Source organism: Lemur catta, chromosome 7 (assembly GCF_020740605.2).
Source record: "Lemur catta isolate mLemCat1 chromosome 7, mLemCat1.pri, whole genome shotgun sequence".
Lineage (NCBI taxonomy): Eukaryota > Metazoa > Chordata > Mammalia > Primates > Lemuridae > Lemur > Lemur catta.
This window is the reverse complement of record NC_059134.1, coordinates 62175109-62319287: the sequence shown is the minus strand read 5'-3', so window position 1 is coordinate 62319287 and position 144179 is coordinate 62175109. Positions and strand designations below refer to the sequence as shown.

The 144179-nt window shown below is 37.8% G+C and overlaps 10 protein-coding genes across 10 annotated transcripts; 5 read left to right on the top strand and 5 right to left on the bottom strand.

The window, feature by feature from the left end:
* Positions 1-18231: 18231 nt before the first annotated feature.
* Positions 18232-19453, top strand: LOC123641620 (olfactory receptor 56A1). The gene has a single exon (XM_045556501.1). It carries the CDS (start codon positions 18348-18350, stop codon positions 19290-19292), a length of 945 nt encoding a protein of 314 aa, XP_045412457.1. The 5' UTR covers positions 18232-18347; the 3' UTR covers positions 19293-19453.
* Positions 19454-34412: 14959 nt separating this feature from the next.
* Positions 34413-35369, top strand: LOC123641618 (olfactory receptor 56A4). The gene has a single exon (XM_045556500.1). It carries the CDS (start codon positions 34428-34430, stop codon positions 35367-35369), a length of 942 nt encoding a protein of 313 aa, XP_045412456.1. The 5' UTR covers positions 34413-34427.
* Positions 35370-50352: 14983 nt separating this feature from the next.
* LOC123642058 (olfactory receptor 56A4-like) lies at positions 50353-51315 on the top strand. Its single transcript, XM_045556984.1, has one exon. The coding sequence runs from the start codon at positions 50353-50355 to the stop codon at positions 51313-51315; it is 963 nt and encodes a 320-aa protein (XP_045412940.1).
* A 9451-nt stretch (positions 51316-60766) lies between these two features.
* Positions 60767-62444, top strand: LOC123642057 (olfactory receptor 56A4-like). Its single transcript, XM_045556983.1, has 2 exons — positions 60767-61015; positions 61749-62444. The coding sequence occupies exons 1-2, from the start codon at positions 60767-60769 to the stop codon at positions 62442-62444; spliced, it is 945 nt and encodes a 314-aa protein (XP_045412939.1).
* Positions 62445-68712: 6268 nt separating this feature from the next.
* LOC123642056 (olfactory receptor 56A4-like) lies at positions 68713-69663 on the bottom strand. Its single transcript, XM_045556982.1, has 3 exons — positions 69395-69663; positions 69304-69326; positions 68713-69161 (listed from the first exon to the last, which is right to left on the bottom strand). Exons 1-3 carry the CDS (start codon positions 69661-69663, stop codon positions 68713-68715), a joined length of 741 nt encoding a protein of 246 aa, XP_045412938.1.
* A 12580-nt stretch (positions 69664-82243) lies between these two features.
* On the bottom strand, positions 82244-83191 carry LOC123642054 (olfactory receptor 56A3-like). Its single transcript, XM_045556981.1, has one exon. The coding sequence runs from the start codon at positions 83189-83191 to the stop codon at positions 82244-82246; it is 948 nt and encodes a 315-aa protein (XP_045412937.1).
* Positions 83192-101053: 17862 nt separating this feature from the next.
* LOC123641617 (olfactory receptor 52E5) lies at positions 101054-101995 on the bottom strand. Its single transcript, XM_045556499.1, has one exon. It carries the CDS (start codon positions 101993-101995, stop codon positions 101054-101056), a length of 942 nt encoding a protein of 313 aa, XP_045412455.1.
* A 16407-nt stretch (positions 101996-118402) lies between these two features.
* LOC123641616 (olfactory receptor 52E4) lies at positions 118403-119419 on the bottom strand. The gene has a single exon (XM_045556498.1). It carries the CDS (start codon positions 119416-119418, stop codon positions 118465-118467), a length of 954 nt encoding a protein of 317 aa, XP_045412454.1. The 5' UTR covers position 119419; the 3' UTR covers positions 118403-118464.
* A 10633-nt stretch (positions 119420-130052) lies between these two features.
* Positions 130053-131028, bottom strand: LOC123642053 (olfactory receptor 52E8-like). The gene is given in 2 exon segments (XM_045556980.1): positions 130053-130991; positions 130993-131028. Coding segments are annotated over 2 exon segments (975 nt in total).
* Positions 131029-132743: 1715 nt separating this feature from the next.
* Positions 132744-140654, top strand: LOC123641615 (olfactory receptor 52E8). Its single transcript, XM_045556497.1, has 2 exons — positions 132744-132762; positions 139692-140654. Exons 1-2 carry the CDS (start codon positions 132744-132746, stop codon positions 140636-140638), a joined length of 966 nt encoding a protein of 321 aa, XP_045412453.1. The 3' UTR covers positions 140639-140654.
* Positions 140655-144179: the final 3525 nt, after the last annotated feature.

Genomic DNA, 144179 nt, shown 5'->3' with positions numbered 1-144179 from the left:
ACCAATAGTTCTCTTAAATAAATTGAGATGGTCACAGTATAAAAAACACCTTTCATTATAATATGGTGTTACCTATTTATTTAAAATAAACATAAGTGGTACAAGTACTGTAATAGTCCCTAGGAATAATAAGATACGATTTGTTTTTTCAGGGAAAAAGTATGTATGTGGATTTCTTTTAAGAAAAGTCTGCTTGTATTTTTAAATTTATTTATATTTTATTTCATTTATATTTTGCTTAGGGTAAAGAGGAAATAAGACTAAATATTGAATACATGTATGTATGTTTTATAAATACGAATTTAACAAAACAAAAGTAACCATGTAATTATTAGCAACTAAAAACCACAAACTGTACTAGATTCTGGTGTTGGTAAATGTAGCTTTAATAAATGTAGAAGTAGTTATGCCACTTACAAATGAGTTTCTTTTTCTGAAATAGTGCATATGAAGTGACATCAATTAGATCTTGCCTTTCTGCTAATAGGAACTGGGTAAAAACTTACAAGAAGACTGTCACAATTGATATATTGCATATTGTTTGTTGGATGTTGGCCTAAGATCTGGCTTACCTCTTTTGTGTTCCTAAAAAGTAACACATTTTGTTCAGTCCTGGAAGAAGTCAAGTCATTGCTCCCTTGAGGCAAGATGCACAGGTGATGAGAATATCCTATGTTTGGATTTCATACTGGTGGAAGGGGTGGAGTGAATAGTTGGTCTTTCTGCTTTCTCCTTTCTTTGTAAATTTTACTCCTAATGAATAGTTTTCTGTCCAAGAGACTGAGTATTATGCCTTTAAATTGGCTGGCACAATATGGCAGGGGTTGCATGAGTTGTTGTAGGAGGAAATTATACATTTTCATCCACTTAGTTCCAGGTCCAGGATTTAAACTCTGGCAAGTTGTCTTAGGGAAGCATCACATTTGCTGGAATAACCTCCCTTTATCCTAGAGGTACTTGCATTTGGTAGGCTATGAAAGGAAGCAGTTTGCTCTGTCTTTTCATTTACACAACTTGCTGGCACTTGCACTGTGGATATGATCTTGGGATCTGAATCAGCTTTCTTAGAGTCCAAGATGCAGAAGTGAGTTGAAGATCACAGAGCAATAATATGGAAGAGCCTGTGTTCCTGATGCTGTCTGGGCCAACAACCTTATCTTGAACCTGAACCAGAAATAAAATTGTGTCTGGATTAAGCCACTATATTTTGGGGAATTTTTCTTGTTTATAGATGAATCGTAGCCTAAAAAGTATGTTTTTTATCTTAAATCTTCCACGTGGGATATGTTTACTTCTGTCTGAAGTATATCTTTTAGAATTTCTTTTTATAAAGATTTGCAGGTTTTGTTTATCTAAAAATGTCTTTATTTTACTGTCATTTAAATATATTATCAGAAAATTTTTTATATTATTTTATTATTGTATTTTATTTTCTACTGTGTCTGCAGTCTACTTCTATTTTATTCCTATCATTGTTTATTAGTGCTTTCCCTGTTTTCTTTGATCACCTTTGCTAAACATTTACCAATATTATGCAAATATTCCAATATTTACACGCATAGCCATTCATCTAAATGTTAGCACTGGCTGTTTGCATTAACCTTTTCTTACCTTTCATGGTGTCTTATATTCCTTTACTTCTGTGCAACCTCAAAGATGCATTAAAAATGACATTTATAAAGTATTTTATAAGCATTTTACATATTTTATAAGCATTTTTCTGCATTCAATCTTTTCTCTAAGGGTCTTTTTCTTGTTTACTGTGGTCTGTCTTTTTCATGATGCTAGTTCTCAAATATTTGTAGATTCTTATTTTCATGTGTTCATAGCTGAGAATTAAGTTCGTGTGACTTTTCTGTGTAAGTCACTGCCTCTTTGCTGTTATTATAGGACTCTGTAGGTCATTGTACAGGGGTTTTCTATTAATAACAGACAGGATTCCCTTTAGGCTGTCAAGAGGAAAATGAAAGGTGAGCTGGATTCCCTCATCTTTTCCTGAAATAGAGCAGCTTCTATAACTGGAACTGGAGATGACTCAGTATATTTTGCTGATCTTTGGAGCCACATTTCCATGCTTTTTCTCTATTTCTAACTTGGAGAACCAAAGTTACTTTGGAATTGCCTCTGTTTCTGTCTGGTTCTACTGCATTTATAGGGTTTGGAGATACAGAGGCACCTTCTTCATTTTGCAGGGACCTAAGATTCTTGTCACTTTGTGTGCACAGCTTACTAAACTGATCTAGATGCTCTGGCAATGCAAGAATAATTACTTCATCAATTTATTAATGGATTGCTTTCAATTTCAGTTATCATTTCTAATGATTTTGAGCTTGGAGTATTCCCTGGATCTCTTAATGAGAACGTGTTCTCATCCCGACATCAAGCTTTAACTTCTCCAATTCCCTTTTCCCTAACTAATAATCCTTACCTTCTGTACATACTTGCCTAATAATTGGTGTGCAGGTTTCTGCATTCCAGTTTTTTAAATATATATAATCAATATGATTTATGATTTTTAGAAATTTCTCAAAGAATCTGATTCAATCCTTGTGCAATTCCCCATAAGGAGACAGATTGGAGCACGTTTTGTACTTCTGAAACACAATAACCCCATCCATTGCATCCATCGTTCCCAAAAATGTCTATCCAATTATATTAGTGATCCTTCTTCCCATATAGAAGAGAAGAGAGGAAAGAAGAGAGAATTATTCACTCCCATATTTTCTTCTTGTGGTGAGAGGAAAAGCCCTCCTCTGTGGAGGTGTAAGTGGAGGACATGAGGTTCTTCTCTAATGGGCAGTACATGGGCTACTTTATCCTCCTTTGAGTAAGGGAACTGAGAACCTTTGACAATGTCCCATGGGGAATTGGGAAGCCATGGGGAGGGGGGAAGGGCATTTATTTTGTGTGTTGGGTGGTAAATTATATCTCAATAAATTTCAAGAAACTGCAACTTAGAACTCCTGGGCTCAAGCAATTTCCTGCCTCAGCCTCCCAAATAGCTAGGACTACAAACACATCCCACCACACCTGGCTGATGTTTTAATTTTTATTTTTTGTAGAGATGAGGTCTTACCATGTTGCCCAGGCTGGCATCAAACTCCTGGCCTTAAGCAATCCTCCTGCCTAGGCCTCCCAAAGTGCTAGGATTACAAGTGTGAGACACCAAGCCTGGCCTTTTGTGTGCAATTTCTATTTGTCCTTCACGTTTGCTGCCACATGAATCAACAATCTGATCTCTGACTGGTTTTATAGGGTTCTTGTTGGCATATTAATTTTGTTATCTTAAAAAAAATTTGAAACGTAACCAGGCGTGGTGACACATGCCCATAATCTCAGCTACTTGGGAGGCTGAGACAGGAGGATCACTTGAGCTTGAGCCTGCAGTGAGCTGGAATTGTGCCACTGCACTCCAGCCTGGGCAACAGAGTAAGACCCTGTCTCAAAAAAAAAAAACAAAAACCAAAAAACTTACATTTCATTTCAGCTATTCAGTATTTATTTATTATATTACCCACCATGTGCTGAGTATAGAGGGTAAAGAAATAAACATGAAGCAACCTCCAAAAAAAAAAAATTTTGTTATCTTAAGATTTATCTTTGCCATCGTGCTGGGTTTTTGTGTAATGTAATTAGACTTTTTGCTTTGTAGCATGATATTTGTTAAATATTTTTTGCTGTTAACTTGTCTATTCTTCCACTAATTGTTTTGCTTTTACTTTAGTCTGTCTATTTGAATAAAGTTTTGTCTCACTTAAAAAAAAAAGAATATATTCTCTTACCAACACAGAATTAAATTGAAAAACAATAATAACAAGACACCACGAAAGACTCTAAATACTTGGAATCTAAACAGCGTACATCTAAATAACCCATAGATGAAATAAGAAATTATAGGGAAAGTTAGAAAATATTTCAAACTTGTTGATAGTGACATATAGCAAAAGCTGTGGCATGTAGCTAAAGAGTAAATAGAATTTTTACCTTTACTTTTTATATTACAAAAGAATAAAGAGCTGTGAGCTTTAACTGTAGGTGTTTTTACACTGGTGGGTATCTATTGTGCTGTTCCATGAATAATGTAGTTCTGATTCAAAGTCAATTATCTAAGTTGACAAATTAAGAATTTAGAAAAAGAAGATTAAATTAAGCCCACGATAAACAAACAAGAATAAGTAATTAATGAAGACAAGAGCAGAATTGATAAAATACAAAGCAGAAACAAGAGAGAAAATCAACACATCTTAAAGTTGTTTTGGAAAGATTAATAAAATTAATAAAGCCCTAGTAAGACCTATCAAGGGAAAAGACAAAAACACAAAGAATCAAAATGATGATTGAAGAAGGAATTACTATCATACATCACACTAGATATTAAAAGAATAATAAAAGGAATGTTACAAACAATTTAGCCAATAAAAACAATTTACTTATGAGATTTTAGGACATGCAAAGTTATGTGAATTCCAGCCACCAAACACCGTAAGTGCAGTTGTGACTAGAAATTCTCAAGGGGTAGTCTTCCCTCCACTTCCCTTGCTTTCAGTTTCCTTTCCTTTTCCTTTTTCTCTTCCCTCTTCCTTTTTCTCTTCCCTCCCTCCCTCTCGTCCCCTCATCCTCCTCTCTCCTAGAGCCAAGGCTAATACAGTAGGTATCTTTACCATCTTCCTTTTCTGGAATCCCCCAGAAAATACCCAGGCTTTGTATTTTAGCTCCAGTCAAAGTGATCTGGAAAATCCAGTCTGGATTCTCTCTTTATTCTAATGACAGTATAATGAGGAAAGTATAAATATAGTGGAATATATAGGCATTAAAGGTGAACTTCAGACTTTTTGGTTGGTTGCAACTTGCGGAAAAGTCTGAGGAGTGTGGGAGGAGTTTCTAGCAAAGAGTAAAGCTGAAAGCTGGGGACACAAAGGAATTAGTATGAATTACATAAAAATAGTGCAATTAATGACAGCTAACACCTATATAGTGCTTACTATGAGCTCAGCACTGTTCTAAGTGCTATTTATATACTGACACTATTAATCTTCATAAGCACCCTTCAAGATAGGTCACAATTATTATTATATTAAATAAGGAAACTGAGACCCAGAGAGGTAAAGTGATTGTTCAAAGTAACACGGCATAGACAACCTACACAATGGAAGAAAATACTTTGCATGCTATACATCTGATAAAGGGTTAATAATCAGAATCTATAAAGAACTCAGGAAAATCAGCAAGAAAAAAATCAAACAACTCCTTTAAAAAGAGGGCAAAGAACATGAACAGAGACTTTTCAAAAGAAGATATAATAATGGCCAACAAACATATGAAAACATGTTCAACATGTACAATCATCAGAGAAATGCAAATCAAAACCACAACGAGATATCACTTAACTCCAGTGAGAATGGCTTTCATCAAAAAGTCCCAAAACAACAAATGTTGCCGTGGATGTGGAGAGATAGGAACACTCATATACTGCTGGTGGGACTGCAAACTAGTGCAACCTCTATGGAAAGTAGTATGGAGATACCTCAAAGAACTAAAAGTAGACCTACCATTCAATCCAGCAATCCCGCTACTGGGTATTTATCCAAAGAAAAAAAAGACATTCTATAAAAAAAGACATCTGCATCAGAATGTTTATAGCAGTACAATTCACAGTTGCAAAGAGGTGGAAACAACCCAAGTGCCCATTGATATATGAGTGGATTAATAAAATGTGGTATATGTATACCATGAAGTACTACTCAGATAAAAAAAATGATGAACTAATACCTCTTGTATTATCCTGGATGCAGCTGGAGCCCATTCTTCTAAGTGAAGTATCACCTTCCCACCCAACTCTCCATCTGCTGACGATCCTACACACACTGGTGGTAATATATATTAATTGAGATGCCACTCCATGCTACATTTTAATAAGGTTCCATTGTGCCCTGGAAAGTACGTTTTCCATGTGGTCATCAAGTATGTGAGTAACCCATTCATTGCATCCCATTTTGAGGGTCTGTTCTTGGGTCCCCTTCTCACAATAATTACTGAATCATTTACTATCTAAGCAGGAAACAGAATAAGAAAAGGATTTCACTCATAGGAGTTTAGTAAAATGACTAAAGAGGTGTTTATGGGGTCAAGGGAACCAACAAGAAGCACCTGGAAGCTAGCAATAGCATGAAGCCACTACTACCACTCCCGTCTACCCCAGCCCCCCAGCCTGAAGGGGCAAGGAGAGGCAGCCACATTACTCAAACCTAGTGAGCACTGGAGCTGGGGAAGAGCTGCTTCCCGGTAGGCTCTCTGGCTACAGAGAAACCGAGCCACTGACAGGACTGCATGAAACCAAAGGGTGGGGTAGGAATAAGTACCCTACTCTCTTTCTCTTTCCATATTTTGACCTTCAAGTGGCTTCTGTTGTCCGAACTGGAATGCAGAGAGTCATGTCAGAAAGCCCAGCTGTAACAGGCCATAGAGATCAGCCTCTCCAAGCACAGAGCAGGTCAGAGAAGAAAATGGGCATGTGGTCACTTAGAGAATAAACAACACACTGGGTTGACCCCAACTGTTTGCCTTCTCTGTGGTTGGACCTAGAAGGTAAAGGGGAAAAAAAAAAATCCACATAATGAAACCAACTGGTTTCACTTTAATTGCGTAATCATAAACTTCCAGGAGAGACATTCAACAGAACTATCAAGGGAATAATCACTCACTGAAAAAAGTTGTTCTTTTTGGTGGAGAGGTTAGAAGGAGATAGATTATATATGACTTTGAATTAACTAATTAAGTAAAATGTTTTGATTCCACTACATTCTAAACACTGTGTTAGACATTGTGATAACTAGGAAAAATTGTCATGATACACATATATACACACACACACACACATACTACAATTTCTTTACTTATCTGTCAACAGATATATATATTAAAAAAAGACATTTTATATATATATATATAATATATAAGTGACATTAGTGACAACACGAATAAGCTTGGAGGACATGATAATAAATTAAATAAGCCAGATACTGAAAGACAAATAGTGTATGATATCACTTTTATGTGGAATCTAAAAGGGTCAAACTCGTAGAAGTAGAGAGTAGAATGGTGGTTGCCAGTAACTAGAGGCTGGAAAATGGGGAGATGTTGGTTAATGGGTTCACACTTTCAGTTATAAGATAGTTATAAGGTGAATACATTCTGGGGCTCTAATGTATGGCATAGTGATTATAGTTAACACTATTATATTGTATATTTGCTAACAAAGTAGATTTTAAATATTTTTATTGCATACACACAAAAAAGATAACTAGGTGAGGTGAAAGGTGATAGATCTGTTCATTAACTTGATTGTAGTAATCATTTCACTATATATGTAGAACATCACTTTTATACCTTGCATTATATTTTTTGAGATAGAGTCTTACTCTGTTGCCTGGGCTAGAGTGCCGTGGCATCAGCCTAGCTCACAGCAACCTCAAACTCCTGGGCTCAAGTGATCCTCCTGCCTTAGCCTCTGGAGTAGCTGGGACTACTGGCGCACGCCACTGTGACCAACTAATTTTTTCTATTTTTAGTAGAAATGGGGGTCTCACTCTTGCTCGTGCTGGTCTTGAACTCCTGATCTCAAGCAATCCTCCTGCCTCAGCCTCCCAGAGTGCCAGGATTACACAAAGGAGCTACCATGCCCAGCTAGTTTTACTTTTAAATTACACCTCAATACAGCTAGAAAAAAAAGTGATTAAACTATGATTATTTTAAAATGATTTAATCATTAAAAATAATAAACAGATGTTTAGAATTAACTATAAGTTAAGTAAAATGTACAGATACAAGATAAACTTAAAAAAGATCAACTGTTTTCTTTATATCAACAAAAACCATCTAAAATATTAGAAATTAATGTATTATTTACTATAGGAAAACACTTAATATCTAGAAATTGGCATCATAATAAATACACAAAATCTTTAAGGACACTATTTTAAAATTATGTTTAAAGCATTTAAGTGAAGATCTGATTATATGTTAGAGATAAACCATGTACATGAACAGGTCACATTAACATTAGATGTAAATTTTCCCCAAATTTATTGATAAATTCAAGAAATATTATAGCAATATTCCAGAGGAATGTTTATTACAGTTGTTCTAAAATGTATATGGAAGGTGAAGATTCTCCAAAATGAAAAGTTTTTAAAAAGATTCAAGTCAAGCCTCACCAGATAATAAAACATCCTACAAAACCACAGTATATAAAGCAGTTAGGCCTGGTGTAAAGGCTTGGGCTATAAGGAAGATCCATGTATGTAAGTGAACTTAATATAAGATAATGTCAATTACTAAAATTTATATATATATGTTTATAATGTCATTTATATATAGAAAAACATAGATGAAAATGCTCAATTGACTGCTTATACCAGTCATTTGCTGGATTTTAAATGATATATTATTACATAATTTGAATTTTAGAACATTGATATACTGTTTTGTAATCAGAGGAAACAATTAAAAATTACTATTGATTGGGCTATATTGTTTGGAGTGAGAAGTTGGAGGATGAGTATTAGATGGATGAGAGAAATGCATTGGTGTTTATAAGCTAACGTATGTAAGAAGTCAGTGAATTCATAGATACATTTAAAGGTTTCTAGATAGTAACTCATGGAGAAATAGAAAAACAAGGATGGGAGGACTTGGAACTACGGAGCAGCCCTTTCACTTTTTATTGGCTTGGTGGTAGCATCCCTTTTGAGATTTCAGCTTTGGCTGTCAGTTGTTCTGGTGCTGTCCTTGCACGGCCCTATTGTGTCCCAGATGCAAACCTCCCAGCAAATGTGAACAGGGTGTGCTAGTAAGTTCTCAGCAGAAACCACTTATGCCCTGCTTGCCCACTGAGTTGCTATCTCTTAGTTTTCCTCCCTGTCTCTATTGAGGATGGGCCTAGTCCTCCTGTGCACTAGAAAGGGACAGGGAGTTCCCTCTAAGCAGCAAGCAGACTGCTACAATTACACCAATCCCAAACAAACTGACAAAGGGCACCAGGAGAATAAGTTTCTGTCAATTTTCTAGTTCAAGTACCTTCCAGGCAATGATGTTTACAGGTGGATCAGATAAGACAACAAGGTAATTAAATAAATCATTTATTACCTAAGTAAATTATTTCTGTAAAATCAGTGGGAGATACTACAGGTTGAACATTAAAAACAATCTCAAATGATTTCTGTCCTGAACATATTCTTTGTCTAAAGTCTAAACCTCTCCCAAACTACCCTCAGATTTGCCCTAAATGAAATAATTATACTATACGTAGCTCCTCGTATAATTACGAAGCATTATTTTATATGCATTTATTTTTCACCAGAATGTCCTTTGATGAGGTAATAATGTGTTGGGAGTTGGGAAACTAGAAATGGTTATGTGCTTAGTTCAGCCTGTAACCAAAACTTAATCTTTCTTGTTTAAACTCTCAATTTTTGACTTATCTCATTTTTGTGATTGATCCACCTCTAAAATTTAGATTTGAAACACCCTACTCTCTATCACCTTCTAACTTCAGGCTTAATTTTTCAAGTATCCTTAGTATAGTCACAATTGTTGGATATCAAGACCACCTAGCCATAGACAGAATCCTCTTCATGTTACTATTCATCCCTCTCTTGTCTCTTGCCTTGACTTTATTCCTTGCCTAGATGGCATGGCCCATCATCTAATGACTCCCTTGGAAATAACCTAAACTTTTTTCTCTCCCTCCATTGTTTTACTTGAAAAAACCCAAACTCTGTTTATGTACAAATACTTGTCTCCTCTGTGGGTTTGAAACTTGATAGGAAAAAAAATTCTATAAATGAATATACTGGTTTCACATTAAATTTACCATCACGAATTTTAAACGTAAATTCGGCACTACCCAGAAATCGTACTGTGTGATGCCATTACAGTATATGGGCCCATATTCACCAAATTGCCCAAGATAGAACCCCAAGAATCATGTTTTATTTCTACATTGACTATTTCTACTTCATCAGTACATCCACTTGACTATTCTCCCCAAATGTGTCCACTCACATTCATTTCCTGTGCCACCAACCTGGTCCAGGCCATCTTTTGTGTGGACCGTATGACAGTCCTCATAGCTGGCTGTTCTGCCTCTGCTGTTGTTTTCCCTCCTATTCATACCTCCTTTCATTAAGGCCTTTTTGACCCACTTTATGGAAGTAACCCTCCCATGGTATGCTCTATGATGGCATAGGGCAGGGTTTTGTATGTTTTCTCTTTGTATAATTACCAAATGCTTTCCTCATTCATTTGTTTTATATTTTTATATGTATCACTAAAGGAATAAAATTTTTAAAAATTTAATTTAAAAATAGGTAATATATGTACACGGTTCATTTTAAAAATTGAAAATACTATTTATTGAAAGTAATTTATTCTCTGTATCAGTTAGTATTATTTTTGATGGCCTATAATAGAAAATCCATATAGTGATGGTTTAAATGAATTAGAAGATTTTTTTCCTTTCATGTAAGAGAAGTTCAGAGGTGACATCTAAAGCTGACACTAGACGTCACAAAGAAATCAATGCCCAGTTCCTCTCTTTCTGCTTTACCACATTTAGCATCTGACTTTCTTTCTCAACGTCACCCATAGTTCAAGGTGGTTGCTGGAAATCCAGACATTACTCCTGTTCCACAAGGAAGGAGTGAGGGCTGGTGGGACACATATCCTCCATATCTTGACTGAGTTAGTTCACATCAACAAGTCTTCGTGGAAGCTCCACTGAATGACATCTACACACATTTGGAATCTGGGAACCGTTGTATTATACTTTGGCGCAGTATACATGGGTACTCAAATAAAATCATGGTGTTTTTTTTACAAAGAAAGAATAGGGGACATTCCATAAGCAATTAGCAGTTTCTAATATACCATTCTATTCCTGTCTTTCAAACACACATCTGTCCTTCCCGGAGGCAAACACTCCTGCAAGTTCCTTGTGTATCCTTTCAGAGGTAATTTGATTATCATAAGAATACACACACACACACACACACACACACACACTCATGCATTTATATGTATTGAATATATAAATATTTACATGTATTGGATATATTTATATGTGTGGATAATATACACTTACATATTTGTATAGCATTACAAAATTATTTTGTGCTGCATTTTAGGATGTTTTTGTCTCTTGCTTCTTTGCTGAACAATGTATCTTAGAAATTATCTAAATAAGTACATTTAGAGATGTCTATTTTCTTTTAATGATCACATAATTAGAATAAAATTGTGTTGAAGGAAGGAACCATGGTTGTCTTAGTCACCATCATATACAGTGTCTAACAGTTTGTGGAGCTTAGTACTTAATTTCAGAGTTGGGATTCAAATCTACATGTGATTTGAATGGTTTTAATTCCCATGCCCTTATCATATCCACAACCTCAATGTAATAAATTAGGTTGGTAGATTTGCCTATATTGTATTCTCTTTGCATTTTTTACTTTTACAGACAGTCTTACTCTGTTGCCCGGGCTGGAGTAGAGTGGTGCGATCATAGCTCACTGCAACCTTGGACACCTGGGGTCAGGCGGTCCTCCCCCTTTAGCCTCCCTAGTAGCTGGGACTACAGGTGTATACCACCAGGTCTCACTATGTTGCCCAGTCTGGCTTCAAACTCCTGGGCTCAAGTCGCTCAAGCAATCCTCCTACCTCAGCCTCCCAAAGTGCTGGGATAACAAGCATGAGTTACCATGTCCCCTGTTTGCATTCTTTAGGAGATAAATATATTTGTCAGTTTAAAAAAATGTTAATAGTTTTCTGAACTTGATTTTCTAAAGTTTTGTTTGGGATATTAATACCTATAGTCACAGTCATTTGTATAGTGGAGGCAGTAGAGGAGTCAGAACACAGACATTAGATCACATAGATGTGGCTATGAATGTGGACTAGCTGTGTGATTTGGGGCAAGGCTTCACTCTCTCTGTCTCCTACACAGTGGGGATAACAGTTCCTACCCCCTAAAATTGCTCATTCATATTTGACAGAGGTGATTTAATGAGAAAAATTACATAAAACTTAAGTAATTTGGGTCACTCAAAAAGCACCTAAAACATTGGAGTTATTATTATTATACAGGAGATTGCTGTATAATCTCTTTACCTGCATTTTCATTCATGTTTGTGTGTCAGACTTAAGTACCAGATTTCTGGTTTCTGGATTCCAGACAATTTCTTATGTCAGTTTCAAACCATTCCATCCTTCACATCCCGACTCCCTACCTGTAGGAGCACCATAAGACAGGCTTCCCAAAGGACTCAGTTCCTCTTCCTCCAAGTCTCTGCTTCCCAAGCCACCTTTTCCCATCTGGGTCTAACAAGCGGGGTGGGTAAGAGAGCAATAAAGAGCTCATAAAACTCTCAGGATTTATTCACCAGCGTCCCAGCATGGTAACCACTATAGCAGATATAACATAAAGGACTCAGCCGTTTGTATCCTCTGTAAGTTCCAGGGCCACGCGAGGGGAGCACGGGCTATGTTGGACTCAGACAGGAAAAGTGACCAAGAAGATACAAGGCAGGTAGGGATCTTTTTCTTATAGGCAACTTCCATTAAACAGGAAGAAAAAGGCAGTGAGGAGGTGGGAAGTGTGGTAACTTTGGATGCATTGACATCCAGGAACCCTGAACATCTCTGTAAGGAGCCTCTTAGATTCTCTTTCTTCCCTCTGCCTTTGAACAAGAGGGTCCATTTCCCTGCTTGGTTAGGAGACGCAGTGCAAGCAGAGGACTGGGCTTCATCTTGTCTGAGCGGAACAGAGGAGGTCTATAAACCCTACAGTAGAACACAGGACATAGGGATGGGACAGGGCCAGGCATGCTAGGTTAAGTATGTCACTGGATACCTGGAACATGAGTTCAGACAAAGTATTGTTGAAGAAGCTGGTCAATATTCTCCCCAACTCTGTCTCAGAAGAGCAGTTTAAAATAGATATAATTTTCCTTAGACTGTTACAAAGTTCTCTCTCATATTTAATCAAGATCAGTTTCTCTGTGATTTCTCTCTGGCAGTCCTAGTTTTACTCTTTCCTCCAAGATGGCCATTCATGTATTTTGAAGTTATCACTGATATTCTTGTTTTCCACAGGCCACATACCTACAATTTCTAAAAATGACTCCTCCTTCCAAGTAGAGATCGATGCCTTTTATCATCCTGTAAACTCTCTACAGCTGTGTCTCAGTTTGACAAGAAGTTTCTCAATTCACAGTGTCCTGTAGTGGATAGCACACTCCAGATGGACTGGCCAGGACAGAGTTGAGAAAGATCCTCAACCACCTTGCTCCCAGCATTGTGATTCTGTGAGTTAAATCAATGCATATAAAACACTTAGAAGAATGCCTGGTACATATTAGATACTTAATACATGTCAGCTAACATTGCTAATCCAGTTTTAGAATCCATAAATTAATTTTTACTCTATGGACCACATGATTGACTTGTGTTCATGGATGCACTTCCACCTGCCAGAACATCTAGGAATCTGTTCCCTTTTGCTTCCTCTTGTTCCAGACTTTCTCTCCTGTCCTCCCCCATTCTCAATGTTAAGCAGTGAAACAATAGACTTTAACAGAGATAGAGCCTAGGGACAACACCAGGTGGGTGGAGGAAAGTGTCTTGGGCTTGCTCAGGCTGCAGAGGTTTGGACTTTCCAGGAGTACATGGCTCACGTGTGACAAATGGGAGCAGATACACAGGAGGACTGGTCAGCAAGTGGCAGCTGAGGAGCATGCACAGGTATGAAGGTTATGTCAAACAATGCCAGCGAAGGACAGAGTGTTAGGAGGGCGTGTATCAGGGATGAGAAAACTGGATATGGGGAGGTTAAGGCTCAAGGTTGGGGGAAGACTGGTGTCGGCAGATGGGATTTTGTATGAATAAACTGGTAATGATTTGGATTGCATAAAATTCAAGAAAATTTTTACCAATATATTAGGAGCAATAGGGTTGTTTTATGTTTGTATTAGGACAAGGGAAAAAGATTAATTCAGTCAGAAACTTAGCCCAGGGTTTTTCCATCAACCAAGTGGCAGGCTCTTGGGGACCACCAGCAAGCAGTGGCGTGAATAAACCCTGCAAGTTCCATCATGTATTTCGTGCCATGCCTGCTCCCCTCCAGCCTGCCTCAGAACCCACCATGGCTACCATTCACAGTATTGATCAGAGCCCCCCGCTTTCACCTCCTCGGCGCCCTCCCCTGCACACTGAAACTCTGGCTAATTCTCCCCTGTCACTCTCCCTCTTTAAAATTTTCTATTAATTTAAAACATCAAGGCCCAGTAATACAAAAATCTTTCTCAGTAGTCTTTTATTAAGAACCTATGTAGCATGTATAAATGGAAAAGTACACCTTATCTGTCCCCAGATATTTCACAGTAGAGGAAAATAGTGAGGTACAAAACCTATGTCCTAAGGGTTACAGAGAAAATTCCAATAATAATAGAAGTTGCTTTCTTAATGAACTAGCTACTTCAATTATCTTACTTTCCTTCTGAATCTTTGATCTTTCCCTGAACATGTAAGCATGCTGCAGTATCTTTCGTTCTTATCTTGCTTTTTTCCAATTATAAGCTTTACATGGAGTTCTTCAGCTACACAGTCATGCCTCCCTGTCTACAGTAGCTTTCCAGCTCCTTTCATTCTGGTTTCTGTTGACACAAATCCGATGAATCTCTCTTTCCCAGGTCACCAATGACACTCTTATCATAAAATTTAGGGGATATTCATTTATTCTCATGTTATTGAACTTCTGCTTAACTGACAAGTTGGTCATACTCTTCTTGAAATTTTCCCCTTAATTTTTTCTAGGGCACCATATTCTTCTGATTTTCTTCATACCTTTCCAGCCCTTCCATTTAGATCTCTCTTTTTTTCACCAATGTTTCCAATGTGGCTATTTTCCAGGGTTCCAATATCAGCCTTATGCTATTCTGACTCTATAGGCTCTGTGCTAATGCTTTCTAAATTTATGTCTTAAAGCATGATCCTTCTAATTTGTTCAAACTCCTTATTTCCAACAGCCTAAGACAAAACACCTCTGCCTTGACGTGTCCCAATACATGCTAACCTTACTCATTTGCCTGTGTTTCACATCTGGGTGATCCTACTTATTTACTCAAGCCAGAAAACGGGGGATCTTTCTGTGCTTCTGCCCTATCCTCTCTTTCACAGTGGTCTGTCCCCAAATTATGTCTATATTCCCAGTGGAAAATGACCCTTCTTCCCACCCTCAGAGCTTCAGTTGTACAGACATGCATCACTTCTTAACTGGGCTACTGCAGCTTCTGTTCTTTTCATTTCTGCTGTCTCATCTTGCCCACATCCATGCATAGCAATGTGTCCGGAGTGAACTTCCTATACCTCGGATCTAGGCATGTGTCGCTCCCAATGGAAATACTTCTTGTTTTCTCTTTATCTATATGATTAATTCTAAAATTCTTAGCACAGAAAAGGTCCTTAAGATCTGGCTTTCTCTTTTATCACTCCATATTTTGCTCTTTCTTTCAACTCCTCATCCTCTTGGCTCCAATCAGATTAAATAATACACAGTTTCCTTCCAAAGTTTCTCTCAGACTCATCTCCATGTTTTCACATAATCCATTTCTTATCCCTGAAACACAACTACTGGCAGATTTAGTGCACGTAAATCCTCCACATCCATTGAAACTCAGCTAAGGCCTTAGCAATGTTAGGAAGACTCCTCTTTTATGCTCAGGTTGAGTTATGAAATTACCCTTTTGCCCTTCTATATATCACTCTGCTCATAAGCCCAATAATGAATTCATTCTACAAATCTTCTGGGTGCCCCTTCATGTCAAGCACTGAGCCTGGTTCCTACTTTCATGGAGTGAAATATCTAATTGTTCCTGGTGAGAAGAAGTATTTAACCAAATTATCACACAAATGTATAACTGTGAACTGTGAGGATGGGACACAGTGCTATGAGAACACAAAATAGGAGGCCTTGATCTTGTGTGGAGCCGGTTAGAGAAAACCTCCCAAAGAAGAGAGTATTTGAATTGAGATGTGAAGAAAAGGGACAGAAAGTAAGTGGTTGATGTATGGAAGCATAAGATGCACAGCCTTCCAAGAGAAGCGGGAGCAGAAAGCACAGGTTGTATCTGTAGATCTGAAAGGACAGTGTGGCTGAGCTCACGGAGCAAGGGAGATAGATGTGTCAGATGAGATTGGAAAACGGGGAAGGAGGCAGATGATATGTGGCCTTGCCTGCCTGCCTTCCTTCCTTTCTGAAACAATTTATTCAACTAACTATGAGCATCTATTAAGAAATCTATTTACATGCTGTGTATATAGTGATAAAAAATGGGCATGGTTTCTTACGAACTTATAGTCTAATAAAGTTCAAATTAGGATTAAATTTTATTCTATTAGCAATGAGAAGCCATTGAAATATCTTGAGCAGATGACTGACAATATAAGATTTATATTTAATATTTCTCTGATTTCAATGTAGAGAATATTTGATAAGGAAACCTAGAATACATTAGGAGGCAATTTCATTTTTTAGCCCAAGAGATAATGGGACTTAAGTCTTGGGTGGTGACAGTGGGTATGGAGGAGTGGCTGGACTCCAGGGCTAATTCAAAGGGACAACTGACTTGTCTCAGTATGGGCTGAGGTGGGTGAAATGGGTAAAGTAAATGTTCAAGATGGTTTCTGAGCTTTGGCTTTTGAAACTGCGAAGTATTTATACCATTCACTGAGACAGGGGATGCTAGCAAAAGACCAGGTTTGTTAATTTGGGACTTGGTGAGTTTCAAATATATTTGAGAGATCCAAGCTGAGCTATCAACTGGACTGCTGGAGAGGTCTAGGTAAGACACATAATTCATAATTGTTTAGTAATAGAGATGGTAATTGTCTAAGGGTATAGACAGGAGAAAAGAAGTAGAAGAAAGAGGAAAACAATGGCACAGAAGAGAGAAGAAAAGCAAGAAGCATCTAGGATGGAGCCTTGACACTGATGTCAAGGTGGTAGATGATGAAAATGTTAGAGAAAGTGAGAAGGAGAGATCAGGAGGTATGAAGTAAACCAGGAGTTGCAATGTAAATTAAACTAAAGAGAGTGTTTCAAGGAAGAGGATTTGATCAGCTGTTTCAATAAAATTTCACAATAGGCAGGCTATAGGTGACTTTTTTTTAGAGGTATTTTGTGGAACTAAGGGAGATGGGAGCCACATTTTAGTGGGCTGTGAAAGGAATGTGGGGTGAGGAAACAGGGACAATGAGTGTTACAGGCTTGTGAGAAGTTGGGGAATGAAGGGAAGCGGCAAGGTGGAGAAATCGCTGGAGTAGAAGGCTAGGAGGGATGAGATCCAACATAGAGGTAAAAGGTTTGACATTTTTGAGGATGGACAGATTCTCTGTTTTAGTGGAAGGAAACAAGGAAAGGATGGGAGAACATACAAGTAGATTTGTAAATTTTATCTTGGGAAGTTGAAGAAAATCTTACTGGTCACCTTTCCTTTTCTCCATGAGGTAGTAGTTGACATCACCTTCTGAGAAAAGTAGAGTTCAAGGTTTGAAAAAAAAAAAAAAGGCTAGAGGAAAAATTTGATTAGGGATGATACGTAGGATGGAAAGGCAATACTGAGGGCCCATGTAAGGCTGGTGATCACAACTTTATAGTAAAAGCAGCCTTTTCTCTTGTTTTAGGCTTATTCCAGGAGTGTTAGGATGCTTAGACAAAAGGCCTTGGGAAATGAATAGTTATATTCATTTAAGATTGGGGTTTTAGCAAATGGCTGATTTAATTAACTTCACATTCTACTTTCTTCTAGTATAGTGTAAATTTGTGAAGGGATGCAACAAAAACATCCACCTGAAATTGGTGTAGAGTAGGAAGCAAAGACAAAGTCTATCCCCAACAAATAAACAATTTTCTCAAAAACACCTATTAAAGAAACTTCTTATCTACCATTGCTTTTTTTACACTGGTATCATACTGGCCTGATTTCTTGCACATTTTCAACATATTTTAATGTAGAGTGAGATTACTGCCTATCATTACCCTTTTTGGAAAACTTCATAGTTTTTTTACATATTCATTTTTCTTCACAGATCACATCATTATTTGTCAAGTACCACTGTTCTAGCTTTAGGATATTGACTGGAATCTGCCTTACTTAGCAAGAGTCTCCTACACATCATTAGCTCCCTAAAGAGTATGTGAAAGGTATACTTTTGAAAGCAATTTTAAAAAATGACCTCTTGTACCTCGCTATACAAATAGTCACGAGAAGCCTGCTCAGCTCAAGATTCTGCCCATGGCATCACCCAGCAACTACTCCACTGCCCCGATCTCTGAATTCCTCCTCATCTGCTTCCCCAACTTCCAGAGTTGGCAGCACTGGCTGTCCCTGCCCCTCAGCCTCCTCTTCCTCCTGGCCATGGGGGCCAACGCCACCCTCCTGATCACCATCCGGCTGGAGGCCGCTCTGCACCAGCCCATGTACTACCTGCTCAGCCTCCTCTCCCTGCTGGACATTGTGCTCTGCCTCACCGTCATCCCCAAGGTCCTGGCCATCTTCTGGTTTGACCTCAGACCCATCAGGTTCTCTGCCTGTTTCCTCCAGATGTTCATCATGAACAGTTTTCTCCCCATGGAGTCCTGCACATTCATGGTCATGGCCTATGACCGCTATGTGGCCATCTGCCACCCCCTGCGGTACCCATCCATCATCACTAATCAATTTGTGGCCAAGGCTAGTGTCTTCACTGTGGCACGGAATGCCCTCCTTACTGCACCCATTCCTATCCTCACTGCCCAGCTCCATTACTGTGGGAAAAATGTCATTGAGAACTGCATCTGTGCCAACCTGTCTGTGTCCAGGCTCTCCTGTGATAATTTCACCCTCAATAGAATCTACCAATTTGTGGCTGGTTGGACCTTGCTGGGCTCAGATTTCATCCTCATCTTCCTCTCCTACGCTTTCATCCTAAGAGCTGTGCTGAGATTGAAGGCCGAGGGGGCTACAGTCAAGGCCCTGAGCACGTGCGGCTCCCACTTCATCCTCATCCTCTTCTTCAGCACCATCCTGCTGGTGGTGGTGTTGACAAACGTGGCCAGAAAGAGGGTCCCCATGGATATCCTGATCTTGCTCAATGTCCTTCATCACCTAATTCCTCCTGCCTTGAACCCTATTGTATATGGGGTTCGGACCAAAGAGATAAAACAAGGAATTCAGAAATTGCTGCAGAGAGGGATGTGAATATGTAAAGCAGATTTCTAGTTCCTCCTCTCCTTTCCTTCAGTGATTTTATGTGGGCAGTGAGGTAGAGAAGTGTCCAGTGAGGGAGTGTTTCTTACCTGTGCTGAGGCTCACTTCACAGTGGAACCAGATTCCTTCCTTACTCTCCTCGCATGGTTCTGGTGCAGGTAGGAAAAAAGATGAAAGTTATATTTCTTGAGTAACTGCTTTGAGCCTAGGCCATTACATTTAAGTGATTTGATCTTCAAGACATTCCTGAAGGCATTGTTACTTCTATTTCACATAGTAGAAAAAGAGATGCTTTAAAGAAGGGAAACTGCCAAAGATCACCTATCTGGGAAGTAAAAGAGTAGAGAGTAAAATCCAGGCTCTAGAACCTAGACTCCTTCTACATAATGGCTCTTCAACTATTAATGCAATTGAAGACCACACCTCTACCCCACTCTCCTTTGGCCTGTGTTTTGTCTTTCTGGTTGATCACAGGTATTTCCTGCCTGTACTTCCTTCTTTGACAGCCAAGGGGTTCTCAGAGAAGGCATAGCCCTGCCTGACAAAGCTTCTGCAGGACAGCAAGAAAAGAGAATCACAGCAACATAAAGCAATGCCAGCTTCCTGTTCTATCCTACATAGCCTCACTTCCTTAAGGGGAGTCTTGAAAATGAGGATACAGGTGGGGAGAGGGGTGAAGACACCAGTGGGCTAGGAAACGGGGAAACTGACTGGGAGAATGGGTTGACCACTTCCCCTATATGTTTAAGCTGCACATGCAGTGAACTGAAAATCAAGTCTTATTTGAGCTGTTGATTCTGCCCAAGTCCTCTAGTTGAATGTGGGAAGACACGGCATAGTGTCAGGTGTTTGGATAATGGTGGGTCCAGTTAGGAGAAAAGAAACTGCACTGATTATTTATGGATAATTTAATGTAAACAATTGGTTAGATGGGTATTAGAGACTTAAAAACCAAAAAGAGGGATGCTGAAGTCACAGAGAGACAGTACCTGTGGGAAGAAATTTCCACTCAGAAAGAGATTGGGTCATTAGAACCTAAAAGGTTGGGAGGTGGCCCATTGAACTGGGTCTTAGATGTCTGAGGAAGGGTGCTGTCCCTACCTGGTACTGGTGCCACAGGAGCTCAGAGGTGACCCTTAGATTTGGGACCAAGACCTTTGAGGATGGGATGCTGCCCTGCTGGTGCTGGTACCCATGAGAAAGTTCAGTGAGGCTGATTCTGGGAGTTAAACCAAAACCAAAACCAACCAACCAGCAAATCTGGAGACTAGAGTCAACTCCACTGCCAGGGTGGGGAGCTGTTTATACTGACCGGACAGGAACAGATAGGAAAGAGCAACTGTCCCCCCTCCTCCTCTGCTTCCACCTTCCAGCATCCCTCTCGCTCTCTGTGGGTGGAAACTAAGGGAACCAGCTGACAAGGAAGCATCCCAGACTCTCAGCCCCAGCATCAGAAAGCACAGTATGGATGGGCGGGTTTGGGGCTGCGAGGGAGGTGTTAATAATGGGCACAGCTCCAACCTGCTTGAGTCTGAAAGCTTATGACTACTGAGGGGCAGCTAGAACATCACCCTGCAGTGTGCAGTTGCTTCCAGGGCATTAGAGACAGAATCAAGTCCCCCAGTGCAGGTGGGTTAAGAGATATGACATAATGTTACAGGTGCAGCATTCATAGCTGTGTAAGAACTTGGCACCAAGCTGGCAGCAGGAGTAGATGGGCACTGTGTGGATTATATAGAGTAACTGCAACCCAGTGCTGGTGTGGGCTGCAGGGGCACAATGTTTTCCAGTCCCTCAATAACAGCAGAAAAGAAAAGTGACATCTACTGGCCTACAAGAAGGGCTCTTAGTTCCCTCAGGCTTGGTTCTCATTGTCTCAAGCCAGATCCACAGGTGTGACGCAGAAAAGCATTCCCTAACAGGGCTACTCCTCTCCATCTTATCATGGTTGCTGGAAGAGTTTTGTCCACCGCCACCTTCCTACTGTCCCTCAGGATGTCAGGGCCAATTCCAGCACCGATTGCCCAAAATGGGACTAATAATCTCAATATCCTAATGTGCTGGTAAAAGTGGTAGTAATAATAATGAAAAATCAAAGCTCACATGTTTTGAGCACTTGCAATATACCACTGTCTATGCATGATATGTAATTTTCATAAAAGCCTTTTGTAGATGATTATAAAAGTGTGTGTGTGTTTTTAAAGAAGAATCTAACCAGATATAATTCATAAAAATATGATACATCTGTAATCGGGTGATATTTTAAAAAATCAGGTGATATTTGGTCCACGCTGCTGGTTTCTCCAGGAGTGCCGCTTTCTCTATGTCCATCATGCTTCCTCCCAGGCACAAACCCAGAAGGAACTCAAAGAGGAGTCTCTGTTACTTGGTCAAAATTCAGATCTCAATTCCCGAACGAGGCTTCTCTAGATCAATGCAAATGGCCAACATAATTATGAGAAGCTTTGTTCAAACTAGGTGTACACAAGGATAGAAATTACCAACTTGTAGAGGATGTAGGGAACAAGACAGCAGTGGCCACCCCTAACAGAAACTAGCATAACTTTTGCACATTGAGGGGCTCAGCAAACATTCCCTGACTTATGATACTGCAGTGGCTAAGTGACGAATTGACAGTCCATGTCTACAATAAATCTCTAGCTCTATAGCAGTAAGGTCCTAAATATGAGAAATGGATAAGCCACAGGCTTAGGGTTGGCTCTCCGCTCTAGTTCTAAAAAGAGAGGTTAAGAGGACCACAGATTTCTCATAGAATTGTCAAGCCCAGTGCAAGCGGCAGAAGTTACTAGTTGCAAAGGCCCTGGATAAGCTTTGAGGTAAAATCATACACAGGTAAAGATAGGAGGGAAGCAGGATAACTCAAAGAGCCAGACCTTGAAGGGCAGACACAACTCTGCGGTGAAGTTCTCATAGCATAAAAAATGTTTTCTCAGTAGAATTTTTGAATACTGTCTTGGGTGAGTAGAATGAAGTATTATGGTATAAATGAAAGGCATTTTAAAGTGGTGAGTTACAGATGTTTTGCCAGTTTGTTTTAACTGAAGAAAACCTGTGAAGGGTCCCTTTGTTAACCCAGGCTGGCTATACTCCGATTGTGCTGGAAGAGGGTGGATTCAGAACATGAGGAGGAGCAGGGGAGTGGCTTCCAAGGGCCATTCACCTCACCCCTTCATTTGCAAGTCAGTTACATTTGCATGAGGAATTTGCAAGAGGATCACAGAGTCTTTTTACAAGGAAGATCTGATACCACTGAACACTGCTATTCAGTCCTATAGCAGACTTAAGTCAAGACCCAGCGGCAAGAAAGAGCAACAAGTCCTCTGGGATTAAATGGCACGGAGGAAAAAAGGAGTCCATGTTGGTGGCCAACGCTCAAATCAAAGGCCTAAGTACTGTTGAGGGAACAATACTACATTTTCCATATATCCTAGAAAGCTGTTTAGTACCTAGCCATCCTCATACCTTATTGTGCTTCGGGGTATATTCTAAGCATATGGGTGTTACCAAAGAGAGGTCTGAAACTTCAGAGGCCAAGCTTCGAACGTCAAGGCTGTACAGCCCAAAAACCTAAACAGCAGTGCCGGCTTAAGTAAACTTTTTATTCTTGGCAAGTCAACAGTGCCGCCTTGTGGCTATCAGCGGGAATAACAACATTGGCTTCAACTCCAGTTCTGAACCTCAGGTGTTTGAAAGAGGACTGACAACCCTGTGTTCAGAAAACTCCTGGGCACTTAGGAGGGGATGGGTTTATACCTACATAATGAGTGCGATGCGCACTGCGTGGGGAATGGGCACGCTTGAAGCTCTGAATAGGGAGAGTGGGGGGGCACGGGCAATATACATAACCTAAACTTTTGTACCCTCATATGCTGAAATTAAAAAAAAAAAAAAAAGAGAGAGAAAACTCCTGGGGACCTCTAACACTTAGGGAGTAGGATATTAGGTATCTTGGAGAAGAAGATACTGTAATTTCTGCCAGTAGGGCACGTGGGGATTTGGGTGATTAATTTAAAAAATAAAAGAGACATAATTTTCATCCTGATTTTCTTTTCTCCAGTGACATTTAAAAGTCAACATCAAATCACTGACATGAGTCAGGTATTCATAAGGACAATAGATATCCTTGATATTTCATAATATGTTGCACTATAAGTATTTGACTAAGGACTATATTTATTCGTTTCTTCACATATTCAACTAAAATTTAGTTAATGGAGTTCTTTATGTGTGGTTAATTTTCCAATAGTTACCTGCAGGTAAACTAATTCCAGAAAGATTATGGTCAGAATAGCCCATGAATTATTATTATTCCCACTTATACAGATGAGGCAACTGATCAAAAAAGAAATTACAAATTGTCATTCAACTGGTAGGGATCAGAGTCAGGAATGAGAAAATAGGCATACTTGCTTCCCAAATCTATTTTTCCTACTACGTTGTATAGGGATCAAGTTATATTTTTAGACTTTGGATAGATTTGTAGTTTTCTGAAGTTTTTCATGCTCCGGGTTATACATAGCAAAGGCAGAGCACACCAAAACCCCATCATACATTGAATTAGTCAATGCAAGCAAAGTTAGTTACTATAACAAAGATAATCACAGTGGCTCAACATAATAATAATTTACTTCTCATCCAGATCCCATTCCAATGCCTGGAGGCTTTGCTCCTTGTCAATATTTAGAGACTCATGCTTCTTTTATTACACGGATCCTCCATGTTCTAGGCCCTTAGAGACCTCTGCTGGTGCTTCTGAATCCAGCTGGTAAGCAAGCACAGAGAGAGAATGTACAGGAACTTATAGGGGGTTTTAGGGGCCCAAACTGGGAGAGACGTCATTTTTTCTATCATTTCATTGGCTACAATCCTTACACAGATCCAGCTGCTCTAAGAGAGGCTGGGTCACAAACATTCATTTCTCTTTCTCCACATGTAAAATATACTTATTCCCTTCCCAAGGGAGACCATGCAAACTCTCATCTGGTTACTGTATGCTGCACCAAGTCCAAAATCTCCAGGGGTGTGTGGCCCTGTCCATCAGTTCCAGATGTGATTCCTCTTGGACCAGTGATATTCAGTCTCCTTCCACATATTTAAGGGTAGAGCAGAAATCGGATACAAGTCATACGATTCCCAGTTGGAAGTGAAGCATAGAATTCATTTGGCAGTAACTTGTCAATGGTAATTCTGGAATATGTTGGGAGCAGGTATTGCAACATGTTTACATGCTGACAGTGGGGAAAGTTTCTTGACTAAACGTTGTTTATATTTTCCAGGGGGAACTCTCCTGGCCATTGTTTTCATGTTCTAACCATTTTTTAAATTGTTTTTTATGTTATTCTGCTTTGGGGGAGGTTGTGCCTTTAAAAATGTTCCCCATGACCTTACAAGAAGCAGGCATTGGAGAGTGTGACTTCTTTCAGAGTGACATTGCATTTGAGCCTACTTCCTGTTTGTAAAATATTAGGAACAATAAGTTTTTAAATTCTGAATTAAAAACTTCCTTTAAAAACCAAGCTCATGTTTCTTTGGCAATAAACATCCTCAAAAACCTTACAGATTTTTTATCTGTCCTGTTGGTCAGTTCCATGTGCTGCTAGTAATCACACTTAAAGTATTAGGCATAATTTCTGTTGCCCACTATCTCTACTTCTATTCAACATAGTGCTGAAAGTCTTTGCCAGAGCAATCAGACAAGAGAAGGGAATTTAGGGCATCCACATGGGGGCAGAAGAGATCAAACCCTCACTCTTTGCTGATGATATGCTATTATATCTAGAAAGCCCCAAGGATTCAACCAAGAGACTGCTGGAGTTGATAAATGAATTCAGTAAAGTCTCAGGATACAAAATTAATGCACACAAATCAGTAGCATTCACATATGACAGTAACAGTTAAGCCAAAAATCAAATCAAAGATGCAACGCCTTTCACAATAGCTTCAAAGAAAATTAAATACCTAGGAATATAGTTAATGAAGGAGGTGAGACGCATATATAGGGAGAACTATGAAACACTGAGAAAAGAAGTTGTAGAAAATATAAACAGATGGGAAAATCTATCATGCTGATGGACTGGCAGAATCAATATTGTTAAAATGTCCATACTACCTAAAGTGATCTACATAATTAATGCAATCCCTATCAAAGTACCATCATCATTCTCTACAGATCTAGAAAAAATAATTCTACTGTTCATATGGAACCAGAGAAGACCTTGTATAGCCAAAGCAATCTTCAGCAAAAACAGAAAATTGGGAGGCATCAGTCTAACTGACTTCTCCAACAGTTGTGGGGAGCAAAGGGTGAGACCTAAAACAAGACTACACTTGTCTTTCTCTCTCCAATATCCTCATGCCCAAAGCCAAAATGATCCCACATTTAGGCTGAATATTCCTCGGGAGAGGCTAATTTCTAAGTCCTATTGTGTATCAGTTTAGAGTGGTGACTCTACTAGTGACAATCTCATTTGTTTTCCCAAGGAAGCAGTGGCAGGTATTGCTCTGTGGAAGGCCAGCATTGTTAACAGTTGCATTGTCTAAAACCATACTTTGGAAACAGAATTTAGACAAAGAACAGCCATGAAGGTAAAATCTTGGACATGAGACCCCATGCATGAACAGGGCCACTCCCAGGGATCTGTTGGGTTCAGACCACTGACGCTCCTACTGCACGAGAAGGGCTCACAGGAAAAGTACTCCCTGCTCACCTCAGTTGCTCATGGTCCATGCTCCTTTGAAAGCTGAGAAAGTTCCTCTGTTACTTCCTTCTACAGAGTTACAGTGCAGAGGATGGTCTTATTTAGTTCCTTCCCTACTAGTATATCCAGATAAATTTTCCTGGAAAGATTCCCATCACTCAATTTCCTCACAATTTTTCCCTAGGGTTTCTTTTTCTTTTTTTTCTTTTTTTTTTTTTTTTTTGAGACAGAGTCTCACTTTGTTGCCCGGGCTAGAGTGAGTGCCGTGGCATCAGCCTAGCTCACAGCAACCTCAGACTCCTGGGCTTAAGCGATCCTACTGCCTCAGCCTCCCGAGTAGCTGGGACTACAGGCATGAGCCACCATGCCCGGCTAATTTTTTTTGTATATATATTTTTAGTTGGCCAGATAATTTCTTTCTATTTTAGTAGAGACGGGGTCTCACTCTTGCTCAGGCTGGTCTCGAACTCCTGACCTCGAGCGATCCACCCGCCTCGGCCTCCCAGAGCTAGGATTACAGGCGTGAGCCACCGCGCCCGGCCTCTTTTTCTTTTTCTTTCTTTTTTTCTCCCTTCCTTCTTTCTTTCCTCCCTCCATTTCTATTTTTTCTAACTTTTAAAAATAAAATTATATATATTTAAGGTGTATAACTGATGTTTTGATACACATGTACATAATGTATCGAACTGAATGCTTCAGTCAAGCTAATTAATATATCCATCCCTTCACATAGTTACCAGCTTTTTTTTTGTAGTGAGAACACTTAAGATCAGCTTTCTTAGCAAATTTCAAGTATATGATACAATATTATTAACTATGGTTCCCATGTTGCACATTAGATCTCTAGAACTTACTCATCCTTTGTAATTGGAATTTTGTACCCTTTAACCAATCTCTCTCCATTTCCCCCATTCCCTACCCCTTGGTAACCATAATTCTACTGTTTCTATGAGTTTGACTTTTTCAGATTCCATGCATAAAGTGTGATCATGCAATATTTTATTTTTCTTTAGCATAGTGTCTTTTTCTTTATTTGGACTCCTCAAGTGCCTTTGATCTTTTCCATCCTTACACCTTTTATAATATACTCTCCTGGGAAATGGGCCACAGGGCTCCAGGCACCAGGTGCCTAACAAGGATGCTAACTCCTGTGAGCAGTGGGGAGGGAAGAGCACAGTAGAGCCAGGGTCCATAAAGTCAGCCTCCACAGCTCCTGCAGAGGTTTAGGTGCTGCATTCAACAGCCAGAAACAGCAGCAGGACAGCCTTCTGAAGCTGGTGAGTCTCAAGATGGGGAAAGGAAAATGATGAGGAAGATACTGAGGAATGGAGGGGAAGTTCAGCAGCCTGGTATGAGATGGAGATACAGCTCTTTCAACAGTGCCTTTTGTAGTAGATGCTGATCCTGCTGTGGTACTTAGATCCTGGCACAGAGCTGAGGCTGAGTCACTTTGTGGCCTGTAGACCCATCACTTGTGTAGGCTCGACTCCTACCTGTGTCATGGCTAGGAGGCCAAGGTATGGGTTAGAATCTTCCTTCTGCCCTAGTCTAAATTCAACAATGAGCTGAGGTGACTGCTCCTTCTTCTAGACAATTGTAGCTGGTCTCGAATCTTCCATCATCATTTTGGTTAGTTCAAGACCTGTTTGATCTTTCCACACTGTCAATAATTCATGGTCAAACACTATGTTTTGTTCAGTAACGCCTGGAACAAAGAAACACTATGATCACCCCTTTGTGAATATCAGTCTGTTAGTAGGAACTAATGGAGTTGGAGTATTGAAGATGAAAGCAATGCCCTAGATGGCCAATGATTCCTCATTTCTCAGATTAGGAGGCCTCCAGTTTCACTAAGGAGCTTATAAGATATAGAAAAAATGGTCCCAGCCATTAAGGACTTGAAAAAGGACTATAAAACAAAACTAAAAGTACATTATTACCCAGAAGAATCTATCAGTGCTATAGGAAGTTTGAAAAGGACATATTTTTTCTCTGTATTATTAATAGTTAAAAGATCTTTGGAGATATTCTTGGTCTCAGTCTTTCTCTGCATCCTCAGTGTTTCTTACATTAAATTTTCTTGTAGTTCTCCCCATCCCTCAAAATTATCCTTTCTTCTCCATTTGTGTAGCTACTATTTTTGTTCAGATCTTCTACACTTTTCATTTGAACTACTCAAGATGCTCCAAAAAACCTCCCTAACTTCTGTGATTCCCCTCAATCCTTCTGCTGTAGCTTGAATATTTGGGTCCCCACAAAATTCATATGTTGAAATCCTAACCCTCCTGGTGAAGGCATTAGGAGGCGGTACCTTTGGAAAGTGATTAATTAGGTCATGAGTGCTCAGGATTGGGGTTAGTGTCCTTATGAAATAGACTGCAGAAAACTAGCCAGCCGCTTCCACCATGTGAGACACCATCTATGAACCAGGCAATGAGCCCTTGCTGGACACTGAATCTCCTGGCACCTTGATCTTGGTCTTCTTAGCCTTTGGAACTGTGAGAAAGAAGTTTTCTGTTTATAACCCCCCAGTTTATGGTATTTTTTGTAGTAGCCTGAATGGACTAAGACGCCATCTAATGCAGATCACTTCCCTTTTACAAACATTCTGTGATTCGCTGCAGTGTACATGGTAATGCCTACTATCAGACGGACCTCTAAGGGTCCTGGCAAGGCTGCCACTGCTGATCTTTAAACATTGTCTCCTGACACTCTCCTTTCCTACCTCCTACTCCCAAAGAACTTGGGATCTAATAGCTTCTAATGTTTCATCATTAGTAATTACTTAACATCGACCTAGGCAGGTCTTTATGCTCTATTGCCCAAAAGAATAGTCTTCATTTTTCCCCAAGGGAATGTTATCTCTTTTCTCTATTCTTATCTGATGCTCTTAGCTTGCCACATTTCTGGACCTAACAGAACTTCAGGAAATGATAGCCCCTTTCCCTTCCCACAAAAACATCTAAATTTAAATATCATTTATTCCATTTCATATGTGAGAAAACTGAATACCATAGAGTTTACATAGCTTTCAGGGTTACAAAAGGAGTATAAGAGCCAGAATTGGAATTTATATAATCTGAGGCCAACTTTTAAACCTTATTACACTGCTTCATTTATCTGTAATTTTGTTTCTTTCTCACTGTTTTATGATTACCATTATCAGAGCCGTAACTCTACTGCATTACAAATGTTTGCAAGTCACTTTTTGGTATTAAGTAAGTAAGCTCCTAGAAGATAGTAGTTTTTGGTTAATCCATTCTATACGCCAGCATATTTGTCATTAAGACCAGGAACTGAGAATGAACTATTTTCTTACTTGTTCAAATACCCATACTGGAAAGGAGAAGTCTTTTCAAAAAGGTGGATATATTTTCTATTTTTGTTTCTTAAATTTACACTGTGGGTCATTTTTCTAATTACATATAAAAATACAGGACAGAGCTGATATATGATTGTCCCACTCATTTTAACCTTTGAATTCTTGGTTAATTGTAAAGCCCTCCAATGGGTAGAATTTTTTTTCTAGTGTGTGTTGTATAATTTGTGTTTGGAAAGTCTGCGATATTTGAAGTGAAAATCCTTGGGTCAAATAAATATCTTCATTATCTACTCTGGTAGCTGGAGTCTGATACCTTCTTATTTACACCTCAATCCTCCTAGAGGAGACTTTGTCAAATGGGACAGGTGGGCAGGGTCCATAATTCCAGCTACACTGATTATATGTCTCCTGAAATCCCTCTCTCATCCTGCCATGGCTCCCTGGCTATTTTCTGCTTCTTTAGCTGTGATAGCTATTGCTGTTACCCATTAAGGGTAACTTGGCTACTTGGCTACTTGCTGTTTGTGTTGTAGTGAGGGAAAATAGATGGTGCCCCACAAAAGAAAAAGCTGTAATCAAAGTAGATGAGATTATAGAATATATATTCAAAATGCTCAGATAATTGGATCCTGGTCACAAAGAAGCATAGATAATTTTACTTATCAGGTAAGTGAGTTCTGCATAAATTTATTTGCCTAAAACTCACTCACTAACTAGTGTTGTCTATTCTACATTTGGTGAACCTCAAGATTTTGATTAGAGTAGATAATCTAAAAAGGCCATTTCATTCAAATTCATTTTATTATAATGTGGATGAGAAAAAAAATCAATTTTCAGCCAGGGCCACTGTCTTTGTGGGGTTTGCATGTTCTCCCCTTCTCAGTGTGGGTTTTCTCTGGGTACTTCAGTTTCCTTCCACATGCCAAAGACGTGCATGTTAGGTCTAAATTGTCCCAGTGTGAGTGAGTATGGGTGTGTGTGTGAGCATGCCCTGCAATTTCATGGTGTCCTGTCCTGGGTTGGTCCCCACCCTGCTCTCTGAGCTGCTGGGATAGGCTCTGGCCAGCCATGACCCTGAAATAGAATAAATGGGTTGGAAAATGAATAAATGAGTAAATATTATGTAAAACTTATAAGGTATATGGTAATAATACAAATGCAGAACAATAAGTGATGCAGTATGAAAGCACTCAGCAAGCCTGCTATATTCGTGATTGTTGGTTTTTGAACTGTGTGGCAGTCGGAGGTGCTCTTTAGAATTTTTGCTTTGGAAACATTTATTCCTTGTTTAACCCACCACCACTATGCTTTCTGTCACTCACTGATTCACAGAAAATTGGATAATTATTGTTTTTATTATTTTCATTAATAAAAATTATTAAAATTACTATTTTATTGTTTTTATTAAGTTTTCTTAAATGTATGTATAGCTTACATTTATTTCAGTGTTTAATATTAGAAGTGTTTTAGGTTTTTATTTAGAAGTCTGGTAATGTTTTTGTGATCAGAAATATGTTGTAGGAACTTAAATCTTGTTTCTAACAATTAGCCTATGGTAAAATTGCTTTTTTTAACACATTGTTTCACTTAAAGTTAGTTTCCAAAAACCTATCAATGATGTTAAGTGAGGACTTACTGTACTTTTCTTAAAGGTATCTAGTTTGAATCTTCAAAGATATCTGTTGTGAAAGAGTTATGTTCTCTTTAGAATCTTTGAGATGCTCCATTTCTACTAGGAATCCTTTACTAAGTTGTAAAATTAATTCTAAAGAAAAGAATTTCACTTGCTCAAGATAGATAGTGGGGAAGAAAGGGAAAGGTTTGACCTGAGGTAAGGAGATGGCCTCATAACTATTTGAGCTTCTAGCAGAGTCTTCTATTGGATAGCTAAGCTGGGAGCTCTATGTGTGTCAAATATCTTTGGTTTACAAAATGTATTCCCACCCTAAGTATGGAAAACAAATCCTTGGAAAATTTCTAAGATGAAACAAGTTTGGGGGGATAGCATGAGGTAGAAAAACTATCATTTTGGGTCATTGTTAAAAAGGAACAGAAAGAACTCATTTCCAGGATGTTGCCTGAGACCACTCACTGGCTGCCATGTTACCAAGAGGAAAACTGATTCCTGTTATGAGACAAAACAAAAGGAGACGATGTTCAGGTTTCTAAGGAGTAGGCTGTCTGGAAAGTAACTATATTTTGTGCAAAACAGAACAGAAAAAGTTTTCCTGTCACCTCTAAAAGTGTCCATGAATACAGGTAGTTTCCTCCTACCTCAGAGGAACAGGCATTTCTACTCCAGGCAACTGGACCTTGCTCTCATGCTGCAAATTGGAAATGATGCTGTAGTCAGGGGCCCATTTATTTTTCCTTTTGGAGGAAAATGGCCATCTATTTTTCCTGTGGGAGATCCAACTTTGTATGTTTCGCTCCATGACCACAGTATTTATCCCAAAGCTCACAGCTTTATCCATGTGAGTAGTACTTATTCCTGGTTTCCAATACAGAAACTTTATTTTGTTAAAACAGGAATGGAGGGAAGCTAGATATCTGTTCATGTCACTGTTGTACCCAAGAGTCCTCATTGATAGTATTGAATTAGCCCCTCCATCCTCTCCAGAACTTTACTCCATCAAATATTTCCTTTTCCTCCTAAATCAGCAACTACCAGTACCACTAGAAATTCTTAGTCTAAACTGTAGACTTTACAGTATGCTTAGGCTTTTTTCCAATTGTTTTATGCGCTAACACCTCTTTACCTTATTTCTTTTTTTTCTTCAAATAACAACAAATACATATTCATTTGCAGACTTGAGTTTTCTTCTGGCTTCTAGACATACTGTATTTTGAATGATTGCTAGAAAACTCTACCTGGATATTTTGCAAATAACTCAGGCCAAAAACTTCAAGTATAAATTCATTTTCTCGTTCTTAAGACCCTCTCCTTTTCCCTGCTTCCCTCTTCAATTTCTTAGTAAAGGTTTCCTTCTTTCTGTGACATAAGCACCCAAACAGAAAGTCATGTCTAACACTGTGACTTGAGATTCAAGACCCTGTTTTCTTCATCTTTCTTCAGTTTGCTCCACATCGCCTTGCCCAATAGCAAGCAGTAAGTACGTGCTTGGGCAATGGTTACGTAATGAATCCTCAAATGCTTTTCTTTACTCATCCCCTACATATAATACTTACTGATTTTGGTTTTGAAATTTCTCTTCAATCCATTTCTTCATGTCCATAGTGAAATAAAGAAATGGCTCTTGGCATAAAGAAGGTGATCACTTACTTAGCTAAGGAGTAGGCAGGGGATTGGTGCTGTTTCAGAGATATAGGACCATTCAGGGGACCCAACTGAGGACTCATCCAGAGAACAGAGAAGGAGTAGCCTCTGGAAAGGTCCACTGTCCTCCTGGCCCACTGTCTTTTTCATAGTAAACTAATAGTACATGAATCAAGGCCCCCATGACAAGAGTGGTGCATCTTTGGATAGTATTTCTGTGACAGATTAGCTGATAGCCTGACCATAACAGGGGATCCCAATGTTCTTCTAGAGAAACACATGTCAAGCCCAACATGGGTGAACTGAAGACAGCCAAGTTGCTCAATCTAACCCAAACCCGTAATATTCTCAAAGCCTCCAGGCCTCTTTTAACTTTCTGCCAAAGCTAACATAATATTTCTCCTACTTGTTATGTTTCAAAATGTATTCCTTTCTTGGATCCCTCCCCCCACTCCCAAAGATGCTTTTTGTTTGAAAAAGTCATTGCACTTACCATTTCTTCCTATCCCTCCTGTTGTACTCCTCAGTCCTGACTGTCTCTGTCACCAGAACAGGACATCCACAGTCCCTTCCAAAGGACCCAAACCAAAGAAAACACTTTTTATCCTTCACAAAGAGAAACAACAGCAAATAATTCAGTAAGAGAATGATGGACACTATGTCTTTCAAGTGAAACCCTCTTTGGGGCAGGAAGTAATTATTGCTCTTGGGTGAAGTCAAAGGCTGCTCTCCCTCTAATCCAAAATTTCCTACAGAATGAAAATAAAGAAATCTGAGGTGAGGCCCTGTCCAGTTCTATGGAGTGGAGGGCTGGGCTTTTTTGGGGCCTATGTGATATAGCTACTGCTCCTAAACACTGAAGGAAGGAAGGGCTCAGTTAAGTAATTGTGCTTGTGGAGGCTCAATAGTGCAGTGGCTGAAAACAGAGACTCTAGAGTCAGACTCCCTGCTTCACAGTCCTGGCCTCACCACGTACTAGCTCTCCGATCTTGATCACACTACTCAGCTCCCCTTTATCTCCCTTTCATTATCTGTAAAATTAGGATAATGAGATTAATTATTCTGTAATATTTTTAAAAGGAATGAAATGAAATAATGAATATAAAGCATTCAGCATAGTGCCTGGTACTTTACAGGATTCTTTACATGTTATCGCCGAGAAACTACTCCACTGCCCCAGTCTCTGAATTCCTCCTCATCTGCTTCCCCAACTTCCAGAGTTGGCAGCACTGGCTATCCCTGCCCCTCAGGGACAGGGATATGATTCAAGTAAAAAATACATACGTTTATATGTACTTTCTTCTTTGAATTATTATAGATTCACAGTAAGTTGCAAAAATAGTATAGAGAGGTATTGTGGAGCCTTCATCTCTATAATATTTTATTGCTTTCCTTTGTAATAATAATATCTAACAATTATGAAATGTTCATTCTGTGCCAGGCAGCGTCATAGCCGCTTAACAAGTGTTAGCTCCTTATGTACTCACAACAATCCTTTGACATAGACACTAATTGTTAGCTGCACTTTATTGATGAGAAACTGAAGCATGAAGAGATTAAGTAATTAGCCCCAGTCAGTGGCAGAGTGAAGATTTGAACCCAGAGGACTGACTCCAGACCACTGATGCTCGATTAAACATCAGTGATGATGATCATGGTGACTGAAGCACTTGATTGGAGCAAGTTTACTCCAATGGAAACCCAAGCTCTACTACATCCAGGACACATACTTTCTATGTTGATATATTAATACTTCACTCCTACATTTTAGGGTACTCTGGATCTCCAGCTTGATCAGGATTCTTTACATGTTATCACCGAGAAACTACTCCACTGCCCCGGTCTCTGAATTCCTCCTCATCTGCTTCCCCAACTTCCAGAGTTGGCAGCACTGGCTGTCCCTGCCCCTCAGCCTCCTCTTCCTCATGGCCATGGGGGCCAACGCCACCCTCCTGATCACCATCTGGATGGAGGCCGCTCTGCACCAGCCCATGTACTACCTGCTCAGCCTCCTCTCCCTGCTGGACATTGTGCTCTGCCTCACCGTCATCCCCAAGGTCCTGGCCATCTTCTGGTTCGACCTCAAGCCCATTAGTTTCTCTGCCTGCTTCCTCCAGATGTACATCATGAACAGTTTTCTGACCATGGAGTCCTGCACATTCATGATCATGGCCTATGACCGCTATGTGGCCATCTGCCAGCCACTGAGATACCCATCCATCATCACTGACCAATTTGTGGTTAGGGCTGCCATGTTTATTGTGGCCCGGAATGCCCTTGTTTCTCTTCCTGTTCCCATCCTTTCTGCCAGACTCAGCTACTGTGCAGGCAACATCATCAAGAACTGCATCTGCACCAACCTGTCTGTGTCCAAACTCTCCTGTGAAGACATCACTTTTAATCGGCTCTACCAGTTTGTGGCAGGATGGACACTGCTGGGCTCTGACCTCATCCTTATTATTCTCTCCTACTCCTTTATCTTGAAAGTTGTGCTAAGGATCAAGGCAGAGGGTGCTGTCACCAAGGCCCTGAACACATGTGGCCCCCACTTCATCCTCATCCTCTTCTTCAGCACAGTCCTGCTGGTTCTGGTCATCACTAACCTGGCCAGGAAGAGAATCCCTCCAGATGTCCCCATCCTGCTCAACATCCTGCACCACCTTATCCCTCCAGCTCTGAACCCCATTGTTTATGGTGTGAGAACCAAGGAGATCAAGCAGGGAATACAGAAACTGCTGAGAAAGTTGTAAAAGGTAAAAAGGATTATATGTACTTTTGGAGTTGCTAATGAAAAATAGGGACATAGGGAATTATTTTTATGTTGGAAAGGGAAAGGAAATTTTCCCTTTTGATCCTGAAATGAGTTCTGATTGCACTTTTTCCCAATATCTCAGACAACAATGAAAACATTCATTTTTCAATCTTTGTTTCTTGTTGCTTCAAAGAAAACTTTGCTTTCCTGTATTCTGTGGTTACTTGGGAATTTTCCCTAATCAATCCATAACTGAGGGTTTTTCCAAGCCTTAGTCAAATGGAACTGGATTAGAGTGGGAGCATTTGACCATTAGAGAAAAACAACTTTATACAGTGCCCCGCAAAAGGTCTACCTGTCTCTGGATTTGCAAATGACAGATTCCTTTCCTGTCCCTGATTCAGCCTGGCAAAGCCCTGCCTGGCTTCTGTGCCATGAAGGCATCACTTGGGCTGAAGTGCAGATGTTGACCCAAGAACGTTGGCTCTTGGGTTTCAGTGCTCTGCCTTGAATACCCCAACTCTGTTCTGTGGCTCCTGTGGCAGATGTGCCATCCACTGGCTCCTCAGATCCTTCTAGACAAGTAAAGGTTCTCAGTCTGTGCCAACCCTCTGGGTGCAGCATTTCCTGTTCTTTTAATTCCTTTTTAAAATTTTTATTTGTATAAAAGTATGAGATATATGCTACTTTCTTTTGCATTAAAACTTACTTTTGCTGGATGACTTGTATTAAAATTTAATATTTCTACAGTACTTAAAATTGTTTAATATTAATACATTACAGCATTTTCTATCATAGACCTATGTTCTGGCCCTTACATACATTTAAATTTATCTCAAACTAACTTTTTTTTCTCTGCCATGGTATCCCAAATGAACCACTCACTATTTCCAGAAAATTTCCTCTACCCATTTTTCTGTCTCTTTTTAATCATTTGATACTTACCATGTCAGCCTTCTTTTACTGGTATCATCATTTGAGAAAGCCCATCTTACTTGCTAGGTTTAATTCAAATGCACCTGTACAGGTCCTCCTTCCCTAATCCTCTCCAATGGAATTATTTCTCTTGCTTGAGTAGCTGTATGTCTTTCTCTGACACGCATATGCTTCTTTTAGGTTCAGATAATATTTTATTCATCTTTTTTATTTTGGAGGATTTTTTAAAACTGTTCCTTATATAAAGAAATATAAAATAAAAAATGTGTTGAACAAGACAGAATATCTTAGTGCATCTCTTATTTCTCCCTTGCTTTGAAAACTTCTTGGAAACAACAATCGTATCTTACGCTATTATGTGTCCTTATAACACAGAGCCTTATTTTAAGTCAGCACTAAATGAAATTATATACGATAGTGACCACTAGGATTGGGTTAGTCTGGATAATTGGAATCTGATTGTCAGATGAAGCAATTTGGCTAAATTTGTCTACTCAGACTTTATGAACTTTGGCTAAACTTGTGGATCCTTGATTTCATTACCTTGAAAGGGGTGAATAATAATCTTATTTCTTATTGTTGTTTTGAAGAGTTAATAAACCAATCATAAGTGGTTTTTGTACAGTACTTTAAATTACATACATTTTAAATGAGTTATTATTATTATTTCCCTAAACACACTGTTTCCCCTGCTTCCCTCTGAATAGCAGGCAGATCATTATCTCACACCCCATTTACCTTTACCTTGGGATATGTGTATCCACAGCATTTGAGTCCTCCTCTTTCCCTATAGTCATTTTTATTACTAGGTTATTTTCTTGAGTAATCCCCTTGCTTATGTGAGGGTTATCACTTAGGAACCCAAAACTATTGGGTGTCCCATAATACTGTCACCTGCATACATTCTATTTATATCCAGTGCAGTCTGAGTATGCCATGACACTTTCAACAGTATCTCTCCTGAAACACAGAAGTACAGCTGTCAGTGATATGTGCTGTGTTACCATCCCAGTGCTCACCTGGATTCTAATGCCCCTCAAAATTCTCTCCACAGTCCCATCTAGTATGTTTGAGGGAGCATGACAGGTCCTGACACAATAATCATGAAATAGCAATCTTCTTTCACCACAACCAAGCAGCCGTCTTGCTACATTGTCTTCTAGATTCACAGCCACACAGTGTGCAGATGCTTGACTGGGCAGTACAAGGAATTATCATGCTCAGTTTACCTGTAAAATAACAAAAGAAATAGACAGAGTCTGCAAATGCTGTAACACATATTTTCTCCAGATAATCCTGTTGAGTCCTTTAGTCCAGCTTTCCTTCTTGGCATAGAATAGCTTCTGCAACTTCTCTCAACATCAGGTATGACTTGGCATTTCATCTGAGAACAGCTGCTAAGCTATTACTCTCTGCTTCTGAAGCATTCTTATTAGAAAAGAGCGACAGCATCTTTCCTTGGTGTCATCACTTTTGTCTGCCTCTCTTCTTTCTATCATATTTCCCCCTTTTCTTGATTTATTATCAAGAAAATTTCGACTCCTAATTTCAGCTGTTCCTCAGTGAGATCCTCTGGTTCAGGCACACTGACAATACATAACCAGGACATAGCAGAAGTCTTCCTGGGATCTCTTCTTCCATTTAGAAAGAGGTGACAGGATTGCAGAGATAAAGTATAATAGGACCATCTCTATCCCTAGGCATTATTTATGGTCAGCACCAGGTTGGCCAGATGAGGTGAGGCTGATACCCGACCCAAGGTTCCCTTTGGAAGACAGACAAGTTCAAAGTGACAGCTCATTGGATATGAAATGTCTGATTTTGAATCAAAAGTGTAGTTTCTTATATCTCAAACAAGAATAAGTATAATTAATCAAAGTATGTGCCTAAACTATCAACACAGTTTTGCCATCTTTACAGTAGCTTGTTTATGCCAGCAGCGAAGAAGCCTGGAGAGTGAGTGGCAATGAAATCATAAAAGGCATTTTCCACAGCTTGTTGAGAACTGAATATATTTCCTTGCAAGAAGTAGTCCAAAGCCTGGAAGAAGTGTAGTCAGTTTGTGCAAGGTCTGGTGAATATGGTTGGTGGGTGACATAGAGTTTCCAAGTCCAGCCTCTGTACTTTCAGCAGCATTATTTGTGTGACATGCGCTTGAGTATTGTCTTGCAAGAGGATTGGCCTGTCTCTGGCCACCAATCTTGGCTGCTTAATCATGAACATCCTCATCATTTCATCCAATGGGTTGCAGTAGACATCTGCTGTAATAGATTGATCATGTTTCATGAAGCTGTAGTGGATAAACCAGCACTGGCCCACCCAACAGACACCATTAGCTTTTTTTGATGAATATTCAGTTTTCTACTGTGTTTAGGCACTTCACCTTTCTCCAACCATTGTGCTGAATGCTTGTGATTGCCAAAAAGAATCCACTTTTCATCACATATAACAATATGGTATAGAAATTGTTTGCCTTTATGTCATAACAAAAATAAAGGCAAGCTTCGAGATGATTTCTCTTCTGACGGTTGTTTAATTAATGCAGAACCCATCTATCCAGTGTCTTTATCTTGCCAATTTGTTTCAAATGGTGCAGTATTGTTGGAATAGTAACTTCAAACCTTGCTGCTAATTCACACACAGGTTGAGATGAATTCTCTTCCACTACAGCTTTCAGCTCATCATTATCCACCTTGGGCTTAGGTTGCCCATGTGGCTCATTTTCAAGGTTAAAATCACCAGAATGAACTTCTCAAACCATCCATGTACTATGCGTTCATTAGCCAAATCCTTCCCAAGCACTTTGTTGATATTTTGAGCTGTCTGCACTGCATTGGTTCTACAATGAAACTCATATTCAAAAGTAGTATGAATTGTTGACTTACCCATTCTTTCACAAAAATTGCTCTAAAAAAATTGAAAGATAATCAAAAATTTAGCAAAAGCTAAACCATGCATTTGAAAGCCTGAGAATGTACCTTCACAGTAAAAATAAAACAAGAATGTCAAAGCGAAATGTCAGAGATATCAACTGTCAAACTTAGTACTTAAGGAAATTAGACATTTCATACTTAATAACCTAATAGTATCTCTCCTTGTTATGCCCCATCATTTGAAATACAGCTGCCACCTGAGTCCTATAATTCAGACCTATGCGTTGTCAAAGAGAGGATTATGTCTCAGCATCTTTCCAGCTCTCTCACTCCTGTTGCTCAGAGGCTTCCTAAGGCACTTCCCCTTCACTGCTGCACATAATCAGATGAAGTCACTACTTGTCCAGTGAGTGAGTCAGATTATCATGGTCTTGTCATGCCCTACCATTAATAAGTATTTCACTTGCCCATTCTATTTTCAATTAATCCATTGCAATGTGGGTAATAAGGGAAATAATATGTTTCTATAACATGTTATGCTTTATGGTTCATTTTTGTACACTGGCCATAATATTAATAAAATGACCCTGTTTAAGCATAATATTAAATCCTTATTTAAATATAATTTTTCCAAGAATACACCTAATATCTGAAATGAAGTTCTTTCCATCCTAAGTCTAGAAATATTTGCTTTTCAAATGTATATGCTCTTTATTTAGAATTCCCGATGCCTCCCTGGTTTTTCCTCCACTTTCTCCCTATTCACCACTACCCCCATATTGAATTTTGTCTTCTTGATTTTTTCCTCCTCCTTCTTCCTGAAGAATGAGCTTTATGCTCTAGGTTCAGATGACTAAAATAGCTCTATCCCCTGTGGGCTTCGGTGGGTGGGAAGGGAAAGAATGGAGCTTAGGGCATGAAAATAGCTTCTGGAGCTTCCCAGGGGTGGGCCAGATGGTGCAGCAACCAGTCATGAATTCCTCCTCAAAGGAGGAATTACACATTCTCATCAGCTTGGTTCCAGATCTAGGACTTAAACTCTGACAAGTTTAAGTCCTAGATCTGGAAGCCCAGGCTATTTCGCAGCACATCTATTAAAATAAACTTCCTTGACCCTAGAGGTACTTCCATTTGGTAGGCTATAAAATGATTCAGTTTGCTCTTTCTTTTCATTTACACCACTTGCTGACGCTTGCAATGTGGATATGATGATGGGATCTTAAGCAGCTTTCTTGGAACCCAAGACGTAGAAGTGAGTTGAAGATCACAGAGCAATAATATGGATGAGCCTGTATTCCTGACATTGGGCCAAAACCTCGTCTTGAACCTGAGCCAGAAATAAACTTGCATCTGGATTAAGCCACTGTATTTTTGGGATTTTTTTTTGCATCAGACGAACCTATAGCCTAAAAAATTTGTTTTTTATCTTAGATCTTCCAAGTGGGATATGTATACTTCTGCCTGAAGTATATGTTTTAGAATATCCTTTTGTAAAGGTTTGCAGTTTTTGTTTGTCTAAATATGTCTCAATTGTACTCTTATTTAAATCTACTATCAGAAAATTGGTATATTATTTTTTTAGTGTATTTTATTTTCTACTATGTCTGTAGTCCACTCCTATTTTTGTTTATTGGTGCCTTATCTGTTTTCCTTGATCACCCATACTAAATATTTATCAATATTATGAAAATATTCTAATATTTACACTGCATAGCCATTCATGTAAGTATTAACACTGGCTGTTTGCATTAACCTTTTCTTACCTTTCATGGTGACTTACATTCCTTTACTTCTGTGCAACCTCAAAGATGCATTAAAAAGGATATTTATAAAATATTATTACATATTTTATAAACATATTTTTTCTGCATTCAATCTTTCTCTAAGTATTAGTTTTCTGCTTGTTTAGCCTGGTCTTCCTTTTTCATAATGTTTGTTCTGCTTAAATAATTGTAGATTCCTATTCTTATGTATTCATAGCTGAGAATTAAGTGGTTGGGAAGTTGGTGTGAGTTTTCTCAGAGGCTGTGGAAGTCACCGCCTCTGTGCGGTGATTGTGGGACTCTATAGGTCATTGTGCAGGGATTTTATAACAGACAAAATTCCTTTCAGGCTGTCAAGAGGAAAATGAAAAGTGAGCTGGATTCCCTCATCTTTTCCTGAAATAGAGAAGCTTTTATACCTAGAAGTGAGATGATTCAGTATATTTTGCTGATCTTTGGAGCCACCTTTCCATGCTTTTTCTCTGTTTCAACTTGGAGAAACAAAGTTACCTTGGAATGGCCTCTGTTTCTATCTGGTTCCACTGCATTTATGGGAGTTGGAGATACAGAGGCACCTCCTCCATTTTGCAGGGAGGTAAGATTCTTGTTACTTTGTGTGCACAGCTTACTAAACTGATCTAGGTGCTCTGGCAATGCAAGAGTAATTACCTCATCAATTTACTAATGAATTATTTTCAATTTTGGTTATCATTTCTAATGATTTTGAACTGGGAGTATTCCCTGGATCTCTTAACGAGAACATATTCCCATCCCTACATCAAGCTTTAACTTCTCCGATTCCTCTTTCCCTAACTAATAATCCTTACCTTCCATACATATGTACCTATAAACTGGTGTGCAGCTTTCTACATTCTAGTTTTTAAGATAAATCTAATCAATGTGATTTATGAATTCCAGAAGTTTCTCAAAGAATCTGATTCAATCCTTGTGCACTTCCCCATAAGCAGGCAGATTTAAGCATGTTTTGTGCTTTTGAAACACAATAACCCCATCCATTTTATCCATTGCTCCCCAAAATGTCTATCCAATTGTATTAGTGATCCTTCTTCCCACATAGAAGAGGGGAGAGAAGAGAGAAGTATTCACTCCCATATTTGCTTCTTGTGGTGAGAGGAAGAAAAGCCCTTCTCTGTGGAAGTGGAAGTGGAAGACATGAGGTTCTTCCCTAATGGGCAATATGTGGGCTTCTTTCTCATCCTTTGGGTAAGGAAACTACGGACTGTTGATAATGTCACATGGGTGGCTAGAAAGCCATGGGGAGGGGAGAAGGGCATTTTTTTGGTGGTAGATGAGAAAATATATTAATATCTCAATAAATTTCAAAGGAATAAAATGTTACAGAATACATTCTCTTACCAACACAGAATTAAATTGGAAAACAATAATACAAGATGCAATAAAAACGCCCTAAATAGTTGAACACTAAACAAGGAACATCTAAATAACCCACAGATCAAATAACAAATTACAGGGAAAGTTAGAATATATTTCAAACTGATTGATAATGACATATAGCAGAAGCTGTGGAATTTAGCTAAAGAGAAAATAAAGAGAAATTTATACCTTTACATGCTTATATTAGAAAAGAATACAGAGTTAAAGTCAGTTATTTAAGTTGACAAGTTAAGAATTTAGAAAAAGAAGATTACATTAAGCCCAGGATAAATAAGAATAAGTAATTAGTGAAGGCAAGAGCAGAATTAATAAAATAGAAAACTGAAACAAGAGAGAAAATCAACAAATCTTAAAATTATTTTTGGGGGAAACTTTAATAAAAATAATAAAGCCCTAGTAAGACCTATTGAGGAAAAAGGAAGAATCACAAAGAATCATAATGATGATTGAAGAAGGAATTACTACTGCACATCATGCTAGATATTAAAAGAATAATAAAAGGAATGTTACAAACAATTTTAGCCAATAAAAATAATTTACTTATTAGATTTTAGGACTTGCAAAGTTTCATGAATTCCCAGCCACCAAACACCCTAAGGGCAGTTGTGACTAGGAATTCTCAAGGCATAGTCTTCCCTCCTCCTCCCCTCTCTTTCCCTCCTTGTCTCTTCCCCTTCTATTCTCTTCCCTTCCCTTGCTTGAAGTTTCCTTCCCTTTTCCTTTTTCTCTTCCCTCCCTACCTCCCCCTCAACCCTCATCCCCCTCTCTCCTAGACCCAAGTCCAATACAGCAGGTGTCCCTACCATCTTCCTTTTCTGGAATCCCCCCCTTTTTCACCCACTAAGAATGTCTTTCTTCTCAGGTCCTGGTTTTAAGGGGCTCTTTGATATGAACTCCCAGCAGGCTCAGGACCCAGGCTTTGTATTTTAGCTCCAGCAAAGGTGATGTGGAAAACCCAGTCTGTCCTCTCTCTTTGTGCTAATGACCCTATAATGAGGAAAACATACATATAGTGGAATAAATAGGCATTAGAGGTTGAGCTTTAGATTTTTTAGTTGGTTACAACTTCCCGAAAAGTCTGAGGAATGTGTAAGGAGTTTCTACCAAAAAGAAAAGCTAAGGACACAAAGGAATTAGTATGAGTTACATAAAAATAGTGCAATTATAACAGCTAACAACTATGTAGTGCTTAGCACTGTTCTAAGTGCTATCTCTATATTGACCTTTAATCTTCACAAGCACCCTTCGAGATAGGTCACTATTGTTGTCTTCATGTTAAATAAGGCAAGTGAGAGCCACAGAGGTCAAGTGATCTGTCCAAAGTAACAGCTAGTAAGTGATGGTGCTGGGATTTTAACTCAAGTAGCCCATCCTATAGCCTTTCTCACCACAGCACCTCGCTGTCTACCTGCCCGGCATCCCACACACTGGCTGTAATGTGTATTGATCAAGATGCCACTCCATGCTACATTTTAACAATGTTCCATTTCGCCCTGGAAAGTAGGTTTTCCATGTGATCATCAAGTATATGAGTAACCCAATCCTTGCATCCCATTTTGAGGGTCTGTTCTTGGGACCCCTTCTGGTAATAATTACTGTATAACTTATGATGTAAGCAGGAAACAGAGAACACAAGAAAAGGGTTTCACTCAAAGGAGTTTAGTGAGGTGACTATTTATAGAGGTGTTGGTGGGGTCAAGGAAACCAACAAGAAGCACCTGGCAGCTCACAATGGCAGGAAACCACTACCCACCCCCATTCCACCCCACCCCAGCCTGAAGGGGCAAGAAGAGGCAGCCACATTACTCAAACCTAGTGAGCACTGGAGCTGCTTCCCAATAGGCTCTCTGGCTACAGAGAAACCCAGCCACTGACAGGACTGCATGAAACCAAACGGTGGGGGGTGGGGTAGGAATAAGTACCCCACTTTCTTTCTCTTTCCATATTTTGATCTTCAGGTGGCTCCTATTGTCTGAACTGGAGGTCAGAGAGTCATGTCAGAAAGCCCAGCTGTAACAGGCCATAGAGACCAGCCTCCCCAAGCACAGAGCAGGTCAGAGAAGAAAATGGGTGTGTGGTCACTTAGAGAGTAAACACCACGCTGGGTTGACCCCAACTGTTTGCCTTCCCAACTGGTTGTCTGCCCAACCCCAGTGTTGGGCCTAGGAGGTAAAGGAAAAAAAAACACACACAATGAAACTGACTGGTTTCACTTTAACTTTGTAATCACAAACCCCCAGGAGACATTCAACAGTGACTGTAACAAGGAATAATCACTCACTGACAAAAGTGGTTTCATATATACTAGAGAGGTGTGAAGTATATAGATTATGTATGATCTTGAATTCATTAATTAGGTAAAAATGTGTTGACTCTATTCCATTCTAAACACTGTACTAAACACCATGTTAATCAAGAACAAAATTGACATGTATCTGGTCCTCATGAAGCTTACAGTCTAGTTCATGTGTGGTTTTGAGTAGTCCATATTAGGAAAGTTGGTTTTATTTTATGAACTGTAAGAAGCTACTGATATTGTAATGCAATTACTATAATGGAATTTTTATGAGGTCAGGGAGCATAACAACTTTAGTTACTGTTTATATCTGTATCTAATCTCATTCTGGATGTGTAGTTGGTAATAATAAATAAATATTTATTGAATAAGTGAGATTTACATGGAGTAAATTAGCTGCTGAAATTCGTGCAGGAGACTACAAAAAGAAGGAAATCCTGTACTTTTGTTAAGGAATTCTGAAATGTTTCAATATAAGGAAATCTATCAGTATAACATTTCAGGGTATTGGAAGTAGAACCAATGAATGTTTAAGAGGATGATCAGTGTACTCAAGCAGATAGATATAGATTTGAATTTCAACTCAGTTTCAAATTCTTTTCCCCATATTTCATTTACTGGTACCCAGTAGCACTGTAACATTAGGTAAGATGAAGGTCCTCATGAGATCTAGCCCATCAGCTGCTGGGTCTCAGTGTCACAAACTACTATTCCCAGATGGCTTGGAGAAGGGGGTGGCATTAGTGTCAGGAATTGATTGTAGATCATAAAACCCCCTAGATTCTGAGGCAGTTTCAGCTCTAGTTACTGGATTCAGGCAGCTGACTTCTCTAGTGGGACCTAATCTATTGCATCCTCTGTGAGTTCCAAGGCTAAGGGAGGGAGCAATGCTGTATTAGGTCAGTAGCCGCTGGGTCACTGGAAGAGTCAGAAGAGAAGAGTTTCTCTTCATTTTTATATTGGCTCCTATGAAAAAAGAACTCCATGAATTATAGTACTGGATGCATGAATGTTTAGAAATCCTAGGTTCCTCCTGGAAGGGACTCTTCTATATTCTCAGCAATCCCATATCATTGAATACAAGGGATCCCATGTGTTCTGTGGCTGAGAACTTCATGCAAGTGTGCCCTGAGTAGCAGTCTAGGGATTTAAGAGAGGGGAAGTATAGTTCTGGGACAGAAACAGCATTTTTAGTTTAATATGACGTGGGACACCCAGGTCCATGAGGCTCAGGGAAGAAAGAGATGGTGAGGAAATGTGCTTATTGCTTTCTACCAACGTGTTCTAGTGTTAACAGGACAGAAAGCTTCCTCTGATTAATAGACAGGATTTATAGCCAACAGAAACAGATGTCTCTTCCTATAATGGACCCTAGTGTTTTTGCCTCTTCTGCTTGAATCATATATTCAGAAGGCGTCACTTAGTTAAAATATCTACACTTTCCTAAAATGATTCTCATAATGAATTTTTAATGTCACCTTTATTCTAGATAACTTTTTATATGTGGTAAAGTTTCAAAAATGTTCTTTAAATCAGGGTGCACTGAACTGGAAACAATATTTTAAGTGTGGTTGAACCAGAGAAAAGCAGAATAGAAATTATCAGTTTCACGCTGATCGCTGTTACTTCTGTTAGTATAGTGTAAGTTTCTAATAGTTCTTATCAACTGTGTATTTCAAACATTCAACTCGTATTCATGTCTATACCTCCACTTGACAATACATCCAGGTATCTAACCACTTTTTTTACATCTATTCCTTTTTACACCTTTCTCTATTATTCTTTATAAAATACACTGTTCTTAGTAAAATCTAGGTAGCAGAGAATGAGCCTAATCAGAATAGTTCTCCACAATGTGAGGAAGGAAAAAGGACAGGGAAGAGGATGGATTAGAGACTGGGAATTGTGAAGCATGATCAAAGATGGGGACTATGCACAGAGGGAGGAATAAGAGGAAGGAGTCAGGGAAAGGATCTTTCCAAGATACTGGCATCAGACAGGAAAGGAGAATTGCAGAGGTGAGGAATAAGGACAATTTAGGTGATGGGATATTGTTTGCAATGAGGGATTGTAACAGACCTAAGGCATTTTCTTTCATAAAGAAGGAACCACTAGGGTCTTTGGTGGTGGTGTACATATGAAGGCAAAAGGCCTAGTAAGTCAGAGGACTGAATGAGGATTTTCCCACCCACCAAGTGTTAGGCTTTTGGGGCCAGAGGGCCCTTAACTGCAATTAGTTGGAATGCCTTATTTAATGTCCCTAAGCTTCAGCAAGAACTTTGTGCCATCGCTATCCCTACCTCTGGCCCACAGCTCTCTATCAGTTCCTATTCATGTCTTGAGCTTCTTCCTGTGGCTTGGCTCACTTCCTCCATCAGTTACCTTGGGACCCTTGGTTAATATTTTTCTATTTATTTTTTTCTTTTTTGAATCTTTAAACTAAAACTCAATACTCTAAGAATTGAAACATTTATTGTACAAGCATTTATTAAGGATTTATTGAGTTTTAAACATAGCATGGGAAGAAAGGATGGAAAATACATTCTATTGTACTTCAGAGATTTTACAGTGGATTGGGAAAAGAGAGGTGAGAAAGTCAAACAGTGATGTGTTTTATACAGTATTTAAATAGTAATAGTCATTGTTTCCCCAAGGGCTGTTCCTTTAATTATTTTTTTCCTCTTTATCAGCAATATTTTTCTTTCAACAATCTTTTGCCCCTAGTTTAAATATATTCAAATTTTCTTTATTAAAAAATCCCTGCTTTAACATATGCACTTCTGCCTCTGCATTCAGTTTTCCCTTCATGTAATGCTGTTTGCCGGAGCGAAGATTCTGCCAAGCTGAGCAGTCTTCCCTGTGTCCATGCACTCAGGAACTATTGGCTCCTTGTTCTTCTGCATTCTATTTCTCTCTTCCTGCTGAACTTTTCTTGCTCTTCTCCCAGTGATTATCTAATTGCCAAATGCAAGGGACAACTTCTCTTCCCATATTACTGAAATTCTTTATGTGGACACATCTGGCCACTCCATTTGATTTTTGGTTATGTCTCTGGTCTTTTTTTTTAGGTCTCCTTTGACATTTCTTTACCTCTCCTGATCTTGGCTTAAAGGTCGATGTTTCTTAGGGCTCCATTGTTATACTTTTTTGTCTTTTAATCTACATATTCTCCTTAAGTGAATTTATTAAGTCCTATGGTTTGAACCACACACCATGGTGCTGATGACATCCAGTTCATTATCTCTAACTTTGAGCTTTCAAGTGAAGTCAAACTGCTTTCTCCAACATTTCATGTCATATATATTTTGATAGTTTACAGATCTCATAAATGCAGCATATCAAAATTGGTCTATAATCTCTGCCTCCATAATGTACATCAAGTTTTTTCAAAGACTATTGCTTGTCTTGTGAAATTTACTTCGTCATTTAAATCAGAACAGGCGGTGCAATTTTAGAATTCCTACTCTCTCTTCTTCTGTACAACTAGTTAGTCTAATCTCTGTTTTTGTCATTGTATTTATACCTCTAAAAGATGCCCCATTTTTCATCCTTCAAGCCATCCCAGAGCCATTTATTGACACAGTGATCACTTCTCAAATGGACTACTGAAGCCATCAGTCACTGGTTCCCTTTTAGATGTCCTTTGCCTCTTTTTGTCACTTAAGTTTGGGTGTAAAAGAGGAGAAGAACGAGATTTAGTGTATTCACCTCAAAATGAAATCATGGTCTTTACACTAAATGGGGATGTGGTATAGATGAAGACATTTATTTATTTGTTTATTTGTTTATTTATTTTTATTACCAAATATTAAGGGGGTATAAATGTTTTTGTTACATGGATACACCACATAATGCTGAAGGCAGGGCTATCAGTGTGCCCATCATCAGGACAGTGTTGATTATATCTGATAGGTTAGTTTTTATCCCGACACCCCCTTTTACCCTCCCACCTTCTTAGTTTCCAATGTCCTTTATGTCTCTCTGTGGCCGTATGTATCCATTATTTAGCTCTCACCTATTAGTGAGAACATATGGTGTTTGTTTTTCCACTCCTGAGATACTTCACTTAGGATAATGGACTCCAGTTCCACCCAACTTGCTGCAAAAGAAATAATGTCATCCCTTTTTTTTTGACTTAGTAGTACTCCACGGTATATATATCCCACATTTTCTTTCCACTCAAGAACTGATAGGCAATTAGGTTGATTCCATACATTTGCAATTGTGCTGCAAAAAACATTCAAGTGCAGATATATTTTTAATAAAATGATTTCTTTTCCTTTGGGTAGATACCCAATAGTGGGATTGCTGGATTGAATGGTAGCTCTACTTTTAGTTCTTTGAGTAATCTCCACTGTTTTCCATAGGGGTCATACTAGTTTGCAGTCCCACCAGCTGTGTATAAGCATTCTTTTTTCTCTGTATTCATGTTAGTATCTGTTGTTTTTTGACTTTTTAATAATGGCTATTCTGACAGGGGTATGGTGGTATCTCATGAAGAAATTTATTAAGATATGAGAGACTTGAACATTTTGAATATCCATAGGAAGGATCAGGAAAGTTTGAATTCACAAGGAATGGACTGGATAATTCATCAGTCAAAGTTCCGAGGAAGGTTCAGGTAGAGAGAATCCAAATCAGAGGCAGAGGGATTGCCATTAGCAGGAGGCATAGATCCTTGATTCTACTTCTCCAAAGAGGAGAACAAGGATATAGATATTAATAGGTTTGTGAGTCTATCATGGGAAATTGAGAAACTTGCATTTGATATTTCCGCTATCTTTGTGACTCAGTCAGAGAAGTTATCTGAGAGGGGAGGAGATTTAGCATTTGAAAAGAATATAGAAAATTTGAAAAATTGCTTGAAATGGGCAGAAGAATTAATTAGAGAAAGTTATTGTAATGAACATGCATATTAAGTGCTCATTTGAGGTTGGTAGTTAAAAATTTTAATGAAAACAGCCCTCCTTTGACTACAACTTTTTATAGGAACATTGAATTGCACTTGTGCAAACTTGAATTCAGTATGTCCAAGATGGGTGGTGCCAAAAGTACAATAAATCAGAATGATAGGAGGTTTGGGGGATCCTATTTATACTTAGTCAATGTTTACTTTTATTTTCCTCTAGTTTATAATAGGATTTGGAGTATATCATAAATTTTCCTATGTCAAATTTATTTTGGTGTCTGATAAAAAATTGAGGAAAAACTAATTTCTTACTCCCATCCAATAAATTAAGACAGCAATACTTCTGGAAAGGACCCTATAGTTAAATATAATTTTATGACATGTTTATTAATTCTAGGTTAATCTGTAAACTAATGAGGATTTCTGGCCCATGGAATCTATAATTAGTCATTTTGATTTGTCAGTACCACTTGGAAAAACTTTTGGAACTTTGTAGAATGTTTTAATGAGGTAGCTGTTCTCATCATTTTCCTTCTAAACCTTTATGTTCTAGTTTGTTTTATTTGTTTTTCTTAATTAACTTCAGAAATAATTTGCTAAACCCACTTCCGCTCATATTAATATTTACTGAAATTTGCCTTGATTTGGGTTGGTCTTCTATATCTTATCAATTTTCTGGATGAGAAAGTGTTAGCAAATATTTTGACAGTTTTGTTTTCTCTCAACCTAATTCCTATGTTTTATCATACACAAACCCAGGTGAAATTCCTCAGTTTAGGATTTATTTCATGACATTACCCAGCAACTACTCCACTGCCCCAGTCTCTGAATTCCTCCTCATCTGCTTCCCCAACTTCCAGAGTTGGCAGCACTGGCTGTCCCTGCCCCTCAGCCTCCTCTTCCTCCTGGCCATGGGGGCCAACATGACCCTCCTGATCACCATCTGGCTGGAGGCCGCTCTGCACCAGCCCATGTACTACCTGCTCAGCCTCCTCTCCCTGCTGGACATTGTGCTCTGCCTCACTGTTCTTCCGAAGGTCCTGGCCATCTTCTGGTTTGACCTCAGACTCATCAGTTTTTCTGCCTGCTTCCTCCAGATGTACATCATGAACAGTTTTCTGACCATGGAGTCCTGCACATTCATGATCGTGGCCTATGACCGCTATGTGGCCATCTACCACCCCCTACGGTATACCTCCATCATCACTGACCAGTTTGTGGTTAGGGCTGCCATCTTTATTGTGGCCCGGAATGGCCTTCTTACTATGCCTATCCCCATACTTTCCTCCCGACTCAAATACTGTGCAGGAAACATGATCAAGAACTGCATCTGTACTAACATGTCTGTGTCCAAACTGTCTTGTGATGACATTGCTTTCAATCAACTCTACCAGTTTGTTATAGGTTGGACTCTGCTGGGCTCTGATCTTGTCCTTATTGTTCTCTCTTATTCTTTTGTCTTGAAAAATGTGCTAAGGATCAAGGCTGAGGGAGCTATGGCCAAAGCTCTCGGCACTTGTGGTTCCCACTTTATCCTTATCCTCTTCTTCAGCACAGTCCTGCTGGTTCTGGTCATCACTAACCTGGCCAGGAAGAGAATCCCTCCAGATGTCCCCATCCTGCTCAACATCCTGCACCACCTTATCCCTCCAGCTCTGAACCCCATTGTTTATGGTGTGAGAACCAAGGAGATCAAGCAGGGAATACAAAAAACTGCTGAGAAGGTTGTAAGAAGTATGCTTGAGGTCTGACCTTGGAAACAGAAATTGGTAATGGGTAATAATTTTTATGATGCATAGAAAATTTAAATTGTTTCTGCAGGAATAAGTTTAAATTTTGTTCTCCTCAATATTTCAGTTGATTATGGGGATATCCATATCTTGGCTCCTGCCTTTTATTGCACTGACTGGAACTTTAGTTTTATGCATTCTGGAATTACCTGGAAGTTTTTCCTGGTGTCATCTATGTGAGAGAAAATTGTCAAGCTATACTTACAGGAGCTTAGAGTGGTATGGTTTGTCAAATAAAGAACAAATGTTATTACAATTATTTTAAATGCTTCTCAGTCTTCTGACTTGTCTAATAATACATGTGTATGTGTTAGATCTCTTGTTTCTACCTGACACAGCTCAACTTGGTTTTGTTCCATAAATGGATCTCTTGTGGGGATACATACACTGACTGCAGAACTTTGATTCTTATGTAAAGTGAATGACATGTGGCATTCGCTGCCTTCCCTATCTCTGAGAAATATTATTAATATTCTTATTTAATGCTTCTTATCTGGAGTAAGAATTTCCTTTAGTTCTTTCCTTCTCCCTTATGATTTTTAAAAATTTTAAGGTGACTCATACTTATGTGTTTGTGTGTTTTGTTTTAAGTGAAACTGTGTCTTTTTTTTTTTTTTAAGATGTGCTTTACCAGTTTCTGACTTTGTGCTATTTTACTTGACTTTTCCATCAGATTTCTGGCACTATCTGTATTCTTACCCTTTCCTGCTTATCTTAGATATACAGTTAAATTGTCTTTCTCATCCTACTTTCAGTCCTGTTGTGTCAATCCTCACATTTTGTCCTGTTGTCAGCATAGCTTCCCATATGATTCAGGCATCTGAATTCGTGAGTTTGTTGAACAAGGGTAAGTGTGTTTTACTCATTTTTTATCCTGATCATGTTCTGGAAATGGTGGGGAGTAGATAGTGACTATTTCCTGGGATTAATTTACATTAGTAGCCAGGCCCCTTTTTGGATAGCAGTTGAGAGCTTCATGGATATTATAGGAGTCATTTGAGAATGTTTCCTAATATAGCTCATCTATAATTACCTAATTATTCCTGGAGGACTTATAAACTGATTTATCATTTCTATAGTATTGTCTTTCATCAGAATAATAGCTTTGATCTCTGTCTTCCCTGTTTTGCAACATCAAAGACTGATCCTAACCAAAATACAAAATTTCTCAAACACTCTTCCATTCACCCGTTATTCACGTCAGTTCCTAGCTCATTTTTTCCAGATTAGTCACTCCCCCAATTTTTTCTTAAGGTGTATGATCAAGTATCCTCTACCACATAGAAAACCTAACACCAGTCTTCATTTGAAAAACTATGCCCATCCTATAAGTCTCAGTTTAAACTCTGCCTACTCCATAGTGCCTCCCTTTTTTACCCCAGTGGAATTAATCTGACCATCTTGAGTCATGTGTATATCTCGCTTTGATACTAGATTATAAACTTCTCTGAGTTTGGTGAAGAGTTTTATTCATCTTTTCAATTTTATATATTTTACAGCTGCTAATACAATGTTTTACATGCTGTAGTTATTTGTGGTGAATAAATGTGAATAATACATGTACGTCTTGGTGCTGGGAAAACTGGATATCCATATGCAGAAGAATGAAACTAGACCATTATCTATTTCCATATACAAAAACCAAATAAAAATGGATTAACAACTTAAATCTAAGACCTGAAACTATGAAACCACTAAAAGAAAACTTTGGGGAAATGTTTCAGGACATTGGTTTAGGCAAAGACTTCTTGAGTAATACCCTCAGAGCCCAGGCAGCCAAAGCAAAATTGGACAAATGGGATCACATCAAGTTAAAAAGATTCTGCATAACAAAGGAAACAATCAACAAAAGGAAGAGATAACCCACAGAATGGGAGAAAATATTTGCTAACTACTCATCTGACAAAGGATTAATAACTAGAATATATAAGGAGCTCTAACTACTCAATAGGAAAAAAATAAATAATCTGATTAAATAATGGACAAAGGATCTGAATAGACATTTCTCAAAAGAAGACATTCAAAGACCAACAGGTATATTAAAAAATGCTCAACATCATTAGTCATCAGAGAAAGGCAAATCAAAACTATAATGAGATATCATCTCTCTTTGGTTAAAATAGCTTTTATCAAAAAGACAGGTGATGATAAATGCTGGCAAGGCTGTGAAGAAAAGGGAACCCTTGTACACTGTTGGTTGGAATGTAAATTAGTGCAACCACTTTGGAGAACAGTATGGAGGTTCCTCAAAAAGCTAAAAATAGAACTACCATATGACCCAGCAATCCCACTGGTGGATATATATCCAAAAGAGGGGAATTCAGTATATCGAAAAGATATCTGCACTCCCATGTTTATTGTAGCACTATTCACAATAGCCAAGATTTGGAATCAGCCTGAGTGTCCATCAACAGATGAATAGATAAAGAAATTGTGGTACATATACACAATGGAATATTATATAGACACAAAAAGAATGAAATCCTTTCATTTGCAACAATATGTTTAGAACTGGAGAACATTATGTTAAGTGAGATAAGGCAAGCATAGAAAGACAAATCTCAGATGTTCTCACTCATATGTAGGAACTAAATACTAAAATAATTGATCTCATAGAGACGAAGAGTAATATGACGGTTACCAGAAGCTAGGAAGGGTAGCGGGAAGGGAGAGATAAAGTGGGGATGGTTAATGGGTACAAAAATACAGTTAGATAGAAAGAATGAACAATATTTTATAGCACAACAGTGACTATAATCAACAATAAGTTAGGGTATACTTTAAGATAACTCAATGAGTGGAATTTGAATGTTCCTAACACAAAGAAATGATAAATGCCTGAGATGATAGATAACCCAATTACTCTGATTTGATTAATTCACATTATATGCCTGTATCAAACCATCACACATACCTTATAAAGATACACAACTATTATGTACCCACAATAATTAAAAACAAATAAATAGTAAAACAAGTTAAAGAGTTGATCTTATAGAAGTAAAGAGTATAATGGTTGCTACCAGAGTCTGGGGTGATTAGGGAGGAGGAAGGCAGCGGCTTGGTGTTCAAAAGATACACAATTACAATTAGATAGCAGAGATAAGTTCAAGAGATCTATTGTACAGCATGGTGACTATAGTTAATGATGATGCATTGCATTCTTCAAAAACCCAAAGAGAGTGGATATTAAGTGTTCTCACCAAGAAATGATAATTATATCAAGTGAATACATTTGTTGATTAGTTAGATTTAAGCATTCTGCAATGTGTATATACCTCAAAACATTATGTTTTCTGACAAAGAGCAAAAACATTGCTTTTATTCTTATTATTTATAATAATAAAAATTAAAAACAAAAAATAGAGGGTACTCTTCCTTTTTTTATATACCATGCATTTCAGAGATTTAACAGCCCTGCATCACGTGTCATTCTTAGTCCCCAGCGCAATTTCTTAGTTATTGCCCATCCTCTTTTATAAAATCTTTCCTGTCTGAGCCCCTTGATGCTAGGCTGCTGCACACTCAGTTGCTCCTTGTTTTACATCATCTATTAAAATCTTAGTCCTGATGCCTCAATTCAGATAATAACAGCTGGCTTACAGTCTAGTTAAAATGGATTCAGACTAAAAGCACTATTCTTCACAATAAAAGGTTAGAGGCTGTCCATGAACAGAGAGTAGGAAAAATATGAGATCTCTAATCATCCATTGAGGGATGTATGCACGTAGATTTACTACACATATCTCTACAATTTGTCATGTTACTATTAATATTACTGTTTCTTTCCATCTCTCTTTTTAAATTAGAAAGTTTCAAATTCTTTTTTATTTTCTTATGTAGAGGATGCTTTACTGGAATTCAATAAGGCTTACAACATGACCATGGGACTAACACTTATCTGGAGATTATTTTGGTTTTGTTACACACATACTCACGTGTCCTGGACAGACACTTGCTTCTTCCATAACTCTTTATTTTTTATTTCAGAATATTACAGGGGTACAAGCTATATGAATTGCTTTTGTAAAGTTAGAGTCAAAATTGCAAGTGTGTCCATTGCCCAAATAGTGTGCACTGTACCTGTTAGGTGTGAATTTACCCATTCCCCTCCACCCTCCCACCTGCTTGATTTCTGTTGAATTTTACTACCATATGTGCAGTTTCAAATTCTTTATAATCTCTCTTGAAACACATACACAATAAACTTGGTAGATTATCCATATTGACCATCACTTTTCTGATTCCTGGATACCCTGAATTTCATATATGTATATGTATTTGACTATGCATATGGTCCCTGACTTGGAATAGCTCAACTTACAACTTTTCAGCTTTACAGTGGTGCAAAAGTGATATGCATTCAGTAGAAAGTGTACTTTGAGCACCGTGCAATCATTCTGTTTTTCATTTTCAGTATAGTATTCAATAAATTACATGAGCTATTCAACATAATTATAAAATACGCTTTGTGTTAGGTGATTTTACCTATCTGTAGGTTAATGTAACTGTTCTGAGCACATTTAAGGTAGGTTAGGCTAAGCTATGATGCTTTTTAGGTTAGGTTTAGTAAGTGCATTTTTGACTTAATGTTATTTTCAACTTACAATGGGTTTAGTGGGACATAATCTCATCATAAATCAAGGTGCATCTGTGTATTTCTTTCTATGCACTCCATTTTCCACATCCTACAAAGTTGCTTATATTGTATATTTATTATCATCAGTTCAAAATATTTTATAATTTTCATTTATGTTTTCTTTGACCAATAGATTACTTAGATGTATATTTTTCAATTTTTCTGAAGTGTGGGTTTTTTTAGAGATGTTGTTATTATTGATTCATAGCTGAATTCCATTGTGGTCAGAAAACATATTCTGAATAATTTTAATAGCTTAAGATTTATTGAGACTTTTTTATATTTCAACATTTAGTTGGTTTTGGTGTTTTATATGCACTTGAAAAGCATATTAATTCTATTGCTGTTGGGTGCTATGTTTTATACATGTCAATTGGGTTAAGATGGTTAATTATGTTGTTGTGATCTTTTGCATCTGTATGAATTTTCTTTTTATTTTTTGATCTATCGTCTTTCAGGAGAGCTATGTTCAAGTTCCTCACCATGATTGTGAATTTAGTTCTCCTTTTATTTCTGTCAATTTTGCTTTATATTAATGGAAGCTGTGATATTATGTCTTCCAATTCATCATTATGATCACTTTATCACTACAAAATATTCCTCTTTATCTCTAGTAATGTTTCTTACCTTAATGCTTCAATTAATCAGATTAGTCTAGTTACCTGAAATTCTCCTGGTTAGAGTTTTCATGATAGTTTTTTTCCTATTCTTTTGCTTTTAATGATTCTGGGTGCTTATATTTAAGGTGTATCTTTCATAAGCAACATGAGTATATTCAATTTGACAATCGTAGCCTTTTACTTGGAATACTTGGTCTATTTACATAAATGCAATCATAGATTATTTTATAGCTCTACTATTTTATTATTTGTATATTTACATTCTCTTTTGTGGGGAGTTAGCTACGCTCCCAGCAAAGAGGTTTTTTCTTCCGATCAGGTCTCTCAGGCAGGGGTCATCGCAAAGGATGAAAAAATAGTAGGAAACAGAATAATAATAATAATACGCAGAGCCACAGATATAGTTTATAAAGTAAAGGCTTATGAAAATAGATAAAAGGAGGGTATCCGGATGGGAATATTTCCTCCCACCAAAAATATATCCAAAACTGAAAATCCACACAGGTATTATATAGGATAGATACAAGCTCCCGTTGCCCATTTACATACTAACAGGCAGTTTGCTTTAGGGTCAAAGTCTTCTAAAAGGCTACTACAGATCCTTTAACTAACTCTAACTAGGGGAACAATGAGTTGTAAAATCTTCTTGGGGAAACTTCTAAGTTTTCTGATAAGGCTATTACTTTAGCAAAAAACAGAGAAATCTTGGCTCCGGTGATTGTGTTCTTGGAGACAGAGATATCTCAGAAGTCAACATGAGCTGTGCTTTGTGTTAATTACTTTAACCTCATGGTTCCGTCTGGGCCCGGCTTGGGCATTAGCATATCTCTCTGATCAGCTCTCATCTCCGGGGGTCCTTGCCAGCTGGGGCAACCCAAGGCTCCAGGAAGAGGCCTGTCTTGTCTTTCAAAACAGGTGAGAACCATAGGCCCAGTTTACAGCTGTCTCTTTGAAGTGCAGCTATTACTGACCAAGGAGACGCCCTCCTGAGATGAGGCAGCTTTTGAACCAACACATTTCTTTTTTCTTTAAGGCAAAGCCTTATGTGACTTCTGAAATCAAAACTTGTCTCCAGAAATACAAGGGGCATTTCTATGACTCAGTATTCTTAGGCTCAACACTCTTTCATACTTTCTTGTCTAAAATTCAAATTTTTATGCATTTTTTACTATTCTTTTGGTGATAATGCTACAAATAAAACTCATATAATAGACTTGCAATCTAATTAAATGGATACACTTTAAATAAAGGTTCAGGATTCTGTATTGTTGTTTTCCTTTAAGTGACATATTTTTCCCAATGTGAAGATATTTTTAAAACTTACTAAAAATTAATGAAAAAATAAATCATCATAAACTACTAATTTTAAAAGTTTGTCAAGAACTCAGCTTATATATAAGATGAAATCAGTTTTATAAGTCTAATGACATTTGTCTTAAAGGATCTCTTAGATACAGCTTCCATGTCCCTAAGTGATCTCCCTTCCATTGCAAGTAACACATTTCAGTTTATGTAACTCTCAGTCACCTCAAGGGAGACTATAAGCTGATTACTACTCTTTCACTTCATCTGAATTTAAGTGCATAAATCTCCCTTTTTACATTGGAAATGTTTGTGCATCTGCAAGGAGGCAGGAACTCCTGGGAACAGGAATCCCAACTCTGTCTTTCCAGCCACAGGAGAATGGCTACTATAGAGATGGCATTCTCATAAAGTCTTCCAGGGGCCAAAACCACATGTAGTTCCAGTGAGAGGGTGAGGAGTCACACATTGCCACTGGATTGCCACTGGATGCAAAACTGCTATTTTGAGCAGACCTTCTCTGTAAGTATTTTTGAGAACAATACATTGGAAAGCCAAGCATGAGGGACACTTTGAGTTTGTTTTTTGACTCAATTCATTGTTTATTTCAGAGAATGTTATTGCACTCCCTAAATGTTAGTATGTGAAGCCCCTGAAGTTCATTGATGTCAGAAGAACATGAGCACATTAGAATGTGAGCCAGCTGAGCTCATGGAAGTTCTGCTCAGGTTTGTCTCTGGTAGGGAGGCTGACTGGAGAGGACGATTCCTTCTTTGATTATTAGAGGCATAATGTTAGTGTCTCCATTTGTTCCAACTGCCAGAAAGAAAAATAAAGGCTATCTTGTCCTTGACTTTAATGAACTTTGAGGTAGGTAAGAACTATAGGCCCAGGAAGAGAGAGAAAACCATGCAAAAAGAATCCATAGAATTTATTTATTTATTTATTTATTTATTTTTATTTCAGAATATTATGGGGGTACAAACGTTTAGGTTGCATATATTGCCTTTGCTCTGCCCGGGTCAGAGCTACAAGCATGTCCATCCCCCAGATGGTGCGCACTGCACCCATTAGGTGTGAATATACCTATCCCCTCCTCCTCCCCCACCTGCCCGACACCCGATGAATGTTACTACTATATGTGCACATAAGTGTTGATCAATTAATACCTCCCAGACAGTCCATAGAAGGAAGATAGCTTTCACATTGGCAGGCCCCAGAGATTGGCCAGAGTTGTGCTTAAATAACTGAAAATAATGGGAGAAGTGGCCAATTTGATATTTGAAGCTAAGCCAACTGAGCCTAGCTGACCTGAGACAGCAGCCTTGGATTTGGGATAGTCTATATCAGTAGCTGGGTCAGTTATTACAATTGGTTATATCTCTGCCATTCTCAAGTGTTGTCCCTGGAAAGGAGTATCAGCATTACCTGGGAATTTGATAGACAGGCAAATCATCCCAGACCTACAGAACTAGGTTGTGCTCAGAAACCAGTCTTAACAAGCTCTCTAGGTGATTCTGACGCACACTCATATCTGAGAATTACTGGTCTAGATATAAGGAAAATCCTGATGAGAAGCCCACTTTATATATCTGAGAAAAAAAAGAATCAAACCTTGATTGAGAGGCTTTTTTGTGCCTGTATCCCAGGGGTGCCCCAACAACATGACCCAAAATCCAACAATAAGAGGTGATTTTTTCTTTCCTTCAGAGGAGAGAACACAACCAAACCTGGAGACTTCTTCACCAGCAGGTTCCTAGATAATTAAGAAGACACTTAAAGAGAACTGGCACTCCCTTCTGTGTAACCTCATATCCTGGAGCATATTTAAGTATTTCTTCAGTTCTTTCCTTGTCTTGGAGGCCTCATATCCTCATTTCTTCTCCCTTTCCCAGGAAATGCAGTTTTTCCCCCGGTAATTGCTTACGAAATACTCAAATCATCTACGACACAGGTGTCATTGGTATTTATTTTTCTCACCAGTAAGTTACTTTGTATTTCTTTTTTCACCACTAAATTATTTTTTACCTTTTGTTTTTTTCCAGACTTTTTCTTAAGTGTTAAGTAAGAGTGCCAGCGGTTTATAGCAAAGCAAGTTATGGAGATGCTAAATAATAGAGAGAAGTTATCAAGGGCATAATGGTGCTTTCAATAATCTACCAGTATTACACATCTGAACTGCACTTACTGACGGCCTATTATGTCGCCAGGTGCCTGGTGATTTTCTCTGTGCTATAAAGATAAGATTGCATCCCTGGTGGAGGGAGCACAGATTTTTTTAAAAGACAAACAGGAAACATTGGTGAATATGGGAAAATTTTATTAATGCTTTAATACCATTAATAGGTATCTAAGGATCATCGAGGAGCAGTGGAAAGGAGAGGCATCTAAAATGAGTAGTAATAAGGAAAACATTTTCAAGAAGTGTAACTCTTGGTATGGATAGAATGGGATAAGCAGAAGTTAGTTATTTGAGGGAAAAGTAGATACTAGGAGAAGGGTATGACACATGTAAACACACAGAGATGAGACAAGGCAAAGCATGTTCTATAAGTATGGCTGGATCTGTTTGTGTGGGGGAACTGCAGAATCTGTCTAGAGTTGGAACATACTCATGTGGAGGGAATTATTCTTTATCCATAACATTATGAGTACTAAGGAAGTTATTTTTTAACAGGGAGTGATGTGGCCCAATTTAAATTTTAAACAGAATATTATGTCAATAGAATGGTGGATAAACCTGACTGCCTAGAATGGAGGCAGCTAGATCAGTTAGGAGGTTATTAATGAGAGTCAAACCATGAATTCATGCCTCTTTCCTTTCAGCCAATTTTAACCTCACCTGACAGTCATGGTATTATCTCCCAACAACACAGAGACCCAGGTCACTGAATTCCTGATGATCTGCTTCCCAGGAATGCAGGACACACAGCACTGGCTATCTATTGTCCTGGCTCCTCTCTTGGTTTTGGCCCTTGGGGCCAACTTTGTGTTGCTACTCACCATCTGGCAAGAGGCATCTCTGCATGAGCCCATGTACTACCTGCTTGCCATCCTCGCCGTGCTGGACGTCATCCTCTGCCTCACAGTCATCCCCAAGGTCAGACCCTCCCTGGACTTTCTTTCAGGCACTCAACCATCTTTCTCTAAACAGTACCTTGTTTTGCTACTATTTCCCAGAAGGAAAATACTTAATGAGTCACCCAAACTAGCACACCAGTTCCATTGCAGCTCCCAGATATGCCCCCTCTCATTCTTAATGCCCAGGTCTTTTTAAGTTTTCATTATTTCCCTACTGATAAGCTCTCTCTCAATGTCTGAGTTAGTGATATTCCAAGTTCCAAGCTTTTTAGTTTCAGAGAGATTCTCCTTGACCCTGAATTATCTCACTCTTGTACCCAAAAGCTGTAGAATTTACTTTCTAAAATGTAATTGGATTTATGTTTATGTTGTGTACTAAGATAGGAAGCATGGTTGAAAGAGGTTTCTTATGTTTACAAAAGGATTACAGGGTGTCCCAATATAAACATTGGACTTACTGGTTTTGATGTTCCTGTGATACATATATCCTGTATTGGGCAGATGTGCCCCTGAAGTGTGGGTTAGAACCGTGGAACTCAGGAGAGGACAGGGCTAGAAATAAACATTTTTAAAACTAAAGTTTGGTCTTTCACATAGAAGGTATTTGAAATCAGGATATGGTCCCACTAGGGATTATGGGGCTGTAGTTTGGGGAAATGGATGGTTGAACCTATTCAAGGGCTTTCCCAAGGGTTGGATACTCTAGAATGAGAATAGATGTACAAGGTTTTTGAAAACAATAATTCTGGCAGGTCCTGCTCATCTTTTGGTTCAACATGAAGCCCATCAGCTTTGCAGGCTGCTTTCTGCAGATGTTCATCATGAATACCTTCCTTCCCATGGAATCCTCCACTTTTCTGATCATGGCCTATGACCGCTATGTGGCCATCTGCCATCCACTGCGCTACCCATCCATCATCACTGAACAGTTTGTCATTAATGCAGCCATCTTCATTGTCTTCCGCAATACGCTAGCTACACTGCCCACTCCAGTTCTAGCTGCCAGGCTCAACTACTGTGCCAGCAATGTGGTGGAGAACTGTATTTGTGCCAACATTTCTGTAGCAAGGCTTTCCTGCGGGGATATTCGCCTAAATAAGCTCTATCAGTTTGTGAGTGTTTGGTGCCTATTAGGTTCCGATCTGGTGCTCATTTTGCTATCTTACTGCTTCATTCTGAGGGCTGTTATGCATCTGCAGTCAGGAGGTGCCGCTACCAAGGCTTTGAGTACTTGTGGTTCCCATCTCATTCTTATACTTTTCTTCTATACACTGCTGCTAGTCTTCATCTTCACAAACAAAGCAGGAAAAAGTGTACCCTCAGAGGTACCTATTCTTCTCAATGTCCTGCACCACCTAATCCCACCAGCCCTCAACCCCATCGTTTATGGAGTACGAACCCAGGAAATCAAGCAGGGGATTATGAAGCTACTCAGGGACCAGCACTGAGAGATTTGAGTCAAAGATCAGGGATTATAGAAGTCTGGGCATGTTTTATTGATGGTTTCATCTGCCACAAGGGACACAATATGACATCCATCCTGCTATCCTCATCTTGAAATTAAACCTTCCTGAACTACAATACTATCACGATGTTTATCCTCACTCCTCCAACTATAAATATGGCTGAACCCACCTTTAAGCATCCATTGTCTTCTTCATTTAGACTCTGTCCCACCATGATCCCTTAATTACTCATTTATTAAATATTTAACAATTTCTGTGCACTTCTCAGTCTTTACATTCTGAGTCAATCTTCTATTTAATTCACAGGGTGGGGATGGGGAAGCACTTTACATTGAACATGGTGGGTATCTATATCATAGAGTCAGGGAAACTGGTAAGGACATTCTTTCAATAATCCAGGTGAAACAGTTATGGATTGGACTAAGGTGGTGAGTAAAAAATTGAAGTTACAGGTCACAAGATTTTCTGAGTCCAGATGTAGGATATAAAAGATGAAAGGGCGTGATGAATAACACCATGGCTTTTAACAAAAGCAACTGGAATAGAGAAATTGCCACACCCAATAGACTTTGTGAGCTCGTAAAGGCTAGAAACTATGTTTATTTCTTCTGTGTATCTACATCTAGCATTGTTCTTAGCATACGGTAGGTGCTTTTAAAATTACTTAATAAATGATTTTCTCTGTCAAGACTTTTGGTCCCAGAGTACTACTCAGCCACAAAAAACAATGGTGAACTAACACCTCTTGTATTATCTTGGATGGAGCTGAAGTCCATTTTCCGAAGTGAAGTATCACAAGAATGGAAAAACAAGCACAACATATACTCATCATCAAATTGGTACTAATTGATAAATACTTATGTGCACATATAGAAGTAACATTCACTGGGTGTGGGCAGGTGGAGGGGGGAGGAGGAGATGGATATATACACACCTAACGGGTGAGGTGAGCACTGTCTGGGGGATGGGCATGTGTGTAGCTCTGACTTGGGTGATGCAAAGGCAATATTTGTACCCCTGTAAAATTTTGAAATTAAAAATAAAATAAAATAAAATAAAATGAGAATAATGGTTTTGAAGAAAAACAAAAAGACTTTTGGTCCCAGCATGTGGCATCTGGATTACAGAGTCTTGATCCAAACCACAGTACTGCTTATTGATAAAATTTCATATGCTGTTTTTAGCAAACATTAAAATTATGCCATTTTATAAGAATAAAAACATTAACTAGCAAAATTTAACAGAGCAATGGGCTTTCTATAATCAAACTGAAGGATATAATTTTAAAGCAAGATTTAAAGAAATACCAACAGTGTTACTAAATACTTCATTAATAGAAAGAAAGCTGGAAACTCTCATTGACAGGTCTGAATATGTGCCTCCCTCCCAATCTACAGTCTGGACTCCCTGGTAAAGTGTGTGTTAATGAGGAATTGTTTTAGGTCTCCTTTATTTAGAGCTACCCAGCCAGATTAAATAATCTTCTAGCATTTGGCTGAGATTCACCTCCAGTGGCATCCAGTCTAGGATTAATAAGTATTAATCAACCAATATTTGTGGTGGATGCTTTAGTGTTGAGCACTATTACCATTAAACTTATCCAAGATATTATGATTTCCATGTTATAGCATGCGCTCTAGTATCATGATAATGGGAGTTTGGACTTTAAGACCAGACCTCCTCTCTTGTATGGCTCTGGTTTGTAGGGTTGGAGTGCTGCTTTGGTTCTGACCCAAGTTTCCAATCTAATATTCTGCATTGACCTCCAGTTCTCTCTCGGGTCTTGGCCCTGATAGTCACCTTCTCACAATCAGAGCTCCTTTGTTTGGAGCAAGAGGTCAGGTTGCCTACAGTCAGATCTCCCCAGTGGCCACTGCTCTGGACTTCTGTCTTTGCTTCCTCATGGCTGTATCCCACTCACCTGTTGAAATGTCCGCTACTGCTTGGACTTCTGCTTGTTCTAGACTTAGACTCTGTATTTACTGTTCCATCTGATTGGAACAGACTTATCCCACATGTTCAAGTGATTGACTTCTCCATATTCATAATCTCAGTTCAAAAATTACCTCCACAGAGAGTACATCCTTAACAATCATATATAAAGTGGCCCTTTTCCACCATTTTAGGTCACTCTAACACATTATACAATCTTTTGCCTTATAGCATTTATCACTTTCTGAAATAATTGATTTTTTCATCTATTTAATGTCTTGAATTTCCCTCCAGAATATACATATATCTTGTTTTTCTTGTTCATGATCCTATCCTCAGCACTTAGAATGTCTGACACGTACCATGTGTTAAATACATATTGATGAAGGAATAACTGGTCCCAAAATTCAGCCTTCAGGACAACTGCTGTGCCCTGTGAACTCTCTACAATACATTCCTTGATCAATCCCTAGTGCTAGTTTGAATGTCTCCTTAGATATCTGTCTGATACACCTAGTGGTGAGAGGGGAAGAGTACTAATTCCTGGTAATGTTAAAGTTACTAACAAATCTCCATTTTAACATTATCTAGACAGTTGTCCCATGGTTTAAAGGGCCAGATTTCCTATTTGTGTTTCTTATTGAATGTTAGGTTATAAAGTATTCCACATGTCTTATGTCTTCTCTAAAAGGTGCTGTTTTAAAAAAGTTAAAAGCAGCCAATTTCAAATATTGATGTGTAAAATTGTGAAAATATGTTTAAGGCAAGTTTTAAACTTAAGAAATAAAAATTATGATATAATTGTTCCCTTTCTGATAAAATTTTAATATGAATAACCATTGTTTGCCCTAATGCTAATGTTTCTTATTAAGCACCAATAAAAACTAATTAGAAATAATATTTTCCTGAATTTAAATATGGCTCATCTTCAACTCTGTCACTGCAGGTCTTTGGGCCTGTTTGACATGTAGAAAGCTAATAAAAAAGTCTTCTGCCATTTTAATCTTTTCACCCTGCTTTCTAATATTTTATAAGTTGCTCTCTCATTATTGTAGTGCAAAGAAATCATCATTTACTATGTAACTCCCTGGCCTCCTTTTCTATGTGCTGCAAAGCAGAAACTAATGAGAGAAACCACAATTCACAAAAATAAGTCATATTGTGGCCATTTTTTATAGTGTAAGGTTTTTTTCTCCAATCAACTTGCTTTTCCTATTCATTTTCCTGAGTTTTTATATTAGTGGCTGGAGAAAAGCTTAATTTATATCACACCTTTTAAGGGGGATACAACTACTATTTTTCTTCATTATCTGTTTTTCACATGGAAATTGCACATAATTTTTTAAGTAAACCAGCATTTCTCCTCCCACATTTAAAAAATTGAAGTAGACAAAGCAACACAGTTTTTAATAAAATAAAACAATTTCAAATCTCTGTTTTATTAATAATAGAAATAGCTTATGATAAATTCCTCAGTTCTGAGGAACAATTTCAATCTAAATTTCTTCCTACCAGTTTATTGCTTCAAGGTAAGTTGATTTGAGTCCCTGTTAGAACTTATGATTTTTATAATATTGATGAAAAGATTGATTGAAATGTTATTTCAAGATTGTAAGCAATTATCTGCTTCATAATATTGGTGGCTTAAATTTGCTTTGGAAATAGATTTCATTTTTATCTTGAGAAACCTTCTCAGTGGTATTTAGTTATAAATATGTCAAATTAAGACTTTCTTCTGAAATATGGTAGGCCCACTTATCCGTGGGGGTCTTATCCAAGACCCCCAGTGGATGCCTGAAACCATGGATAGTACCAAATCCTATATATACTCTGTTTTTTCCCCTGTACATACACACATACCCTTGCTAAAGATTAATTTATAAATTAGGCACAGTAAGAGATTCACAACAATAACTACTAACAAAATGGAACAATTATATTAATAACAATATACCATCATCACAACTCTTACTACTTTGTGGCTAATATTAAGAAAAATAAGGGTCTCTTGAACACAAGCTCTGGGATAATGTGACAGCCAATCTGACAACTGAGACATCTACTAACTGATTAAGGTGCTACCAAGAGAGTAAGGGGTGGGTAGCACATACAGTGTGGATACGTTGGACAAAGGGATGATGCATGTTCCAGGTAGGGCAGAGCAAGGCTTTGTGAGATTTCATCACACTACTCAGAACAGTGTGCAATTTAAAACGTACAAATTGTTTATTTCTAGAATTTTTCATTTAATATTTCCAGAATGCAGTTGACTATGGGTAACTGACACCATGAAAAGTGAAACTGTGGATAAGGGGGGACTACTGTGGTAATATTTGTAAGAATGAGAGTTTTGTTAGTTATACTGATATATATAAACTAAAGAGTACATTGTGTGAACAGAATTTAGACCTAATTTTACCTGTAATTATTTCTTATTGCCAAGGAGGAGTAAATGCGTTTTCATTTTCAAGCAGATGCTAAGTAAGAGTCCAGCAGAAATAAAACCAAAGATTGTACGAAACAGTTCAAGACTTATTTCTTTTCATTACTAGATGGAGGATTAAAGATTGACAAAGCATGGAGGACTATACCTTAAATAGATCAGTAATTCATCAATATTTTATCTTAAGTTAAATGATCCAGACTTTGGGAACGCTTCTGATTGTGGACTTACAGGCATTTTCATTCTGGAGTCAGAAGGTGGGAATGCATGATTTTGGGTTTAGTGGGACTTTCCCTGAACGGAATTGATATTTCTCCCATCAGTAATCCTGGTAATATGTCAATACTAAACACAAGATGAAGACTCAAATAGCACTTCAAAGAGAACTGCTTTGTCTATCAAGGGCTTATAGCTATTGGGCCCAGAAGAAAATATACATGAAGTCCTGCCACCAAGAAGGACAAGAAGCTTGTTGTGGGCAGGTAAATACAAGTGGACCTGTAAATGAGTAGATATGTAAATGGTCCTTGAGGCAGGCTTGACTATTGATTACTGAAAAAAATCATAAATTGTGGTATTTGGAAGTTATTCTTGATACAGCGTTCACATTTCCCATTTGGTTTCGGTTGTCATTGAGGGAATGTGGAAAGTGTCCCATGCCTATGTTTGAAGGGAAGAAATATGAAAGAGACTTGGTAGTGTGAGTGTTGCCTATCTTAAGACAGTAAGGATGCAGTCCCAAGACAGTGTGTTCTCACAATGGCACCCTGTTGCAGATGCTCAGGTCTTGGAGGGGGAGGTGAGTGACCCAGTGTAAGTTCCCAGCCTGGTGCAATGCCTTCTAGGGGTGTCCAAATAACTGCCCATGCTGCTGCCAGGGTTCACTTGGGTTGAGAAGAACATGTTCCTGGAAATTATATTTGTATTCTTTCCAACCAAAATTTGAGCTCCTTAAAGCAACAACAATGGTCTATTCATTTTTGTTTTAATATTTAACAGAATTCACAGGACACAAGGTGTGCATAGAAACTAATACAATTAATGAGATAATAATGTTCCTCTAGGCTATTTTATGTCAGTACTATTACTGAATTATATATTATAGTCCTAAGAATCTGTTGACTCATTAGCAGAGCTATGTTTGCATACCATATATGATATCCTGGATCCAAAAGATAAGTGTCCTAAGCAAAGACATAATGAGGAGGAGGATTTAGGAATTTCTTATATCTAAGAAAAATCATTGATAATTGTCACATATGTAAGCAATCAAGGCAGAAACCCCTCCCTCTTGTAGTGCATATTACAAAATTTTACATTGCCTGACAGAGGAAAAGAGAAGAGAAAGAGACAGAGACAGAGAGACAGAGAAAGGCAATGATGTGGTTGAAGGATGAGAGAAAAAGACCTAACAAAAGACCAGTGGCAAGCCTCCACCACTCAGGAGTGAAATCTCAACTGCTGTGTCTTTTTCTCTTTCCCTTCTGTGAAAATGAAGATAAGAACACATTACACACAACATAATCCACAAAATACCTGCAGTTGTATTTTTAAGAATATAAAGTTCATGGGATGTTAACAGTTGCATGCTCTGGAACATAAATTTCTCACTTTAGAACCTGCTTCAAGGAATGTCACTATTTTAGACAAAATAAGATTGTAAGCATTGGAAAAAAGGGGAAAGGGCCAAGCATATTCCTGATGGAAGGATGAAAGAAAGGGAAACTTAAAATTAAATTGAAGTTTTAGAAAATAATGTGCAATATCTAGTTTACCCAGTATGAGAGTATAACTCATAGGTACAAGTTTCAGCCCACTCACTGATTAATGATTCAAAAGACATCCGATTTTAGAAATTCAGAGATTCAGTTGCCATTAGTACCACCCTTTCTTCAGTAACCTCTGGATTCCTTGCTTGATCTCCTGGGTTCTCACCCCATAAACAATAGGGTTAAGGGCTGCAGGAATGACATGGTGGAGGACATTGAGCAAGACTGGTACATCAGGGGAGACCTTCTCCTTAGCCACATGAGTAAGGACAAAGACCAGAAGGATGGTGTTGAAGAAGAGGATAAGGATGAAGTGGGAGCCACATGTGCTTAGGGCCTTGGCCACAGCACCCTCTGCCTTGAGTCTCAGCACAGCTCGCAGTATGAAGGTATAGGAGAGGAAGATGAGGATGAGGTCAGATCCTAGCAGAGTCCAGCCCCCAGCAAACTGGTAAAGGCGATTGATAGTGACATCACCACAAGAGAGCCTGGAGACAGACATATTGGCACAGATGCAGTTTTCAATGACATTTCTCCTGCAGTAATAAAGCTGTGCTGAAAGAATGGGAATGGGCATAGTTAAAACGACATTCCTGGCCCAAATAAAGGTGGCAGCTTTGACTACAAACTGGTCAGTGATGATGGATGGGTATCTCAGTGGGTGGCAGATGGCTATATAACGATCATAGGCCATGACCATGAATGTGCATGACTCCATCGCTAGGAAGCAATTCATGATGTACATCTGGAGGAAACAAGCAGAAAAACTGATGGGTCTGAGGTCAAACCAGAAGATGACCAGGACCTTGGGGATGACAGTGAGGCAGAGAACAATGTCCAGCAGGGAGAAGAGGCTGAGCAGGTAGTACATGGGCTGGTGCAGAGTGGCCTCCAGCCGGATGGTGATCAGGAGGGTGGCATTGGCCCCCATGGCCAGGAGGAAGAGGAGGCTGAGGGGCAGGGACAGCCAGTGCTGCCAAATAGGGGATCTGACAAAACAGTTCAGGAGGAAATTTGAAACTTCAGTGGAGATGGTGCCATTTTGGTGTGCTCTCATTTTTTTGCTATATATTTCTACAACATTCTTTCAGTGTTCTGTAAAATTAGGATCAAAAATTAGCTACTGATTCTAGAGATAGGAGGGTAAAAATATTTGTTTTCCTAGGTACAATTTGTGGATCGTAGCAGGTTATCTAGAGCCAAATGAATTTATCTGTTTATCCTCCGTGCTCTGTTACTGAAGTCTTCCTATTACTTTAAATAGTATAGAGGACTGAGGTAATACGATTCATCTATACATGTTTGATTTGTTTCATTTTATTTTGTAGAAATTTTTTTTTTTTTTTGGAGACAGAGTCTCGCTCTGTTTCATGGGCTAGAGTGCCATGGCGTCAGCCTAGCTCACAGCAACCTCAAACTCCTGGGCTTAAGCAATCCTTCTGCCTCAGCCTCCCGAGTAGCTGGAACTACAGGCATGCGCCACCATTCCCGGCTAATTTTTTCTATATATTTTTAGTTGTCAAGCTAATTTCTTTCTATTTTTAGTAGATACAGGGTCTTGCTCTTGCTCAGGCTGCACTCCAGCTCCTGATCTCCAGTGATCCTCCTGCCTCGGCCTCCCAGAGTGCTAGGATTACAGGCGTGAGCCACCGCGCCTGGCCTATTTTGTAGAGAATTGATATGTCTTTACAGAAACTAAAAAAGATACATTAATTAGAAAAATACTTTTGTGTAACAGGTGAAGGTCTCAATTGTTATTCCTAAGTTTCTATTTTATTTTCTTTTTAATGATTACATAGACTACCATATCTACAATTTAACTATTGCACTACTCCCAGATAACTAGCAGAACCTGGCACAATGGAGAGACTCAGATAAATGTCCCAGGTACTCATCGTGAACTTTTAACTGTATTGATTTTGCTTAATTAAATATTTGTACTTATACACTGAAAACAATGTTAATTTCCATTTTATCTAAATATTCATTTTTTGGTAGGTGTGAAACCTACAAAATAATTGCTTTTTTTCTATTTATTAGATAGGTCTTTATATTTGTAGAATTTCAGACTTCTGGAAAAAGCAGCTTTAAAAGGAGCATGAGTGATTCCAAACAGCTATGAGGGAGCAACACTTGTCATTAAACTGGATGATAAGTTGGTTCCTCTGATGGCAATAGTGTGGGGGTAATGAAGTTCATCCTTAAAGTTTTTTCAATTCCCTTTCCATTTTTCATCTTGAATATAATGAACCAAGTATACCTATCCCACCCTCCAGATAGTAGTTTAATGTTGCCAGTATTCTCTTATCATTTAACCTTTTCCCCTGGCATTCTTTTAGGCAATAGGGTCACAAAATTGAAAAACAAAATGTCCTTACCTCAAAGAAATAAAAATATAACCTCTCTGGCAGATGGGTAAAAATAAGAACAAATGATATATGAACAATAACAGGGTTATACACAAATTATTACAAAAGTGTAGGGAAGACCTGACAAACTCTGACATGGGGGATAGGTTGGTGAAAAAGAATCACAAATGAAGCGATATGGTATCCTCATTTACTTGAAAGGTAAAGGATGTTAAGATTCCCCTTCCTCTGACTTATGAAAGAAAACCCAAAGAATGGTATAGCTTTGGCAAAAGGTATAGGTCATGTATTTGTGGGGTCCTTCAAATCATACAGTCTATTGTACCTAAATCTGTTTACCAGGAGAGAAGTCTCTGTTAAGGTGTTATTTTATTCATTTAGAAAATCTTGTTCATCAAATGTTTAAGAACTGCCCTGTTTCTTCCTCATTAGGTTCCCCAAAATAATATAAAATTATCTAGTTATGTTTGGAATCCTTACTATTTGCTAGGAACTGCACTCAAATATTCTAAGGCTTTATTCCATGTTATTCAACTGTGGAATGTGTATGATTATCACCACTAACAAATGAGGGAACTGATGATATCTCAAAATACAGAATCAGCGACTCCTACTGTACTATCCTAATGCTATTCTTGCAAATACAGAAGGTTGGATTGGATTAATTTTTAGAGCTTTTCAGACCTAATAAATAATTCCATGATGCACCCCATCTATCATATAAAAAGGAAAACAAACTTCACCCATAAAACACTTAATAGTTTTAAAAATTGAATCTGTTAGAGGAGAAAGAGTTTTAGGGTGAAGGAAAGGTGGCAAGAAAGGAATTTATAATAAAGCTGTGAACCCAGAACTGTATAATACTTTCACTGGCAGGAACATACACTTCTGAAGATGTTCAAATAGTATTTTTGGTTTTATTTATGTCTTTCCTGTTCCCCAAATGCACTTTCTATCCTTGCTCAGCTGGGTCCTTTCAGACTCTCCTCATCTGAAAGACCCTGAGGGTCACTGTGGCTGTGTCAGTGGGGGATGAAGACAGGCGTTCCCTCCCAGGGCTTCTCTCTTCACTCCTCCAGGTCCTCTGATTCCCCACCCAGTCTGCCGGGCATGGCCCTCCCACCTGATATGCAGAAGAAACTGAGATAGTCTCTTAATTGTTTTTCTCTTGTTCATAATTGCATATATTAGTAATCATTTTGGCAAGTTCAAAATGAAATTTAAACATATTGTTTCATGTGTGACTCAAAATACTCTGAAGTCAGTAGAGCAAATTGACTATTTTAACAATTTGTCTTTCACACAGGCAAATTAAAATTCAGTGGTTTTCCATATCCTTACAATAGTTTAACTTGTAGGGTTCAAACACAAAAGAAATAAAAGATAAAATGATTTCTTTGGATCCAAGGCATAGAAAATGTGTGTACCTTTGTTCCCTGTGTTGCCATAGTGTCTAGAAATGTATATACTACTTTGCAATTTGATTTTTTAAGTTTTTAGGCTTTTCTTCCCCAACCCCACTCCCCACACATACACAATCCTAAGGGCAGTTTTCCAGCACTGTGGAATCTCTTTTCTTTCTTCTTAGAACTCTGATTCCTGCTTCCCACCGCTCGTAAGGTCCGATTCCCTCTGTAGTCCACTTTTGTATTGTGTCTTTTATAGTTTTCCTGGGTTTCAGTCCTAAGGGGCAACCCCTTAAGGATTCCATAAAGATTACAAAATCATTTCCATAAGCCATATCCCTCTGATTTACTTTCCTCTTTCATAACTCCCTACCTGCCACCCACCAATCTCAGTTTCCCTTGTCTGGTAGTTTCACATCTTGCCTTGACGGAGTGGCCCATTGACAGTGAGAACAGTGGAATTGGAGAATGCGCTTAAGAGAGTAACCCATAGAACATAATTGCCAAACTTGAGTTGGTGACTGGACAGACTTCTCTATAGCCTGGGCACTACATTCATTCAACTCTGCCTTTCCTTTTCCCTTTCTCTTTGAATACATTCACTTGTAAATTTGGGACATGAACTAAGAGGATCTGATAAGCCCAGAACTTATCACAATTGATTCAACCCTATTAACTTGTATTTGCTTTTATCCATAATATGTACAACTTCAGGCCGTTAAATTCCTAATATCCCCTTTAAATACTACCTTCCTCATTTATTTTTTTTATTTTTTTATTCTTTGCTTATTACATCCTTTAATCCTACTCTCTGCAAAATTTTACATTAAAAAAATCACAGCCCCAAATATCACCATCTCCAATAAGGGATCACAAAATACTCATAGAAAGAATTAAGTGAAGCAGGGAGAATCTTGAAATGACCTTTGGAGGGTAGAACCAAATGCAAGATCTGGAGATTCAGGCATGAGTATCCATGGGGAAGCCTAGAGCAAAAAGTACAATTTTGACTCCTGAAGAGCTTTGGGATAATTATTATATGTTTTGCACTAGGATGAAATCTCTCAGGATTACATAGGAGGATTATTTTATCTCTTCCCCTCACACACTAATTCTTCCTTTTTTCCTTCTCTTTTTTTATGGGATGTTCCTGCTTGTCCTTCATCACAATTTTTTCAACAAGCATTTGTAGAACAACCTACTGAGACCTAGAAGTAAAGCCTGTGAGAACACATTTGCTCTTTTTCTCCTCTCCTCTTCCAGTCTTGGTTTGGAATCAGAACATGCCAATGCCAGCTGAGGATCCAGAGACCTCATGTTTTCTAGTTCCAGCCACTGGCAGGATGAAGAAGCCAGAGAAGTGCAAGGTCAAAGACTACCCACCAAGACCTACAGCCTAAGCCTTTTCCCAGTCTGGAGGACAGGCCCACAACATGGTATCAAAGAAGCTGTGTTTTAAAAAGTGGAAGTGTTGTTAGGTATCACCTAACTTTATATGTCTGAGACATGCCAGAGAGACATCTCTCCTGGGTGTAATTTCTGACATTATTGAGTGCATCCAGTGATAGGCAGCTCTATACTATGCTTTTGGGCCTAGTTTTCTATTTTTGGTAGAAGTAGCTTTTAGCAATTTTTTAGACTGAACAGAAATCTTTTAAACCACTTCCTGACTCCCACTGGCCCCTAGCTGTGGTCTTTGTCCTAAACTTCTGAAGTTACATAAACTATATAAAAATTTAATTATTATCCTATAATTCAGGCATTTGTAGGCAGATTCTTTGTTTTAAAGTCCCTAAATTCCATATTCATAGTAGAAATCTCCAAAGTTTCTTAAGTGTTCTCCAGATCACACACTTTTCAGCTCTCTTACCACCCAGTAATCTCCTATGGCCAAGTTTGAGCTTCTCTGCATTTCTGGCACCACCAAACACCCAGAGCAGGGCAAAAGAGAGAAGATCCCAGGGTACAGGCTCTCACATACGCCTCCTGACCTGAGACAGAATGCAATCTCTACTACCCCTCTTTCAGACTACTTCAGCAGTCCTGACACAGGGATGGAAAGGAACACTGTTCAGTCGTCTGGCTAGTCTGGGAAGAGCCACCCTTCAGCCCCCTCCACCCAGACTCACTTACAGAGAATGTGAAGCATGGGGTCCAGTTCTACTGATTCTGTAGCTTTCCAGAGTGTCTGGGGTACTTATAAATCCAGAGCCTCAGGAACTCTGCCCTCTGGGAATGTCTTAATCCATCCTCCCTTGGGACCAAAATGCCCTCCTGGTATAGACAGGCAGGCAAATGGGAGAAGAAATTTTTTCTTCTTTTCCTGAAAGAAGGACCCCTGGCAATTCAGCCCTATGTTGACTGTGTGTCCTGTAGGCAGTAAATCAATCTCCTGGGTGCAGGGCTCTTTCATACATAATCATATATGCTCATGCTTATTTGCCTATGCACACTCAGTACCTCCCATGGATCCAATAAACTTACTCAGAAATTCTTCAGGGCTTCCAGGACATGCTTGTTAGATATGTACAGCCCAAAGCATGCTGGTGAATGGATCGTGCTAACTTATTATGACTTTACTACGGTATATAAAGATAAACTTTCAAGAAAAAACTGAATCTTACTAAGAAAATATGATGTGTTTTTCTGAGAGGAAAGTCCTATGATAATTTTTGCTGTAGTGAGAGATATAAAAATAAGATTAACATGTAAGTGGATATTAGTTAAGAAACATGATTTTTAAAAATTTTTTTTAAAACTCCTGAATTATTCACACTCCTCAAGTAATAGTAACAAGTATCATCAGTTTCTTCAAGTCCCTTCTTTTGCTTTATTTTTATGTCTTCTTCTTCATATTCCAACATTTCTCCTGTTTCACTTACCTTTAGAAAAGTGGCAATTCAGGTGTATTTAAAATGGGTCTTTCTTATTAATACTCAGTATGCTTGTTTAGGTATATATTCCTTTATGGGAAAATTGTTTGGATATTAAATTCATATAAATGTTACTGTGTCACAAATCTGATGTTATTCTTCATATTCAATCAATACTGTATCTTAGAAGTCTATACATGCTCCTATGTGTAAGTTGGCTTCAATATTTTTGGCTGCTGTTCACTGCTTAGGAGGGACTGTGATATTCTACCCATGCCCTATGAATTATGATGATTTCCTTTCTGCTGTGGGAACAGATACTATTTCAGGCCATGCGTGAGAGTTGCATACTGTTCTAATTCTTTAGGGTGCCTTCATTATTCCCCCACCTCAAGTAGTATTCTCACTTGCATATATTCATTACTTGAGGAAGACCTATAGATTTTCAGGATTCTTTCTTTGTGCAGCTCTGTTCTGTGAGGTTTAGCTGCTTTGGTCTTTCTGCATTTCCAAAGACATCTCCTCAATTCAGGGACACCTCTGATTTCCACCTGGGTCCATCCCAGCTCCTTGCATGGTAGCCTGGAAAGTCCTTCAAGGCAGCAAACTGGGCCAGTTGTAGGGCTCAACTCAATTGTTTCCCATATTTCAGGGATCACTGTCCTTACTTGCCTGATGTCTAGTGTCTTGAATCCATTATTTAATATATTTCATCCTGTGTTTGTTTTGTTTCAGTTAGGAAGGTAAATTCAGTCCTTTTATCCTTTTATCCTCAGTCCTTTTATCTTGACTGGAAGCTGAAGAATATGGGGAATATTTAGATTTTAATTTACTTCACGTTTCATCACCATTGGTTGTAGATGATCTCAAAAGATGGCCCCCCAATGGAGCATGCTAGTCAGGATTCAACACACTGTGTGACCCCCTTGTCTTGAATCTGGGATAACTCTTGATTCATTTTTAACTAAAGAATGTGTTACAAGTGAAATTGCTTGAATTCTGAGATAAGCTCATAAGAAGCCTTGCAGCTTCTACCTGGATCTCTTGGATAAGTTGCTCAGGAGGATGTCTGATGCCCTGAGACAGTTTTGCTGTAAGAAATCCCAAGCTAGCCATATGGAAAAGCCTCACAGAGGCCTGTGCCTGGCCATGCTCAGATAGATGTTCGAGCCATCTCAACCTAGGAGCCAGACATGTGAGTAAAGACGCCATATTGGACATCCCAGCTGCTGTGGATGTCACATGGAGAACCAGGAAATTCTGATAGCCAGAAGACCTGAGCTATGGCTCAGTCTAGCTTCATAACCATGCCCAGTAATTCAATCTGTCTCAGCTGATGACTCAGTCATTGTTGTGCCAACAAGAGTTCACCACTGTTCCTGTCTTTAATTCATAATGCACAAATTAATTAGCATAATGAAATGGTCATTGATAGATGACAGCAGTAGAAAACCAGCAGTGGGAAACATATTCAATCCCTCTTATATATGGGAAAGTGAGGCCCTGGCATGCCTGACCCAGAAAAGACCAGGTCTCCTAGGCAGTGAACTGAAGACCAGGTGTATAAGGCTGTGAGCCAGGAGACTGAGAATCCCAAGAAGACCTGACCAGAGAAAGAATAGGATATAGAAATCTTACCATGACCATTTCACGCCCGATACTGTAGGGCCAAATGCTACTTACTGGTGTCCAGTGAAGTGCCAAGCTGTCTTGTCCTCCTAGGCCTTGGGACTAGGCCAAGACTGCCTCCCAGGAGAGGCAGAGCCATGTTCCTCCACTCTGGTCACATGAGATCTCAGGGACACTTGGGACTGTGTAGAAATTAGGTCTGGAGAGGTGGGATCAGAAAGCCAGGTAATCTTAGCCTGACTTTCCAGTCTCATCATCCTCATTTTACGTCTCCCCACCCTCATTCATCCTAAGACACTCAGTGTATTTCTCAAGCTGGCTCCCCACAACCTGCCTGCATGAGAGTGTCAGGGTCTGACCCAGGCCCTGTCTGGTTTCTTTCGTATTATATACATTGGACATGTTTCTTAACTGCAATGTTTGTGTTGATAACATTTAATCAGAGACACTAGACCTCACAGGTGTGTTCTGTTCCTAGAAATATGCTATCAATCAGTACTCTTAATAATTATTAATCACAAGAAGAAAGAAATCCCTGGCCTCAGAAAGGACTCTGAGACTCTTCTGCAGTCTCTGTTGGACCCCAGTGCCATGTGCCTTTGGCCTGGGGAGAGACCCACAACAACACCGCTGTGAACGGTCTTGGTGCTGCAGCTTGGAGAGAAGGCTCAGGTCTTAATGGAATGCCCGGCTGCACCCACGCAAGTCATGGGAACAAAAAATGGGGTTGGGAGGTGGGAGGAGAAGGAGAGAGGAGCAGAAATCTGAGATTGAGGAGGAAATCCAAGACAGCCAAAGAGGATGACTGTCACTGGACTTTGGGAGCATTCTTCACCTCAGCATGGTAGATGCAAAAGCCCAAGAGTGACCAAGCAGTCACCAGAACCCAGGTCAGGCACTGCCTTTTCTTTGGTCCCTATGACTCCGCTGTGTGGCACTGGTTACCATGAACAAGGGAGGAGTGGGACACTGAGAGGCCGCCTGCCTGGAAAGCACTAATCAGAGGACTAGGTTCCTCACTAAGTTAAATACACCTAGTAGAACACAGCCTCCTACATTCTGCTGGGACACAACTGTGTTTCCAAATTTCTATTGAGGATCTTACTCTGAGAAATTGGCGCTTCTGTAGACCTTGTCCTGCCAGATAAAGACTGTGTGAGAAGAGAGAGTGCCAACAGGATTCCTTTGTGCCGACCACCTCTCTCTGCCCCTTTTCCCTATGGGGTGGAAAAGTTGTGGATACTATTCTCTCTGAGAACACACTATTCTTCTCTCCAGAAAAGATGCCACACACCCAGCAGAGTCCCCAAGTGTCACTCTGGGCACCTTGTTTTAAGGGAAAGTGGGAAAACTGAGCAAAAGGAAGAAGCTGAAGGAATAGAATGGGAGAAACCAAGAGACTTGGATAAAGAGGGCATGAGGGAGAAATGGAGTAGAAGGTCACCCTGAGCCCTCACCATCCCCCCTGCAGCAGCAGAAGCTGGAGGAAGTTTGAGCTTTGGGAGTCCTGGACAAATCACAGTCTATGTTGCTTTGAAGGAACCTCCTGGATCACGATATGGGGACCTAGTCCTCTTGGAAGAATGTGTGCAGAGCAACTGGCAGGTTTCAGAGCAGGACTCCACCCACTGAACATACAGCCTTTCAATGAACCTGTTTTACATACAAGACTCTCACTTTCCCTCCAGGTGCTCTTTCAGGATTCATACCTTTCCCATTCCAAATTGGGAAAAATTGAGCAGCACACTGCTATTTTCAGTTTTCTGTACAAACTTGAAAATTTTGAACACATAAGAACTTAAGAAATGAATTAAGGGATGAAAGTAATCACAATTTAATCGGCAGTGCTTTTTGATAAAATTAAAATACTCTGTGATACATTGTTGTATGCCACGCCATTTCAGTGTGTTATCATATGTAAAATTCATGGTTTTTTTCCAAGTTACAGTAAGTGGTTTAAGAATTCTATTGACAATTTTAGTTTCTACTGCTTTAGCAGAATGAAATTTCTCTAAATTTTAATAAAAAAAAATCTACCTTAGGAAAGGTTTATTTAATTTGGTATTACTATCAACAGACCATTTCTTATGTAAAAATCTGGATTACACATAATGAATGACTTTGTTGCAATGAAAGTAAGGAAAATAATTTTTTGTGAGTAAACTTATAATTAATGAATTTCATATATCATTTTAGATGTTATATACACTAGTTTGTGAATAGAATCTCTGGCATATAAAAGAAATATTCTGTTTCACAATTATAATTTAGTCTTAACCCCTTGTATATTTCATATCATTGGGTTCATCTTCATATGATACTTTGCAACAAAGGTTATTGCTAATGAAATTGAAAAGTTTTTTATTTGTATTTCAAGAACAAATGAAAATGTTCATCTTTTAGAATTTGTTTTATTGTGGAGTGTTATGGAAGATACCTGTGGGCATGCTATTATATGAATCTCTAGAGAGACCATGGTAAACATTGAAAGATTTCACTGTAGGAATGCAGTGATTATGGCCAAAGAATTCAAGAGAATATGTGGCTAGGTGAATTTACATTTAATATGACCAGAAAATGAATTATTGTTCACATTTTCCTGCATATTCTGGTCAACACTTGTGTTTGTGGTCATCATCAATGAAGAAGAGTAACAACCTTTGAGAGGATCCATGGAAGACAGCATCTGTGGGTAGTGCAATGTCATGAGTACTGCTGTAGCTGGTATTAAATAATGCTATTAGGCAATTGTAGAGGCAAGAAGATCTGTATAATTTCAACAAAACATGTTTAAAAGGTCATAATATTATGAGTAATAGCACTATTACTACAATTTTCTTGTGGTGGAAAATGTAGAATTAGCTAGAATGGCACATTTGACAATGAAGAGCATGAAGAAATGCTACCTGCATGAATAGCAAGAAATGGTGCCTTGAGAGTGCAAAGAGCCCTTATGTGTACTGATTGGACAACTTATACATATCAAAGAATTTTTTCTCTACTTATTATCTAAGTTTTCATTGATAAGCCTATACCTTTTATAATAGACTCATAATTTTTTGCAATGCACTTCAATCATTAAATTATTTATGTAGACATGGACTTCCCATGGCCTTGGGTGCAGTTGACCACACCCTCTTAATTGATCACGGTCCATTGTGAGGCACTTTCTTCTGTGACCCTCTTGTTTTCGCTTCTGTTCCTCTGACCACTACTTCTTTCTTTTCTCTCCATGCTAATCTCCCCACACCCAGCAGAAGTTAAAGATAATGTGGGACTCTTCAAGGCTTTTGGGTGGGGTTTCTTCTTGCTCTATATTCCTTCCCTAGGCCATCTAATATGCTTCCATTGCTTCAATTACAATCTGTAGTGAATGCTACAGTTCATATCTCATCTGAGAGCCAAATCTATAGTCCAAGTACTTACTATAAATCTCCACTTGTATGTCTCATGAGCACTCAGACTCAAAGTGTCTAAAAGTATACTTCTGATCTTATTCCAAAGCCCTCATCTTCTCCTATGGCATGCTCAGTACAGTTTCTCAGACCATGCCATGGGATCATGACTGAAATATGCTCTCTCTCTTACTCTTGATATCTTATGTAAGAATCCAGATGACAAGGACTATGTCTTAATTATATTCCTAGTAACTAGCATACGTTCAATCATTTATTAAATATTCATTAAAGCATTCATTTAACAAATGTTTATGAGTCTCTACCATATGTCAAGCATGGTTCTGGGTGCTAGAGATAGAGTAATGAACATAACAGACAAAAATCCCTGCCTCAGCCTGCTTAGATTTTAGTGGAGAGACACTAACTAAACAAATGAGCAACATTGTGGTTACTGGATTGTAATAAGCCCCATGAGGAACAGTGAAATGCAGAAGGCATTAGAAAATTGTTTGTGTTTTGGAGGAATATTGTTGGACACTACTTTAAATACTGTGGTCAGGGAGACACAATGGACCTGAGGGAAAGAGTTATATGGACAGAGGGAACAACAAACAAAACACCCAGAAGCAGGAATTTGGTTCATGATTTTGAAGATTGATAGGGAGTCAGTTTAGATAGAGTGGTCTAAAGGAGAAGGCCAGATAGGTAGCTGAGGGTCAGATTGTGTAGGGCCTTGTAATCTATTGTCAAGATTTTGCTTTGTATTCTCAGTGAGTTGTGAAGCCCTGCAGAGCTTTTGTGTATGTATGGCAGTGACATGTTGGCCTCCCATATTTAAAATGGTCACTCTGGCTACTGTATTTGAGCTATAGGGAAATATGGACAGAATCATGGTGTCCCCCTCCCCGGCCCCAGGAGGCCATTACAATTGTCCAGAATGGAGATGGGGTAGCTTGGGCTTGTGGGTAGCAGATGAGGCAAAATGGTTGTATTCTAGGGCTGACAGGATAAGCTGATGGGTTTCTAATTGCTATTAAGAGAAAGCGGGTGGCAAGGACACCTCCAAGGTTTTTGGCTTAAAAAACTGTAAGTACAGAGTTGACATTAACTGAGATAGGGAAGCCACACTGCATTCTGTAAATGAACAAAGGATTTTTACACTTCTGTGTTTTGGTCCAGCTTCTTCCTGTATTCTTCCCTTATGATATTGCCCATTCTTCATCCTACTGTCTGTGTGTAATCTTCTGGTCCCACCTAGAGAAATGAATTTCTATTTCTTCTGGGCTTACAAAGTGCTCTATTTGTGTGTTTTAATCAACTCCTTTTAACTCTTATTACATTGCAGTATAGTGGATTTTATATATTTCTGCCTTATCCATCAGAATGTGCACTCTTTGAGTAATGGGACCAAGACTTATTTATGTTAGACTTCCATTTCCTAGTACTATGATGGGCACAAAATAACTTTCAATAAATTACTTTGAATGCCTGAAGGAAAATGTTAAAATACAATAGTTCAATATCTATAACAGTTGGTTTTCTGATATTACATATTATTCTAAAGCTTATACACTGTCTTCCAAAGCCTATGCTATGCACTGTCCACATCAGCCACACATCTTGAAGTAAATATTGATTTTCCATCTCTGCTGGTTCTACTCAGGATTTAATTAGTAGTAAACAATTAGGTTTAATGCTTAACTCATCAAAATTACAGCCTTTTGTCTTGGTAGCATGGTGAGAGAGTATACATCTATGTCCTTAGTCTCTTCCAGGAAGCTGTGGAATGGCAAAGTAGGATGTGCCTCTGGGTAAGAGGGAAAGCATATAGTTTAAAGCATCGGGCATGTTCAGAAAGAAGATTGGGACTGTATTTCTATCTCTCAACCTCTGCCTTTCAATTGTGATTTTGAGTATTTTTGATCCAGAAAAACAAAGTAAGAACACAGTTACCTTCTCACGTTACCCATCCCTCCTCAGTAATTTCCAAATGCCTTGTTTAATCTCCTGGGTTCGTACTCCATAGACAATGGGGTTCAGAGCTGCAGGAATTACATGGTGTAGGACATTAAGTAAGATAGGGATATCAGGGGAAACCTTTTTCTTGGCCATATGGGTAAAAACAAAAACCAGCAAGATGGTGCTAAAGAAGAGGATGAGAATGAAGTGAGAGCCACAAGTGCTCAGAGCTTTGGCAGCTGCCCCTTTTGCCTTGAGTCTAAGAACAGCATGGAGGATGAAAATATAGGAGAGAAAGATGAGGATGAGATCAGATCCTATAAGAGTCCAGGCCATAATTAACTGGTAGATTCGGTTAAGGGCAACATTATCACAGGAGAGCTTGGATACAGAGAGGTTGGCACAGATACAGTTCTCAATTATATTTTTTCCACAATAGTGGAGATGGGCGGAGAGGATGGGGATAGGTGCACTGAAAAACGTGTTCCGGGCCAAGATAAAGACAATAGCCTTTGCCACAAATTGGTCAGTAATGACAGATGGGTAATGCAGAGGCTTGCAGATGGCCACATAGCGGTCATAGGCCATAGCCAGGAAGGTGCATGATTCCATAGGCAGGAAGTTATTCATAATGAACATTTGGAGGAAGCAGGCAGAGAACCTGATAGACCTGAGGTCGAACCAGAAGATGGCCAGGACCTTGGGGATGACGGTGAGGCAGAGCACAATGTCCAGCAGGGAGAGGAGGCTGAGCAGGTAGTACATGGGCTGGTGCAGAGCATCCTCAAGCCAGACGGTGATCAGGAGGGTGGCATTGGCCCCTATAGCCAGGAGGAAGAAGAGGCTGAGTGGTAGGGACAGCCAGTGCTGCCAGGTGGGAGACCTGGTAAAACAGTTGAGGAGGAATTCAGAGACTTCAATAGGGAGAGAGCTGTTGTTATAAAGTAGCATTGGCAGTGACCTTAGTCAGGTAGATGTCTTTAAGTAGCTGAAGAAGAGAGAAAGAGTTAATTTTACCATTGTCTCTGATGACTATGTACTTAAACTATAAGATTCAAGGGGTTATGGGCACAAACCACGTCATTCACCCCATATCCCTTGTGCCTAACACATTTTTGACTCATAAGAGGTGGCCATAAAATATATAAAATCTTTGTACTTTCATCTGTCTTTCACCTGACATATTCTCTTGGATGAAGTTATCTTTTCAGTCTCTCTGCTTGATTAATATTTATGAATCACAAATTATTTAAATATCAAGTGTTACTTAAATGAAATAGTAAAAATAGAAAAAACTGAGAAAAATTTCAGTTTAATGTATACATTCTAAATGCTAGACACTATCAAATTTTTTTTTTTTTTTTGAGACAGAGTCTCAGTCTGTTGCCCAGGCTAGAGTGCCCTGGTGTCAGCGTAGCTCACAGCAACCCCAAACTCCTGGGCTCCAGTGATCCTCCTGCCTCAGCCTCCCAAGTAGCTGGGACTACAGGCATGCACCACCATCCCCAGCTAATTTTTTCTACATATATTTTTAGTTGTCCATATAATTTCTTTCTATTTTTAGTAGAGACAGGGTCTCGCTTTTGCTCAGGCTGGTCTCGAACTCCTGAGCTCAAACGATCCACCCACCTCAGCCTCCCAGAGTGCTAGGATTACAGGTGTGAGCCACTGTGCTCCGCCCAGTATTGAATTTTAAGGGAGTAAAAGTTTAAGAGTATGCAGAAGCATGATGGACTGGGTGCAAAGAACAAATCTCCTGATCAAAATAAATAAAAATCATATCTATATCTATGTCTATATCTCCATGTTTTTTATTTTTAAAATTTTAATTTGAAGTGCTTTCAACTTACAGAAAATTATATGCAAAAATAGGAAAAAGAATTTTCACATGCCCTTTATCAAGATTCGTCTTTTGTGAACATCTTGTTACTGTTGTTTTATCATTCTTCTCTGTCTACACACACATACACACACACACCATCTTATCTATACTCATACCCACATCCATACATACACCCACACCCGTGCCTATATTTGTACCTGTACCTGTACCTCTAACTATACCTATACCTACAGCTTTATTTGAATTCCTTGAATATATTCATGAGCATGCAAATAAAAAATAATTCTCAGCCCAGGAATTGAGTGAAATCCAAACATTAAAATCAAATATTGAGGTTGGCTTCCAACGGAAGGGTACTTGTGGCATTAAATGAATTTAAGCATACTGTACAATAAATCTCTTGAACTTATTTCTCCTATCTAACTGAAACTTTTTATCCTTTGACCAACATCTCCTATCCCCTCACCCCAAACACCCCAGGCCCTGTTAACCGCCATTCTATTCTCTACTTTTAATGCATATGTTAATTAGGTAGATTTAGTCTTTCCATGATGTATATATACTTCAACACAGCATGCTGTACATTAAATACATATAATTTTATCTGTCAATTAAAAAAATACAGGTTCCAGCAGACAGGGAATCTATTAAATCCCACATAGGTAGAACCACATAGTCCTACATAGATAGGATCCTACAACACTACACCTGGAGCGAGGGTGTGCACTAGAAATAAACCTCCTCGTCCGCCTCCACCCTCACACCCACCTGGAACTTTTTAAAAAACTGGCTACCTCCAAGGCTGTTATAGTAGAGATAATGTCCTTGTAAATACTGAACCACAGGAAGGTCGTCATGTGACTCTGTAGCCTGATTTCACACCAGTTGCTCAAAAGGAATTTAAAATTATCTTGGATTGTCCAAGGCATCAGAAAATGACAGAATCAAGTCCAAATCCGTTCTTGAGGAACCAACTTTTATATTAGGCCTCAAAGAATTTTAATATATAACCTCCTGAAGAAATCAATCTATTTGCAGTAAAAAATAATTAATTGGAAAAGAAAAAAAATCATACCCACAAAAAAATTGGCATTATTTGACAAAGAATATTGAATAAATTTCCTGACTGGATTTTAAGAAATGAAAGATAAGCTTGAGAACATAAGAAAAGGATAAGCATACTTACAAGAAGATTGTCGTATCTCTTACAAATGAAAAATTATAATAATAAACATGAAAATTTTATAAGATATGTTTAATAGTAATTAAGCCACAATTGATGAGATAATTAGTAAACTAGAAGACAGAAGTGGAGAGTTTTTAGAATTAAGCTTCAATGAACACATAGAAAATGTGAAAGTGTGAACAAGGACATGGAATTCTGATTTGACTTAATTACTTCATCTTTTTATGTTTTACTGGGATTCAGAAGATAAAGTCTATAAATCAATGTTTTTCCTAGGGCACTGGAAGTTATCAAAAGTAACAAAGCAGATTTGAAACAAAACCAGGTGTATTTAAAAATACAATAGGAATAGTAATAACTCAAAGGGTGAATTTAACAATAGATTAGAGACAGCTGAAGAGAGTCAGTAAATTGTCAGAAGGAAGGTCGGAAGAATCTGCCAGAGTGAAGATGGAGATAGAATAAAAACAGACGGAAAATACTGAAGAAAGTGTAGGAGAAATAAGGGATAGAGTAAGAATGTCTAACACACATCACATAAGAGCTCCAGACTGAAGAAGAGAGAGAATGAGGCAGGGGCTTTTGATCTTTTCAGAAGAAATGAAATACAGCAATAAATATCATTTGGGTTAAGTGAAAAAAAGTATACCTTAATATATCTAGATTATTTTAAATGTACACCTAGATGTCATCTCATGGTCTAACTTCAGACACCAAAGACAGAAGGAATATTTTAATGATCAATATGACTAATACAATTGGAAGAATAAGTGTGTGCCAGGCACTGGTACTAGAATTCCAGGTTAAGAGTCACATATTAGCTATAGATTTTTTGATCTCTTTTTTGAAGAGCATTTTACTCTCAAAGCATTCTACTCTCAAAGCATTCATGTTTCTCCTTCTAATCCCCTAAATTCATATCATTCTTCCTTCTTTTTCCCAATTGTTAGCTTTCTTTGCTCAGGTTAATAAGATTTCTCTGCCCATTTTATAGTTACGAGTAGTCTGCAGACAGACTTCTAGGGCCAACACTTGAGATCTCTAAGGGGCTGTGGCACACAGGGATCTTATCTAGTGATTTGAAGATGTTGTTCTTGGTGTCTGGAGGAGCCATATCTGTGCAGAAGTTTTTCTCCATAATCTTTTTTGGGTATCAAATTAGAGTAGATGGGATTTTCCTTAATCTTAAAAAATATTGGGTGTGACATCAAACTTGTTCAGTAGGGCCTGGAAATGAGACAGGAGTAAGGAGTGATAAATAATGACAAAGGGAAGAGAGAGAGTCATTGAATAGAAAATGGTGCTGTAAGTTTGCTTCCTCTGGGGGTCTTACTGGTCTGGAGGAAGCTGTGCATAGTGGGGGGTAAATCTAGACTAAATAAGTGGAAGAAAGACTGACAGAGAGAGTAGAAGGAATGGGGAAAACAAAAACATATCTCCCCAGAAAATAGATGGTGTGTAAAAGATGGAAAAGGAGAAAACTGAATTAGAACAAAAGAGATTGCCCTGAGAATAGAGAGGACAAAGGAAGCAAAGAGGAGTAAAGAACAGACAAAGGAGCAGGTACTTTTAAAAAATACAGAAAGGAAGGAAAAGTCAAACTAGTGAAGATTTCTAATTAATGCTGATCAAGAGAGGGTGATTGGGGACCTTTTTTCCCTTCCAAATCTACATTCTTCTTCACGCTATAAACGTTCAATGAACGCTGCTCAAGATATTTCCCACCTGATACACTATTCAGACCTCTGAACTCCCTGTCCAAACTCCTTCCTTGGGAGCACAAGAGTCTGGGCTCAGGCTTGGAACAATCATCTCCATTTGGTCCCATACCATTTCTCTGCTCAAATGCTTTCTGCCACTTCCCTTTAAGCCCCAATCCTCATACTTCAATCCTACAGCCTTTTCAGTTGCAAGCGCAGCTCTAGTCTCACCACAATTCCTGCTCTAGCCAGGTGTCTAATCTCATAGTGGTGGCTTGGAGGCTTCATTTTCCCATGGGGCCAAACTTACTAGACGGAATCAGGGACCTCTCCCGGGGAGGGATATTCCTGGTGCTGTGTGTATGAATCTTCTACACCTGGGCTCTTAGGAAGGAGGGTTTATGTCTAATTTCTGCCACCTATGCTTCCCCAAGGAAAGACAGCCTTGCTGTCCCTGAAGGGGCTCGAGAATCCAGTCCAGCATTCTCTTGTCCCCAGGGAGAGAGCTTTTCTCTCAGCTCTTCATGCCCTGTGACTCCATAAATGAGGTTGCTATTTCCCCTAAAGGCACAGGGAGAGTCTCAGAGTTGATCATCTAGCACCAGTTGAATGTGTAGAATGTGATACTTAGAACATACTTAGTATGATTCATTATACAAGAGCAAAACCTTTGGGCAAGGGGGTTAAGACAAAATGCTCGAGGGTACCAGGTTCCGATTTTCCAGAAATGTATTGATTAAAAAGTACACATAATTTACATAAAACCAATCATGTACACTCCTACGCTGATAGTTTGTAGTAATTATAACATGCTCAGAGAAACTCCCTAATTTTTTAGTGTCTGTGAACAATAGTTCTACTTGAGTGAAATGTTTCAGGAAGCCCTATTCTTGTGACACTTTTAATACAAAAATCCAAGAAGATTGCATAAGCTTCATAATTTACATCATCATTTACTCCCTCACTCCCTTCGTAGTCAATTTTGTACATGCCACATAGATAACTTTTTAATAAGACATTCCAAAATTGGTCGAGATATTTTAATTTGGTTTGTTAATGAAGATGAACTTAATTTAATAATTTAATAATATCTAAGCTAGTTAAACCAATCTTTTTATCCTGTAAGATTGATTCATGTTGGGGCAGTTGGAAGATTGAGCAATTTTCATGCCAATGACCTTTATTTATTTATTTATTTTTTGAGACAGAGTCTCAGTCTGTTGCCTGAGCTAAAGTGCCCTGGCGTCAGCCTAGCTCACAGCAACCTCAAACTCCTGGGCTCAAGCAATCCTGCTGCCTCAGCCTCCCGAGTAACTGGGACTATTGACATGCACCACTCTGCCCAGCTAATTTTTTCTACGTATTTTTTGGTTGTCCAGCTAATTTCTTCCTATTTTTTTTTTAGTACAGATGGGCTCTCGCTTTTGCTCAGGCTGGTCTTGAGCTCTTGATCCCAAATGATCCACCCGCCTTGGTCTCCCAGAGTGCTAGGAATATAGGCGTGAGCCACTGTGCTCGGCCAGAGATGTCTTCTTGAATAACTTACAATATAGGGTTGAGGGAACAGATAGTAGCTACAAGTGAATGATCAACCTATGAATGTAGAGAAGCATTACCTGCCATCTAGAGATTGCAACATTCTGAGCCAACTTGGCTATGGGACCAGTGAGTGAACAGGTAACAAGAGGATTTCTTCTTATGGCAATACCTTCCATAACTCACAAATTGTTCCTTTGAGGCATTTCCACTAGAGGTTCTCCTTTGCTACTAACACCAGGACAATACTAACAGACCAAGTTATATTATTTATCAAGGAGGGGCAAAGAAGAGTAGCATAATGAATGACTAATAAATAATAATATTTGTTGAATATATTGTATATGCTTTGCATGATTTTTTTCTTTCTTAATCCTCAGTAAAACCCTATGAGGTAAATTGTATTATTTGATCCATTTTATAGATTGGAATATCAATGCTCAGAGGTTAAGCAAATTGTCTATCATCAAAAAGCAATAATTGGAGAAGACAGAGTTAGAGAGCATATCAATGTGATTTCAGAGAAGAGCTCTCTGTAGTAATATTATATCTCAGTCTCAAGTAGTGCCTATGGAACAAGTAGTCATTTGCAAGAGAGTGTAGACTTCCATAATCTGTGGATACATAAACTATTAAGGACAGATCTAATAGATTTTGTCTGTCCTACTTTTTGAAACTCATTTTTTCAGCAATCATTTTATTAAAACACTGCAATGTATACTTTATTAAAATATGCTATGAAGAGTGCAGTGAGGATGGCTTTCATGATGCTTTTAACTGTAAATGTAACTTTATAGAGGTTTCTGAACACAATAAATCTTCAAAAATTACTACAATTATGACTAAATCATTTATATTAACTGCCAAAATTTTAAATAATGATTAATTTTCAAAATACTCACTGTCTCATTACATATAACTATCTGATTAGTGTTATAAAACTGTCTGAAATAAATATGAAAGATCACTGTATGTAAACCATGTCATTCAAAGTTCAGCAGTGGTTGCAGTAACACATCATCACAGAACTAGTTTTCTGGTCTAATTTTACAGAGGTTGCAGCTATTACTTTGTGTTTTTATTTTTGGGTTTTCCTAGTGATTCTGTGAGTAATTCATCATCTTTTCAATAATCTATTCTCTGCCTAAAACACCTAGAAATATTTTTTGTCAATTGATGTAAAAATCTTGGTTGAAATAATAATTAAAGATGTGTGATGGATATTTCATGTAGTAAATAAAGGTTTTATTTAACAAAGATGAAAGACATTGTCCTGTGCTTTCATAAAAGAGGAAAAAGTGATAGTTATACTAATGGTGGAGTTATACTTCCTGGGTTAGAATTTTAGCTTCACTACTTGTTATATGGGAAGCATTTATCAGAGGTTTTTTTTTTTTTTTTTTAAATCTGTGTACCTTTCTTCCCCTGGAAAACAATCATATTATTAGCACGTATTTCATGTTTATTGTGTATGTTAAATGATGTAACATAAACAGTACTAAGCATAGTGCCTGACATACGGTACTTTGTAAATATTATTTGTCACTATGAGTAGAAAGTGCAATATAGAGAGGAAAAGGTAGGCATTGAACCTTCCTTTAATACAGTTGTGGTCAGTTCCAAAGAAAGGGACTTTCTGGGTGCTATAGGATCCTCCAATGGTGGAGCCTAATATAATCCTGAAGGTCAGGTAAAGGCACTCTAAGTAAATCTAAGTAGGCTGAATGAGAAAGAGAAAGAGCATCAACTAAGCAAAGAAGAATGAAAAGAATATCCCAGGCAGTGACAACTGCACAGGCAGAGGTTTTGTACTAGGAGAGAAAGCACATAGTGTTTTGAAAGGACAAAGAAGGACAATATTACTTTGAATAAAAACTGAGGTGTTTTCATGATTTAATAGAAATCAACTCAAATCTCAATTTGTGCCGTTATCCATCAGAAAAAACTTTATTAAATATGTGTTTTTTTTTTCATTTTTAAAATCAATTTTTATTGCACAGTAAGTATAACATGTCTTGGAGAAAAACAGAAAATAGAGACAAGCTAAAATAAAAATAAAAACACTACATTCCCACCATGAATTTTAATACTTTAGTGCATACGCTTTTGTGTGTGTACATATTTTTTCAAAATGAGATCAGTTTAGTAATTTGCTTTTTTAAATTAACAATATTTACCTTATTTCAGTAAATCTCATCTAATTCCTAGATCACATTCAAATTTTCTGTCAACCTAATTAAAATATTTTTTATAGTTGGCTTTCCCAAATCAGTAATACCCTTTCAGAAACATTTCCTCCCATCTAATACCTAACTACAATCAAGTATTCTGTTGACCAAAGGATATTTTTCTACAACCAGTGCTCCCAAATCAGTATCTCATCCAGAAGGACCACATATTGCATCTGGTTATGTCCCTTAAGTCGTTTTAAATATGATACTTAAGAAAAAAAAAAAGGACACGGGCTCATTGCATAAATCAGGCCACTTGAAGTGTAACATTTCTGGATTTGAATGGTTGCTTTCAAGAAATGATTGAAGTTGTTCCCCTCAGCCTTGTATTTCCTACAAACTGGATTTATATCTGAAGGCTCAATGGATTCAAGTCAAACACTTTGGGCTAGTACACATCATATGTGACGTTGTATTATACTTTATGTTACCTTATATTAGATATAATATTATGTATTGTATCTAATATAGATATGTATTGTATCTAATATAATGATACTAATGTTGATCACTGGATTAGTGATGATATACATGCTGGTTTTATCAAGTTCATTTTTAAAATAGACTTTATATAGTCTATTCCAATGCCTACCAATGCCATACGTTCTAATATTTTATCCCATTCACAGAAAACTAATTTTGGTTTCCAAATATGCTCAACTTTTTCCCAGTGGCTTTGTATCTTAGAATATATGGTTATAGTGTATGAGCAGAATATGAGGCTGGTATGAGATAAAGCAATGTGGTGGGCTGGAGCCAGAATGGGAAAATTTTGAATGCTAAAATAAGGAAAGTGAAGTTCACAAGGATGCCTTGGATATTTTTAAGGACAGTGACTATATCAGATTTGGGTTTTTAAAAAGATCACTCTGGTAAGACTAGAGCAGGCAAAATCGGAGACAGAACCATTTAGAGGCTGCCTAAGATCAAGGAAGATTTGAACTAAGGAAGCAGGAAAAAAAGGAAACAGGGTTAGTGAGGCATTTAAAAAAAATATCTTCAAGTTTGCTGATTCTTTCTTTTGCTTGCTCAAATCTGCATGTGAACTCTAGTAAAATTTTCATTTGTTACTGTACTTTTCAGCTCCAGAATTTTATTTGATTCCTTTTTATAATTTCTCTCTTTAATAACATTCTAATTTTGTTCATATGTTGTTTTCTTCACTTCATTCATGTCTTCCTTTAGCTCTTTGAACAACTTCAAAACAGTTTTTAGGTCTTTGTCCCTTAAGTCAGGCATCTGGGCTTCTTCAGGGACAGTTTCAGCTGATTTATTTGGTTCTTTTGAATCGGTCATACTTTCGTGTTTCTTTGTATGCCTTGTGATTTTTTTTTGTTGAACACTGAACATTTGAATCCTATAATGTGGTGACTCTGAAAATCAAATTTTCCTCCTGCCTCTAGGTTTGCTTTATTTTTTTTTTTTAAATTGTCTCTGTGCCTGGGATCAGAATCAGCCTAAGGTGAAAGCCTAAGGTTTTCTCAGGTCTTTTCTGAGCCTGTGTATTTCCCTGGTTATAGGCAGCAGCTTTCTGCTTTCCCTTGCCTAAGTGTTTGTTTTTGAATATACTAATCCTTAAATGACTGATTCCCAAATGGGGTAAAAGAGAAAAGAGATTCCGTTCTTTGAAAACCCCTGGAAGTACAAACAGTTTGGTTACATGTAATGTGTTTGCCCCCCCCCCCCCCCCAAGCCAGGGCTACAAGCAAGCCCTTCTTTCATAAAAAAAATAAAACAAAATAAAATAAATAAAAGTAAAATAAAATAACTCCCCTGGAAGCAGGTTTAGCTGGTGGCGGTTGACACAGTGGCGGCCAGCCTCTCTGCTTACACCTGTGATCAAGAGCAGCAATCAGCGATCAGAACATAGCTGGTACTTGGAAGACAAAGTTCTTATCGCCCACCCTGGCTCCAGCAAGCCACACCAGCAATGTGTGGACACAGCTGCCTGCCACAGGGTTGAGGGACTGTGAATAGGTGGCTGCTATCACCTTAAAGGCTGAGGGTGAAATTTACCTCAGTTTACCAGCTGAACTCTCCTGGAAGACGCAAACATTCAAAGAGGACCCAAGGTTCCAAAATCATTAGTTCGGAGAGTTTCTGACAGTCCAACTGTTGTTCAGGTGGAGGGATGGCTTCCCTGTGAGTCCTGCTCCATCAGGCTTAAGCGCAGAGGCCCCTTCAGGCCCACACAGGCAGCCGACCCGGAGACCCAGCTCCCGATGAGCGGCTCAGAAGAGGACCCCGGACAGCAGCGGGTCTTCTAGTTCACACAGCCTGAGCTGCGGGCGCTGATGGGCCAAGGCCCCTCGGGGCAGCGGGCAGCGGCGCCGGCGCCGAGAGTCCCGGGCACTCTGTTCGCGCCCTGCCCGCCACCTGGAAAGTCCCTCGCAGGCCGCCGTCGTCCGCCGAGCCTGCCGATTGGCAGAGGGGAGCAGGGGACCTGGAAGGTGTCTGTGTCTGGCTGCTTGTTCCAGTGCCACTGGGCCCCTCTTTGGTTTGGGTTTCCTAGCGGCAGGACCTCCTGGCGGTGCAGAACCCTGGCAGCGGCCTTCCCCTGTGCTCGTAAGTCCCGAAGCGGCCGGGTGCGGGCTGAGGCGGGGGTCTCCATATGGAGCCCCCTTGGGGCCCGGATCTGCAGGGACCTGTGCGGGATGGGGGCCGAGAGGCTGGCCTAGGCCCCAGGACGCCTGAGGAGCCCTTGGCCTAAACGTGTGTTATTGTTGCTTCTCTGACTCAACCACGCCTCCTTCAAATCCAGATTTATTCAAATATTCCAATATTTGGTGAAATGGTAGACATCTGGGAGGTTCCAACAGTCGAGAACTACTGTAGCTACTGAGCAGCATTTTTTCTCTCACAGTATTATAATTTCAAGTCAGCAAATCCATTTCTTCTCCTTTTTCTTCGGTCTTTTTGTTTGTGGAAAGTATGACCTCTCCTTTTCCAATTCAGAGGCACTACATTTTGTTACTTATGTTCTCCACGTAGCATTAACTCTTCAAAGAACATAGGTTTTCCGAAAAGACAAGAAAAGGTACTGACTTTCTGTTCTCTATCAACTCTGAAAGGCAATGAACAACTAAATTTCTGGCTGCTTATTTGGAAAGAAAATGGTGGCAAGGATGGTGACATTGGCCCCCTCAGGAGAAATAGGAAGTTGAAGACAATCTGTGCTGCCAGCTAGGGGACTTGACAAAACAGTTCTGGAGGAACTTGGAGACCGTAATACAGCAGATGTTGCTAAGCAATAACATTGTATTGATCTTGTCTCAAAAGATGTCATGAAATAACAGAAAAAAGAAAAAACTTTTCATAAACCATTAAAACATGGGAAATCATGTAAGAGGTTTTATGGAAAGTATTAGCATGTTAAGCTAATTAAAAATGTATGAAATACCACATTAATCTGTTCAATCAGATTAATTGACAATCACTGTGTTTAAACTTGAGAGAAAAGATCAAATATGATTCATCTCTGCTTTTGGTGAACTTATTGTATAAAGTAGGGCACAAAAACTTAAAACAGAGTAATGCCAGTGTAATGTATCTGCAGTGGTTTGAATGTGTCCCCCAGTGTTCATGTGTTGGAAACTTAATCCCCAATGCAACAGTGTTGAGAGTTGGGTTCTTTAAGAGGTGATTAAGTTATGAGGGCTTTTTCTTTATGAATGGATTAGCGTTGTTATCATGGGAATGAGTTCATTATAAAAGTGAGTTTGGCCTACCTCTCCCCCTCCTCCTATTCCTCCTTCTCTCTCTTTCTCTTCACGTTCTTGCTCTCTTGCCTGCCCTTCCACCTTCTTCCAAGGGATGACACAATACAAGGGCCCTCACCAGATGCAGGCTATTTGACCTGGGACATCCCAGACTCCAGAACTGTGAGCCAAATAAACTTCTGTTGTATTACCTTATAGAGACACAAAATGAACTAAGACAGAAAATTGGTACTGGGAGTGGGATTGTTGCTGTAACAAATACTTGAAAATGACTTTGAAACTGAGTAATAGGTAGAGGCTTGAAGAATTTGGAGTAGGCTACAAAAAGTCTAGATTGCTGTGAATGGAGCATTAAGGGCATTAATTATTTGTATTAGGAAAAAAAGGGGAGTCTCAAATCAGTGATATAAGGTTCTGCCTTACAAAAGCAGGAAAGATGGGCAAAATATATCCAGAGAAAGTAGAAGGAGTAAATAATACAAAATAAGAGCAGAACCAATGAAATAAAAAATGAACAGGAAAAGGAAAACAAATTAAACCAAAATGTGATACTTTGAAATAAATCACAATATGATACATTTCCCTATATACTATCCAGTCAAAAAAGATAAAAGAAATACAAACACAAATAGGTATGCATGCATGTACATATGTACACACCTATACACATGTATATACATGTACACATATGTATTCACACATGCATGTATATATATTACATATATAGGTGTATATATATATATATATATATATGTACACGTATATATATTATCATGACTTGAGGGGGGTGAGGATCAAATGTCTTTAAGGTTGAGAATTCTTAGGACTTACTCTGGGATCTGTTTTGTCCTGATTCCATAGATAACAGAGTTGAGTACAGTGGAACAACTATATATAGATTGACCAGAAATATACAAATGTAGCCAGGGACGCTCTGACCAAGCAGTGGGTCAGAAAAGAAAAAAACCTCTGGGATGTAGCAGATGAGCATGATACAGACAGGTGAGACACAGGTATTGAGAACCTTGAATAGGGCATTACATGATGGTAAACTGAACACTGTGTAGAGTGTCTTCATATAGCAGAAACTGGTTGCAATAAGGTCAATGAATCCCACAAAAAAGGCAACCATCCCAAATAAATTATTGGTCTTGATACTGGCACACGAAAGATGGGCAGTGACCAGCACTCACCATGGGTGAGGCACCACAAAATGGTAAGAACAAGATTAGAAACACAAAATGGATGATGAAGACTAAAGATTTCACTATCATGGCTATACTTAGAACAGCTACCCCCTTGTTTGTGGGACTCATGGTATATCTCAGGGATTGCAAATGGAACATAGTGGTCTATGGCCAGGATTGTCAGTACCCCAGACTCTGGGCCAGAGCACAGATAAATCATAAACATCTGTATCATAAACTAGGTGCACACCAAAAAGTATTATTTCCCTGAAGTTAAACTAGAAGATACCCAGCATCTTGGGGATAGTAGCAGTGGACGGGCTTAGGTCAGCGGAGACCAACATTGTCAGGAATTAAAACATGGGCTGATGGAGACTAGCCTCAGCATTAATTATAAAGATAATTAAAATGTTCCCCAGAAGGGCAATCAGATATAGAGCACATAAGGAAAAAATAATCCAGATGTAAAACTTCCAGACCTGGCATTCCCAGAAGGACAAAGGAGGAGGGATGGAATTGGGGGGTATTGTGAAAGGTCATCTTCATGGTTTCTGGCCAATTTTCTCACACTGTGTTAAAGCTTGAATCCCTTTCATATCATTTTTTCAGTTCATGGAGAGATGGTGTCAATTCTCTGCGTTAATACTCAGCAGAAGACCTGGAATGGAAAGGGATAAAAGATTTAAAAGGCTCCCAAATGCGGAACTTACCAGTTTCTTGACATCTGGTTTTCGTGTCCAAGATACATCCCAAACTTGATGCTCTGCTACAGTTCTAGGTATGCTACAGTTTTACTTACATTTTAGAGGGCCTTCTGTAATGTCACAATGGAGAGTGGATTGGAGGGGGAAGGTTAGAGTTTGAAGTAAGGCGAGTGAAAGATGATGCTAGCTTGGTCTAAGTAAATGGTGATGGTGACAGAGAAGATGATATATAAAATAAATTGTCAGAGAACAGTGTTTGATGTGATTTGGGGGATAGAAAAGAGTGATATCATATTTTACTTCCAGGATTCTGTGTTGGGCAAATGAATGAATATTGGTACTATTAACTGAGATACAGAACATAATAGGAGACAGTTTTATTTATTTATTTGAATTGGTGAGTGTAGATGTTGACATCATTCTGAAATATGTAGTTATGGAGTTTATATTGAATCAAGGAGAGATCCTCAGTAGGCAGAATGTTGGTTAAGCTCCCATCGTTGTTGAAGCCCAATTTTTGGACATAAATGAGTTTATACAGTATCAAAAATTGTATGCACTTGAGTCTAGGAACTGTAGGATCCCCATTGTGATTGAGTTGTGATATTAAGATATCATATTTTGTTCTTGTCCATGTTCCAAATATTTCAATCTTTCGAAAGTTACATTGGGATGGATATCACGATGGTAAATGAAATTCTCTGGGGTCTTAAAGCCTCCTCAGGTAATGAAACAATCAAGAGATAAGGGAAGAGCCTATCTCAGAGAGGACAAATCAAATATATTCAGGGAAAAATAAGTCTCATAAATGTGCTATGCAGGGAGTCATGGAACCTCTCCATATAGTTATGCTCCTGCCTATTCAGCTGTATTATGAAAATATTAAGTAGTTCAAACAGTATAATTAAGCCGATGGAATGTTTTCTATGGGACTTGGGCATATTTTGGGTGGGAATTATTCTATCTAGCACACCTGATATATTCTTTTCCTCTCTAAGCTACATTTATAGGCTGAGATCTGAATAAGCCATCCATAGTGGGCTTTTAAAAGAGACCAATTTTATTGGGCCTACATAGTACAAAGAAGGGTGTAGTGATGTCAGCTACCCACAACTGCTCACGTCTTCCAAATCCCTCCTTTTATCTCAATGTCTGGGAGTTCTCCCATGGGATGGATATCATTACTATGGAAATTACAGTTGTGTTTCCTCTTAGATGGTGCCTTGGTTGCAAATCCTTATCCCACCAGTTTGGTTGCCTTTTTGATGGAAAATCTGAGGAGTCAAACTCAGTCCCAAAGTGTCACCTAAACGAGCAGGACATAATATATGAGTGTCAATGTTTTTGTGGTGCTTTTCTGGCCCTCCTGCTACCATAGTTGGGAATTTGTTTCTCACTAGTTTGTTTCTATACTAGAAGCAGTTTATGTCTCATTGACATATATGTGTCATATGCCTAAAATCAGTTTATTTCAAAGGACATCTAATTCTTATGGACTTAAATGCTTTGTTTTGTATGTTAAAGTAAATTTAATCTCACTAAAAGTTAAAACATTTAGATGATCATTAGTGATTGTTTAGGACAAATTTGTTCATTTCACTTCCTTTTTGCAGTGTTTATTTGCTATCTATAAACAGATATTTCCTCTTTTTTTTTTTTTGAGACAAGAGTCTCACTTTGTTGCTCTGGCTAGAGTGCAACCTCAAACTCCTGGGCTCAAGTGATCCTCCTGCCTCAGCCTCCTTAGTAGCTGGGGCTACAGGTGTGAGCCACCACGCGTGGCTAATTTTTTTGTTTTTGTTTTTAGTTGACTGTCTAAGTTTTTTTCTATTTTTAGTAGAGATGGGGTCTCGCTCTTGCTCAGGCTAGTCTCAAACTCCTGCCCTCAAGCAATCCTCCTGCCTTGGCCTCCCAGAGTGCTAGGATTATAGGCATGAGCCACTGCACCCGGCCAGATATTTCCTCTTATTTTCTTATTGTTACTATGAAGGAAATCCCAAATTAAGTTTAAGAAATCTTTTTTACAGGTGCACTCCCCTTCAAAGCACAACATTTGAAAAAGGGGAAATAAAGTTGCCATCTATGAGCTAAATAATCCAGTGAATGCCATGATTAGAAAGAGATTTAAGGAAACCTAAAAGGGAATTTAACAACCCTCAGGCAAATAGGGCTTCTGTGTTACTTGATTGAATGTAGCTACAAAAATAACAAAAGAAAGCAAACAGATGGGTGAGGGTTGTTTAATCATATAAACACAGAAAAGAGGACAACATATATTAACCCATACCCAGATACTGAGAATATAGTTTCTTTGTCCTAAAGAAGCACTCCATTTAATGTAACCGTGGCAATGTGGATTTTGCTTGTTTAGCTGTGTTTTCAGGTGAAATTATTGAGAATCTTATTCTCATACACAATGATCAGTGAGCATCACAGTTGCTCCTGATGAAAAGCATTCAGCTAGCAAATCTGGTGACTGTGTAAAAACCCAGTTTTCAGTAGCCTTGGAATTTTGAAATAATAGCAAAGTTGAATCCTTTTAGATTGGCCAGAAGCATGCTAATGTTTCACAGACCTGGACTCAACCAAGGTGACCAATATCCAATGCTTAACACAGCATTTGGCACAGAACAGCAGACCTACTCCTTTTGAACCTTGCAGTGTTGATGGCGTTGTACAAATCCATTTTATAGAAAACTCTAGAGTGCACATGTAGTAGTAACATTCATCGGGTGTCGGGCAGGTGGGAAGGGGAGGGGCAGATGGGTATATTCACACCTAATGGGTGCGGTGCAGTGTGCACCGTCTGGGGGATGGGCATGCTTGAAACTCTGACTGTGGTGGGGCAAAGGCAATATATGTAATGTAAACATTTGTACCCCTGTAATATGCTGAATTAAAAAAATTAAAAAATAAGTAAATGAATAAAATAAAATAAAATAAAATAAAAATCTCTAGAGATTGATGAACTCCATAAACAACTTTTCCTTCTTGGGATGTCTTTCAGCACACTGCTGTTTCAAGCATGCCCCATATGTTATAGCCCTTGGAACATGTGCTTGGTGATGAATGGGGTTTTCTCTTAGATATTTTCTTCTATGTTGCTTAGAAATTACAGTCTTCTGTCACTCATTTCCATTTGGATTACTCACTTTCTGGGCCAAATGACATTTAGCAAAGCATCAGAAATGATGCAGGAAAGCTCTCAAATGGTAGAAGTTGTTAATGTATGATACCAAAATTAAGTAGTCTGGTGGTTAAACATATTTGAAAAGAGTAGAGTGAGCAAAATTGAATAGATAAGAGCCTTTAAATGTACAAATGTAAATATTCACACTCTAAAAAAATAAGATTTTAATAATTAAAATAGTAAATAATAAATTATAATTAAAAAGTGATATCTCATTTGGAAGATAACTGCAATGAATTTTTGTCATCTTCATTCATTAATTGATCCATTTAGTTTTATTAATTCTTTTTTGTGTAAATTTCACAACTTCTGTTTAGGAAATGATCACTTCACCACTTTTTCTTTATACATTTACACAAAGTATCATTTATTCAGTTTACTTCCTCCTGTCTCAGTTTATATTGCCTTCACCTTAGCCCTGTTCTCTGCATATTCCTGCTTATCCTACCTTGACTTTCAACCAGGGTTCCATTTCCAATTAGGAGCCACATTCACATTTTTGTAGCTGCTAGAATACTCAAATAAATCAATTGTCTTATTTAGCTTCCATAGCCTAATGAGAATGACTTTATACTATTTCAGCAGCCACACTACTACAGTCTTCCCTAATGCTCACCCTAACAAGGACTGTGGGGAATGGGGTTTCCCTGAGTTTTTAAGCCCACATAGAGCCCTCTTATAGTGTCCTCACTGAAATGCTCTCTGACAAAGGTAAGGGCCAAGAGGTCTATAAAGAGCCCCATGCGTTGGGGTAATCTGGATTTGGAGACCTCATTTCAAACCATTTCAATTCTGTACACTAGAATTGGATTTAGGAAACTAAATGTATGTACACTGGAAGTCACAACCATACTATAACTACATTTAATAAGCACTCCTTTATTTATTCCCAAATCTTTTAATGTTTTAAAAGCTGCAAAGATTTTTCACAATAGTCTTTTTTAAATTCACAGTATCAAATTAATATTGATTTATAGCATTTTATGGGCAGGGGTATTAAAGTTCAAAGAGTTCTAAGTGAAATTCTCAGGTCAAACTTCTAGGTAAGGTCATAGCCTGTATTTAAATCTAGATCATGTGACTCCAAATTAATTTCTCTTGCCACTGTATCCTGTTTGGTTTTGATGAAATCCTGCATTCTTTGTACCGTTATAAACTTCAGCTTCTGACATGTAAATGAAGAGAATCTACATGTAGAAAAGTTATTCAAGGCAATTATTGGGGCAACAAGTTTTTGTAAAACTTTTTTCTCTTTTTAGGAATTTTGAAGTATTAGTGGGGTTTAAATGTGAGTATCTTTTTTACTTTTAATGGGGCAGAGTAGAGAGATTGTTTTGGAATCTTTGAGCTATGCTTTCCAACATGTACTGAAATCATAAGAAATGGTAGGAAATATAATGTGATTGGCTTGTGTGGGAATGCCAGAGGAATTTAACAAAAATATTTCCAATGTTTAGTTCTGTTCTGATCTCATTATTGTCTTACTAAACTTGGAAGATTCACATGGGGAATAAACGTCAATAGCTTTTATGGTTAAGCATCCTAAGTACCCGTTCTCTTATCTGTTTTGTCCTGACCCCATAGATAACAGGGTTAAGGGCAGGGGGAACAACCACATAGAGATTGGCCAGAAGAATGTGGATGTAATGAGGAATATTGTGGCCAAAGCGGTGTGTCATGAAGGAAAAGAGGGCTGGCAGGTAGAAGGCCAACATGACACAGACATGGGAACCACATGTGCTGAGTGCCTTGAGCCGGGCATCCCAGGATGGGAGATGGAAGACTGCTCGGAGGATTTGGACATAAGAAAATCCAATCACAGAAAGGTCAATGTATCCCACTGAGAAAGCAATCAAGCCATATATAACATTGACTCTAATATTGGCACAAGCTAACTTTGCCAAGCCCATATGTTCACAATAGGTATGGGGAATAATCCGGACACCACAGAAAGGCAATCTCAGGATAAGAAATATGAATGGAGTCACAAACACCAAAGTCCTGACTATGATGACTACACCCAGAATGGCTATTACCTTGTTGGTAAGGATCATGCTATATTTCAGAGGGTTGCAGATGGCAATATAGCGATCTATGGCCATGACTGTTAGCACCACTGACTCCAGACCAGTACATATATGGATGGTGTACATCTGTGTGATGCAGGCACCAAACAAAATCTCTCCAAGATTAAACCAGAAAATGCCTAGCATCTTGGGGATGGTGGCTGTGGACAAGCCCAGATCAGTGCAGGCCAACATGGCCAAGAAATAAAACATAGGTTGGTGGAGGCTGTGTTCAGTCTGTATCACAAATAGGATAGTGATGTTCCCTAGGAGGGCTATTAGATACACTGCAAAGAAGGGGAAGCCAATCCAGATGTGCACATCTTCCAGCCCTGGGATCCCTATTAGAAGGAAGGAGGAAGGGTGGAACTGTGTGTTGTTGGTATGAAGCATATCGGTGGGCATTCGTTACAGACACGTTTCTTGCAGGAGTTTTCTTGCTTCCAGTGAGAAACCCTAATTTCTTTCATAGTATGTTGCCTATCTCTTGAAGAAATAGAAAATTCATTCTTTAATTCCATAATACAGCAGAGAAGACCTAGAAAGGGAATATGAGGGACGGTTAAAAAGATAATCTCTCTTTGAAATATTTGCCTCACCTACATAGAAAACCATGCAGAAAATTTCCAAATACAGCAATCATGCACTTCCCATGTCTTTTGTCCCTTCAGTCTCTAAGGAAGAACCTGTATATGACATTGAATTAACATATAATTATTACTAATTATACTTGTTAATCAGAATGTAAAGAATAGGCCGGGCGGGGTGGCTCACGCCTGTAATCCTAGCACTCTGGGAGGCCGAGGCGGGTGGCTTGCTCAAGGTCAGGAGTTTGAGACCAGCCTGAGCAAGAGTGAGACCCCGTCTCTACTAAAAAAATAGAAAGAAATTATCTGGCCAACTAAAATATATATAGAAAAAATTAGCGGAGCATGGTGGCACATGCCTGTAGTCCCAGCTACCTGGGAGGCTGAGGCAGTAGGATCACTGAAGCCCAGGAGTTTGAGGTTGCTGTGAGCTAGGCTGATGCCACAGCACTCACTCTAGCCTGGGCAACAAAGTGAGACTCTGTCTCAAAAAAAAAAAAAAAGAATGTAAAGAATAACCAAGAGGAAGTGTGTGTGTGTGTATGTGAAATATCACTGGACTGGACTGGGATTTAGGTGGAGATGATGACTCAGCCAGTCTGGTGGTTGACGGGTATGATACCTTCTTGCAAAGTAGACATGGAAAATTAATAAGAAGCTATGTGAGAGGGAACCCAGTAAAGGTGGAGGATTGGCTAGCTAGTGTTTGGATCTGAGCTAAGGAATGAAATTAAGAAATAAAACACATTGGGAGACTATTACATAATTCCAGGGAAACAATGCTCCCTCCTAGAATTGCAAAGTCCTTTCACTCACTGTGTTATATTATCAGAAAACACTGGATATTCCCAGATATTTTGGAGAGCCTTTTGTGATTTATGGTCTTCTTTTCTGCCTCCTTCATGCTGTGTTATATTAATACAAATGAACAATCCCTTCACGCCACCTGGATAGTGGCAGTGCCAATGTCTCTATCCTCTTTAAAGATATCAAGGTCAGATACTTACCTTCCTGATACAGTGATAGACGATATATATTTAAGTTGGCAGTAGGATAGTTTACTGTCACAACTGAATCTATCTTGTATGCCTTGGAGTGGAGTTTGGGTTGTAACTGACCCTGTGCTATAGATGCAGTCTATAACATGAGGAGCCTGTGAGGTGCTTGGATCTGTGCAAATGAGACTAGGACATGACTAGAAACTTTGCTGTTCCAGGCTGTATTCTGTTGTAGGCTCGGGCCCTGGATGGAATACATACAGTGATTAGATTTGTTGGATCCCTGACAGTGCCGTATCTAGGCCAGTGGCATATGTTGTGTTGTTTTGATGCTCCCTTGGGGGCAATTAATTCTAAATATGGTGATACTAATCTTAAAGAAAAAAATATTCCTGTGACTTGGCTATAACGCAGGCCCCAAGAACTGCAGTGGAAGTATAGTGGCATGTAGTATATGCCCAGATCATGTCCAATTTTCTTTAATAATATAGTGTTGAAGTCACTTCCAAAGATGTGTCATGATTCTGCTGCAGAGAGGGAAGCTACTTTATAATTTGTTCATTCCCTGGGTTGTATCGGTCCAGTATTTTTCTCCTTATGGAGACTGGTCATTTCAAAGTCAGTATCAATACTTTTCATCCACAATGACCATTAATTAGGTTCACCTTTCTATTTACCTCTACCCCTGCCCCAGCATCCAATACTAGAAAATTCTTTTAATTTCAATCCCTACTAAGAAAGAATAATGACTTAGATGGTGTTAGAAGAAAAAAAGTATAATTGAAATTATGTGCCAGGAACTTTCTCAGTGCTTACAAGTACTATTTTATTTAAAGATTAAAACAGATCTGAGATTGGTACTTCTGTCCCCATTTACAGAAGAGGTAGATGAGGCTCAGGCCAAAGGATTAAAAACCATATCTTACTCAATAGCTATTGCAATTAATCAGTATGTAAACTGATTTTATATGTAAACTGGAGGTAATAATATTGATCTCATGATCAGTATATCACATAGGGCTGTTCTGAAAATTAGAAGTTATAGACATATGATGTGCTTTCTCTACCTTGGAAATAGATTTTAAGGAATTGTAACCATCATCATTATTATCACTGATGATAAGGTGGAGAAATATTTTCCCAGACCGTATATTTTCATCCCATTGTCATTTACTATTTTTAAATTCTTATTATTTCTCATGAAATGTATTTCATATTTCTATTAAAGTATAACATCTTTCCAGCTACAATGATTTGAAAACTTCGAATAATTTTTCATTCATTCTAACTTCTTCTCTTAATAATTATTATGCCCTGTTCTGTTTTTGAAATTTCTATTTCTATATTTATTTTATTTTTATATCTATTTTTTATTTTCACTGATATATTTGAATTGATTAACATTGTTAATTTGAACTATTACCAAATTGTAGTACTTGATTTTTCAGTTTTTGTATTTCCTCCAATCTAATGCTTCTAGAGGGGTCAATCATAAATGCCAATAAGATAATCACCAACCAGTGGTGGAATACAATTATTATTAGCTTGAAACATTTAATTTCTATATGGTTATTCACAAAGATTAAAAAATACACAAAGTTTATATATCACAATAGTATTAATTGTTTTAATGAGTACTCTATAGAGAGAACTTTGTTGGCAGAAACATTAAAGTACAGAGCCAAATTATTTAATCTGTCAGTGAAATAAGGAAGAGTAAGTAGTGCCTAAATTTGGTAAAATTAAGAATGCAGTGGGAAAAATTCAGCTAAATGAGCAAAGTTTATGTTTAATTTTATATTTTCGCTGTTTCCTGTGAGTGTAAATCCAGGTCCTCTACTGTGATATACTACTTCCGATGCAATGGCTGTTATTTTTAACCTTAAGGCTGTACTTGTTACAAGACCTATATTTTCTAAAATATGAGCTTTGGTGAATTGTATTGTTCACTTAAAATTTTAAACTAATTTTGGTGTAGGAATTAGAAATTGCTTACTAACTTTTTCACAATTAACCATTTAACTCACAATGACCTTTATAATCTTGCCATAATTAAACTCAACAATTGAGAAAATATATAATGATTCTCTTATCAATGAAAAAAAACATTTCTAGACTCCCTCAGAGTCTAAGATAACTTTTTCTCTTTATTAAATGTACAAATAAAATAAAATTGTTTTTCTTATCAGATTCATTATCATAAGCAAGCAAAATCTCCATTTTTTGGGACACAAACCATGGCCCATGGAACAAATCTGGTCTACCACTTGCTTTTATAAATAAAATGTTGTTGGAACACAGTTGTTCCCATTCATTAATATATTGTCTATGGCTACTTTTACTCTATAGTGACTGAGTCGAGCAGTTGTAATTGAGACCTTATGCCTGCCAAAGCTAATATTTACTCTTTCTCCATTTATAGGAAAAGTTTGTCAACCCCCAATCCATGAGAATAAAACTTCAATAGTGTTCCACATCCCATGAAAAAAGTCAGTTTCATAAAATGACACTGAAGATTCTTAAACACTAACTCTAACGTATATTTATAGTATTATCTTCTCCACACTGTGGTCAAACTTAACTTCAAACTTTCTGCATTCTTTTTTTGTATTTCCTTTCATGAAGAGACTTTGCCTTCTAGCTTCAATCACCAAAATAGTATTAATACCTAGGCTAGATTTTATAACATACAAATTCACAGAGCCTTCCTTACTTTTCTTATTTCAGGATTATATATTCTTTTTGTTATTTTCCAAAGGTCTGTGTATTTCTCTGCTACATTAGTTATCACTGGTTATCAATGATTTTCAAAACATGTTTCCTGGACCAGCAGCATCAGCATCACCGGGTAACTTGTTTTAAATGCAACTTTCTGCATTTATAACATCTTAATCAGAAACTCTGGGGGTCGGGACAAATAATCTGTTAATAAGCCTCAGAGTGATTCTGATGCTCACTTCAGTTTGAGAACCACTAGTAGATACCTGCCATTAGATTATAATTTCCTTGAGGTCCAAACTAGTGTCATATTTATCTCCATGATAACATGATTTTTTATGCTGGAGTCAGCAATAATTAGCAAATGGATATTGAAAACTGAGTGGAAAATAACAATCTTTCCTATTGTTATATATAGTATTTTAGATTAAGTTCCTAAAAATATATCTGAGATATAGAATGGTGGGCAGAAGGATTCTTGAGAAGTGCTTTTGGAAAATATACTTCTAAAGAAGTCAGTAAGATAGAATTGGGTCAAAGGAGAAGCTGCCCCACCATGTGGTTACATCTGAGGCCTCCATTGATACTATCGGAAGGTCGGAAGCTGTAGGTATAATCCCTCTAAGTTGATCCACAATGAGGCAAGCAAACCCTAAGCCAGTTCTCTGTATTTCTCTGTTATATAGCCATTGGCCATGGGCTACACCTTGTGATGAGACTTGACTTTGGGTGAAACAGTTCTTTGGATCTGAGGGCAATTCCAGAAGGGGTGCAAATGTGATTTCTCAGCATCTGATATTCCCAACAGTTAGTGACAGGTACATAGGTTCTGAAAAGCAGATCTGGGAGGCATATCACAGTATATACTACAGATGGCATTGTGCCTCTCTTCTCTCTTGGCCTTATCTTCTCCTTCAGTCTTGGGAAACTTACTCCCTCCTTATTTATTTTTCTGCTTTTGAACCTTGTACTTCACTTTGTTCTCTTTCTCCACATGCAAACATTCTCTGCATTTCTTGTACCAGGAGTAAAACTTTAATTTGCTACTGACTGTGGCTTAAAATAAAATTCATATTTATTCCTAATTCAACAAAAAATATTCTTAAGTGCATCAAACACAATATCCATTCTCAACACACACACACACACACGCACACACACACACACACACTTTGGTATATTGCAGAAAGGCTTATGAATCTCAGTTCACTCTGAGTAACTTTTGCTTAAGATCATATGCTCTCAGCTTTTGCTTTTTCTGAACTTGAGATAGAATCTCATGCAGTCCTCATAACATCAGCTTTTCTGTTATTTGGAAACCAAAAATAATTAAGGATTTCAAGTGTGGTATAGCTGCAACCAGGGAATGGTCTGTTAACATTCATCCATATGTATGAAATGCTTATCTCTCTTGGATTTTAAAACACTCCTCCATTCTTTTTTCTTCTAAGCGTCTTACTGCTCCTTGAAGTTTGTTTACTCATTGTCTTCCTTCATTGTGCCCTTAGTAACAGTTTGTTCTTGACTACATTCTCTGCTTACCCAGTGTACCTCACAGAAGTGAATCCATTTACTTCCCTGACTGCAAATACCACATTTTTTCCTGGTGATTCTCACAAATATGTTTCTAGCAGACTTTTTCCCCAATGCTCTCTATATGAATATCTCTAGCTTCTTACAAGATGTCTTCTGGAAGTACAAGCGAGGCACATTTTATTAACCAGCATGGTTCCAAGTTGATTATCTCTACTCTGAAACCATTTCTTCTCAAATTTCCTCAATCCCTGTTAATGGTGTTATATACACACTATCCCAGGAAGGCAACCTTGGAGACATCCTCAGTACTTTTCTCTTCTCTATATTCCCTCACTCCTCATATCCAAACACTTTAATTCCTGTCAATTCTCCACTCAAATTCACCTAAATACCACTAGGTGTCTAGTACTAATACTAATTCAAGGCACTGAGGAGGAAAAATCAAACCCATGACCTGCTCTCATGGGTCATATAATCTAGTGAGGGAGACTAACATTAATCAAATCACTTAAATAAATGTAAAGTAACAACTGGGCTACAAGGAAGAGTTCTTTTACCTAAGAGCTTATCTCACCTGGTCAGGGCCCATGGGAATGCTTTCCTGAGGAAGAGTTAACCGAATTGATAGCTGAAGGATAAGAATCTCTGATAAGTGGGAGAGGGGAATGGGGAGAGAAACATATTTCTAGTTAACAGGAAGAGGATGTGCAAAGAATGAGTGGTGGGAAATGGCATGACAAATATGAGAGTGTGAAAGGTCAGTGTGACTAGGGCTTAGAAGGAAAACACAGGTAAATGAGATGAGAGAGGAGCAGGAAAAAATCATGCAGGCCCTTTGATAATTTTAAGGAGTTTTATCTTTATCTTAGAAAAAATGGGAGGAAACTGTAGGATTTTAAGCTTTAGTGTAATATGATCCAATTTGTAATTCAAAAATATCACTCTGGTTGCACTGTCAGAAAAGTATTAATGTCAGCAAGCTCATTTGCAGTTAGATCAGTTAGAAGCTTATCACAGATGTGCAGAGTGAACATGATGTTATCTTGTACTGCGCCATTAATGATGCAGATTGGCTGAAGTGGGTCAATTTTAAAATTGTTTGATAAGGCTAACCCTCAGAAATAGCACATCAATAGGATAATTCACCATAATCAAGTGGGTTTCATCCCAGGGGTGCAAGGATAGTTCAGAAAAAAAAATCTGAGGGATCAATATAATTACATTAATAAAATGAAATTGAGACACAGTGATTGACACCTTAAGGGAAAGCACAGGGGGCTCTGTGTGATAGTAGGAGAGAGGGTTTGAGGAGTTATAGATGGTTTGAGAAATCCTCCGTTGACTTCTTATGGTAGCAAGTAGCATGAGCAGGAAGGTGAAAGTGATTTTACCTGGTTGGATTTGTTATATTATTTTTGCAATAAACAATATAAGCTAGGTATCAACATGCTAAAATTTCATAGAGCGTTACATGTTCTAACTGCTTCCAGTGACTTAAATTTTTGACTGTCTATATTTAAAATCATCTGCAAAGTTACCACTACTACCGCTCTTTGTCCTCATCTGTTATATTGTAGAAGTTTCGAGTTATCAATACTTTAATTCATTTGACAAGTATTTATAAAGTGCTTATTATGTAGCAGGTACTGCTCCAAATGCAGGCATACATCAGGGATTGAGTCAGACAAAGATGGGGCTTAAATTCTAGCAATGCAGTCTTTTGCTTCCTTGCCTTAAACAAGATTTCTATTCTCATAGTAATCCTTCCATGTTTTAGTAGTCTTAGTAGAGAAACTTTCTAAAAGGCCTTTTGGTGTTCTAAATATATTATGAATTCAGAGTGTTCCTGGTCAATAATCTTATTGTTATCAACAAAAATTATTGTCTGTCTGTATCACTGTTTCTGCTACAAACCGCTGCCATTACTATGATGCACTATTGATATAGTAATCTTCATGTTTTATGTGCTTAATATTTTTTTCTGTGTAATAAGCATTTCTGTATGTATTAGATCTAAGTTTTTCTCCACCATAACTCTCTGAGGCTCTCTATTCCTTTCCTTTCCTGAACTTGTCTCTTCCCTTTAAGACACTCAATTACTTGGGTAGGCTATGATGACCTTCTCCCAGGGACTGGTTTCCATCCTTTGAAGCAGAATTGCATAATCTCTCTACCTGGGTGCCCAGGCTTTCCATTGTTCAACGTATCTGTTTCCCATTTTCAAATGTGCTGTAACCTCTTTCTACCAGGGTGACTGATTACTGAGTGTAAAAAGTTCTCGTTTGCGATGACAAAATGGAAGGATATAGGAAAGGAAAGACATCATTTGTGCCATATGTTTGTGTCCATATATATGTTCCTGTATTTGCTGATATCAGTTAAATTTATCACAGTGCATGTTTTCCTGTGTGCTTTTGTTTGAGTGTCTGATTTGTGGCTATGAATCCAGGTTATTCTCAACACAATTCGTATCTCTGTCTCTTGCTATGTCTCTTGGAGATGGCCCTATCCACATAGACTTCTGGCTGAGTCACTGGAGCTTCTTCATCTCATGAATCATTTTATTTATTGTCATTGGGGACTCTCTTCCAGCATAACCAGGAGCTGACTCACCTACCTCTGCGCAGCATCTGCAAAATCGTTTGTGAAGGGCTGGATGCCACAGACTGCAACCTGTGTGTGACTGAATTCTCAATAGCCAGGGCCCAGGAGTTATACAAGAACTCTACTCCCCTGGGAAGAGCTTCCACACAGTGGGCTGTGTCCTGGGACCTGGGGAGAAAGCAGAAAATTTCTATATCCCCAAGGATAGAGCTCTGTTTTTTACTTACTGATGATCTGTAATCTGTGTATCTTCTAGTAGGTACACTCTCCTGAACAGGTCCCAGGAGTCTAGTCAGTCAGACACAAAATGGCCTCATACCATCACTTTAAATCTCACTGTGGTACCAGGTAAACAGTTATTTTTGGGCATAGGTGGTAAAGGCAGGAAAAGAGCACTGTAGGAAAAAAAAAAAAACAGCATTTCCTCAAATCAGCTCAGAAATTGATGTACATTAATAAATGGCAGAAATGGAATTCTAAATTAAGTTTCCAAACCATGAACTACATCAGTTATAAGAATTATATGATTTGGGGGAGTATATAGTGCCTGTAACACTATACATAATATTGATAAATGGAAACATCAACATAAATGTTAAATATGCATTTATATAAAGGAAAGCAGTTTAACATGTAGATTAAGAACATGGACTTTTGATCTACCTGTCTGTTCTATGACCTTTGTCAATTAAATTTGTCATTCTAAGCCTTGTTTTTCTCAAATGGAAAATGGGAACAAATTATATACACTTGTAGCATTTTTGTAATGATAAAATAATACCTAGAAAGCAATTATTTGTTAGAAATTAATTGATAAATTAACACTGGCTATTATTATAAATCTTTTACAACATTATCTCTAGAGTTAACTCTTTGAAGTTAGGCAACTTGAATTTAAACCTTTTTTCTGTGATTTGACAACTGAGAAAACATCTCTTAACTTATCTGAGCCTCATGTTCCTTCTTATAGATTCACAAGGGGGATGAAAATGACAAATCACATTTTACGTGGTTTTTCTCAAAATTACGTGAGATAATGCATTTGACCAGAATAGCAGAGCGTTTCCCAGTAGATCCAACTATTATTAAAGTGGATGTTATCCTTATTACTTATTTGAAATAGAATTTTTTGGTGTTCAATAACGTAAATAAAATATTGAATTTAAAAAGTGTAGTTTTTTTAGTTCACTAGATTGCTTATATAAAAGATTGTCACTTATTTGTTTAAGAAATATGTTTAGTTTGACCACTAGATGTTAGTAATGCTCACATGACAAGCAAATGTTCCTTGATTCAACCTACATTTATTGAGCTCCTGCTATGAGCTAGACAACATACTAATAACCAGATGCTTTACAAATATAAACTAAATAATAAAAGTTTGCTTGCTATTTGAACGTTAGGTATATGTAATGATCAAATCAGCTACATTTCTTGAATATGTGAGCTATCGTGATAACTGAAATTTTTCAAGATATTTTAGTTATATCTTTATTTGTATAGCTCCAAGTTTAAAACCATCTTCTCTTCAGGAACTTTGAGTTATTTTATAAAACAGTGTAAAGTATAAAAAGTTAGTGACTCTTCTTGGTCATTTATAAATTTCCTATAAAGTTTGCTATATCTTACTATGCATTATTGTATTGGTATTTTTGAATTACAATATCGGTTAATGCTTTAGAAAGTTCAGTGTTTTCCTTAATGTCCATGAATCTTCAAAATATACAAATAGCATCTCAGTTGTTCCTTCATTCCACTTTTAGCCTTAGGGAGAAAATACTCTAAAATTATGTGAGAAACCTAGGAATACATAAAATATGCATGGCAATTACATGATTATTCCATTCCCCACCCTTTTTATCATCTTAATCCTCAGCACAAACATACTACATTTGATTTCAAAGTGTATTAGACCAAATGATTTTTTTCTTGGAATTATTTTAGATAACTCTTGGGCTGTCTAAAAGAATACAAAAACATCAAAATGATTCTAAGAGAACTCTGAGAACAAAAAAGGGAGACAGTATCTAATATCACAGATATAATCTTGAAATAGTATAGAATAGTAACTGAAAGGAGAATATATAGAAATACTGGCCTACAAGTTTTCGTTCAGAATTTTTTTTCAGTTCTTCATTTATGTGGGCCAATGTGCTGGAGATCTTCTCTTTGTCTCTCCAGGTTCATTGTATATTCAGTGTCCTAGGGGACTCACGAGCATGTACTACATTGATAGCCTTCTTTGACCTATGGCATCTGGCTGGGTTCAGAAATCATAAGCAGGAGGGTAGAAGGAGAGTGAGGTCAGGATATTTGTTTCAGTTCTCACCTGCTCCTTTATTGTGGGTGACCTGTAGGTCACCATGGGCTCTGTGAGTCCCTCAAAGTAAATCTCAACTCCTGACAGGTAGATTTCTCTAGAATGCTCTCTGGGTCTCTAGATTCCAGGAACACCCTATCTTTGGGACTGGGAGTTGTAAATATCCCCACATTTACTATCCCTGGGGTCCCTTGTGGTTTCCCTAAACTGTGAGTATATGTTTGTCTTAGTTTAAGGGGCCCAGCTTGAGTCTGCCAATTATGTTTTTTCAGAACCTTGACTAATATTGCCAATAAGCAGCCTTACCTTTTCCTGTAAATTTCTCTATTTAAGCTTAATTTTATCTTATATAATAATATATGGTACATAATATATGATAGTATATACAGATGCTCCTTGACTTATAATGGGGTTATGCCCCAATAAACCCATTGTAAGTTGAAAATTTTGTCCGATATTTTAAAGCCATTATGCATGGGCAGCACAATGAATGATGCATCATCCTAAATAATGATGAAATTAGCATTAAATAAATGGAATTTGGAAATGCAAAAGGCAAAAAGATCTATATTGTTCTGAAAAACCATGGCTTTTCAATTTACAATGGGTTTATCTGGACATAACCCCATCATAAGTTGAGGAGAATATCGAATGGGTATGCTTCTGAACCATTGTGGAGTCAAAAATATTGTTAAGTCAAACCATTGTAAATTGGGGACTGTGTGTGTGTGTGTGTACATATGTGTGTGTGTGTGTGTGTGTATATATATATATATATATACATATATATATACACATATACACATGCATACATACATATGCATATATAAATTTACTTGTCTTTTTTATTGTGTCACAGGCGATTTTATCTTTGAATCCTAATTTCTTAAGGTTTTTGAATTACATTCAAATATATTTCAAAGTAGCTAATTTTGTAGTTGTTAGATAATAATAATACATCAAAAAAGAATATTTTAAAATGGTCAATAAGTACTGAAAAATATGATCAACATTATTACTAGTTTTCCTGGAAACAAAAATTAAAACAAGATACTGATCCTTACTAGAATAACTAAATTTGAGAGACTGAATATACCAAATGTTGGTGAGAATGTGGAGCAATTGGGATTCTCATACTTTATTGGTAGGAGTGTCAAACAGTGACATCACTTTGGAAAACTGGAGAATTTTTTTCAAACTTGGCACCAGGAAAATGGAAAGTTCTCTAAGTATCTGGGATTTTTATAAGTTTTTTGGAAACCAGGAAAATAGCAAGGCCCTGACTGGATATTATGAGTCATGGATTGATAAACCAATTGAGTGGATTGATGTTGGAACATATTTGAGAAGATAGTGTATCTGAATTGAATTTCATGGAATTTTACTTTAAGTTGGACTGAATTATATCTGTTCCCAAGGTGCTGGTGGGTACCATAAAGTTAGAGATAAACAGCGCTAATATTCTGTGAGATAGATTGGTTTCTATTTTCTGTAAATATCCTGTGATGCATAATGGGTTCTCAAGAAGAAGAGTGTCTGGCAGAGTAAGGGAGGTTTATGGAAAATGACATTGTCTTGGAACATTTAATATCAATAAAATATAATTAACTTTGACATAAATGCATTTTTTGTGAAAATAAGTAATTCAAGATCAAAGCTGTTGGAATTTTAAATTATGTTGAGCCCTAAATGAGTATGATTATGAGAGTAAGTTCAATAACGGGCAACTGTAACCTACAAAGCTGTAACCTTTGTTTCCCCAAATATATATTGGTCTTTTCCCCTTTACCTACATTATTTTGTAAAATGTTATAAAAGACCAAAGAATGCCAGAGAAGACCCTTTCCCTCTCTGCTTTTGATCTTTATTTTAGATTAACTTCCCCTTTCTTCTTTTACACAAAGACCTCATGACAGCTATCACATTGTCTAAGACAGAATGTTAAAAATACTTTTTTTTTAAACTGGAAAAAGGAAACAAAAAAGCTATAACTAATCAAAGTGCTGTAAGTCATAAACCAACACTGTATAGTAAATGCTGTAATTCTGCTAAATTTCTTTGTTTTTTGTTTATATAAGTAAGACTTTAACCTTTCAACTTTGGAGCACTGACCTTATTTCTTTGGAGTCTATGTTTTCCATATGACTGTCCTCAGCTTTGTGCTTGTTGCTTGAGAAAACTCTTTTAAACTGGATTCTGATCCTTTTGATTATTTCAGGTTGACATTTCTCTTGTCACCATTTCCTCAATTGTTGTTATCTTTTGTGTCTTTTTTTCTTCTTATAGCACATGTATTTGTTATTGAGCCTGTATAAATGCATTTAATATTCTCATATGCTGGCAAGTTCAGGCCATATTTAACACATAAACATAAGCAAGTGTGCACACATACACATATACAAAACTTCATACACAAATCATTACTCAAACTGCAATCAGATTATTCACAGAACACTGGGGCCATGATCCAGGTCAAAGAAGTAATACTTTGAACGGACCACAAGAGATAAGTGGAAAGTTAGAAATTGGGCATACAGAGGCTGAATGTAAAACTGTATGCAGGATCTTCCCCAGGGTGTGTAGTGTCCAGGGCCATCGTGGGGGGCACTGATTGTTTGAACACTTTGGCTAAGAAATGTGTTACAAAGTTCATTGACCTCTGTAATATACAATGATTTATCAATGAAGATTTGGGGTTATGAGTAAAGAATTATATATTTGGTTGTTGTATAGTCACTGAATATAAAGATTCTTTATAGTGTCCAGGCACCCATAAACTATTCATGCTTTTTTATTGTCAAAACAGGCCACTTACTGTCATTTCATTTCTCCTGCCTCAAACAGAAGGGACCACCATTGTTATTATTAACAGTGCCATGGCTTTTCAGAACAATATAGATCTTACTGCCGCTTGCATTTTCAAATTCCACTTATTTAATGCTAATTGCATCATCCATTGAGTTGCCTATGCATAATGGCTTCAACAGCTCTCTCAAAGGTTCTTTTTGTGTTTCATTGGTGATGACCACAAATACCAGGCTTACCAGCACGTTCTTGAAAATGTGAATGATATTTTTTTTGTTTATGTTAAATTTATTGTTTGTAACTTTATAGCGGAAATGTGGAAAAAATATCTTCCAACCACTTGAATGATATAGACCCTAATGACTGCATTTCTAGAAGGTGATGTCTTTCAATGCTGATTGCATCAGCTTCCTTTCACAAAGCACCACCAGCTTGAAGTATGGGTGATGCTTACGTGGGCAGAGTGAGAAGAACATTTCTATTCATGCCCCTACCTCATCTGGAATTATTTAACACTGACAAAGAAGGCATGATGTAGCTATATCAATTGGAGGAGAAACAGGACATAGATTGGAAGTGCTTGGTGGTATTGGAGAGCTATGGTCTCAAAAGCTTTTAAAGTGTATAGGTGTAGCCACTTCTGTGGGAATGCCTGACAGGTCGTGTGGAACCTTCACAGGGTTGGGATGATCATCTGGGTACCATTGTCAGGGTTGTGGGGTAATTAGGTAAAGGGTTTCTGCTGCTCCCACAAACACCTTTGGGTATTATAGGTAGAAGGCAGCATGAGGGTTTGAACAAAGATTTACAGCCCTAACACATGGCTGGAGCCCAGGGTTCACCAGTGGACCAGTGGTAGACCAGAGTCCTGAATCTATCCTGTGTCTGACAGGAGAGTTATAATAAATCAGCATGTCATCACCCTTCTGGTGGCCTCATCTTGTGTGATTTCATGAAAGAAAACTGTGCTTTCCAGAATGAGTTTTATCTATTCACCCAGCCACTCTCTTGAAACCAGATCCCAGCCATGGGATTTCAAGACAACCCCATAGACCTGGATCACAGAGTTCATTAGGACAAATGGCTGACTCCATAAGCTGGTGAGTATAGAAAGAAGAAAGTCACAGAGTTCTCTGAAGAAGAGAATTGGAATTACATATATTTTGTCCAGGGTCAGGATACCTTGCCCAGATAGCATTGCTGTCCCTAGCTGGTCTCATGCAACAGAAGTAGACTTAGAAAATTTTAAGGAAGCTACTCCAAATCCCATAGGTCCCCTGAGAAGGGAGCCCAGGACCTGGACTCAACTCAGCCAGATCTAAGTGTGATATTGCAGCTTGTTTATGAATCATTTCAGGGCAAGTATTACAGTAACTCCAGCCTACACTGTGCACACTATTATGCTTATATTTAATTTTCCCCACTCCTTTAAATATATGTAACCAGAAAATTGCTTTATACATGTCACAGACTCCTTCATATCACTGAGAGAAGAAAAAGCTTTATCTTTATTTAACATGTTTATGTGTGGTACAGACATTGATCAGGATGCTGGTTAGTGCTTAGCACTCAGTACTGTGGACCACAGTAATGAATGCTGTCACAATTTCAGTCACTGTTTATTACTATTCTACCAGCACTTGCACTCAGAGTTTCTGTAGTTTTCCTTTTCTTATTACAAGCACCAACCCCCGGCTACTCACTCTATCTCCCACTTTTCTATTAATAGATATCCCCACTTTGGATCCATGGTGAAGCTTCACATACATACATAAAATATCTTCTACTCAAATATCCTTCAGGAGTTAAGAATTTGTGGTCAAAAGAATTTTTCTGAGTGATCTTCCTTCCCTTGTTACATGCAAATAATGGTAAAGATGGGTACATTTTATACATTTTATGCATGTAAGTACCTGCCTTTCTTTGGACCTCAGGGTTTTTTTTTTTTTATTTGTAAGATAAAGGGGATAGATCAGGTTTCAATGTATTTCCACCTTTAAAATTCTGTTCCCATAAAATTTTAAATGTATTAAGCAATGGCTGTAAAAAACAAATTATAACCTGTGTACACAGACCTAAAGAAATTCCACAAAGTACTCTAGGATGCAGGAATTATGCTTGGTCAGTGTCAAGTTTCAGACCAAGAGCTTCCCAGAGTCACAGAAATTGAACAGGTAGTGTTGCTGTCCTTTTCTTCTTTGTTATATATACCCCCATTTAAAAATATCTTTCTCTGTGTACTTTTGACTATTTTGTATATTGTCATCCAGATTTACACAGTGGTTCCAAATTGTAGGATATGACGGAGAGTTCTCCTGATTTCTGAGCATAAGTTCTCTGGTTAGTCGCAAATTTCAGTTCAGTGAACCTTTGACTTATTTTAAAGCAAACCACATTCTCCAGCCATATCAGGAGTTTGGAAATGGGACTAACTATTGGAAATCTACAAGATAACAGATTATACTGAGATTATTTTGACGCTGATATCAAGCCTGGATTTGTGCTTAAATGAATGAACCTGATTTCTAAGTTTTATGAAGTCCTGTATATCTGAAGGAAAACTGTAAGACAGAATTCAATTGGAATTAAACACAGAACACATACAAGTATTCACATCTAAAATGACTTTGCTTCAAGTAAGAAAGCAGTACCATGTCTCCTTAATGCCTACACTGTAGTCTCTCATATTCCTCATTTCATAGACTTAGTTTATTGGGAAAAGAATGAAGAAGAAAAGGGAGAGAGAAAGAATAGGAATCTGAAAGAAGAATGGGAGCAAAAGTGACAGTAAGATGAGGCTGAAAGAACATTAAACTAATGATCAAAGATTCCAGAGAAAGAAGACAAAATTTGGGATTACTGCAAACAATAGAAGCCATGGAACAGGAGATGTTCTAATTCAGACACTGCCACTGGACTATACATTATTTTTTCATCTATAAAATAAGATTATTTGATCAGTGTCCTTCAGAATCTAAACTTACGTAAAGAGAAGACATATGGAGAAATGGGTACAGTTCTCACCCTTTGCAAGTGATTCTACTCCAAAGCCACTGCCACCTTCAGCACAGTTGCTTTCTCTGTTGGTCTCTAACCTTTGTCCAGATACAGGGAAGGAGGTGGGGGAAATGGACAGCAAAGGTAGCTTTACATTATCTGTCAACCTTAAGCCACTTCCAGTCAAAAGGAAAAATCAGGCAAGCATAACCTAGTGTCACAGAAGATTAAAAAGAGAGCTCAGATGGTTATAATTTGGGTTGTATATAAACATATTGATCCAAACTTTGCACAGAATTATTCTTTCTGTACAAATATCTTTGCAACCTTCTCTCGGATCTGCTTGGTCCTGACTCCATAGATGACAGGGTTAAGAGCAGGTGGGACAACAACATATAGATTAGCCAAAAGAATGTGAATGTAGTGGGGAATGTTTCGGCCAAAACGGTGTGTCATAAAAGAAAAAAATGCTGGTGTGTAAAAGCACAGCATGACACAGACGTGGGAACCACAGGTATTGAAAGCCTTTAGTCGAGCATCTTGGGAGGGAAGACGAAAAACAGTTCGAAGGATAAGCACATAGGAAGAGGCAATCAGGATCACATCCACAATGATATTAGAAATCACCATGAGCCCATAGAATATGTTGACCTTGATGGGTGCACAGGCCAACCGCGCAAGACCCATGTGCTCACAGTATGTGTGAGGGATGATGTTATGCCCACAGAAAGGCAGCCGCAGAATGAGAAACACAAATGGGGTTACAAGAATTAGATTTCTTCCAACAACAACGGAAGCTAGGATACTGATGGTTTTATTGGTAAGGATCATGGCATATTGGAGAGGATTGCAGATGGCAACAAAGCGGTCATAAGCCATGGCCACCAGTAGAACAGTCTCCATGCCTGTAAACATGTGAATGAAGAACATCTGAACAAGGCAGCCCCCAAAGCTGATCTCTTGGAGTTTGAACCAGAAGATGCCCAGCATTTTGGGGATAGTGGATGTGGACAGACCCAGATCAATTATAGACAACATGGCCAGGAAGTAGAACATGGGCTGGTGGAGATTGTGTTCAGTCTTGATCACGTAGAGAATGGTGATATTCCCCACAAGGGCAATCAGGTACACAATACAGAATGGGAAAGCAATCCAGATATGTAAAGTTTCCAGTCCTGGTACTCCTAGCAAGAGAAAGAAGGGGGGATGGAACTGGGTGTCATTGATTGAAGACATTCTCCTAGCAAGCATCACTGAATTCCTGTTAAGTAAGAAGGATCTCACTTTCTTTAAGATCTCTTATCAAGGCCCTGGAGAGATGGAAAGATTCCAATCAGTGTTCTGGATCAGGGATCCCCAATCTTTTGGGCTCCAGGGACTAGTTTCATGGAAGACAATTTTTCCACAGACGGCAGCGTTGGGAGGAAGCAGAGCTCAGGCAGTATTAACAGTTAGGAACCAGGCCATGGTCCGGTACTGGCCACCGTGGGTGTTGGGGACTACAGATGTAAGTGGTTACTTTACAAATATTAAAGATTCCCTTCTTTCCAGAGGATAATTGAGGAAGTCTTTTGACACAGGATTTTGTTCTGAGATCCATCATAGACAATATAGTTCATGGATTTATTTTTTCTAATTTGTGAAATTATGAAAAAACTGGAAATATTTCACAATGCAATGGATATTTACATCATGGCATTCTCTTCCACTACTTTCCTAAGTAGACCTTGTTTACTTTGGGGAAATTGCCATATCTCATGTTCTTCAAAGTGTGGTCTTGGGATCTTGGGATTCCTGTGTACCTTTCTGGAAATACACAAAATCAAAACCATGTTTATGATAATAGAAAATGTTAGCCATTTTCAGTCTCATTCTCTCAGGAGTACACAGTGAATTTTCCATAGACTATATGAGGTGTTATCACAGTAGATTAAATGCATTTGTAAATGATGTAAACATGAGATTCCAGCTCCATTATCCTAAACCAGACATTAAAGATGTTTGCAAAATAAAACAATAACATTCTTATAAATTATTTTTAAAAAATAGTTATTTTAACAAACTATCTAATTTACAGTTTTATGTAATGGGCTTATTAATGTTTTAAAGTTAAATTTTAAAAATTGGCTTTAATAGCTAATATTGTAAATATTATGGCTACATTTCACAGATACCCAAGCTCTCTGAGTATCTTAATAATTTTTAAAAGTGATAAAGATTCTGGTCAGGAGCGGTGGCTCACGCCTGTAATCCTAGCACTCTGGGAGGCCGAGGTGGGTGGATTGCTCGAGGTCAGGAGTTCAAGACCAGCCTCAGCAAGAGTGAGAGCCCGTCTCTCTAAAATAGAAAGAAATTATCTGGCCAACTAAAATATATATATAGAAAAAATTAACCAGGCATGGTGGCGCATTCCTGTAGTCCCAGCTACTGGGGAGCCTGAGGCAGTAGGATCGCTTAAGCCCAGGAGTTTGAGGTTGCTGTGAGCTAGGCTGATGCCACGGCACTCACTCTAGCCCGGGCAACAGAGTGAGACTGTGTCTCAAAAAAAAAAAAAAAAAAAGTGATAAAGATTCCTAGTCCAAATGAAAACTGCTACCTTCTACAATTTTCTATGTTTTGTTATGATATAAATGTAGGGATTTGTCTCATGGATCTTGTACAATAACATCATATAAGGATGGTTAATCAGATGGCCTTTCTTAGAATTTTCCTTGTTCTAACTCACCTAACCTAATAGTGTGTTTCTATTAATAGTATGGGTGATTGCTATTTTTGATGCTTCTGAATCTTCATGAACCACCTTAGTTTCTGATCCCATTTTTTCCAAGATTCTGTTTATCCTGTGATTCCCTAATGTTCGTCCAATAAAATGCTTTTTGCTCATCAGTCAAATTATGTTTATCTTCCTTATAACCTATCACATCAGTGATTAACACACAAAAGTGTGTTAATGAATATATGTCCTAAAATTGTGCATAGCTTTGGGTATAAACAGATCAAATATCTAGCAAATTTTAATGATACTGAAATTAAAATGTTAAATAATCTTCACTGATTCCTTGAAAATAACAAAATTACCTTATTTTATCTGTTTGTGTCCCTAAGGACACTGTGAAACTCTGTAGCAACTAACATAACCTGAATTGTATAACATTCATGCATGTATTGGCCTTATTTCTACCAAGAGAATAGCTGCAACTAGGAGCAAAGCACCAGGGGCAATCATTTTATTATCCTCAACGCTGCCACATGAGTGTTGGTTCCCAATTGTTCAGCATTTAGTTGTTCAGCATTTAATTGAATCAGGGTTTGGGGGATTATATTAGGTGTGCTTTGTGTGTGTGTGGGTGTGTGTAGGGGAGGGAGAGAGGATTGGAGAGAGTAGTAGGGAGAAAAAGCATGTTTTATAACATATGTGGTTGCATATATCAGTTGTCCTGTAACTTTTCCAGGTAGTTATTACATAGTAGAAATACACAGGCGAAGGGGTTAATAATCCCCTATTCTATACAAAAAGAAAGAGAGAATTTTTTGTTTTCAGAGAATCTGGAGAGAAAATTGAAAGAAGAGCAGAAAGTTTGCCAGTGTTGAGGGGAAGATGTCAGGCTGAAAAATCAGAGAGCAGTGATTTTTGTGACTTGACTTGGAGGAAATAGTTAGGATGATGTGTTGTGAGATTGATAATCAAGACTCAGCCCAATCTTCAGGGAAGCTGTTTCTCAACATGACACTTTGCCACCTGAGGGAAAAGTGCCCAGCTTTGTGGCAGAGGGGACACTTCTTTGATAGTATAGTTCAAAACCATCAGGACATCCACTCTCTGTTTTGGACTGAATCCTTGCTTTCTTTTTGGTGCAGCTATGGGCCACAAATGATAGCAGATAGTGTATAACCAGTAATCTCAAGATCATTTCTTTAGGGCAAAATATTAAATTGATCCTTTCTAGATATTCACATTGACAAAGATCCTTGCCCAAGAGTTCATTTCAAAATATAAATTGATAATAGTGATCTCTCCCTTATTGTGCCCACCAAAGCTCAAATTTTGGACTTGTGATTTTTTTTTTTTTACTTTGCTGGATCTTTTTTTCTGCTGACTCTAGTAGAATATTATAAATGATTTTTATAGACTTTAAAACCATTCATACATGGCTTGAAATCCTGCTGAACCATTTACTAGCTTGAGACCTTTGGAAAAATTCCTTAACTATGTAGATCAGTTTTTTTCTCCTGTAAAAACGAGATGATAAATGTTGCTAACATGGTTTATTTAAGGCTAAATAAGACCAATGTATGAATAGGTGCTAGTACATAGTGTATTCTCAATAAATTGTAATTATTTATTTTAATGCCTCATGACATTTTATTTTTCTTTTAGCCCCAGACAGCTAAAATAATTTACCTGTTAGCAGAAATAAGTTATTTTATTGTAAAAAGCCCATTATTTATAATTAAGTCATAGCTGGATATAAGATCAGATTATAGAGGGATGGCTCCGAAGAGGCCACAGTGAAGGAGTGGCATAGGGCAGACATTTCTACGTATCTCTAGGTTTTTATGGATACAAACATAACTCAATACTGTTCAGTTAGAAAGGAAATTTTCTGTCCTCATTCTTACAGGTTTCCCTAGCTGGTAGGGCCAAAGCAGTTGCTATGAGTGGATAATTACCTTCATCCAGGTTCTTTCATAACTGTGTCATACAGGAGGAAGCCAGAGGAGCAGGCTGAGTCTGGTTGATCTAGCAGGGGTATTGTGCTTATAGTAAAACTGGCTTGGATATGGTTCCATAAAGTAGTAGGGACACAGGGAACCAAGTTACAACTGGCAACATCCGAATTTACATGGACAATGATGGAGAGAGAGAATAAAATTGTACATGTATACTACCTAAGTAATTTTATTTGGATACTGACATGTCTCAGCTCCTTCACCTCAAGCACACAGACATAAAACTGTGGTCTGCAATAGCATCTTTCTGTCTCAGATGAGCTACAGTAAGCTTAGTCAATGGGCCTGGTTCTCTCCCAACAAATCAATTTGGTAGCCACAATAATCTTCACTCTTATTGACAACATATGTGGCCATGCTGCTATAAGACTTTATTTGTGGCACTCTGGCTTTGAACAGTGTACTCTATGACTGTGTGTGTGTGTGTGTGTGTGTGTGTGTGTGTTTGAGAGAGAGAAGAGAGAGAGAGGAAGAGAGAGAGAGCATGTGCTAAAGAAAGAGATAGAAATTCTGCGTATAACTCATTGGTATGCCACTGTTCTCACCTATGGATGTCTGTTCCAATCCCACGTGCTCTGTTGTGTTCCTCTGTGAAGAGAATGGTGCTTGGGATAATTTCTCAGCAAAGCAGAAGCTTCTGACCCCTTCCGTCTTCATTTACTCTCTTCCTCTCCTTTCTGTAGCATCTCACCCCCCCGTCCAAAAATTCTTACTTCTCTGATAATTCCTCTCCCAGGCCCCACTTGGAGCAGAGTGCAGCATGAGCCCAGGTTCTTAAAGATGGTGATTGGGTTCCCTTTCAATCCGCTGAGCCCCAAGCCTGTCTGGTCATGTGGAGAAAAACTTTATATTGAGTGAAGGCATCCCCATGACTAAGCATGTCCCAGGATCCCCGAGCTGAGTCTTCAGAGTCCTCTGGGCATAAACATGGGCTTAAGGCTCATTAAGTCCTTGTAAGTATTCCTCTTTACTACATCTGTAGAGAAACACCATTCTAGATATAACTCCTTAGCTCAGGGGAGGAAGTGTGGCATGAAATGATAGAAAGGGAAATATCCTGAAGAGAGAGGAATCTGTTTGGGGGATGATATTGAATCAGTTTCCCTGAAGAGTTATGAAAGCATTTATTTTATACCATTAAGTCTTCAAAGTATGATTTCTTGGGAACCTGTCTTTAAGAATTCTTCTGTTTTGTAAAATATAATTGTGTAAATACTGATTCAGTTGGCAATTGTTACAACTGGAGTTTCAAAAGATGAAGAAGAAGACCTTTAAAATAGACAAATTACACTCTGTGGCAGCCACTCTGTTTATTGGCAGCATGCATGCCTGCAGATAATGGCATAAACTTCCTTCCAACACAGCAAGATTCTCCTTCCCAGGCTATAACTATAGGTGAACAGATAAACTCTCTGAAGAAGGGCTTGTATGTGTTTCAACTCTTTTGGCAGAAGGTGAAGAAAATTCCACATTTTCCTAAGAAAACATATTCTATTGTCCCTTCCACCCAGAGAACAAGCAGTATTTCCTGAGAGTATCCCTTCCTGGATGATGATGGAATAGAGCTACTAGTACTACCAGGACATGCTACAGGTCCTGGTTTTCCTGAATATGGTTAGAAATAGGTTGAGGAACAATTGAATACATTAGATGACTAGTTGGTATTTTTTTGTCTTCTGACTAGTTTGAACTGTTAGCACAGAAAAGGTAATGTTGTAGGTGTTCAAAGTGCTGATCGGGCTTTCTGGGATCCTCTTGCTTACCTCCTCATCGCAGGGAGAAGTTCTACCTGGTTCCCAGATGATCCTGACTGGGGGATGGATTGGTAGAGGCCTGGTATTTTCTTTCATTTTCTACGAAGCCATCATGAGTTTCTGTGCTCACCAGGATTTCTGTTACTTCTCTGATGGACTCCAGTGCTCTCCATCAGTTATTTTTATTAAAATGTAGTTTTTTACTCATTGTTCTGGCTCTCTTTGTGAGGGAGCTGAGTGCTAGGAGCTTCTAGTTGTCCATCTTGCCTGCATTGTCAAGCTTCATCCCTTGATGAGAGGATATTAAATATCACATTGAAAGGGCAGTGATACAGGAGTGAGGATTAGTTACTTTTTAGTAGCCAGTTGATCTACATTGGCTATTCATTTGACCCTGCCCAATTTATCAAAAAGTCTATGCATTCTCTAGTGTTCTACAGTGCTGTTCATCATAAATTATACATTTTTGCATGTGTGGTTCTGTTTCTAGACTCTGTCATTCTGCCAATTTGCCTACTTTTCTACAAGTATCCCAAAATTTTAATTAGTGAAGCTATATAATGAATCGGGGAATATGATAGTATAAATTCTAAAATTTTGTTCTTCAAGATTGGCCAATTACTTTTAAAATATAGCAGTTTGAAAACAAAAACAAATGGACACAAAAGCAAAGTCATAGAAATATTTATTGCATTGAATGAATAGCTCAATTATAAAGAATGTTTTTTAAAAAAATATCAATTAGTCCAAATCATGTACCTGGTATATCTTTTCATGTATTTATATATTTAAAAATTACTTTCAGTATTTTTATACTTTCATTATAGAAATCTTGCATGCCATTTGTTAGATTTAGCTCAAAGTATATGATGTTTTCAGATGCCATTTAAAACTATATAATTTTCAAAATTTTATTTTCTTGTTTATTATTAGTATACAGAAATGTAATTAATTTTTGTATATTGTCTTTACATCAAATATCTTTGATAAATTCACTTGTGAATTCTAAGAATTTTTCCATGAATATTTTATATTTTATGTATGTATAATCATACTATCTGCAAATAATAACAATTTTATTTTTTCTCCTTCTAACTTATTTTGTGTTTTTCTTTTTCTTATCTTATGCACTACATAGAGTCTCCAGTTCTATGATGAGTAGAAATGGTGGTAATCGCATCCTCGTCTTGTTTCTGATCTTATGTGAAATATTTAAATATATTACCATAATATGCATGCTCTTCCATCCTTTAGGTCTGCATATTCTTATCAGATTAAGGGAGACTCTTTCATGCTTAGTTTAAGAGATTTTAAAACTTATTAATAGACATTATACTTTATCAATTATTCTTCTCTACCTATTGAGCTGATTACATTACTTTTTCCACCCTGTTATTTTGATATTATGTTAATTAATAAGTTTCCAAATGTTAATTCAATCATGCATTTTTAGGGTAATTCTAACTTGACCTTTATATATTGTTCTTTTTATACACCACTGTATTAATTTTGTAATATTTTCTTTAGGAATATTTCATTACACAGATATTTTTCATTTCTTCTGCTTCTCTGTGCTTTTATCTTGATTTATATTATTTTTTCTTGAATAATCCCTTTTAGTGTTCCTGTTACAGCAAGTCTATTGGTAACAACTTCTCTCAGCTTTTGTTTATTTGCAATGCACTTTTTAATCCTTTAAGAAGATATTTTCAGTGAGTATAGAAATCTAGGTTAGCGGTTTATTTTTTCCAGAATATTTTTAAAAACACCATTTTGTTGTCTACTTGATTCTGTAGTTTCTTTTGAGATATTTGCTGTTAATCTTATTATTGATTCTTTTAAGATAATTTCTTCTTTCTAACTACCTTAAAGATTTTCTCTTTATTTCTGTTTTCCAGTGGTTTTACTTTGGCATTCCTGTGTGAACCTGTTTTTTTGGTGGTCCTGGTTAAAATTTTTGGATTTTTGGCTTGATTTCTTTCATCTGCTTTGCAATTTTTTATCCTTTTAATATTGCTTATGATCCACATTTTAATTCCTCTCTTTATATGATCCAATTATATGTCTGTGTAACTTTTAACTGTTTTCCAAATATTGTATATTCTTTTTTGTGTTTTCTATTAACTTATTTTTCCATGCTTCACTGTGGATATTGCCTTCTGATTAATCTTTCAGTTATAAGTATAATCTGTTATCTCACCTATTGAATACTTATTTTAAATTAATGCAACTTTTAAAAATAAGATTTTCAACTGATTATTATTACCTTTCAGTTCATGGCTAAAATTCTCTGTCTTTTCATTGAATTTAGTGTATATACTACAGTTATTTTATAATCTCATTGCCTGGTTCTCTGTGAATATTTTAATCTTGTCTTTTTTTGTTTGCTTGTTTATTTGGATAATTATTCTCAATTCACACTTTAAAAAATTCAATGCTGGACATTATGAAGGAAAACTTTTCAGGATATTTAAGGCTATCAATAATATTACCCACCATAGCATTTTACTTTGGTTCTGCCAGGCAGTTGGGGTGAGACCACATCACCTCATTCAGATTAAGAATTGAGCTAATTTTAAACGAGGTTACATACTTTGTAATGGCTGATTTTTTTTTTCTGATTTATTTTCACTCCTTGAGTACTCTGTTGGTGATCTATTTTCTCTATTCCTTGCCAAATCTGAATACCCATGCTTAATCCTATGCAATCCCATGATACTCTCATAGTATCAGTCTCTGAGAGTTCTTCCAAATTATAAAATGCAAAGTACGTGGTAAGGAAAAGCAGTGCAAAAGGCAGGCTTTATTTCTCTTAGCTCTCCATTATTTTCTGGGATCCTGACCTTTTTATCTTTGCTAACTTGTTAGCTCTGCAATCTCTTAAATATATGTTCTAAACATTCTGTCCAGTTTTTCTAGTTTTCTAGAAAACTAGAAATGGCAGAAGCATTAATCAGAAATAAACTAGTTTATTATTAGTGGAAGTGGAAATCCACCAAATACTCTTACCTAAAAATCATGTTATCACAATGAAGTTATCAACTATTGTTTTTATGTAATTATACCTTTTTCTGTTTTCCTTTGAGCATAAATCATGTGATACTCTTTTTTGACATTTCTATTTTTTTTGTTTTGTTAGAGTGTATGTTAAACCTTTTTTTTCCTCCTTTGGAAAAAATGCACTTAAAATTTTCATTATATTCACTCTTGAATATGAATAATGGATTGAATGAGCATTGAATCCCAAGTGCAAAATTATTTTTCTTACGATATGAAGACTGTTTTTAAACACCCACTTTTGCATTTGAGAATTTTGATACCAGTCAGATTATGTTTACCTTTAATCTATGCTATTTTCTACACTATTTTCTTTACCTGTCTTACTTGAACTTTCCTTCTCTTTCTCTCTCTTTTTTTAAATTTCAGAATATTATGAGGGTACAAATGCTTTAGTTATATTTATTGCCTTTGCAGCACCCAAGTCAGAGCTACTAGCATGCCCAACCCCCAGACATCATTCACTGTACCCCTTAGGTGTGAATTTACCCATCCCCTCCTTCTCTTCCAACCTTCCCTACACCTTATGAATGTTACTTCCATATGTGCACATAAGTGTTGATCAATTAGTACCAATTTAATGGTGAGTACATGTGGTGCTTTTTTATCCATTCCTGTGATACTTCACTTAAAAGAATGGGCTCCAGCTCCATCCGAGATAGTACAAGGGATATTTGTTCATCATTTTCTTTATGGCTGAGTAGTACTCCATGGTATACATATACCACATTTTATTAATTCACTCATGTATTGATGGGCACTTGGGTTGTTTCCACATCTTTGCAATTATGAGTTGTGCTGCTATGAACATCCGAGTGTAGATGTCTTCTTTACAGAATGTCTTTTTTTTCCTTTGGGTAAATACCCAGTACTAGAATTGCTGGATCAAATGGTAGTTCTACTTTGAGTTCTTTGATTTATCACCATATTAATTTCCTTCTCTTTCACTTGACACTTTTTTCCTGGAATGATTTAAGATTTTCTTTTTACCTTTTACATTTATAATTTCCACCAAATAATACCTATGTCCCCACTAGGCACCTATTGAAACTGTTAATATTAAGTCTTGAATAATTTTTCAGCTGTAGAAATTTTCTTTGTTATTCTCCCCTTCTTTATTTTTATTTCACCTTATAAAAATTCTATTATATCTATGTCAGAAATAAATACTTGTACCCCCAAAAATATTGACATAGAAATTTAGGCAGAATTTTACAACAAATAGTCATAAAATGGCTATATCTGAGGGGTAGTTGACACCTCATTAAGAGGTAAAAAAAATGAAACTAGATAATATATGTGAAATTAAGTTGATGATTATAAAAACTTGTGAACGTGTTAGTTCTTATTGTTTTTTTTGGTTACCTTAATATTAATTCTTCTCACTGAGATTGTATGATTATACAGTGTATAATTAATAATGTATTTTCAAAATATTTATTTTATATGTTAAATTAGTAAAAATCACTAGGAATATCATAGAATTGGGTGAAATGATTGCTGTGGTAACTTTCAATGTCAAGTTTGACTTTAACTCTGTTTAAATGATGTTCTACTCAGGTCATTCAATTCTTTAAATGTCCTTTACTTTAAATTACCATTCTTTCTTTTCTATTGCCATTTTTGAAAACCATTTTGAAGTTTCTTTATAATCTGATTTCTGTTTCCGCTCTGTTTTCTATGTTTGTGTTTTTTGAAATTCATGAGTAATTTACTTTTTTTTCCTTTTCACATAATTTAATGCTCAACCAAAGTCATCCAGATAAGAAAAAACAATAAACAAAATAAATAAACATTCTTGTTTTCTCTTTCTAGTGTGTGGCTAAATCTTATGTCTCTCCCCTATATCTCACACTTGGTATCTCCTCTCCATTTGCATTATTGCTACCCACATGCCAATACTCCTGTCAGTGGCCATATGACCTCTATTTGAATATCTCTATGAAAGAGATACTATTACTACCTGAAAGAGATCTAAAACACCAGACAGTTCTAACAAAAAGTTCTTTCTTTAGTGAATTAAAGTGCTCCTTCATTTTTAGCTCTTTGAGATATCCATAATATTCTGAAATGCTAAATAAATAAATATAAATAAAATGCTCCTTCTTAAAACTTACTTTTGTATGGCATATTCTGTATGAGGGGTCAACAGATAATATCACTGCAAGTATATACTCAGACACAAACACGTGCCTCCAACAATTGCTGCCAATATTTCTTATATATGTTCAAATACATGTTCATATATATAATTGATGACCAATTTTAGTGAAAGCAATTTCTTTATTATTTTTATCACAATTTTAGTCCTTTTGGGACTTACACTTTTATAACCTGAATAAATTACCTCTCATTCAATCTTTGTTTAGCAAAGAGACTTTTCACTCTCTCCCGGATCTGCTTGGTCCTGATCCCATAAATGACTGGGTTGAGGGCAGGGGGGATGACTACATAGAGATTAGCCAGGAGGATATGGATATATTGGGGAATGCCATGACCAAAGCGATGAGTGAGGAAAGAGAAGAGAGCTGGGCCAAAGAAGGCTAAGATGACACAGATGTGGGAGCTACAGGTATTAAGAGCCTTCAGGCAGGCATCTTGGGAAGGGAGGTGGAAGACAGTGAATAAAATCCTAGCATAGGAGATAATGATAAGAAGCACATCCATAAACAAGATAGAAATATTCCCAAGACCATAATAGACATTGGCACTGATGCTAGCACAAGCCAGACGTGCCACTCCCATGTGCTCACAATAGGTATGAGGGATAACTCTATGTCCACAGTAGGGCAGCCTCATGAGGAGAAAAATGATAGGAGCAATCATGCATAAGCTTCTTAGAACTACAACCACAGAAATCACACCAATAACTTTGTTGGTGAGGATCACGGTGTACCTGAGGGGGTTGCAAATAGCCACATACCGATCAAAGCCCATGGCAAGAAGTACTATGCTCTCCATGACTGTAAAAAAATGGATAAAAAATACTTGAGAAACACAGCATCCAAAGCACAGCTCCTGAAGGCTGAACCAGAAAATGCCCAGCATTTTGGGGATGGTAGCAGTAGAGAGACTCAGGTCAATCACTGACAGCATGGCCAGAAAGTAGAACATGGGTTGGTGAAGGCTATTGTCAGTGAAGATCACAAACAGAATGGTAAGATTTCCAACGAGAGCAATCAGATACACAACACAGAAGGGAAAGCCAAGCCAGATTTGTGCAGTTTCCAGTCCTGGAATCCCTAACAACAGGAATGAAGAGGGGTGCAGCTCAGTGATGTTGGGAGAAAACATTCTTCTGCAGGCTGATGGTGGCCATGGTTTTAAAGGTTGTTGCCAGTTTTCATTTGGCATTCCATCCAGACTTAATTGAGATCTAAAACAATTAAAAATAAAAAATACTCAAATAAAGAATTCATATTATGGAAATGTTTCTGTAAAGGTCTTTGATTCTTTTTCCTTCTTTCAGCTCTCCGTAAGTAATCCTAGGATCACTCCTCACCTGCACTCTAAGGGTCAATGGCTTAGATGCCAAATAGAAGCTAATGATGTCTCTTCTAAAGTTACGAGTTCAGAGTACATAGATAAATGTACTCCCCTATTCCTCAAGAAATAGACACTATGAGGTAATAATAAATCGATAATAGATAATAATATCAACCACTACAATAATGATAGCTATCATTAATTAGATAACTATTTTTTCAAACATTGTGCCTACCATTATTTGAATATATTATCTCATTTAGTTCTCCCTAAAATTCTATCACACAAGTTCTGCTGGTATCTGGTTTTATGTAAGAGAAAGATTTTGATAAGTTAATTGTTTACATTGTTTACAAAGCAAATAAGCAAAAGAGTCAAGATTTGAAACCAGTTTGAAATTCAGCTATGTGACATTAATCTGGCTGGATCTGTTTTTGCAATACTTGCTAATGGAAGTAGTAAGAGAGAGAGAAAAGTAAGATTTGGGGAAGAGTAAAAGGATTACTCTGACTCAGGGGGATGGGCAGGACATGGGCAACATATATAACCTGAGCTTTTGTACCCCCATGATGAGCTGAAAGAAAAAAAAAAAAGAAAAGTAAAGAAAATAGTTAAAACTTGCTCATAAAAGAGTAAATCTGCAGGATTTACGCTATCAGATATTGAGATTTCCTATAACGCTACGATGACCATAACAGTGTGTTAGTGGCAAAACAAAAAGTAGAAAAAGAGTGGAACAGAATTGAAAGTCCAGAAGCAGATCCAGACATTTCTCAGAGTCTAGGTATCTAGAAGTAAGGTATCTCCAAGTGGGAATGTAAGAGAAATTTTCAAGGGAAACTGATGACCAAAAATTTTCATCCCCATATGAAGTTGTTTTTCAAAAGCCTGTTGACTTCTATAACAGTTTTAAAAAATGTAACATCAGATCAGATCTGCTGCTTGGAGCTAGCTACACTGCAACGTTTGAGGGGACAGTTCCCAAGACTGGCCTCACTTCTGACATTAACTGTAATTTCAGGGATTTTCCAAAACTACTCCCAGGTTCAGTAATTCCCTAGAAGGACTCATAGAACTTACTGAAAGCTATTATGCTCATGGCTACAGTTTATTACAGGAAAAGGATACAGACCAAAATGAGGCAAAGGAAGAGATGCTTAGGGAAGAATCTGTGAAGTTTCCAAATGTGAAGCATCTGTTGTCCTCTCATGGAGTCAGGATGCATTACCCTCCTGGCATTAATGTGTGACAACAGGCGAAGAGTCACATTGCCAACCAGGGAAACTCATGCAAGCTTTGGTGTCCAGAATTTTTTTATGATTTCATTACATAGGCATGATTGCTTGCTTGGTTGATTGCAAATGTGGTTGAACTCAATCTCCAGATCAATTGATGTCACATGACCCAAAGCCCCGACCCTAAGTCATATTGTTGGCATTTATGGCATGGCCAGCCCCTACCCTATAATCTGGTATAGCTAGTCCCTATTATAAACAGAGACACTTCTGTCAGATATGGTGTAGATTACTTCCCATAAGGCAAAAGAAAATGCCAGACCTCTCTTTGGGCAAAGCCAAATTCTTTACTATATCTGTTTATTTCATCCCAAAGTTATTCTTTACTACTACTGTACCTATATTTTTACCTCATGCCTCATCTTGGGCCCTGCCCTAAATTATAAATCTAGGTCTCCCAATAATTAAATTTGAATTTATTTTAATCCCTGTGAAGCCTGAAGACCAACAGCTGATCACCATATTGTATCCTTTTTTCTATCAGGGTACATGTGCAGTCATTCTACGTGTAAAGGAGTTCAAGCTCATTATTCTATCTTTCTTTGCCCACTGTGGCTTTCATATAACTTTGTGTATCACTCGCTGTATCACTGTAAGGGAGCGATTTGTAGGAAAAAGAAGCAAAAGCACAGAGTATTTAATATTATTGGCACTGTGGCATGGCATAGAGTTCTGATTCCATTCTGACTGCCTTTGTGACCTTAGATAAGTTATATCAGGTTCTGAGTTGGAGTTTCATTAGAAATATAGTACTATCTACCTCATATTATTAAGGGTGGTATAAATGAGGTCATATATGCCTGAAATAGTGTCCAGCAAATATTTTTCTCTCCAATTTCCTCTGCTTTTATTCATCCTTCTACCTCTTCCTAGAGCACTGATATATGCCATTTTATTCCCTACCCCAATTCTCTAGGTCTTAACTCAATTTCTGTGAATTCAAATTCCAGTCTTAAGCACACGTTATGCAGGCTTATCACAAACACTTACCAACATTCCTTCCTCTTTCTCGAGTCATGCATTCACTTTTTGAAATATATACATAAATGGTTTAGAATAGAGCCTCAATACACTCTGAAAGATGTTAACAAAATGTCTTTGCGTGTGTGTGCTGGGATGGTAGATTTGTAATAAAGTCTCCAGGTGCCAGAGTCTGGGGCATTGAGATTACTGTGAATAGAAATTCCCCTGTGTCATTGCATCAACTGCAAAGGAGCTCTAAGGAAAGCTCAGTGAACATCCACCCACTATTTGTCAATTGGTCAATAGCCAGTTCTTGCTTTTCATATAATATTTGTGACAGGTCCCATTTTATCTTTTTTCCTCCTTTCTTCTTTCTTATCCTTCTCTCTATCAGTCTAGGAATTTCTTGGACTAATCCTTTGAGTTCTGTTGGGCATCTATATAACCATCAACTTTTTTTTATTGTGGCAAAATACATATGACATAAAATTTACAATTTAAAAATTTTAAACATGTTAAAATTCACGATTCAGTGGCACTTTTTACATTACCAATATTGTGCAGCTATCATCATTATCTAGTTTTTTTTTTTCTTTTGAGACAGAGTCTCACTCTGTTGCCCCGAGTAGAGTGCCATGGTGTCAGCCTAGCTCACAGCAACCTCGAACTCCTGGGCTCAAGCAATCCTTCTGCCTCAGCCTCCCAAGTAGCTGGGACTACAGGCATGTGCCACCATGCCCAGCTAATTTTTTCTATATATTTTTAGTTGTCTGGCTAATTTCTTTCTATTTTTTAGTAGAGATGAGGTCTTGCTCTTGCTTCGGCTGGTCTCGAACTCCTGACCTCGAGCGATCCTCCCGCCTTGGCCTCCCAGAGTGCCAGGATTATGGGCGTGAGCCACTGCACCTGGCCCAGTTTTATTTCTTAACTCTCAATTCTATTTCATTGATTTGTATGTTTATTCTTATGCCAGCACCACACTGTTTTGAGTACTGTAGCTTTGTAGTAAGTTTTAAAATAAGGAAGTGAGTCCTCTAACTTTGTTGTTTTATTTTCACATTGTTGTGGCTATTCTGGGGCTTTTGATAGTCTATGTGAATTTTAGGATCAGCTTTCTCTTTTCTGTAAAAAAAAGACATTTGGATTTTAATAGGGATTATACATAATGTATAGATCACTTTGGGGAGAATTGCCATCTTAACAGTATTAAGTCTCTCAATCCATGAACACAAAACATTTTTCCATTTATTTAGACCTTCTTTAAATTTTTTTCGCAATATTCCGCAAAATACAACTGACATCTCTATGTCGTTTTTGTATTGTGAAAATTTAGTTTGTTTATTAGCTGTAATAGAATTTTGTCAATTTATAATTTTCTTTCTTTTTTATTTATTTATTTTTTTAATTTCAAAATATTAAGGGGGTGCAAAAGTTTTTGTTACATGGATATACTCTATAATGTTGAAGTCAGGGCTTTCAGTGTGCCCACCACCAGGACAATAATGTTCATTGTACCCAAGAGGTAAGTTTTTATCCCTCATCTCCCTCCCTGCTTCTTAGTTTTCAATGCCCTTTACATCTTTTTATGCACATGTACACCCATCATTTAGCTCCTGTATATATTTTCTGTGTATTAGAGATGATGTCATCTACAAATAGATAGCTAAAAATTTAAATGGCTTTTATTTCTTTTTCTTGCCCAATTGCTCTGGCTAGAACTTCCAGTATAATGTTAAATAGCAGTGGTAAAAGCAAGCATCCTTGTCTTGCTCATGATCTTAGGGGGAAAGTTTACTTTCTCCTTTGAGTATTCACCATTGAGTATGATAGGAGCTGTGGGTTTTTCATAAATGCCCTGTGTATGAGGAAGTTTCCTTTTATTCCTAGTTCTCTGAGTGTTTTTATCACGAAAGTGTATTGAATTTTGTCATATGCTTTTGCTGCATCAATTGAGATGATCATTTTTTCCTTCATTCTATTAATGTGGTTTATTGCCTTGATTGATTGTTCTTTATCATAACACTCTTACATTCCTGAAATAAATCCCATTTGGTCATGGTGTATAATTCTTTAACATGCTGGAGGATATGGTTTGCTAGTATTTTATTGAGGATTTTCCATCTATATTCATAAGGAGTATTCTGTTTTTTGTTATTGAAAAATATGTATATTCTGCCACATAATATTAAAACCCCACTATGTTTATGTCTCTCTTTGTGTATAAATGTATGTATGTGAAAATTATTTCTTGAATGTACCATTTTCTTATATAATGAACTGCATTCTATATTTTAATGTTATTTCCTCAAGTTCATACAGAGGGGACAGATTAGGGACTTTTTAGGTCTTTCCTAGACATTTTCAGAGTCATGTATTTGTGTGGGGCTTTTTAGCTTCTCAGGAACATTTCAGAGCTTTGAGAAATCTTCTGTGATCAATTCATTCCCCAATTTTTCCCTTGAATTTTTTAGTCATCTTTTTATTAGCTCCAGCTGTTATTCCTGCTTCTGGGAGCTGTGATGTTAAACAATTTTTGCATATTATTTTCGACTAATAGTTTGACAAAAATATTGTTCACAATGAGTGAGCTTTGAGTCAGGTCAAATAAATATTAACTCTATGAGAAGGGATTTCCAGGAAGGTGTTGCCATCAAGTGTCCATTAGTGGATAGATGAATTAAAAATGTTCTATTTATATACAATAGAATAGATAACTAGAGGTTGAATCCCTGAGAAACTCTATCAAGGATGTTTTTAAATGGGAAAATTAAGTATTTTTTTAGGACTAGGGAGAGGAGCTTGGAGAGAGAGAGAGAGAGAATGCACATGTGAGAGGGAGAGAAATAAAGAAGATGGGATAAAAGGAGAAGGACAAAACCCCAGGTATTTATCAGGAACTTAACAATTTAATTTGGACGTGAGAAAGTAAATATACTCTATCAGTGTAAATAAAGGAGCAGAAAGTTTGGGGAAAGCAAGAGAACAGCAATAAACTCTTGCTCCATTATCTCAGTATAATGAGAAAGAAATCGAGAAGAATTCTCTAGAGTCTATTAATTGATCTACATCAAAGTCTCCAAGAGGGTGGTAAATTCCCTGTTGTCTCAGTATAAGGAGAAAGATTGAAAAGAATTCTCCAGAGCCTATTAACCAAACTATATCAAGGTCTCCAAGATATTGTGATCCCCATTCCAGGGGAAGCGAGGCTACAAGGAAAATATATGCATTTTCTATTTGGCATAATAAATGGTGTTCTTTAAGAATGTGACAAGGGACGTTTTTTAGAAATTTGAGATCAAGGTAAGTTATATAGTGGCTAGGCTGTGACAAATAGCAGGAGAGATGGAGAAAGAGTTTATGCCAAGCTAGTACAGAGAGATGGAGGGAAGGTGAAAGTATAATAACAAGATGAAGAAAGAATGAACAGTCATACTTACAAATTCCTGAGGCTAGACTTTTATCTGCATTTACCTATGACCACCCAAAAGGGTGAAAGCTAATGAGAAAGGAATTATACAAATATATCTTGTATCAATTTAGCTATTGTTTCTGACCCAGTATACACATGCGCACATATGAATAGCAAGAGAGAAAAGACTAAGTTTTTCTATTTTCTAGGACTGTTCCAAGTATGGTAATGGTGATCAAAAATATATTTCTGAATCAATTAATTCATGAATAAATTAATCATGAAGCATAGCCCTGAGGAATAGGACCCAGGGCTAGAGTGATGAAGCATCTGAGAAGGGGAATAACATTGCATGATAGCAAAATGGCCATGAGACTGTGACATTAGGTAAAGTTGAGAGAAAAAGGTGTACATTATCCTTTGTTATGCTCACCAGTTCCAGGATGTGGGAATGTGGATGTGTGGAGTGTGGTGGAGGTTGATGGAATAGGGTAGAGTAAGAAGATGACACATTGAAGAAATGGCTACTAGATAGCTGAATATAATCCTATATAGCAGCTTCCTATTAGGGGGTCAAATGAGGAGCTGGGACACAGTCTTATTTTTGGAACCTGGCAGAAACTGGAAGCTATATGAATGTATGCCAAAATAATAGTCAGTATACTTTTATAGAATAATTAAGTGACTGGTTGCTTTGACCAATGTTTGCAGATTTGGAAATGATGTCCCAGAGAGGAGGGAAGCACTAATTTTCAAGCCCTACTATAAAATCCACAGAGATGAGTGGGATAAGTTGATTTCCTTAGGATGTAGGCATATTTTATTTTCTTGGTTTTTGCTGTATGGACTCTCTCAGCATTACCAAAGCACCAGGGAATTAAGAGTCTGTCTGGTTATCAATTTGCTGAATCTCTGGATATGGTCATTGGTCATTGAGAGGATGACTGATTCTTTTCTTATGTCTTGACTGGTCACCATGTTTCCTTTTTTCCCCACTTTGTCCCTGATCTTTATTCCATCTAGAATAAAATTTCCTTTCTATGAGTGTTAGCATAAGCCTAACCTCCTCCACAGAATTTTTCTTGACTCACCTCTACACTTAAAACACCCTGTGCCTACTTGTACCATAGCACTTGCAGTACAATTTTTAAATTTCATCTTTAGAATTTTATCTTTTTTATTACATAGTGGTCTCCTTGAGGGTATGTGACCAGTTTTATTAAATGTTCTATTCAGATTTCCTGATCAACACTTGTACAGAGAGAACCTCTGAAATATTTGATGAAATAAATTGTGAAAGGTATTTCTCTACCTACCTTGTGTATTCTCCACTAATGAAAAGATTTACACCTTTATCTCTGATAGTTTCACATGGCAAAATTGAAAGCTTCAACTTTTTCCTTCCCAGCCTAGCATTCCAAGTTTACACACGCAAACACATACACACACATTCTCTTTCTCTCTTCCTGTAATGATTCCTCAAATTATCTCTTTTTTGCTATTCTTCATAGGCTTCAAATGGGTGCTGTTAGCAAGGCATTTATAGGTTTAAAGTATTAATAGAAACTGCTAACATTCATATACCTTTATCCTTTCTGGGTGCATCGCAACTCTGACTTCCACCAACACTCAAGTACTTTTTAGTTTGAGTCAAAGCTTTCTGTGCAATTGCCACATCACATTCAACCAATTCCACATTATCTTTAAAACTAGCTTTTCCCAAATAAGTTGCACAGTAATTCACTTCTCTCGTATTTGCTTCAAATTTTTAATTTACTGTAAGTTCAGAATTTACTATAATGGAGTCATCCATAAAGACATAAGGGCTGGGACAGAATCTGTGTAGCAACTAAACTATAGGGTATCTAAAATGATTCTGCTTTCTTCCCATGGATATATTTGGCAATTGTGCAGCCCAGAATATTTAGTCTCCCTCACAAAATTTGACCTCTCTCTGGTCAGATATTTTACTGCATGTGTTTATTTATGTACTCTCCAAATGATATGCTTATCTAGATTAAAACAATCTCTCAATTCATGTTTCATTATAAATGCAAAATACTGTCAAGTTCTGCCTCTCTTTGTTTTTATCCATTTTCTAAGTCCAGTGGGTGCTTCTTTTCTCAAAAACAAGTAGGATGTGAACAAAATTATTTATTTTCTAAACTATAAAATTTAAATTACCTGCTGTTCTTTCACTTCTAAATTAATTGGTCTATTTGTTGAAATTTTAAATTGAGATCTATTATGTGACAGACCTTTTTCATGCATATGAACAAAGATAAATTGTTTCTTTTACTCTCAGAAGTAGATTATCTAGTATTCACGAACGCTCATAAAATGCATAACTATATATAAACAGGATTATGCACAATACATTTCAGGTTTCTTAGTTTTTTAAATAGAAGAATAGTTGAAATTGCAAATACCACAGAAATTACCATGACTATTAAGCAAAATGAGTGTCACACTACCATATACACAAGCCCTGGAACTTTGTTTTCCCCATTTATTCCTGGCTACATTCCAAAATTTGAATTTACATTAGGCAGATGACATTGTTCTGCCATCTCTTCTTTATATAAGTCTTTGTTTTTAGGTAAAGGGGCAGTAGAGTAAGGCTGGTTCTGTTTCTGGTACCATATGATGCTCAGGAGAAGCTTACAGAAACTGAAGAGAGTATTTTACCTTCGTCATGAATAGGAATAAATGAAGATTAAAATGTTATTTGCATTTGACTAGGAATCTGGACAATAGGAGAAGTGGAACAAGAATCACTAGTGGAAAGTCAATGATTGCTACTGGTACGCACAATGATATTTGTGACAGAAAGAATGTCTATGCCTAATGACACCCAGTTCCATCCTTCTTCATTCCTACTGCTGGGCATCCCAGCGCTAGAAGATGTGCACATATGGATTGGATTCCCCTTTTTCTTTGCGTATCTTGTTGCACTCCTGGGAAATGCTGCTATCTTGTTTGTAATCCAGACTGAGCACAGTCTCCATGAACCCATGTATTACTTCTTGGCCATGTTGGATTCCATTGACCTGGGCTTGTCCACGGCCACCATCCCCAAAATGCTGGGCATCTTCTGGTTCAGTCTTAGGGAAATATCTTTTGGAGGTTGCCTCTCTCAGATGTTCTTCATCCACTTCTTCACCGTCATGGAGAGCATTGTGTTGGTGGCCATGGCCTTTGACCGCTACATTGCCATTTGCAAACCTCTTCGGTACACCATGATCCTCACCAGCAAAATCATCAGCCTCATTGCAGGCATTGCCATCTTGCGGAGCCTGTACATGGTGGTTCCACTGGTGTTTCTGCTCCTGAGGCTGCCCTTCTGTGGGCACCGTATCATCCCTCACACTTACTGTGAGCACATGGGTATTGCTCGTCTGGCCTGTGCCAGCATCAAAGTGAACATTATGTTTGGCCTTGGCAGCATTTCTCTTTTATTATTGGATGTGTTCCTTATTATTCTTTCCTATGTTAGAATCCTCTATGCAGTTTTCTGCCTGCCTTCCTGGGAAGCTCGACTCAAAGCTCTCAACACCTGTGGCTCCCACATAGGTGTTATCTTAGCCTTTTTCACACCAGCATTTTTCTCTTTCTTCACACATCGTTTTGGTCATAATATCCCTCAATATATACACATTTTCTTAGCCAACTTATATGTGGTTGTTCCACCAGCTCTCAATCCTGTAATCTATGGGGTCAGGACCAAGCAGATTCGGGAGCGAGTGCTGAAGATTTTCCTCAAGACAGATCGCTAACCATTTGGAGTTTGGAAGGTCTGATTTAGAATTCATGTTTTTTCCACTGTTAAAAAGTAAAGTTATTTTATGCCTAATCCAGTAGAAAGAACGAAGGCAGCTGGGATGTTGCAACCGTTGACATTATTTACCTGTGAACTGAAGCTTTTGTCTTCAAATGTAATAGTAAGAATATTAGAATTTGCATAAAATTTTACTCTTCCAAGTTCTTTTATGTCTATATTGTATCTTTAAGTTAGTCCTATAAACAGTGTATTACTTTTCTCACTTTTTCAGTGAACATATTGATGTTTGGGAAAGTTAAGTGTTTTATTCATATTCTATGTTTAGTAAGAAGTAGTGATTTTAGCCAAATAGCTTACCTGCAAGTTTTCATGAGTTTCTCTTATTCCAGGGTGGTCAAGAGTTGAACAGATACAGAATAACATTGCTATTTTTACAAACAGCATAAATGGCTTCCAGGATTTTTAAAAATAAAAATAACAACTTACCCGAATATAGGATAATATAAATGCACTATATATAGAAAGTATACTTGACACACCTACACTCATTTTGTGCTCATCATAATCCTACTCAGTGGATACTGTAATTCCCCCCATGAACATAGAGAAGCAGGTATAGTCATGAAATTAGAAGTTGATATAAAGGAAAAGGGAAATAATAAAGTCTACACATGGCATATGCATTCATAACCATATGATTAATTTATTTTGCTTACTTATATTAATATTACTTATATAGCACATTAATTTTATATATGTGTGTATATATGTGTGTGTATATATATATACTTCTATGTATGGATTTTTGAATAATAGAAAGGTATATTTAAATTATTTACATTGGGAAAGAAGAAATTACACTAAGTTGGTCCTAAAGTAGTGCTGAGAAATATATTTTTCCCTCTGTGGATTTCAAAGTTGTTCCATTCATAGAAGACTCAGAAAGAATTTGGAGGCAGATGGTTTTAGGAAGATTTTGAACATATGCTCTTTATTCTTGCTCTGTCATTTACAGAGTTAAGATACAATATTAGGCAGTAGATCACACAGTTGGCATTTGAGAACTATAAAGCAAAGATACTTAAATTTAGCTGTGATTCAGAGATGTCCTAGAGAAAGCAGTCATTAGGGCACTCACTGGGTGAATAGATAAGAGCAGAATATACTGTTCAGGAATGGCTTTTGCCTGCTACCCATAGACACCATGAAATAATAGAGCACTCTCTGTTCTTGGAAGCAGGGAATGTACCAAGAATGAGAAGTTGAGCTGACAGTTTAATTTATGTCATTTGCTTTTGGGCTCCCTCAAAAGGGAAATGTGTTAAAACCAGACCTGGTGCAGTTACTAAGAATCCCAAGTGGTATAGTGGTTATCTTGGGAGGAAAAAGGATAAAGTTGCCAATCAAATTGACAGAGGCCAATGCCGAAGCTCATGTTATGGAACAGGGAAACAGGATGGCATTTCTGGACTGTCTCCAAATACTCTGATGTACAAGGATCTAGGTTCAATTTCTATTTTTCTATGGTAGATTCCAGGGAATGAATACATGGAGGCTCTCCCTTCTCTTGGCTCCCAGTGAAGTTCTATAATAGTTGTCATAGTAATCTTTCTTTCTCAGGACCATGGCAATTACACAGGGTAGGTAATTACTGGCAGAATTTAGACTGGAAGGCTTTGGAAGTACTTGATGGTTCCTTTCCTAGAGAAAATTCTCAGACCATGGTAAGGCAGGTGAGTGTATTGTAAAGAATGCTAAATGGACAAGGATGGATGAGGGATTTGGACACATAAAAAGCTCAGACCTGAGGGAACAGCAGGAAATAGAGAAAAGAAAAGGGACACCAAGGAATATGGGCAGAGAGAAACCTGGATGAATGTGGATAAGAACCTGGATGGAATTTAGAGGGATTATAAGAGTGAATTGTTAGATATGTATTCTTTCACAAACACATTCAGAGTATTATCCCAGACAAACCTAAAGTATATCCATTTTTGTTTTTGTTTCAATATCTTCTAGTTTTGCTTTGTGTTTCTGTCTCTAAATAGTTTTAATAGCTTAAAAAAATCTGTTGTTTTTTTCTCTTTGTGTGTGTCTTTGTTTGTATACTCACAGAGGGGAAAGTGTAAATGACAATTTAATTGGCAAGCATGGATTGAATGCATTGTATGTATCAGTTTGAATGCACTTTCTTTTATTTTTATTTGTATAAATTTATGGGGCACAAGTATAATTTTGTTACATGCATAGATTGCCTATTGGTTGATTCAGGACTTCTAGAGTATCCATTACCCAAGTAATGTACATTTTACTCATTAAGTAATTTCTCATCATCCATCCCCCTCCCACACTCCTACCCTTTCCAGTCTCCATTGTCTATCATTCCACACTCTACCTCCATGTGCACACGTTATTTAGCTCCCATTTATAAGTGAGAACATGTGATATTTGTTTTTCTGTGTCTGACTAGTTTGACTTAAGACAATGGACTCCGCCTCCATCCACGTTGTTGCAAAAGACATGATTTCATTTTTTATGGCTGAATAGTATTCCACTGTGTATATATACCATAATTTTTGAATCCAATCGTCTGTTGATAGCCACTTAGGTTGATTTCACATTTTTGCTATTGTGAATAATACAACAATAAACATACAAGTGCAGGTATCTTTTGATGTAATGATTCCTTTTTCCTTTAGGTAGATACCCAGTAGTGGAATTACTGCATTGAATGGTAGTTCTATTTTTAGTTATTTGAGAAATCTCCATACCACTTTCTATAGAGATTGTACTAATTTACATTTCCACTAACCATACATAATAGTTCCCTTTATCTTTTTACTTAGGATTGTTTTGGCTATTCCAGCTCTTTTTTTTTTTTTTTTTTGTTCCATATGAATTTTAGGATTTTTTTTTCTGTGAAAAACGATAATGGTATTTTGTTAGGGATTGCATTGAATCTGTAGATTGCTTTGGGCAGAGTGGTCATTTTAATGATTTTAATTCTTTTGAATCATGAGCATGGGATATTTTTTCATTTGTATCATCTGCAATTTCATTCATCAAGGAAGTGAAGGAACAAGACTTTTGAAGATATCAGAGAAGAATGTATTAGGTTGTGTGAGTAGAAAAAGCAAAATTTCTGGGATAAAAATGAGCTTAGAATTGAGGAATAGCACAAAGTACATGCCTGGAGTGGAGTGAAGGAAAGAGTGAATAGCAAGAGATGGTGTTGAAGAGTAATTCAAGGGCAACATACCATCTTAAGAAGTTTGTTTATTTATTTTTTATTCATTTTTTAAATTTCAGAATATTATAGGGGTACAAACCCTTTGGTTACATAAATTGCCTTTGCTCCACCCAAGTCAGAGCTACAAGTATGCCTATCCCTAGACAGCATGCACTGCACCCGTTAGGTGTGAGTTACCTATCCTCTCCTCCCCCCTCACACCTGCCCGACACCTGATGAATGTTACCTCCATACGTGCATATAAATTTTGATTGATTAGTGCCAATTTAATAGTGAGTGCATGTGG

Coding starts and splice junctions, on each gene's coding strand:
- LOC123641620 (XM_045556501.1), top strand. CDS start 18,348: ATGGCATCACCCAGCAACTACTCCACTGCCCCGATCTCTGAATTCCTC.
- LOC123641618 (XM_045556500.1), top strand. CDS start 34,428: ATGTTATCACCGAGAAACTACTCCACTGCCCCGGTCTCTGAATTCCTC.
- LOC123642058 (XM_045556984.1), top strand. CDS start 50,353: ATGACATTACCCAGCAACTACTCCACTGCCCCAGTCTCTGAATTCCTC.
- LOC123642057 (XM_045556983.1), top strand. CDS start 60,767: ATGGTATTATCTCCCAACAACACAGAGACCCAGGTCACTGAATTCCTG. Junction 61,016..61,748: donor GCCTCACAGTCATCCCCAAG/GTCAGACCCTCC, acceptor TAATTCTGGCAG/GTCCTGCTCATCTTTTGGTT.
- LOC123642056 (XM_045556982.1), bottom strand. CDS start 69,663: ATGAGAGCACACCAAAATGGCACCATCTCCACTGAAGTTTCAAATTTC. Junction 69,327..69,394: donor AAGGTCCTGGTCATCTTCTG/GTTTGACCTCAG, acceptor ATTGCTTCCTAG/CGATGGAGTCATGCACATTC. Junction 69,162..69,303: donor TGGAGTCATGCACATTCATG/GTCATGGCCTAT, acceptor CCATTCTTTCAG/CACAGCTTTATTACTGCAGG.
- LOC123642054 (XM_045556981.1), bottom strand. CDS start 83,191: ATGCTACTTTATAACAACAGCTCTCTCCCTATTGAAGTCTCTGAATTC.
- LOC123641617 (XM_045556499.1), bottom strand. CDS start 101,995: ATGCTTCATACCAACAACACACAGTTCCACCCTTCCTCCTTCCTTCTA.
- LOC123641616 (XM_045556498.1), bottom strand. CDS start 119,418: ATGCTTGCTAGGAGAATGTCTTCAATCAATGACACCCAGTTCCATCCC.